At 44.6% G+C, this 144,179-nt stretch overlaps 1 protein-coding gene across 4 annotated transcripts; it reads right to left on the reverse strand.

Annotated features, from left to right (window-relative positions):
* On the reverse strand, nucleotides 15,781-68,707 carry RXRG (retinoid X receptor gamma). 4 transcript variants are annotated; one of them, XM_005677098.3, is made up of 10 exons: nucleotides 68,211-68,707; nucleotides 51,082-51,329; nucleotides 35,144-35,288; nucleotides 32,567-32,746; nucleotides 26,211-26,371; nucleotides 25,965-26,094; nucleotides 24,589-24,721; nucleotides 23,197-23,288; nucleotides 21,572-21,677; nucleotides 15,781-16,268 (listed from the first exon to the last, which is right to left on the reverse strand). In XM_005677098.3, the coding sequence occupies exons 1-10, from the start codon at nucleotides 68,257-68,259 to the stop codon at nucleotides 16,121-16,123; spliced, it is 1,392 nt and encodes a 463-aa protein (XP_005677155.1). In that variant the 5' UTR covers nucleotides 68,260-68,707; the 3' UTR covers nucleotides 15,781-16,120. The 4 variants fall into 4 exon arrangements, with proteins under 4 accessions (XP_005677155.1, XP_005677156.1, XP_005677157.1 ...); XM_018046432.1 differs by having other exon boundaries at nucleotides 16,124-16,268; nucleotides 21,576-21,677; nucleotides 68,211-68,624; XM_005677099.2 differs by lacking the exons at nucleotides 51,082-51,329; nucleotides 68,211-68,707 and adding an exon at nucleotides 41,412-41,521.

The raw sequence follows: 144,179 nt of genomic DNA on the forward strand, positions 1-144,179 counted from the left end.
TGAACAGCAACCTGGTCCAGTTTTGAACCAGAATTTTCTCATAGGGTTTGTGCATGCATGATATATTCTGTTTGTTGCCAAGATGTGAAATTTATCTTTTGGAGGAAGTTGCATATAAATCTTGTTGTAATTTATTTAAGTAAAAAGATAACAGAAACAACTTGCTGAGTCCCTTGGTTTCCTGTGAGAAAGAAAAAAATAATCAATTTTCAGAATGTTGGGGGCCTTTGAATCACTACGAGGAATTTGGTTGCATCCCTTAGAACACTCAGAGAAGGCAATGGCACCCCACCCCAGTACTCTTGCCTGGAAAATCCCATGGATGGAGGAGCCTGGTGGGCTGCAGTCCACGGGGTCTCTAGGAGTCGGACACGACTGAGTGACTTCACTTTCACGCACTGGAGAAGGAAATGGCAACCCACTCCAGTGTTCTTGCCTGGAGAATCCCAGGGACAGGGGAGCCTGGTGGGCTGCCGTCTATGGGGTCGCACAGAGTGAAACATGACTGAAGCAGCAGCAGCAGCTTAGAACACTGTAAATAGAAAATTCACGGTAGAGGAAATCTGAATGGCTAATAAGAACATTGAATGGAGCTCAGCTTTTCCAGTAATAAAAGAAAGGAAATTCAGTGAAAGATCTCACTTGATGTGCAACATATTTGACAAAATCAAGAATTTGACCAAATGAAAGGAAGGATATATAAAAATGGGTCACTCAAGCTCGGGTGGTAGCATTTATTGGTGAAATTCGTAGAGAACAAGGTAGAAGCATGAGTGAAATAAGCATGTGACTGCCCTGCAATTAGGCAAGTCCTACCTCTCGTACATACCCCAGAGAAACTCCCATACAGGTAAACAAGGAGCCTTGAGCAGAGTGCTTGTCATGGCAAAGGATTCTAGACCAATGACGACTCTACCAGAATAATGTGCAGCCATCAGAAAGAATTGGCTAGAGTTACACAGAACGTCATTGACGGATCTCAAAGATTAATGCCGAGTAAAACAAAGGAGGATGGATCAAAAGGAGAGTGATAGCAAAAAAGCCATTCATGTACATTTTTAAAACATACAAACAATACTGCATAATTTCCATAGATGTCATGTGTAGACAGAACAAAACAAAAAGTGGATTTTCAGAGACCTACTAGAAATACAGAAGAAGAAGGTACCTTTGGGAGGATTTCTACTTGAGATAGCAGATGAGGGGGGAAAGAAACAAGAGAGGTGCCGTGAATGGTTCGCTTTTCAATCGACTGAGAAGGATAAGCAAAATTCTGTCCGCTGGGATTAGGAACCAGCTATACCGCTCTATCATCTGACAGAACTCTAAACCCACAGCAGGGACAGGTGTTCAATTAATAATTTAACAATCCTTAATCTGTTTGTTTTATACTTTAGATCCTGGACTTTCTAAGATATAAGATCTTTCAGAATTTTCTCTAGAATAGGTGCTGAGAGATCAGGGTGATCTCCTACTACCTTATGAGGTCATGGAATAGAAGATCAATCAATTTCTAAGACATTGATTCAGTGAGGTAGAAGGAAACTTAGAGTCCATCGCATGAAAATCTTTGACTTTGCCGAGGAGGAATCTGAAGTCCTAAGAGGTCCAGTGACTCTCCAAGGTCAGAACAGGAGCCTGCTGCCTGTGACCAGAAGGGGACCCCAGCCTTCTTACTTCCTGTCCTTTGCTTTTTCAGCTAGGTAGCCTGACATTAGCATTGCTGCCTCCAAGCATGCTGTGACTTCAGCTTGCCCGGAATGCCCATAGCTTGGCACATTTTGGAAGGAGTGATCAAGCACTTCTACACTGTACACTGCGACTGGCTTGTGGCAGAGAGAAAAGCAACAGATCCTATAGCACAGTCCCATTGAAAACTCACATTCAGTCACCCTCCAAACTCTCCAGTTCTGCCTCAGAAAGAAGTCTGTCAATGCTGCCTGGCAAACATCCGATGTTGCACTGAGTAGTAACCAGCTTTAAATCATCTCTGATGTGGCCTTGTCTTTGGACTTCATATGTAATACTGGTGGCTTAGCAAGTTACAGGTCTGTAATCCCTTTACCAAGAAGACGACTCCTTCCCAGCTTAGATGGACTCCTCTGTTTCTCAGCAATCTCCAGGAGGTTCTCCAGCCTTTCTCCTTTGAGATCTCTCTTCTGGGCCTAATTCTCCAAAGCTAAACCTCCATTGAGTGAATGTCTATTTGACCTTCTGAGTCCATTTGAGGTTCATTTTTCAAACATTTGTTTTCTCTTTGAAAGTCCCGCCCCTCCTCGTTGCCGCTTTCCCGGGAAAGTGCCTGTGATGCCCTGAGCCAGCAGCAGAGGTCGCCCAGGGCTAAACAATCTTGGCACCAGCGTCCAACTGGGGCGGAGCTAGTTGAAAGCGTTCAGAGCAGCTCTGACCGCGAAGATCCTCCCCTGGGGGCCTGGACCTGGGCCAGCTAAGTGTGGTTGGAGGTGGCCTGTGCACTCCAAAACTGTCATGGGAGAGATTTTCATGGAGTTTTCCACGGAGAGGGGTGAAAACTTCTCTTCCCTGGCTGGGAATGAGCTAGACCTCTTCGCAAGTTCGCACAGGGTCCTTTTCCAGATTCGGCTTTCCTGTCTGCCTTGGGGATAGGGGGAGGAAAGTGCTTTCTATTCTGCTCGATAGGCAGTCCCTCCCAGGAACGCCCTAAACTAATGCCATATCTGGGGACCCAATCTCTCTACTGGAGGAAGGCATTTATAGGTTTATTGTCTGAAGCCCTGAGATCGTTTAGGGGACGGATAATCCAAGGTCTGAATCCCAGTCTTTTGAATTACATCAGTGGTGGCAAATTAGCATTCACAGAGGGTTTACTTGATTTTTTTTTTTTTTTGAAGCAGCCAAAAGACATTCAGACGTCATTCAGACCCAAATCTATTAAATAAGGGATGAAATAAACCTGGAGGTATGAAAGTACAGAGCCTGGTGTATGAGGAGCTCTGGGTAGATGAGGGTGGCCTGTGACTCTGGATTCACTGGTAGTTATTGTAGTTGTTGTCATTTACTGAGTTTTTAAAAGTAAGTTTTATTTGAGTATAGTTGCTTTACCCTATTGTGCCAATTTCTGCTGTAGAGCAAAGTACGAATACATTTCAGCTCAGTTTAGTTCAGTCGCTCAGTCATGTCCGACTCTTTGCGACCCCATGAATCGCAGCACATCAGACCTCCCTGTCCATCATCAACTCCTGGAGTTCACTCAGATTCACGTCCATCGAGCCGGTAATGCCATACAGCCATCTCATCCTCTGTCATCCCCTTCTTCTCCTGCCCCCAATCCCTCCTAGCATCACAGTCTTTTCCAATGAGTCAACTCTTTGCATGAGGTGGCCAAAGTACTGGAGTTTCAGCTTTAGCATCAGTCCTTCCAAAGAACACCCCTGATCTCCTTTAGAATGGACTGGTTGGATCTTCTTGCAGTCCAAGGGACTCTCAAGAGTCTTCTCCAACACCACAGTTCAAAAGCATCAATTCTTCGGCGCTCAGCTTTCTTCACAGTCCAACTCTCACATCCATACATGACCACCGGGAACACCATAGCTTTGACTAGATGGACCTTTGTTGGCAAAATAATATCTCTGCTTTTGAATATGCTATCTAGGTTGGTCATAACTTTTCTTCCAAGCAGTAAGCGTCTTTTCATTTCATGGCTGCAATCACCATCTGCAGTGATTTTGGAGCCCGAAAAATAAAGTCTGCCACTGTTTCCACTGTTTCCTCATTTGTTTCCCATGAAGCGATGGGACCAGATGCCATGATCTTCGTTTTCTGAATGTTGAGCTTGAAGCCAACTTTTTCACTCTCCTCTTTCACTTTCATCAAGAGGCTTTTGAGTTCCTCTTCACTTTCTGCCATAAGGGTGGTATCATCTGCATATCTGAGGTGATTGATATTTCTCCCGGCAATCTTGATTCCAGCTTGTGCTTCTTCCAGCCCAGCGTTTCTCATGATGTACTCTGCATAGAAGTTAAATAAGCAGGGTGACAATATACAGCCTTGATGTACTCCTTTTCCTATTTGAAACCAGTCTGTTGTTCCATGTCCAGTTCTAACTGTTGCTTCCTGACCTGTATATAGGTTTCTCAAGAGGCAGGTCAGGTGGTCTGGTATTCCCATCTCTTGAAGAATTTTCCACAGTTTATTGTTATCCACACAGTCAAAGGCTTTGGCATTTATCCCCTATCTTTTGACTTTCTATTGATCTAAAAAAATAGTCACAACCTAAAAGGTTGAGAGTTATGTTTTATTCTGTGGGAATTTTTAGGAGTTCAAGCCAGGGCGATGGTATCTCAAGTAACTCTGAGAAAACTGCTCTGAGGAGATGAGAGGGTGGGGGGAGCCAGGATATATAGGAGTTCAACAAAAGGCAGGTAGTGGGAACATCAAAAAGTTATTATTAATTAAAGGAAACCAGATATCTCAAGGTAAGGAATTTAGCACTTTTCTATGTATGGGAAGATGCAAGTGTCTGGGCTCATTGAAATAATTCCTTTCATGTGCATCTCAGCTATCTGGGGCTAGTATCCCATGTTTTTCGCATCTTGAGCTTTGTTGGGGCTCACGGTATGGAGTGGCTGCAGCCTGATGGCTGTTAAATCACAGCCGTCCATGATTTCTCCTCCTTCCTGAGCGCCCTTAGGGCTCATAGTGGAGGGCTGCAATCGCTAATGACTGTCACACCCTTGTTTACTGATACGACAGGAAACACTCCATCTCTTACTTTCCCCTGAGGTCACCACAGAGCACTAACCAGAGTTCCCTGTGCTCTCCAGTAGGTTTTATCCATACACACACTGCCACGTATGAAACAGATAGCTGATGAGTTCCCCTGGGGCTCCGATGGTAAAGAATCTACTTGCAGTGCGGGAAAACCGGGTTCAATCCCTGGATCAGGAAGATCCCCTGGAGAAGGGCATGGCAGCTTGCTCCAGTACTCTTGCCTGGAGAATTCTGTGGACAGAGGAGCCTGGTGGGCTGCAGTCCATGGGGTCGCAAAGAGTTGGACACGACTGAGCGACTGACAGTGTAGTATATATATGTCAATCCCAGTCTCCCAATTCATCCCTTCTCTTCCCCTTTTGGAAACCAGTTTGTTTTCTACCTCTGTAACTCTATTTCTGCTTTGCAAATAAGTTTATGTGCACCATTTCCCTAGATTCTACATATAAGCGATATTATGGCACCCCACTCCTGTACTCTTGCCTGGCAAATCCCATGGGTGGAGGCGCCTGGTAGGCTGCAGTCCATGGGGTCGCTAAGAGTCGGGCATGACTGAGCGACTTCACTTTCGCTTTTTGCTTTCATGCATTGGAGAAGGAAATGGCAACCCACTCCAGTACTCTTGCCTGGAGAATCCCAGGGATGGTGGAGCCTGGTGGGCTGCCGTCTATGGGGTTGCACAGAGTTGGCCACGACTGAAGTGACTTAGCAGCAGCAGCAGCATGCAATATTTGTCTTTCTCTTTCTGACTTACTTCACTCAGTATGATAATCTCCAGGTCCATCCATGTCAGTACAAATGGCATTATTTCATTCCTTTTGACAGCTGAGTAATATTCCATCATGTGTACGTACCACGTCTTCTTTACCCATTCCTCTGTCAGTGGACATTTGGGTTGCTTCTGTGTCCTGGCTGTTTTAAGTAGAGCTGCAATGAACATCGAGCTGCGTGCATGAGTTTTTGATGTAGCACCATGAGACCATTTTTTTTTTAGTGGCCTCGAAACCAGCACTGAAGACAAATGTAAAAGATAACGATCCAAACAAAATATCATTTCAGCAAAAATTTTGACAATTTCAATGTGATTTGTTTGCCCAAGTTCCACATTTATTAAAAACACCCTTCCTTATTATTTTCTTTGCTTATTGTATTTATTAGGGCACAGCTGGTAAAGAATCCACCTGCCAATGCAGGAGATGCAAGAGATGTGGGTTCAATCTCTGGGTCAAGAAGATCCTCTGAAGAAGGAAACTGTAAACCATTCCAGTATTCTTGCCTGGAAAATCCCATGGACAGAGGAGCTTGGCAGGCTACAGTCCATGGGGTCATAAAGAGTCAGACACGACTGAGCCACTGGGCACGCACATTGTATTAATCAATCTCTTAATCTACGTAGACTTCTTGGCTATCGCATATAAAGGTAGTGCTGAAGATAAAGGACCAGAGGTCTTGGAGTTCAGTGGCACTTGCTTTGCATCATCCTTGAGGGTGGCTGAGGCCCTTATTCTGCCCGCCTGTGGATCCTGGGGCAAGGCATGGGTCTACAGAGTCTGTTTCTTCATCTTTAAAAGGGAGCTAGCAAGCGCTCCTCTGCTTGTTACTCTGAGACCAGATTACCATCACAAATTTTTATGTGTTTTGTGAACTCCAGAGTGCTATAGGCATTTCATTTCTTAGTATCCTGTGGTCCTTGCACTATTTTCTCAATTACACATTCCTTGAAGGCAAAAAACATGCCTCCACTTCTTTGGTCCTGTGCCATGAAGAGTAACTCAGAAGACAGGGGGGACATTATACCCTCTGTTAACAGCCAAGGCTGGTTTTCTGGCTTGTGGCTACAGTGATGGGGCTCCTGGGCTTGCTGCAGGACTTCTGCTTGCAATGGGCTGCCATCTACTGGGAATGAAGTCAAAGGTACCAATTCCACTAAACATGTATTGAATAGCACCCTGCACTCTGCTTAGATTCGGTATGGATACACAGTTGAATAAGACATGATCTCCACTCTCAGGGAGTTTACAAGTGAAGTTGATAGCACAAACAAATGGCCAAGTACCATGTTAGATGTACTCAGAAGGAGGCACAAAATAATGAAAAGTTGTAAATATGGAGTGACCAGGACAAGCCTCCTAGAGATGTGGCATTTAAGCTGGCTTTACAGGATGAATAGACTTGGATGAGTGAGTCTGAGACAGTGGTCATGCCAGGCAGAGAAGACCATCGGAGCAAGGACACCACCAGCAGACTGTTAGAGAAAGGTTACGCTGGCTGGAGGTGAGTGCTGGGGGACACGTAAGAAAGAGAAAGCTAGCAAGTTTTGCTTTGGGGCCTAGCCTTGGGGCACATTTGTTGTCCTGCTAAAAAGCATGGGCTCATCTCAAATCTGAAATGAAATCATTACAGCTAATGTGCTTGGTCAAAGGGCTCAAGATGGGCCATCTGGGTTGATTCTAACGAGACTCCAAGGGGGAAGTGGCATGGTGTTGCCAAGGCAATCAAAAAAAGCAGACTCAAGGTGGTGCACGTCTGGGTCCCGGTTTTGACCAGTGCTGTGGTGTTACAAAGGCTTCCCAGGTGACGCTAGTGCGGAAAAACCTGCCTGCCAATCCAAGAGATGTAAGCTACACGGGTTTGATTCCTGGGTTGGGAAGATCTCCTGGAGGAGGGCACAGCAACTCACTCCAGTATTCTTGCCTGAAGAATCTCATGGACAGAGGAGCCGGGCGGGCTACAGTCCTAGGCTCACAAAGAGTAGGACACGACTGAAGTGACTTAGCACACACGCACATTGAATTGCAAAACCTCTAAAGATAGACAGGGAAAGGTTTTCTTTTCTTCCAGACAGCCCACAAACTGTCCTGTGGCATCTCCATTCTTTCCCCATTGATGGTGCCCCAGGCAATGCTCAAAACACCTCATTTCAGTCGTTGAAACATCCGGTGGAATCTGGACTTGTTTCACATTGAACTCAAGCCCCTTCCTGTCGCCTGACATGAGCACAGGGACACAAGCTGGGAGGAAAATGGAGGAAGACAGGAGGGTGGACTCCTGTCTTCAGAGTGTTCTGGCCAACAGGAGGGCATCAGTCTGTATGTTTGCAGGTATTCCTCAGGCCTTCCAGGCACTCTCTCACTTGCATCAGGCTGGCTCTGTGTTTCTGCAACTTAGCCAGCATCCAGCTAGGAGCAAGGGACCAGGCTCCCCCTCTTGTATGTACCCGTGTCCAGCCTCACTGAGGGCATTTTTCTCTGTCTGTTTCACTAGGTTTGGATGTGCAGGTCCCTTCCCCCTTCTGGGCCCCCTGAAGTGGTGGGGTAAAGCCACAGGACCACCCCCGAGTACCCTTTATTCTCAAGAAATCTCCTCTTATATTTAAGTCTATGAATTTAGGCTCAAGAAGTAAAAAGTAAAAGTCACAGAATCAGCTCATCTTTTTTTCTTTTATTAAAGTACAGTTGCTGTATATATTATATGTGTAAAATACAGTGATTCCCAATTTTTAAAGGTTTTACTCCATTGATTGTTATTATAAAACATTAGCTATTTCCCCTGTGGTGTACAATAAATACTTGTAACTTGTTTCATACCCAATAGTTTGTACCTCTTAATCCCCTACCCCTATATTGCCCCCCTACCCCATATTACCCCTATATTGTCCTCTATATCCGTGTCTGCTTCTTTTTTTTGTTATATTCGCTAGTTTATTTTACATTCCACATATAAGTGATATCATACAGTACTTTTCTTTCTCTGTCTGACTTAGCATACTTCACTTAGCATTATGCCCTCCAATCCATTCATGTTGCTGAAAATGGCAAAATTTTGTTCTTTTTATGGCTGGGGAGTATTCCCTTGTACAGATATACCACTTCTTTATCCGTTCATCTGTTATGGACACTTAGGTTGCTTCCAGTCAGTCTGTTCAGTGGCTCAGTCCTGACTCTTTGTGACCCCATGGACTGCAACACGCCAGGCTTTCCTGTCCATCACCAACTCTCAGAGCTTGCTCAAGCTCATGTCCATTGAATCGGTGATCCCATCCAACCATCTCATCCTCTGTCATCCCCTTCTCCTCCTGCCCTCAATTTTCCCAGCATCAGGGTCTTTTCATGTGAGTCAGTTTTTCCCATCAGGTGGCCAAAGTCTTGGTGTTTCAGCTTCAACATCAGTCCTTCCAATGAATATTCAGGACTGATCTTTAGGATGCACTGGTTGGATCTCTTTGCAGTCCAAGGGACTCTCAAGAGTCTTCTGCAACACCACAGTTCAAAAGCATCAATTCTTTGGTGCTCAGCTTTCTTTATGGTCCAACTCTCACATCCATACATGACTACTGGGAAAACCATAGCTTTGACTAGACGGACCTTTGTTTGCAAAGTAATGTCTCTGCTTTTTAATATGCTGCCTAGGTTGGTCTTAACTTTTCTTCCAAGGAGCAAGCGTCTTTTAATTTCATGGCTGCAGTCACCATCTACAGTGATTTTGGAGCCCCCAAAAATAAAGTCTGACACTGTTTTGTTTCTCTATCTATTTGCCATGATGGGACCAAATATTGAGTTTTAAGCCAACTTTTTCACTCTCCTCTTTCAATTTATCAAGAGGCTCTTCAGTTCCTCTTCGCTTTCTGCCATAAGGGTGGTGTCATCTGCATATCTGAGGTTATTGATATTTCTCCTGGCAATCTTGATTCCAGATTGTGCTTCATCCAACCCAGCATCCCATGTAATGTATTCTGCATATAAGCTAAATAAGCAGGGTGACAATATATGGCCTTGACCTACTCCTTTCCCGATTTGGTACCAGTCTGTTGTTTCATGTCCAGTTCTAACTGTTACTTTTTGACCTGCATGCAGATTTCTCAGGAAGAAGGTAAGATGGTTTGGTATTCCCATCTCTTGAAGAATTTTCCACAGTTTCTTGTGATCCACACAGTCAAATGCTTTGGCATAGTCAATAAAGCAGAAGTAGAGTTTTTCTGGAACTCTCTTACTTTTTCACTAATCCAATGGATGTTGGCAATTTTGCTGGTTCCTCTGTCTTTTCTAAATCCAGTTTGAACATCTGGAAGTTCATGGTTCACATATTGTTGAAGCCTGGCTTGGAGAATTTTGAGCATTACTTTGCTAGCATGTGAGATGAGTGCAATTGTGTGGCAGTTTGAACATTCTTTGGCCTTGCTTTTCTTTGGGATTGGAATGAAAACTGACCTTTTCTAGTCCTGTGGCCACTGCTGAGTTTTCCAAATTTGCTGACATATTGAGGGCAGCACTTTCACAGCATCATCTTTTAGGAACTGAAATAGCTCAACAGGAATTCCATCACCTCCACTAGTCCTGCTCGTAGTGATGCTTCCTAAGGCCCCCTTGACTTCACATTCCAGGATACCTGGCTCTAGGTGAGTGATCACACCACTGTGATTATCTGGGTCATGAAGATCTTTTTTGTATAGTTCTGTGTATTCTTGCCACCTCTTCTTAATATCTTCTGCTTCTGTTAGGTCCCTATCATTTCTGTCCTTTATTGAGCCCATCTTTGCATAAGATGTTCCCTTGGTATCTCTAATTTTCTTGAAGAGATCTGGTTGCTTCCATATCTTCCTAACTGTAAATAATGCTGGTATAACATTAAGGTACATGTATCTTGAATTTGTGGGTGTTTTGGGGGAGGAGTATATACCCAGGAGTGGAATTGCTGGATCACTTAGTGGCTCTATTTTTAGTTTTCTTAGGAACGTCCATACTGTTTTCCACAGTGGCTGTTTACATTCCCACCAACAGTGTACACCAGCTCATCTATCTTAAGTCCTGCGTGAAAGCATTTGTAGTTGTTCTTTAGACTATGAGGGAACTTCCTCACCACACCCTGGGACTTTAGCCAAATGTATAACAGCAGGAAAGTTCCATTCAATGTTTCATTCCATTAGCGATGCCTGAGGGCAGGGTCTCCATATCAGTGCTATTGACATTTTGGCCCTGACAGCTCTTTGTCGCAGGGGCAGTCCTGTGCATCACAGACGTTTAGCAGCATCCCAGGCATCTGCCCAACACATCTCTTCCAGTTGTGACAATCTCTTCAGACATTTAAGCCTCCCATCCTCTGGGGGTGGGGGTGGGTGAGAAGAGGCAAAATTGCCCCCTGGTGAGAACTACTACCTCACAGACAAAAGGAGATCATCGGAAGTTCTTGAGCAAGGAAGTAAGGTAAGCTTATCATCAACAACCATTTTGTGGGTGATTTATCATCAAAAATCACTTGATTGGTGATAAGAACAGGAGCGGTCAAGGCCAAGATATGCTTGCTGTGCAAATGATATCTTTTTAATAATCCTTAACACTGGATCATGGAAAAAGCAAGAGAGCTCCAGAATAACATCTACTTCTGTTTTATTGACTGTGCCAAAGCCTTTGACTGTGTGGATCACAATAAACTGGAAAATTCTGAAAGAGATGGGAATACCAGACCATCACCTGACCGGCCTCTTGAGAAATCTGTATGCAGGTCAGGAAGCAACATTTAGAACTGGGTATGGAACAACAGACTGGTTCCAAATAGGAAAAAGAGTATGTCAAGGCTGTATATTGTCACCCTGCTTATTTAACTTCTATGCAGAGTACATCATGAGAAACGCTGGACTGGAAGAAACACAAGCTGGAATCAAGATTGCTGGGAAAAGTATCAATAACCTCAGATATGCAGATAACACCACCCTTATGGCAGAAAGTGAAGAGGAACTCAAAAGCCTCTTGATGAAAGTGAAAGAGGAGAGTGAAAAAGTTGGCTTAAAGCTTAACATTCAGAAAATGAAGATCATGGCATCTGGTCCCATCACTTCATGGGAAACAAATGGGGAAACAGTGGAAACAGTGGCAGACTTTATTTTTCTGGGCTCCAAAATCACTGCAGATGGTGATTGCAGCCATGAAATTAAAAGACGCTTACTCCTTGGAAGGAAAATTATAACCAACCTAGATAGCATATTGAAAAGCAGAGGCATTATTTTGCCAACAAAGGTCCATCTAGTCAAGACTATGGTTTTTCCAGTGGTCATGTATGGATGTGAGAGTTGGACTGTGAAGAAGGCTGAGCGCCGAAGATCAGAGATGGGATTTTAACCAAGGCTGCTGGACTGACTCCAGAGCTCTTGTTTATAACCATGCACTTGGGTACTAAGTTGCTTCAGTCATGTCTGACTCTTTGTGACCCCATGGTCTATAGCCAAAATCCTCTGTCCATGGGATTCTCCAGACAAGAACACTGGCGTGGGCTGCCATGCTCTCCTCCAGGGGATCTTCCCAATCCATGGATCAAACCTGTGTCTCTTCTGCCTCCTGCATTGGCAGGTGGGTTCTTTACCACCAGTGCCACCCGGGAAGCCCGTTTATAACCACAGCAACATCCTAAACTAGTTTACAGCATGTGAGAGACCAGAGGCACTACAGTTTCCAAACCTCTTCCACTTCATCGTCAGCACTGATAGGTAAGTGAGGCCTTAGCTCCATTTTACTGATGAAGATACAACTAGAACACAAGTGTTAAACCAAAACTAGAAATCAGAATGGTTTGATTCTTTATACAGTACGTTGGGTGATCCTGACCAGGATATGGAATAGAATATTATGGTAAATCTCAAAGCCAGAGATAAGGTTTTAGCCACTACAATCTCAAGCTTTGGAAGAAAATTAGTGTTTTTGCCCATCTTCTATGTTGGGTGCTGTGATAAAAGCTTTGTACACATTATCTGTATAATCTTGACAAGAATCCCAGGACAAAGAGCATAATCATCCCAATTTACAGATCAGGTCATTGAGGCTTGGTGAGATTGATGTCCATCACGAATGGCAAAGTCAGGACTCAAACTCAGGTATGTCTTGCACCAAGGCACATGCTCCTACATTGGACTTTTGGTGTCATTTAATCTTTTACCTTACAAGGTAGGTATTATTATCTGATGTTTGCAAATTAGGGAAAGAAAGAAAAGCCAGAGAGGTGAGGTGACTCCCCCAAAACACAAGATCACCAGCTGGGGGTCTAAGAGCCAGTCTCTGGTTGACTGTGTGCAGAGCCCACACTCCTCACCCTGGAGACTTGGGTCCCAGCTCTATGGGAACTCTTGGGAACACAAAACTGACTCCTCCAATATTGCTGTCTGTGTGAGTCAGACTAGGGACTATGGGGGTGTAACTCTCAGGGAAAGTTACTCAACGTTGTTGGGATGATCTGTTCTCCCCAAAAGCTGACTTCTCTTAGCCTCAACATGAACTGAATGAGTGAAATCTCTCTCTTCAGTGTGGACTCTAGAAGCTTCCCAGGCTGCTGTGGATCAGAACCTTAAGGAAGTTTGAATAGCCACTCAGCTGCTCATCCTGGAGTGTGAGGGGAACCAGGTTAGGAGGGAAGTGGCCTTAGGGACCCCAAATGTTACGGGACCAGCCTGAGAAGAGATGCCTGCCCAGCTTTAGCCAAGTTCAGTGGGTTCTGTGACAACGATTCCAGGAGACACCGTGTGATGGGCATTTAGACGCCCTGCTGGGCCTTCATCAGCCTGGATTGTGCTCCAAGCAACAGACAGGGTTCAATGAGGAGGGGATCAAAGATTGGAATAGAACTTGAGTTACCACACCTGGGGCCTGGTAGGTTTCCATGAAAGCCCCATGTTACCTGTTAAGCAGCTGAAAGTGTCCAGTGAGTTATTCTGGTGGAGGAAAGAGGTCAGGGAGCCCACCATTAAACTGTAGTCTCTTCCCACCCCAATCGTTTTCATCATGGTTTACAAATAAATATAGATTAAAAACAGCATAATTAAGATTTTAATTCCATTGTTTAATGGAATTAAAGGCAACTAAGCACACAGAAGGGATCCCTAAATTTTCTTTGCCGGGAATAAAGCAATTTTTATTTCTTCAAAATTGCATGACCACTGATGGGACATATCTGGACTGGAGAATTAGCCCTGGCTGTTCTTTCTCTTTTTTTTTCCTGAGAGGATGAGTTGCTGATGGGGACTGAGGTATCTGCCGTCCACACAGCCCTTTAGGGAATTCTTTCCAGTTGTGTGGAACTCCGTTCAAAACACACTTTTACTATGTGCCTGTGTGTGTGTGTGCTAAGTCGCTTCAGTCGACTCTTTGTGACCACAGGGACTGTGACCAGGCTCCTTTGTCCACGGGATTCTCCAGGCAAGAATGCTGGGATGGGTTGCCATGCCCTCCTCCAGGGGAGCTTCCTGACCCAGGGATCGAAGCTCTGCCCCCTGTGGCTCCTGCATTGCAGGCAGATTCTTTGCCACTGGGCTTCTAGGGAAGCCCCTATACATGCAAACTGCATGTCAGATCCTGAGTCAGGTTCTGGTGGTATGAAGAAGGTAAGGAGGGCACCTGTTCAGGTTGTACATTCTATAACCCTAAGGGGCACAGAATCATGTATCTATTAAGTTCTGTTCCTGCAGATGCTGGAAGGTGACTTGAAGAAGACGGGGTGGCTGTGATGTCAGTTAGACATGGTTTCTTCCCTCAGTGAGCTCACCATCCGGCAGACAGTAGGGCTGTAAGACACTGGAAGATCATAGGCTAGAAGCTGGAAGAGCCTCTCGCTCTTTTAAGAACAGGCTACATATATAGTGTTAGATAATGGTGGAAAACAACTTTGGTGCACTCTGGTCTCCTTACGATTATTGCTGTGCGTGTGCGCTTAGCGTATGCGCGCTCAGTCATTCAGTCGTGTCTGACTCTACGACCCCGTGGACAGCAGCCCGTCAGGCTCCTCTGTCCGTGGGATTTTCTAAGCAAGAATACTGGAGGGGGGGCACCACGACCAGGGATTGAACCCAGCTCTCCTGTATTGCAGGTGGGTTCTTTACCGTCTGAGCCACCAGGGAAGCCTGCTATTATTGCTAGTTAAGCACAAAATCACTGCAGATGGTGACTGCAGCCATGATATTAAAAGCCGCTTACTCCTTGGAAGAAAAGTTATGACCAACCTAGATAGCATATTCAAAAGCAGGGACATTACTTTGCCGACTAGGGTCCGTCTAGTCAAAGCTATGGTTTTTCCTGTGGTCATGTATGGATGTGAGAGTTGGGCTGTGAAGAAGGCTGAGTGCCGAAGAATTGATGCTTTTCAACTGTGGTGTTGGAGAAGACTCTTGAGGGTCACTTGGACTGCAAGGAGATCCAACCAGTCCATTTTGAAGGAGATCAGCCCTGGGATTTCTTTGGAAGGAATGATGCTAAAGCTGAAACTCCAGTACTTTGGCCATCTCATGCAAAGAGTGGAGTCATTGGAAAAGACTGTGATGCTGGGAGGGATTGGGGGCAGGAGGAGAAGGGGACAACCGAGGATGAGATGGCTGGATGGCTCACTGACTTGATGGATGTGAGTCTGAGTGAACTCCGGGAGTTGGTGATGGACAGGGAGGCCTAGCGTGCTGCGATTCATGGGGTCGCAAAGAGTCAGACAAGACTGAGCAACTGAACTGAACTGAAGCACAAAAATTCTATTCTTTTACCATTACCAGAATCCATTACCACCTCCCACGGACTCCCACGACCCAAGTATCTTCCCCCATCAAAAGAACGCCTTCTCTAACCTAAATAGGAAAAGAATCTGAAGGATATATGTATGTATAACTGAATCACTTTGCTGTATACCTAAAACTACCACAACATTGTTAAAACAACTATGCTCCAATACAAAATATAAGTTGGAAATAAAAAAAGAACATCTTTTCTTGTCCTTATATTCCATTGCCCCCAATCAGGGCAAGGCTATTAGTATTTATTATTCTTAGGAGTGAAAAAGTGAAAAAACAAAATAACCAAGCTGACTCTGACAGGCGATGTTTCTTCCCAATCTCTCCAGAGGCTACCCTGGGGCAAAGCTGGCTGTGCCCAGCTTAGACTTGGGGCATCTAACTGTGAAATTTATGGCTTCAGAACCCCTGCCTCAACCCCTATTCATAACCTCCAATACCTTTCCTCCTGCATCTGAGATAACTTCCCTGCGTGATAATAATTCACCCTATGCTCCAAGCAGTGCCAATATCACATACGTTACTTTATTATTCATTCATTGGTTTTCCAAGGCAAGTGAAAAAATAATTTAAACCAATTATATGTACAGAGGCTTGGTCAGTTTTCCCAATAACTTCCAGAAAGATCCCCATCCCCTTAGATGTCAAAGAAGGGTTACGTTTAACATCTATACAAAACTCCACCTATAAAAGTCACATGTGTAGAAAGGTTTCTTTATTAAGCATCACGTCTGGGAAATGGGCAGGGGTCAGGACGGAAGGCGGAGGAGCATGTGCAGGGTGGGGTCCGCACACACCTGCCCGGGCTAGTCCTGTGCAGGGGGAGCTGGGGGCTGGTGGGGCTCAGGTGGTCTGCAGTGGGGTCTCCAACATCTCCATGAGGAAAGTGTCAATGGGTGTGTCCCCGATGAGCTTGAAGAAGAAGAGGTGCTCCAGGCACTTCAAGCCGATAGAACGCAGGGCTGGGAGGCGCAGCAGCAGCTTGGCAAACCTGCAGGGAAGCGAGGAGACCTTAAGAACAGGGGGCCAGCATGCACGGGGCAGCTGCTGGCTTGAGGCCGCTTGTTTGGTCTTCTTGACCAATCTGTGGTCAGAAGAAAGAGCCTGAGGGAGGAATCTAACGTGGCCAGAGAATCTCTAATCTGGGGGAGCCTCAGAAATAGACTTGAGGTCTCATTTAGCTTCTTTAGATGGAAGCTGGATCCTGTGACCTCTTGAGCAGTGCTCGACTTCTGTGGTCAGAGCCCAGGATTGCCCTCAGCACCCCCATTCATGGCAGGTGAGAGCTAGTCTGCTTGCGATGACTCACAGTGCCAGTCCTAACCACAGGATGTTCCTTACATTCTGTGTGCCCAGAGATCCCTGGGATGATCTGCCCAAACACTTGGAACACAGCTCACAGATGTGCTGAACCCACAAGGGTCATTACCATCGGGGAAGGTGCTCCAGGCATTCAGGCCATTGGAGCGCGGGGCTAGGAGGTGCAGCCACAGCTTGGTAAGCCACGCATCAGGCATTGCAACAGGCCCTGGGAACCAGGGGGAGCCCCTGCTCTCAGGACCAACAGTTCTGATCACCTCACCAGACTATGCATTTCCTCACGACACCCTTACCTTAAGCAATGTGACCTCAGTGTGCCTCAGTTACATTTTTGCTACCACTTTATAACCACTTTGTAATCAGCTTCTTAGTCTATTGCTTACCTTTGCTTTATTTTCTGCCTAAGAAATGTGGCTTTCTTTTTACAAATTTTTTTAAATTTATTAAAATATAGTTGTTTTACAATGCTGTGTTAGTTTCAGGTGTGAGCAGCAAAATTACTCAGTTATGCATATGTATACATACATGTATATTCTTTAGCTTATTTTCTGTTATAGATTATTATAAGGTATTTAATATAGTCTCCTGTCCTACACAGTAGGTCCTTGTTGGTTATCTATTTTATATGTAGTAGTGCATATCTGTTAATCCCAGACTCCTGATTTACCCCTCCTCCCCTTCCCCCTTTGGCAACCATAAGTTTGTTTCCTACATCCGTCAGTCTATTCTGTTCTATAAGCTCATTGGTATCCCTTTTTTAGATTCTACATGTAAGCAGTATCATATGCTATTTGCCATTCTCTGTCTGACTTACGTCACTTAGCACGATAATCTCTAGCCACCGTGGAGAACACTATGGAGGTTCCTTAAAACACTAAGAATAGAGTTACCATATGATTCAGCAATCCCACTCATGGGCACGTATCCAGAGAAAACCATAATTCAAAGAGATACATGCACCCCAGTGTTCACAGCAGAACTATATACAATAGCCAAGACAACATAAATGTCCATCAGCGGAGGAATGGATAAAGAAGGCGTGGTGCACATATACACCGGGATATTATTCAGCCAGAAAAAGAATGAAATAATGCCATGTGCATCAACATGGATGTGCTTACTAGTTAGGAAGAGAGGCAGATAGGTGATAGTAGTCTCTGACCCTTGTGGGCCCACAGTCTGTTAGGGGAGATAATACACACGTGCACGCACACACACTTACTCACACATGCCTCCCTCACATGTGCACACACACACCCTCATCACTCTCACACACAGATGTGTACACACACACTCACTCACACTCTAACCCACCCTCGCACACAGAAGCTTGCACACACACATATTCTCCTCTGTTCTCATCTTCCTTCGCACACTGGTACAAACACTCAGGCACACAGGCGTGTGTAGACACACTCACACTTTACAATTAAAGACCTTTAGTTGCAGGGCTCAACAAAGGGAGAGAGACTAGCATGTGAAGAATTAGCCTCCTTCCTACATGTCCCTCAATCAAGCCATGTTTCCAACCTGCTTCTGTGGCCGTTCTTCATCTCTCAAAGTCCTTTTTGCCAATGAAGCTTATTTGTAATGTTATTTATGATAATGACCAGAAATTAAATAACTCTACTCACAACTTTCAATAAAAAGTACAGGAACCAAAATCATGTTAACCACTACAGCCTTAAATCAGCAACGTCTGGTTGGGCTGGATCTTCCCTGGCAGTCACAACATTATTTCATGAGAAATTTTCAAACTGGAATTTTGATACTCCTTGAAAATGCATATAGGTCTATATTTGTGCCAAAAGAAGTTTTAAAGAAATGTGGCAGTATAAGAAAAATAAAGTAGCACCATCTTAAGGGGTCAGAATTACCTTCCTATATGGAAAAATTAAAGTTCTATATCAAGGCCAGCACACACCTTCAAAATGTTTGATTAGGAAGCTTCTGAGAGCATCTGAATGGTGTCACCATGCTGTGAAGAGGCCATCAGACAAAGAACAAGCAGGCTGAGCTCCTGGTTGTGGCTCCGAATGGAAGTTTTATGGAATTAAGCAAAGGAAAAGGCTTTACACTTCTTTATAAAGTGTAAAATTAGACTGAGATTATCTCTGAAAGTGTATTTTCTTTTTACTCTAAAAAGGCCAAAGTTTTACAATATGTAAAATACTAAGTATTTTAGATGCAAACTATTATACACAGAATGGATAAGCAACCTACTGATTAGCACAGGTAACTATATTCAGTATCTTCTGATAAACCATAATGAAAAAGAATGTGTGCGTATATATATATATACACACACACGTGTATAACTAAAATCACTGTGCTGTACAGCAGAAATTAACACAGCATTATCAATAAAATACATTTAAAAAAAAATGCTAACCATGCTGTAACATGGCTGTCTGCTGTCTGCCCCAGGTTTAGAAGCGGAGATCAAGCCTGTAGAAATAAGCACATTCCCTAATAGAGCCACCGGGTGGCAGTCACATTTCTCGCTGACAAGTCTGGCAGCAAGGCCTTTGAGGGTCCCTGCGGTGTGAGAGAGAGAATGTTCCTGCAAGCTCTGCCCTCTCCTGAGTTTTGATCTCTGCTTTCTGGCTAGAGGAAGCAGAACTTGGCCCTGCAAGGTGTACTTCTGAAAAGTCTCCACGGAGGGGCAGCCCTCCACCACCAAGAAAATGGCCGTGACAGGCCCTGCGTGCCAGGAACACCGTCTGCCATTTCACAAACCAGGGGTAAGCAGCCCTTGACACACTCCCTACCTGGTTGAGCCCAGTAACATACTGATGGACTTCCTTGGTCTCAGGGCCATCACCGTCTGCCCAGGCTGTATTGGACATACCAGATGGACCCTCTGCACCCACTTCCTGAGCCCCCAGGCCCCGCTTTGGGCCAGGCAACAAGTGTTGGCACTTCTCACTCGTGCCTGGAGGCAACTCAAGCCCCTGGCAGTCCCTTTCCTGGGAAAACAGGCAAGTTCCAAAGTTTTCAAAGTGACATTCATCAGAAACAACTGAATGTCAACCACAGGGCAATGACTAGACACATTAGGGTCCATCTATCCTCTGAAATATTACAAAATCACTGAAAGCAAGAATTTTGTGCTAAGGGAGGAAAGCAGTACACTGAACCAAATGATTTCAGATCTGTAACTATACATTTCTAAGTATACATATATGCATAAATGAAGCTACTAGAACTATACCTCTCAAATTTACAATCAATATTATCTGCTTAATTTTTTAATACATTCATTTTTAATACAGTTAATGAATTTTTTAGATACATTCATTTTTAATAATAAAAATAAATACATTTTAAAATACATTTTAGATACATTCCTTATTCAAAAAATCATGCTTGGCTTTTATTTAAAAAAAAAGTTTTCTTTTTTAAAGAGGAAAAGGATGAGTATGAGCTTTCCTAGTTCTAATGCCTGGCACACAACATGTGCACACACACACAAAAGTATGTGTGATGGTGCCTCACAGCTGGGAGATCCAGTGAGTGTCACCAGCATTCTGGTGAGTTTTCAGTCAGCTCCTAAGGGCCAGAGGCTGAGCTGATGTTGGCAGCCAGGCCCTGCTTGCTGGGTAGTTTTTTCAATCTTACCCACTGCAGGTATAGGAGAGACTGCCAGGCACCCACCAAGATCCACTCTCCCCTTCTTTCTTGGCATCTAGCTGCGTACATTCTCCAGATGAGCCGTGTGACCGAATTTTAGCCAATGGAAGTGAGGGAAGGGAGATGGGCCCTTTCCGGGTCAAGGTGTTGCTCATAGAGTCTCACCTCTGGGCCCCTCCTCTTCTGCCCCTTCAACCATCAGTGTACAAACACAACGTGACTAGGGGACCACGGAGCCCCGAGAAGGAGGAAACCTGGGTTCCCGAGGGATGGCGTGGAAAACAGTCAGTGCTCTAGACTGATTATCCACCCAGGATTGACTGGTGAGGAGGAAGTACATTTGTGTTCAACTACTGACATCGGGAAACCTGTTGTCACAACTTACGCTCCCTAACACACAAGGCCTGCACATTTATTGTACCAACAGGCTAGATCCCACCCACTCAGACTCATTCATTTCCTGTGATAAAAAAAAAAGCAGAGCTCAGCCTCTTCTAGACAACTGATTGTGGCTTATGATCCAGGAAAAATGGGCTAATAAAAATCATAGGGGAATAAAAGTCATCAGTGAGAACTGGGAACACATAATTAATTCTACAAACAAACTAATGCCTTTAACGGAGTTGATTTAGGTTTCATTTGCAGTTTTCCGTGAGATTGGTGATCTTTTTCTCTCTTTTTAACTAGAGTTAGCGGAGTAAGGAAACTTTTATTCAGTTGTACTTCGGGGAAACATTTGGGAAAAGTAATACTGACAGATGGCCTCAGAGACCTTCTGACCCGTGTCCTCCTTTTCAGACGAGAGGTTCAGACGCAGGAGCTTGACAGAGCCTACAGATGGCGCCCTCAGGGCCAGCGGTCACCCCTCTTGGCTGCCAAAGCCTGTACCTTCTACTGCAGTAGGGCTCTCGCTGGGGCGAGCGGAAAGCAGTGCAGTCACATTGGAGAACACAGGCTCTTTGAAATCAAGCACACTTGTGTTCACAGCTCACTACACCATGCACCAGCTCTGTGACCCTGGGCGAGTTCCTTACCCTTTCGGAGCCTTGAGACCTCTTTAGAAATTAGAGATAAGGACTTCTCCAATTATTCACTCATTTGCATGTTCACTCAACATTTAAAGATGAGTATTATTTGCCAAGAATGGTGATAAGCTCTAGAGTGCTCGAGTGATGCCGCAGTGGTGAGAGGTGGATACACAAGAGAGACAAGACCTCCAGTTTCATGAAGCTAACGTTGGAGTAACTGTGAGCTGGTTGTGAAAAAATCTAGACAGAGCCTGCTGACCATCAGCCATTCACCAATGGCTACGTTGCTCACATTCTTTCAGGACCCCCTCACCTGCCTGGTTGTTCTGGATACTTTTGCTTGGTGTAGGCCTCGAGGGTGGCATAGACCTTCTCTCGCAGAGTCTCTACCTCAGACGGGTTGGAGAGACCCTTGGCATCTGAAAAAGACAGCTGATTAAACCTCCGGTTACGCACCTCTGTGGAACACCCTGTTACAGAGGCTGTCCCCGTGCATATAGGCTACCTCATGTAGAGTTACTAGAGACACACTGGATGAGGGGCACTGTGAAATACACAGAGCTGGTGCTTTGTGCCTGCCAATCTACCCAATAAACTCTTGAAGCAAAGGTACCCAGCGCTGACTCCAAGGAGGAGAATTTCCTTTTATTTGGGCCATTGTACATATACGACCTTTACACATTTGAGTGTTTGCTCTGTGCTAAGTGTGGGCTGAATGAAAAGACAGGGAACAAAAACCAGATATACCCATGTCCGGCTTCCACTAACTGATCACCTAACTCAAGAGATGAAGTGCGTGCATCAGTCACTATGTAATTCTGAATACTCATCTTTCCTGACCCATGGCGGCCTCTGGTGAAAGCTGAGCTCTCGCTCCTCCTCGCAATGCTTTTCCTCCTTGAGACCCCAGGACGTCATTCTCTGGTTCTTCCCTGTCTCACCCACTGCTCCCTCGCAGGCACCTTGGCTGTTTCTTCCTTTTCTCCACAACTTCTAAATGTGGCCATGCCCCCGGACCCAGTCCTCAGCCCTCTGCTCTGCTTCTGATTCCTCCCTGGATGAGTTTGCACCAGCCTCCCTATACTTTCCACGCTAGGTATAGGCTGACAGCTCTCAAATATACATCTCTGGTCCTGCCTCTCCTCTGAACTCCAGAATCACATGAATAATTGCTTCCTGGACAGCCACTCTTGGACATCTACATCCATCTCAGAGTTTCATGTCCAAAGACCTGCTTCCTAGCCACCCACCCTTAGAACCTCCACTTCAGTCAGTGAAAACTGTTTTCCAATTGTTCAGGAAAACAAAAATATTTAATGCCTCTCTTTCATTTCCTAGGTACAATCTATCAGCAAAATCCCATAAGTTCCGCCAAAAAATATATGCAGAACCTGACTACTATTTTTTTTGTCTCGCATGGAAGTAGTTTACTTGAGGCAGTGACCAAGGGAAGAGGAGGGAGGGACCGGAAAAGAAAAAGCAGGGGAGGAAGAAAAGGCAACACATGAGCACATGACTGGACTGATCATGGCCATGGGCAACCGGGACTCAGTCTCACAGGGACCCTCTAAGGAGGCATGTGGGATGTGCCGCAGAATTGTCCACCAGGGAAGGAAGATGGAAGCACTTATTTACTCACTAGTTTCTGTCAGCCCCTGGAGAACCTGACCATTTTTTTACCACCTCCTTTACTATCCTAGGCCTCTATCATCCCCCACCTTCCCCACTGACCCCCAATGTGCACACTCCACGCCCGTTTGAGACACTTTTCAAGATGCCTCAAGGAGCAGAGGCCATGCAGAGGTGACTCTGTCCTCCCCACCGACAGGTCTCCTGGCCCTGCCTTCTCCCCTCTCTGTCTCAGCCGAGCTAGAGGGCCAAATAACATCAGAGCACTGGGGGCTGACCAGGGAGGAGGGCTAAGCAAGATGCTATCACCTGGGTTAAACAGCACGATGGCTCGCAGGCACCCCAGCTCTGACTTATCCATCTGCATGTCCTTCATTTTGGAGACCAGCTCAGTCAGAACTCTGTTCACAGGAAACAATGACAGGTAATGAGAAAATCACGAGCACCAGACCAAAGGCTGATAAAATGAATGCAATCAGTATTTATTATGTACCCACCCCGCCCACGTTTTCCAGTCAATGGGCCAGGTACTAGGGGCACAGAGATGAATCAGGCGCAGTCCCTGATCTCAAGGAGCTCTCAGTTTAATCAAAGCAACAGACACAGAAACAGTACATAGCAACAATGCCAAGGCAGTGACCGACATAATCAGAGTCCCAGGAGGAGGCAGGGAACTCAGACAGGGGGCTGCAAAAGCAGCCGAGAGGTTTTGGAAATTGGTAGAAATGCAACAGGCTGAGCAGGAGAGGGCACTGCTTTTCTGGAAGAGCACAGCAGAGGATGGTGCTCACTGACACAGTAGAAATCTCCAGGCACCATCAAGAGGACTAAGTCCACTGAAGACCACGTGTGGAACATGTTGTGGGAAAAGGCAGGGAAGGAGCAGAGACATCTTAGGTCGACATGCATATGGCTCTGGAAGATTGTTTATGTTGGGGTTGGAAAGGGGCCACAGGTCCCCAGCACTAAGCTCACCCTTCCCTTTCCTAGTGCGTCTCCATCCTGTCACCCCGAGTCATTCATCTCTACTCCTTTCTCATCTCCTTAAATCACCTGGCTTAATTTCCCTGAGGGCACAGAATCCCAGACTGAGGCCGTTGCTCCCTCAGCAGGCTTGCCCCAGAGAGATGGAGGGTCCAGCAAAAAGCCTAGCTCATCTTTCCTGGACTTCTAAAGTCAGATTCTAAGCCTTCATTCCTGTCCCAGCCCTCTCGGATAAGCAGTTCAAACTCCCCACCCCTACTCATTCAGTCATGTCCAACTCCAGAGACTGTAGCCCGCCAGGCTCCTGTGTCCATGGGATTCTCCAGGCAAGACTACTGGAGTGGGTTGCCATTTCCTTCTCCAAGGGATGTTCCTGACCCAGGAACTGTACCCAGGTCTCCTGCATTGCAGGCAGATTCTTTGCCGACGGAGAAACAGAGGAAGCCAGTCTTACTAGGTGATGTTAGTAACACCGTCTCTTCCTTGGAAACCGATAGGTTTTCATCTGCCAGTAACTCTGTTGGCCTCTGACTGGCTCTGTCTCCTTGAATCAACATTTCTTTTAATCACTTTCTCATTTCCCAGGTTTATGCTTTCATGTGCTTAATGGTCTCTGCTTCCCGCCATATATGTACAGCTGCTTGAGCTATCCATTCTAAACACACATGCACACACGAGTACACACACACACACATGCTGGAAGCAGAAGAGAGCCACCTGTCAAAGATGGAGCCAACCCCAGCGCTGTGGGCACTACTTCGGTGGACGTGTAATCCCGTGGCCAGAAGGATGCCATCCTGCACAGAAACCGAGCGGTGGGAAAAGGAGGCGATCAGCAGCTCATTCCACCCTGCAAGGATAAGGAGGTGGCCTTGAGGGAAACCTGACCGCACTCTCGCTTCATGGATAGTCATCCAAGGCATGTATTATTATCCTTTGGAATAAAAATAGAATCAGAAACCCAGTTCCAGACAATACTGCTAATTAGTGAAGAAACAAATGATACGACTGGGGTCTCCTGACTTGGGGCTATGCCCATCCCTCAGTCTCCCCCTATGCTGCCTAGAATGGCAGCTTGAGAACAAGGACTCTTTATTCCCCAGTCCATCAACAGACATGGATCGAACACTTAACAGGTAATAGTCACGATGTTAGCTGCCGTGGTGGATAAAGCAAGCATACCTTGCAGTCTCTGCCCCCAGGACCTGACAACCTAGTTTTATTTCTTTGGCACTGTCTAGTATCACCCAGCATGGCATGAAGCTTTCCATCGACACTCAGGGATTGCTCATTATTTGATAGGAATGAAATGAGTGCACTGGCTTCCAAGGCTCAGCCAATCTTCATGAAATTTCTCTGCTGGCTCCGTGACACAGAGGAGCTTTGGCATATGTCAACTGCAGTGTCCCAGAAATGGGAGGCGAGAGAGGTTACAACACGTAGACTATTAAAATAGGAAGGGACCCTGGAATCCATCTAGTACCAGTCTGAGCAAAATCTCTGGCTTCCCTTAGTTCATCTGTGAAATGGAATATCTCTATTTTCCAATTTCATAATAATAATGAGGCAGAGCTTCAGATTGTCTTCAGTAAAAACTATTTAACTCTCTTCAAAAATTAAATGCAAATTATAAAGGCTATGTAAAATTTGCATGGAAAAATAGTTCTTTCCTGATCACTCTAAGGATTCTAGGAAGTAGTTTAAGAAGCCCAACGGACAAAAAAGTCTCTGCTTCTTACTAACTTCCCTCTTTTTGAATTTTTATGTGTGTGTTTAAAAGTTATTTTTCTCTGATAATAAAATGCATGTAGAAACTAATACAAATTTCATTGTGTAAAAAAAATTTAAATATCAAAAAAGAAAAAGTCTTAGTCATCCATTAACAAATTGTTTTGTTTAGGAATGGGCCATCTAAATTTAAGAGATTGTAAGTAATATAAAAAAAAACAATCTCACATAGGGTAATCCTGTCTCAACAAGAGGCACCAGCTTGAATGGGTTCAACTCCATCAGGTCACTTGTTTTAGAATCCCAAGGGCAAAATGGCAACCCACGTGCTTGTCCCAGGAAAAAAGGATCCTTAGTATACTTACCTGCCCGGAGCAGAATGACCTGGTCCTCCAAGGTGAGGTCAGAGAAATGGGGAATACGCTTGGCCCATTCAACGAGAGTAAAAAGCTGCTTATCAGCAGCATGACATATATTGGTGACAGGGTCATTAGTCTAAAAAAAGAACAAAGTAATCTGAAGGGACAGATTCTAAGACTCACACACGTCCCTTGCCCATGTCTAGCCCCATCTAAGATACGGCAGTTGGATGGAGATCTAAGGCCACCTACCGAATTCTCCGTGTTCATGTCACCATAGGATTCTGTCTTTGGTTCAACAGCAAGTTCAGCTTCCAGAATCCTCTCCACGGGCATATCTTCATGGCCGCTATTGGCACACTCTGCCTCACTCTCAGCCCGCTCCCGGCTTCTCTGCCTTTCTTCCTGCACAGCTGGCAGCGACAAGGATGTGCAGGTGTTACCATGTGCCCAGGACAACAGCAGGAAATTTAGTTACCTCCCTAAGCCTCCATTTCCTCATCTGTAAAATGGGCACCATCATGGTAGTGAATCAGGACATTGTCCTTTTAACAAGAAAGCAGAGTCTTTGCTTATGCCTGTGCAGAACTGTGGGTTTTTTAGTCCATATTCTTTCCAGTTCATAATGATGACCTCTCTAAGAAGTATTCGTTTTAAGCTTTACCTCCAACTTTGCCCTTTCTTTAAATGAACCACTGTCTCCTCGCATGCAGTGTGCCATGTCCTTTCCCCACCTGCTACCTCTAATAAACTATGAGCACGCAATAGTTAAGCAACAAGCACATTACTCTAAAAACCCCCTCTGTCAGATCCTATGCGTCATCCTTGGCATTCACGTCCCATTAGGTCTGCCCCTAGTGCACCAGCCTGAACACAACATCACCTGATCTGACTTGTCAGGGAAGATCTTTAGGGAGCCACGCGGGCATTTAGTAAGCAGAAGGGTGGAGGAATGTCACCTAGATGACATTTCAGAATCAGTAGATGATTTAGAGGGTGAGGAAGGGTACACAGGCAGAGGGGGAGGCTGGAATTTTCTCAGATTCCCAAAACTTAGGGTTTTCATCTAGAACCTTCTGGGTCTGTGCATGAGAATATCAGCCAATATTCCCCAGTTCTGTCCTCTTCACTGGGAGGACAGTCTCTATGAGGTTAGTTTCAATTCTTTCAAAAGCCTTAGTTTTCATCTTATTCCCAGTAGCAATAAACAGAATTCAATATTAGCACACATCTTTTTAAATCCCAAGAATCAAGAAAAGTATACTCTAAACAGTGGCTAAGCAGGACCTCAGGGATAACTCCTCCATCAGCGACTTCTACGTCTCATCCCCTTTCCTTCCCTCCCTGTCATCCACTTTCCCAGGCACCTCCTACTCTCTGAGGGCAGAAGGAGCTGCGGAGGCTGCAGAATGAACGGGGACTGGCTGCTGGACATTTAGTTTGTCACGCAAGGGATATTATCGATCTGTCAAAGTAGGTCAGAAAAGAGTCTGCCTCACAGACACAGCTGATACATCACAGTCTCAAATAGAGACGCACCAGGAAGCCTCAAGATGAGAATAATACTCAGGGGTTGAGAGGGAAGGAGGGTAGGAAGGAAGGAGTAAAGCAAGAAAAGGAAGAGAGTCTAAAGCAAGGGATTAAGAAAAAGAAGAAACAGGAGAGAAAGAGGACAAAGACGAGAAAATAGCAGAAGGGCAAAAATCATGTACTTGGAGTCAAATCTTTCTCAAAATGGGCCTGACCATTTCCTAGCTAGTAGCATCAGACATGTTACTCAGCCTACAAAGCCTCAGCCTCCCTATATGTAAAGTGGGGCTTGTAGCACTTAACCTAGATTGTTTTCTGAAGATTAAATGAAGTAATACTTGAAAAGTTAAAAAAGTAGCGTTTTCCCTCCCCTTGGTCTCTCTTTACACTCTTGGACTCTGGTCCTCTCTCTCTCCCCTCTTTGGACCTCATCCTCTCTCTCCTTGTTTCTCTTTTCCCCTCATCCTTTCTTTCTGTCCATCCTGTTAGCCCTCATTCACTGACAACATACAGAAACTCTCATATGTGTTTTTATATTCAGTTGGATTTGCTGGTTAAAAAGTTGAATGCTTCTTGTATTAATTTTTTAAGATAGGTTAATGGGCTTCTATTTGTCTTAATTTGAAAAGATGGGGAAAGCAATATAAGTTCCTTTTGTGGTCCTCAATTGATTTCTTCTATAGATTTGTAACACTCAAGGAAAATAACTTTCAAGCTTCAAAGAAAATAACCTTGGCTTCAGGGAATTAGATCCTAATTCCAATCCTGTCATTAATTGAGTGATCTTTTTCTATTCATTTCTCTTTTTTTGTGCCATGAATCTTACTGTCGTCAATAGGAGTCCAGTATCTCTGGTTGGAGGACATTCTCTACGGACAGACATTTTGAGCTACTGCTACTCCATACATCAGGCTACATTTAGGGGACAGAGGGATCTAAAACAGGATTATTCTTGAGTCCAACATGTATCTATTGAGATGTACTAAAATAGCCAAAATTTATCAAGCTTTTTCTCTGTGTCAGAATTGCACTCAACATTTTTCATAGATCATATGTCATTTAACCCTCTGAAGAGCTATCAACCACAGAGAAGTTAGGTGACCTGCCTAAGATCACAGGGCTAGAAAATGATGAAGTCAGCATTGTAGACAGACCTAGGCTGGCGGTCTGAGCCTACCTCTAACCCCTCTTTACTACCTCCAAAGCTGTAGGCTGGTTGGCTTAATAAACCCACAGGGATATCAAATGCTGCCTAAATTGCCTCAAAATAATCCATTCTCTTCCTACCCAAACCACATCATATGACCCCAAATTGTGGAAACAGACTACCCCAGAACCCTGACTATTTGGTGGCCTGGATGCCAGAGGGTCCCGGTCGTACAGTAGCTCTGCCATTAGCTTGCTATGTAAGCTTAGGCAAGACTCTAGCCTCTCAGAACTCCCGCTTCTTCTTTCAGAAAATAAATGTGTTACATCAGACAACAGCAAATGTCCATTTCAGCTTCACCCCAGTATGTACCCTGATCCCAGACAGGTGAATTCTGAGCCCACCTCAGTTTTATCTCTTTCTATCTGTCCAACTCTCTAGTAACATAAATTCCATAGTATCACTCAGTTATCTGTTCCAGAATTTTATTATTATTGTCCACAAGAAGGTGTATGAACTGAGCCCTAAATTTTGCAAACAAAGACCAGAAATGATAGTGGCAAAGGGAAGGCTATCCAGTCACTTTTAAAAAGTGACATTTCATATAGTGGGATGAGGAATTGGTTCATTTCTTTGCCTTCTCTTTGTCAGGGTAAATAGTATGAATTCCTTTAGTAGCTTCCCAAACAGCCCTTTTCCACTCCTAATTTTTAATGATTCAGCTTTTCATCACTCTTGTTTCACCACATTTTTTTTTAAATTCAGGAACCAAAACTGGACCCAATTTTCTAATAATGAATCAGAATACTAGCTTTAAAAGAATCTAGAGCCTATTATACAGAGTAAGTCAGAAAGAAAAGGACAAATACCATATATTAACGCACACATATGGAATCTAGAAAGATGGTACCAACGATCCTGCATGCAGGCAGCAAAGGAGACACAGACATAAAGAACAGACTTTGGGACTCAGTGGGGGAAGAGCGTGGAATGCTTTGCGAGAACAGCACTGAAACGTATACATCACCATGTGAAAACAGATGGTCAGTGCAAGTTTGATGCATGAAACAGGGCATCCAAAGTCAGTGCTCTGGGATAACACAGAGGAACAGGGTGGGGAGGGAGGTGGCAGGAGGGTTCAGGATGGGGGGTACATATGTATACCTATGGCCAATTCATGCTGATGTATGGCAAAAACCATCACAATATTGGAAAGTAATTATCCTCCAATTAAAAGAAATAATTTTTTTTAGAAAAAGGACAGCCCAGGCTGTTATAATCCACATGTCCCTGTTTGACTTACTTTTTTAAAATAAAGAATCATATTTCCCATAGTTTTCTCCGTGAACCACACTGACCCTAATTGAGCCGGAAATATTTAGGTTGAGTTTTGAGAGACAGAATTAGACTGTGAAGCAACAGAATCAAATATAGGTGATTGTCAGTCATTAGTAATCACACTCTATGCTTATGGGAGACACACTTTGGGGTCATTAATTTAATTTTTTGACTATCACAGTGGTGGAAGCTACAAAGAGTGAGTTACCAATTCTATCCTGGTGAAGAGAAGACAGTCTCTACCATCTGATTTTTCACATCACATGTTCCAGTCTAGAAAATCGTTGACCCCTCTACAGCAAGTATGACACAAACATAAAGTAGACACCCAGTTAATACATGATGAATGAATGACTGAGCAAATGGATCATTTAGAAGCACCTGAATTACTAAAACATCTGACTCCAATATTTAGTTCAAACCACTCATTCATTCTCTCAACGAATATTTCCTAAATATCTCCTATGTGCTAGTCCCTGGTGATACAGCAGTGGGGGGTAGGGAGGCAGGAAAAATACCCCTGCCTTTTTGGAGACAGGCAGTAGACAACATTTAAATATGTGTCAGATAGTAATATATGCTATAGGAAATAAACTGGGAAGTATTAGGGATGGCTGATGTGATATGAGTCAGTGTAGTCAGGCAAAACTTCAAGAAGTTGACAAGCAAAGATACGAAGGAGAAGTGAGCCACACAGACACCCGGGAGAGGGCAGTCTGAGCAGACAGAATAGTAAGTGTAAAGCTCTGAGGCTGGAGCAGAAAGACAGGGGGTAGCCAGACCAGGTACAGACTTGAAGTCATAACCAGGATTCTGCCTTTTTTCTAAGTAAGAAGTGAAGGCACTAGAGCGTTTTGGTGAAAGAAAGGCTTCGCCTGACCCACTTGTTCAAAGACTCACTCTGGTTGCTTTGATAAGGAGAGACTGAAGGAAGATAAAGATGGAAGCAGGCAAACTTCTTAGGAGGCTATTTGTATTACTACAAAACAAACAAACAAAAAAACAGTGGCTTGGCAATAACAGTAAAAATGGTGAGACACAGAAAGATTCTTAACACATTTTGAGAAAGAGACAAGATTTCCTCACCCATTGAATGAGGTGCATAAAAAAAAAAAAAGAGGTGTTAAATGGCTTTTGATCTGAGTAGCTGAAAAATGGCTATTTCCTAAAATGGGGAGAACCATATGATGAACAGGCTGAGAGGGCAGGTTTGGGTCTGTTAATTTGAGATTCTTGATAGATATCAGTGAGTCCATCCTTAGTTCCATAGTTCCTTCTTGCCCTGGTAGGAGAACAGATGTGAAATGAGCTCTGAGCCGGAAGTAAGAAGTTCCAGTCTGTTTATCACCTATCCTTGGGACCTTGGGAAACTCTTTCCACCAATCTAAGTCTATTTCCTCAGCTATAGAATGGCTAGGTAAAGAAGCTGCCTGCAATGCAGGAGACCCAGGTCCAATCCCTGTGTTGGGAAGATCCCCTGGAGAAGGGAATGGCTACCCACACCAGTATTCTTGCCTGGAGAATTTCATGGACAGAAGAGCCTGGGGGGCTACAGTCTATAGGGTCTCAAAGAGTTGGATACAAGTCAGTGACTAACACTTTCGCTTTCAGAATGGTTAGGGTTACTAAGTTATTCTTAAGGGCCACCTCCATCCCAAACATTCTAAGAGTGCCGTTTTTCCCTTGCTGGTAGGATTCTTTCCTATAAGGGGTCCAAACCCTTTTTTCACTGGTCCTTTTAGCCAGCCTCCCCTCTCCTCATAGAAGAGAAGTTCTTTAAGAATAAATAGTCACCTGGGAGAGACAAAAAAAAAAAAACACTTTGTTCCCATTTCTGAGAGGCTCTTGACTCTTGAATCTATTAAGATTTACCATTTACACCCTGTACCTCTTGAGTTCACTAGCTAATTAACTTCTTGATTTGATTTATTTGTGTTACTTAATGGAAAGAATTTTTGATCTTGTAAATAAACAGAAAGCATGTTCAGACTTTTTTTCCCTACGACAACCCAGCTAACCTACCCTGTAAATTTGAAAGATGTAACATTTTAAAAGTACACAATGATGATCCCTCTGAATGAGAAGGCTGTCTGATTATTGGTAATGCCAATAATCCCCAAAGACTTTGGAATACACCAATCTCAGAGGATTTATAGCAGACCAAGGTTATAAAAGCCCAGAGAGATTAATCAAACCAGCAGGCTTCCCCAGGGTGAGGATTACAGGGGAGAGTCAGCTCTGCCCAGAAGGTCAGTCTGATGCTCCATGGGGGCCAGCACCCTGAGACCTCAGCTCTAACACTGCCTGGATATTGGAAGAGGAAGAGAGTGGGTCCTGTGTGGACCATCATCTGAGGTCCAGGACAGGTGAGAATGGTGAAGGAAGATGTTCCTGCTCGCTTTGCTTAGGGATACACACTTACCAGGGCAGGAGGCCTCCAATTGCAGCACTTGAGAAATCATGGTTCCCGAAGTCATTCCCTCCTCTGCCTCAAACTTGTTCACACAGTCCAGCCTAGCAGGACTCTTTCCTATGTCCTGCACTTGCTTCTATATGCAAACAGAGCGGAGAGCAGGGGAGCGGGAAGCCTTACCTTCCCTCTTCATGCCCATGACCAGGCACTTCTGATAGCGGCAGTATTGACAGCGGTTGCGCTGACGCTTGTCAATGAGGCAGTCTTTGTTATCCCGACACGTGTAGATGAGGTCTTTCCTTATGGTTCTCTTGAAGAAGCCTTTGCAGCCTTCACAGCTGTACACACCGTAGTGCTTTCCTGGCCACAAGAGAAGGACATTCCATAAGTTGTCTCTGTGTTTATCTGGGTCTTTCACTCAAAAGAATCTCTTGGCTCTTCCCGGAAAAACTAGCACATCACCTCGGCAATGCGAACAAAAGCAAAGAATAACTAGCGGAGAATACAAGCTTGATGACCGGAACCACACCAAGGCAGAGTAAATATGCCCTTTCTTGTGTCTACCCTCTAGAAGTAATTCTCTGGAATCACTAATTCCAGGGAATGTTATTAAAACGGTCCTGACCTAAGACTTCGCTTCCATTTATTTAACAGGTCATTTCTTATGTTTAGTTAAGCAAAATGTTCTGCCTTCATTCAAGACATTAGTGTTCATAAAAAATTAAAATATCTATGATTGTTGTGTATTATCTAGCAGGGAAATAACCTCAGTTTCACTCGTATTTCTCCATAACTGAAGTCTGAGGACTTAAGAATCTCTCTTTGAACTATTATCCTTTATCATAAACTACGTACAAGAAACTAACTTATAAATTTTTCAAATATTATTGCCTATCAGAGGAATAAACAATTACATGATCTTTACGGCATAACATGACATGTAATCTTGAAATGTGACATAGAGATCTGACAGAAGCTGCTTTTACTTGATCCAGGATAATCTGTTACCTCTTTCATTGCCCTTATTACCTGTTCCACACATCCAGTTTTCCATGACCCCAGCCAAGGATGGCTGATTTGTGTCAGGAAAGCCACCTCACACAGGACCACACAGGCATCAAGAATCAGTCACCATGGACTTCCTGGGTGGTCCGGTGGCTTACGACTCTACTCGGAAAGCAAGGGGCGCGGGTTCAATACTTGGTCAGGGAGCTAGATCCCATACGCTGCAACTAAAAAAGATCCTGCACACCACAACTAAAAGGATCCCACGTGCCCAAGTAAGACCCCACACAACCAAAGAAATAAATGTTTTTAAAAAGGAGTCTTTCTAGGTAGACGTCTTCCCAATACTACACACCAGGCAGCTGTGCTCAGTTGGTTGAAATTGTGAGACTTGAACAATATAATGAGACAAATTATGCAAAACAAATTTCCGTCTGATTCTTGAGTGTGACATGTGATGCAGTTTAGCTATAGACCTGACTTGACTTTCTAATCCGGTGAATCTGAAGTCCCTGAGAACTAACCAATGTTAATATCTGGATCTCAGGAGCTTATATTTCAGAGGAAGCCACTTTAAGGTGCAATGGTGGCTAGAGATAGCCTGCTTGATGAAGTCAGTCTGTGTCTAATCAGCTGACTGCACCGATTTACTGAACTCATAGAATAACAAATAATGCTCTCAGCTCTGAAGTATTTGTCATTGAGAAACATGGGACCAACTTATCATTTCCATGGATCTCCCACACATGAATGAACCACCCAACTTCAATTAAACCATAGCAGAAAAAAACTCTCTATCAGGGTGTGGCTGGAATTCTGTTGCTATAGCAACGGCCAAATCTGCCCAATTTGGGAACAGCTTTTTGAGAACAAGCAGACACTACCCATGTAGCTAAGCTCCAGGCACTGGGAACTTTCAATGGAGTGACATTTTGCAGTGACTTTAGCGGCAATAAAAAGCAGAGAAAATATTGTCAGCCATCATAGACAGACATAGAAATCTTCCTCATCTTCTCTTTCATTAAGTCAGAGATTCAATCATCATCAAAATTGAGATGGGGAGTAGAGGGGCAGGAATTTTGGAGAGGTAGGGAAAGAAGTCACGAAAGAAATAATTTGGGCAAAAGTGGAAGAAGATAAAGAGAATAAAATCAGGGAAAACAATAATTTCTACCCAGGGAAACATGTTAAAAGCCTAGAAGGTTGTAGAGGGGAATTTGCTAAAATATCAAAGGATTTCTCTTTGTTGGAGACATTATAGATAACTTTTTTAGTTTTCACTGGTAAGTTTCTAGTTCTCCCATATTTCGTACATTAAGATATTATTTTTAGAATTATAAAAATAATTTTTTTAATTAAAGAGACTCTAGATTGAAATACTTGGTCATCACAACATTAAGATATTATTTTTAGAATTAAAAAAATAATTTTTTTAATTAAAGAGATTCTAGATTGAAATACTTGGTCATCACAACCATTTCTGTATCCCAGATACACACGCAACACAGTAATTCCAGGGAAGCTTCCTGAAATGTTTCCTATAAATCTATCCGCCTAAAGTGAAATCACGCTTTAAATTCATCAAGACTGTGGTGACAGAAATTTATAGCCTGGGCCCCAGCTTGGATCACCGTAAAGGACTCTTTTTTTCTTATTGGGTACAAAGGAGCCAACTAGGAGGTAGAAGAGGTGTCTTCTCTGGGACCTGCGTTGCATGGGGCTCTTGGGAGGGGTGTCTGCCTCTGTACATACCTGAGGATCTGTCCCCACAGATGGCACAGATGTGCTTAACCAGAGACCCCGGGCTGGTGGATGGGCAGTTCATGTGTCCAATGCCAGGAAGCCCTGGTAAGGGCTTGATGTCCTCTGAAATGCTGACACTGTTGACCACATTTAGCTTCAAAAAAAAAAGATACAATAAAACACAGAGCCAGAGTAAACCCAAACCCCAAGGCAGAAACTAACAAGGCCTTCCTTGGGGGAAAAAAGCAGGTTCTATTTCAAGAAGTAGTTTCCAAGTACAGAGTGTCTAAAATTGCGTACGAAGAATGTGAATTTAAGGGAGAAAAAGAGTAACATAGAGGAACTAAGTCATTTCTAAATGCCAAAACCTAAACTGAAAATCACAACACATCTACATCAGAGCTCTCAACTTTAACTCATTTTACTCATGTATTATTTGAGCTAGAAATCCACACTGAACAGCACACTTAGGACAAGTCTGTGTATTTCTAAATTTTTTATTAACTACCTCTTGCCTATTCAGCAGCGCTCCAAGAGGAGATATGGCCCTCAGGCAAAAGACTGAGACTCTGAGACAACCAAGCAAAATATGCAAATCCATTTGTTTAGAGAATCAACAGACATTCACAAGCACTCATTATGTCAGGCTCCACGCCAGGCTCTGTAGTACAAAGGTAAGTAAAATGCACACTTAAGATGTTTGCAGTAAAATAGACAAGGAGACATGTGTGGTGGTCATCTCAGTGAGCCTACTTAAGACACTAAGCCAAATGCCCCAATCACTACAGTAGCACTAAAAATTAGCTTAAAAGCCCCGATCATACTTTAGAACTTGTCTATAAGGAAAAAATAACCTCCTTGGAAATATAAAATTTTTAGCACCAAAGAGCAGCACTTCCCAGCACCTGACATCAACCCAGCACGTGATAGTACTGTAGGAGGAAGACGGGCCTCTAGGCTGGACAGCTGGTGTTTGTCAAGTGGGGTAGAAATCAAGCATTGTTCTCACCCAGGCTCCAAGGACAAAGCTATGGCAACAGCTGAACTCTGCTAAAGTAGAGAGGTAAGGTGCTCACTCTTGAGATCAAGGAAGACTTCCCTGTCTGCACATGTGCAGGAAGGCTCCTTGGGGTCAAAAAGGAGGGGGCTCCATGGGCCGCACGCCATGAAAAGTGTGAAGTGCGCTCAACAGCCCTCTGCAGTGGGATCCATCTTAGCACAAAGTTGCAAACACATCTTGGGGAGCGTCCTAGGAGCAGTCAGATATGAAGAAAGTAAGATAATTGGCCAGTGTAAACAAAGACACGCTTCCCAGGTGGCGCTAGTGGTAGAGAATCATTCTGCCAACGCAGGAGACAGGAGAGACATCCCGGGGTCAGGAAGATCCCCTGAGGAGGAAATGGCACCTCATTCCAGTATTCTTGCTAGAAGAATCCCTTGCACAGAGGAGCCTAGCTGGCTACAGTCCATGGGGTCGCAAAGAGTCAGACATGGCCAAGCATCTGAGCGCACGCACAAAGACCCAGAAGGACAGTCCTGCATAAGTGATTTAAATCACCTCTTTCCTGCTCTGCTCCTCATTCAGGATGCCCACACTCGTCCCCAGGTGTGTATTTCTGCCTAGCTTCAGACTTACTGTGCTCCTGCTCACTAGAAAGGGTGCTCATACTCTTTCTTTCTGGGTGTGTATTTCTTCCTTACTTCTGTCTTAAATAAACTGTTTTTCTGTGTGCTCTCCCATACATGTTACGCTGTGTCTCTAATAAACTTTGTAACTACTTTTAAGTTTTGCCTCCATGAAACATTCTTGCTTTCCAACAGGGGAAAGAGCCAGGGCCACTTTGCTTCTAGCCTCTAATCCCCGGGTGGCTAGGATTCCTGGTTTTCATCCAGGTTACCCGGGTTCAATTCCTGGAGCTAAGATCTCTTTGCAAGATCGTTCATCGTTATCTCTCTGGAATCAGTAGGGAATTGGTAGAACTGAATGGCTCAAAAAAGGAACATTGTGTGATGCCTTTCCTTACCCCTTAGCACGAGTTAGCATTAGCTCCTCACCACCACCAACTCCATGTCTCTTGGTGCTCTAATGGAGATGACCGAGGAGCCACCGCTACCTGTTTTCTATTCATCAAAGAAAAGTTAAATAAACATACGTCCGTCATCAATCAGCAGCATTTCTGTACCATGGGTGCAGGTCAACATTTCAGACACTGTGAAGGGAAATATAAAATCTAGATCTGTCTCTCACTCCTCTAAAATGGTCACAATCTCAGTGAGGAGTCAGAACACACACAAACACCAAGAACACTTCCAAGTAAATGCAAACCAAGGTGATGCTGAGTGCGCATGCGTCAGGTGCCTGGTGGCAGCAGCTGGTGAATGCCTGGGGGTTTTAGGGAGGGCCCACTGACTTCTGCATGGTCTATATGAATTCTGAGTCACGCTGCCCGACCGAAGTGACTGCAACTCCAAACTGAACCAAAGGTAGGGTTGTCTTTCTATTCAAGGCCTTTGAAACACAAGAAATGATCAATAAAACATAAAATATAACAGAGCCTGAGTTAGGTTCCTTCAAAATTTACTATCTTTTTAATTCACTAAACAAATATTTATTGAGCAGGAGGTGGGCAGAGGTTCTGGATTAAATGCTGTAAGGGATGCAAAAAAGAAAAGATAGCGTTCAGGGCCTTGCTTTGAAATCAAAGTCACCAGGAATTTTTAAAAATTAATTTGCGTGAGAAATGAAAACACATATGTGATGAGAGAATTCGCCCTCCTCTTCCTCCTCCGCCCTCCTTTTTGTACAAGGCTAAGACAAGATATCTAGAATTTATGTTCAGTAATTTTTTTCTTTTTGTATAATAGAGTGGTTCTCATTGCCGAATATACTCCTGGGAGCTTTGGAAAAAATTTAATTCCAAAGTCCCGCACCAAGAAATGATCTGAGGGTCATTGGCGCTGGCATTTCTTTAAGTTGATCAGATAATGCTAATGGCAGTCCAGGGTTCCAAAACACTGATGTAGAGGAGAAAACTTGCTTTGAAATCACACAGCCCTGGGATTGACTCCCCGTCTACCTTTATTAGCTGCATGACTTCAAAGAAGTCTTGGATCCCAGGTCAACATCCCTCCTTATTTATCTTCCTTGACCTTCTGTCTCCTTGTCTGTAAAATGAACATAGTAATACCTAACTTACAGAGTCACCGGGAGGATTAGATGAGATGATAATGTAAAATGCCTGTCACAATGCCTGGTACACAGTAGATGTTCCATAAATTAGAGCTCTTATCATCCCAATAAAATCTGGTTAATTCAGATTTTGAATGTTTATTATGAACCAACATTCTGCTATGTGCTAGGAATTCTGAGCATCTCAAGGAAAGTTAGATCCATCCCAAGAAAAGGAAATATTTTAGAGAGCTCTCTAACTGACCTTTGTCTGCATATCCTGAAATGGATAATAAAGATCATGGCAATAAGGAGGAAGACAGTATCACCTGGGGCTCAGGAGACCCTCACCCACCTTCCCTTCCCACTCCCATCTCCAGTAGGACCAGCTCCACCTTCTCCAGTCTGCAGTGATCACAGAACAGTAATTATTGTTCTTGCTACTCAGTGCTACCAGCCAAGGAAAGTTTGCTCAGAGCCAGTTAACTATTTTAATCCTCACAACAACCCTATGAGGTTTTCCTATTTTCAGCTGAGGAAACTGAGCCAAAAAGTGGTTCATTTATTCATTCATTCACAGATCCTACTGGGATACAAAAGAGAAGTTGCAAGCACTGCCTCAGGAAACTGGCCACAATGAGATAAAAAGCTGGTTGGGATAATTTAGGAAAGAAAGATCACAAGCAAGATTAGGGAAGATGCCTCCAAGGAAGGAGCATTTGATCTGGGACTTGACAACTTTAAAAAAGAATGGTATTTGAATGAGCCAGTGGGTGAAAGGTTTTGACAACAAAGACCCGGAGAGAAACCCAACTATTTGTGTGTATGGATGGGAGATAAGATTGAGAGGTGAGCTGTAACCAAGCCCAAGGCTTGGTTGCCCAGGGAAAGCAAGTGGACTTAATCTGAGAGGCCATGAGGAGCCATGAAGTTTCCAGCAAAGGAAAAAAGCCCTTAAAGTATGAGGCAGCAGAACAAGGAAGAGAAGAGAGACACCCAAGGCTATGGCAGCTGCCCGTGTAGCAGGTTAGGCACCTTCCCAGATCTAACACGTTGGGGCTGGAACCCTGGGCTTTTGGATCCCAGCTTGTCATTCTTCCTTCCCCACCTTGTCTGTCTTATGCAGGAGCCCCCGATTGCCCCTGCTCTGGCTGCTTCCAGCCCCCACCTCACAGGCAATAAGCCGCCAGAGCAGGAGACTTGGATCTGGTCACTGTCTCCTGGCAGCCCCTCTCCAAAACCCTTCCTTTTCCTGGGCTGGATGGTGGTGGGAGGCGGTGGTAGGGACACATGGGTTGATGCCCTCTCCTCTGTCCGTCTCTTTGCTGGCTTGGGGTTTGTGGGGGCTAAGAGCAATGGTAGATGAGATTGAAGGCAGCCACCAGAGCTCAAACCCATTAGCTGCCTGGTCCCGGTCCCACAGCTCCAGCTGTCTTGTTCCATTAGAAGCAGCTCTGCTGAAGTGAGCACTTCCGAGCTGGGATTTACCAGGCAGCTGGCCGCTCCTGAGAAAAAGGAGAAAAACACACTTGGCTGACCTGTCTTCCATTTGCAGACTCTCAGCCAAGGACTGAATGCATCCTAGATGCCCTCGAGCCATCACCAAACATCAGGTCCCACATTTCTGAGCTGCTTTCAGCCCAAATTATTCCATTCAAGGCAGATACGTGGCCAGCCAGGCAGAATTCAGGCAGGCACTCCTCTTCAGTGGGTGGAGTCCTTAGAGTGGCTTATCTTCAGTCAAGTGAGGGTCTTCACCATGAGAAGTGCAGAGCCTGGACTTGCCACTTCCTTGCTGTGTGATCTTGACAGGATGACTTCACTCAGAGACTCCACTAACTTATGCACAGACTACAGCAGTGGTTTTCAAGCTGAGAATATGTGTGGCAGGGGGTGGGGAGGTTGAGTAAGAAGTTTTCACATCTCCTACCTCGAGTTCACCAGACCTGTTTTTACTTAATGTGCAACGACTTCCAAACATGCTTTCACTTGAAGACTTTATGGCTTTTTAAAGATCATTAAACAAGATGGTCTTCAAGATCTGTTCTAGCTGTAACATTTTTTAATTTTTACTATATTTTTATTATTTTTTAATTTTTGGTCACGCCGCACAGCTGTGAGATCTTATTTCCCCAATCAGGGATCAAACGTGTGTTCCCTGCCGTGGAAGTGCAGAGTCTTAACCACTAGACCACTGGGGAAGTCTCACATTTGTAACTTTTATTATCAAAGTAATCTCTGTAAAAATGCAAGCATCTGAAAGGGCAACAATTCAGTTATCAAGGCAGGAATTGTCAGTGACAGAACGCAGATCAGGCAGCAGGGTTGGGACAGGCAAATGAGGTGGGGGCCTTCCAAAGACTTGCAGGTCCTGCTTCAGAGTCCAGCCAACAGACAAAGTTACGAAAATACAGCATTACACACACACACATACACACACACACACACACAGAGGAAAATGTAATCTAAATCATCTGTCAGAAAGCTGCATAAATATCTCCTTAATTATATACATGTTGTTTTGGGAAACAGCTCACTCCACTTAGATCCTCCCCAGGTCAGGGACTGAGTCCCGTACATTTTAAAAATCTCCAGTTCTTAGTGTAATAAATGCTTGTTGAAATGAACTTCTCTGGAACCTTTCAACAACAAAGAACACACACTTGGACTAATGATCACATAGGTATATAACATTCATCACCTTGGTGCCTGATATGCCACCTGGGTGTAATAATAATAATAGTAAAAATAATACCACCTTATGGCCATAGAGCATCATAAGTACTTAAGAAGGGACTTCTTAAGTCCACATCTTGTCTGATATATACAAAACACCTCTGTCGGGTGATCAGGGCAAAGTGTGTTATCCCACTATAGAGAAAAAGGAACTGAGATAAATATAAGTTCAAAGTGATGGTTTGCAAAAGGTTACGCGGTCCTTGCTTCTGGAGTAATCAGTTCAGTTCTCTTTACTTTTCAAGACTGAAAAATCCAACAAGAGCAAAAAGAGAAGCTCAAACACCAGAAAGGCAGAGCACAGAACAGGACACCCCACCTGCTCTCACCCCAAGCACCTCCCTGCTCCCCTTACCCTTAAATCACACTCACCCGAGATTCAGGTCACAGAAGACACATGTTCCCACACGAACTCCACTCAGCCTCAGTCCTGGGCAAGAGAGGCAAGCTGCATAGGAGCCGTCTGTCTGGGGCAAACGCCCGGCCCACAGTGGCTAACTCTGAAGGCACTGGGTGCCCCGTGTCACCCAGTTAATTGGGCAAAGTGTCACTGCCCCGTGGCTCCAGAAACCAAGCCCCAAATGTGGCTCTGTGTCTGGGGCTGCTGAGCTCCACCAGTGCTTGGCAAGCTTAATACAGCTCTCATAGCCAAACTTGGCTTCAGCCTCTGCACACAACCCAGTTGGCCAAGACCAGAGCTTCCAGCTGACCTTTCAACCCCAATCCCTCTGTACAGACATATGGTCCAGGAATAGCAGCCCTGCCACTCACACGGCTGTGGAGCTGAATTTATTGGCCAGATTTGGTTCAATGAGACTGGAGTGTGTCTAAAAGCAGGTTTGGAGGGCGGGTGGCTTGCCCCCTCCCCACCCACAAGCCCTGTCACTGGTCATCACCTCACCCTGTTTTATATCTTCATGAATATAGTCATGGTCGTTTGAAACTGTCTGGTTTCTTCATTTGGTTTTTGTCTGTCTTGCCTGCTGCAGTATAATTGCCATGAAAGTAAAGACTTTTTCAGTGCTTATCCCTAGAACCTAGGACAGTGTCAAATAGTGACACAAATTGCTGCTGCTGGTGCTGCTAAGTTGCTTCAGTCATGTCCAACTCTGTGTGACCCCATAGACGGCAGCCCACCAGGCTCCCCCATCTCTGGGATTCTCCAGTCAAGAACACTGGAGTGGGATGCCATTGCCTTCTCCGAGTGACACAGATTCAGTTCAGTTCAGTTCATTCGCTCAGTCGTGCCCAACTCTTTTGCGACCCCATGAATTGCAGCACGCCAGGCCTCCCTGTCCATCACCAACTCCTGGAGTTCACTCAGCTTCACGTCCATTGAGTCGGTGATGCCATCCAGCCATCTCATCCTCTGTTGTCCCCCTGTCCTCCTGCCCCCAATCCCTCCCAGCATCAAAGTCTTTTCCAATGAGTCAACTCATCACATGAGGTGGCCAAAGTACTGGAGTTTCAGCTTTAGCATCAGTCCTTCCAAAGAAATCCCAGGACTGATTTCCTTCATAATGGACTGGTTGGATCTCCTTGCAGTCCAAGGGACTCTCAAGAGTCTTCTCCAACATCACAGTTCAAAAGCATCAATTCTTCAGCGTTCAGCTTTCTTCACAGTCCAACTCTCACATCCATACATGACCACAGGAAAAACCATAGCCTTGACTAGATGGACCTTAGTCAGCAAAGTAATGTCTCTGCTTTTGAATATGCTATCTAGGTTGGTCATAACTTTTCTTCCAAGCAGTAAGCGTCTTTTAATTTCATGGCTGCCGTCATCATCTGCAGTGATTTTGGAGCCCAAAAAATAAAGTCTGATACTGCTTCCACTGTTTCCCCATCTATTTCCCATGAAGTGATGGGACCAGATGCCATGATGTTCATTTTCTGAATGTTGAGCTTTAAGCCAACTTTTTCACTCTCCTCTTTCACTTTCATCAAGAGGCTTTTTAGCTCCTCTTCACTTTCTGCCATAAGGGTGGTGTCATCTGCATATCTGAGGTTACTGATATTTCTCCCGGCAATCTTGATTCCACCTTGTGTTTCTTCCAGTCCAGCATTTCTCATGATGTACTCTGCATAGAAGTTAAATAAGCAGGGTGACAACATACAGCCTTGACGTACTCCTTTTCCTATTTGGAACCAGTCTGTTGTTTCATGTCCAGTTCTAACTGTTGCTTCCTGACCTGCATACAGATTTCTCAAGAGGCAGGTCAGGTGGTCTGGTATTCCCATCTCTTTCAGAATTTTCCACAGTTTATTGTGATCCACACAGTCAAAGGCTTTGGCATAGTCCATAAAGCAGAAATAGATGTTTTTCTGGAACTCTCTTGCTCTTTCCATGATCCAGCGGATGTTGGCAATTTGATCTCTGATTCCTCTGCCTTTTCTAAAACCAGCTTGAACATCAGGAAGTTCACGGTTCACATTGCTGAAGCCTGGCTTGGAGAATTTTGAGCATTAGTTTACTAGCATGTGAGATGAGTGCAGTTGTGCAGTAGTTTGAGCATTCTTTGGCATTGCCTTTCTTTGGGATTGGAATGAAAACTAACCTTTTCCCGTCCTGTGGCCACTGCTGAGTTTTCCAAATTTGTTGGCATATTGAGTGAAGCACTTTCACAGCATCATCTTTCAGGATTTGAAGTAGCTCAACTGGAATTCCATCACCTCCGCTAGCTTTGTTCGTAGTGATGCTTTCTAAGGCCCACTTGACTTCCCATTCCAGGATGTCTGGCTCTAGGTGAGTGATCACACCATTGTGATTATCCGGGTGGTGAAGATCTTTTTAGTACAATTCTTCTGTGTATTCTTGCCACCTCTTCTTAATATCTTCTGCTTCTGTAAGATCCATACCATTTCTGTCCTTTATTGAGCCCATCTTTGCATGAAATGTTCCCTTGGTAACCTAATTTTCTTGAAGAGATCTCTAGTCTTTCCCATTCTGTTCTTTTCTTCTATTTCTTTGCATTGATCACTGAAGAAGGCCTCTCCTTGCTATTCTTTGGAACTCTGCATTCAGATGCTTATATCTTTCCTTTTCTCCTTTGCTTTTCACCTCCCTTCTTTTCACAGCTATTTGTAAGGCCTCCCCAGACAGCCATTTTGCTTTTTTGCATTTCTTGTTCTTGGGGATGGTCTTGATTCCTGTCTCCTGTACAGTGTCACGAACCTCATTCCATAGTTCATCAGGCATTCTATCTATCAGATCTAGGCCCTTAAACCTATTTCTCACTTCCACTGTATAATCATAAGGGATTTGATTTAGATCATACCTGAATGGTCTAGTGGTTTTCCCTACTTTTTTCAATTTGTCTGAATTTGGTAATAAGGAGTTCATGATCTGAGCCACAGTCAGCTCCTGGTCTTGTTTTTATTGACTGTATAGAGCTTCTCCATCTTTGGCTACAAAGAATATAATCAATCTGATTTCGGTGTTGACCATTTGGTGATGTCCATGTATAGAGTCTTCTCTTGTGTTGTTGGAAGAGGGTGTTTGCTATGACCAGTGCATTTTCTTGGCAAAACTCTATTAGTCTTTGCCCTGCTTCATTCTGCATTCCAAGGCCAAATTTTCTTGTTACTCCAGGTGTTTCTTGACTTCCTACTTTTGCATTCCAGTCCCCTATAATGAAAAGGACATCTTTTTTGGGTGTTAGTTCTGAAAGGTCTTGTAGGTCTTCATAGAACCATTCAACTTCAGCTTCTTCAGCGTTACTGGTTGGGGCATAGACTTGGATTACCGTGATATTGAATGGTTTGCCCTGGAGACAGAGATCATTCTGTCATTTTTGAGATTGCATCCAAGTACTGCATTTCAGACTCTTTTGTTGACCATGATGATGGCTACTCCATTTCTTCTGAGGGATTCAGATTAGGTCCTGCTAAATAGTTATTTGAATAAATGTGAGTGTCCTTTGCAAAATTTTACTTCCAGAACTTAAATCTCTCTCTGTGTCTCTAATCTATTGACTTTGACCTGCCCTCCTGAAATCCATTCCCTTGTGGCTTAGCTGGTAAAGAATCTGCCTACAATGCAGGAGACCTGGGTTAGATCCTGGGGTTGGGAAGGTCCCCTGGAGAAGGGAAGGGCTACCCACTCTAGTATTCTGGCCTGGAGAATTCCATGGACTGTATAGTCCATGGGGTCGCAAAGAGTCGGACAAGACTGAGCAACTTTCACCTTCACCTGAAATCCATTCGCATGAATGAAAATGAATAAACAAATCTCTTCAAGGTCCCACGTTCTAAAGGGTAGAGGATCACCAGCTCTGCTGATGACAGCGGGAGAGAGAGGCATAAATCCATGTCCCTTAGCACTACCGTCTGGTCTCCACTCCTCTGAGTGGCTGACACTCTCATGGAATGCAAGACTAGAAGTTCTCAGGTCCCTTTTCTATGCTCCCTTCGGTTCCATCCCTACAACTACACAGTGCTGCAATTTATCTGTGTAATGTGCCATGTGCCCCCCAGGACTCCTTGGGATCACTAAGTATTCATGTTTTAATCCTTGGCAGCCAACAGGAAGATCCTGGGGTCACTGTTTAAGACAGAAGACACCATAGCTGTGAGTAAATGCAGCATCGTGGAGACTGAGTGGGGTGTGGAGATTTGGGGTCTAACCTCGGCTCTGCTGTGACTAGCTGTGTGAAGCTGGACACATCACCTGAGCCCACTGAGCCTACATGGGATGAGGAGCCTGGATGGAATCAGTGGTTCTCAGCTGGGCCAGGATGGGGCAGTTAGAATCCTCTGTGGGGCTTTTACAACTCACACAAGGGCCAAAATATGGGATAAGGGAGAAATGTGTATGCTGAGAAAGATCCTACAGGTGAGGGCCATTAGATTACAAATTAGGGTTAAAAGGACTGGCCAAATGGGACCCACATAAGTACTCTGCTTGGCTGTGAAATACTTCAAGTCTCTGAATTTGAATGGCTTCAAGTGGGGAGGCCAGCTCTCTACAGCCCCCACCGGTCTGATTCACCCCTCTATGTTACCTGTCTGGCCCCTGGCCCCTGTAATCCCTACACTAGAGAACTGATAAGGTCTTCTCCAGTTTCTTTAACCCACACATGAAAAACTTTCTGAAGTCCTTACTGGCTATAAAATTCTATCACTCCACATGGCTTTGCTTTTAGACTCTGAGCACACACTCTCTCTCTAGGGAGAGTCTCTGAAATTCTCTTTGTAGCAGTAAGAAATGCTAAACCAGTGGTGGCCTTGTCTCTTCTACAAACTATAAATTCAAAAGAGATTATAAGACCTACTAATCCTACAGCTAGGCGTGCTGGTGGTTGGGACAAGAGGGACCCTGACCCCTGTTGTGAGGTACCAGCCCAGTGAGAGTGTGGCAGACAGGGTCATTATTCCTAATGCTTCACGCCTCCTACTTCTTCACATCCTTTGCATTGTGTCTTTGTAGTTCCTTACATTGAAACAGGCACAAATTATTCCCCTGTCCCAGCAGTGTTGGAGTCAGTCATACAGTTTCCTTAGACCAGTGGGATATCAATGGACATGATGTGAGCAGAGACTTCACTGTATTTTCCTGGTTTGGTTTAGACTTTCGCATTCCGGGGGGACACGTTGAAAAAAGCATGACCCAGGAAGCTGCTGCTCCTGTAGTCAGGACATGAAGAGCTGACCTGCACCCAGGCTGCAGCCTAGACCAACTCCTCCACCATCTGAAACAGAACCTTCCTCAGTTCAGTTTAGTTGCTCAGCTGTTTCCAGCTCTTTGTGACCCCATGGACTGCAGCACGCCAGTCTTCCCTGTCCATCACCAACTCCCAGTGCTTACTCAAACTAATGCCCATCAAGTTGGTGATGCCATCCAACCATCTCATCCTCTTGTCCCCTCTCCTCCTACCTTCAGTCTTTCCCAGCATCAAGGTTTTTTTCAGATGAGTCAGTTCTTCACAACAGGTGACCAAAGCATTGGAGCTTTAGCTTCAGCATCAGTCCTTCCAATGAATATTCAGGACTGATTTCCTTTAAGATTGACTGATTTGATCTCCTTTCAGTCCAAGGGACTCTCACGAGACTTTCAGCACCACAGTTCAAAAGCATCAGTTCTTTGGCACTCGGTTTTCTTTATGGTCCAACTCTCACATCCATACATGACCACTGGAAAAACCATAGCTTTGACTAGACAGATATTTGTTGTCAAAGTAATGTCTCTGCTTTTTAATATGCTGTCTAGGTTGGTCATAGCTTTTCTTCCAAGGAGCAAGTGCCTTTTAATTTCATGGCTGCAGTCACCATCTGCTGTGATTTTGGAGCCCCCAAAATAAAGTCTGTCACTGTTTCCATTGTTTCCCCATCTATTTCCCATGAAGTGATGGGACCAGATGCCATGATCTTAGTTTTCTGATGAGTTTTAAGCCAACTTTTTCACTCTCCTCTTTCACTTTCATCAAGAGGCTCTTTAGTTCTTCACTTTCTGCCATAAGGGTGGTGTCATCTGCATATCTGAGGTTATTGATATTTCTGCCAGCAATCTTAATTCCAGCTTGTGCATCATCCCACTGGGCATTTCGAATGATGTATTCTGCATATAAGCTAAATAAGCAGGGTGCCAATATACAGCCTTGATGTACTCCTTTCCCAATTAGGAACCAGTCTGTTGTTCCATGTCCAGTTCTAACTGTGGCTTCTTGACACCTGTATACAGATTTCTCAAGAGGCAGGTAAGGTAGTCTGGTATTCCCATCTCTTGAAGAATTTTCCACAGTTAATTGTGATCCACACAGTCAAAGGATTTGGCATAGTCAATAAAACAGAAGTAGATGCTTTTCTGGAGTTCTCTTGCTTTTTCAATGATCCAACAGATGCTGGCAATTTGATCTCTGGTTCCTTTTCTAAATCCAGCTTGAACATCTGGAAGTTCATGGTTCACATATTGCTGAAGCCTGGCTTGGAGAATTTTGTGTATTACTTTGCTAGCGTGTGAGATGAGTGCAACTGTGCGGTAGTTTGAGCATTCTTTGGCTTTTCTTTGGGATTGGAATGAAAACTGACCTTTTCCAGTCCTGTGGCCACTGCTGAGTTTTCCAGCTTTGCTGGCATATTGAGTGCAGCACTTTCACAGCATCATCTTTTAGGATTTGAAATAGCTCAACTGGAATTTCATCACCTCTACTAGCTTTGTTCATAGCAATGCTTCCTAAGGCCCGCTTGACTTCCCATTCCAGGATGTCTGGCTCTAGATGAGTGATCATACCATTGTAGTGTTACCTCAGTCACGAAGATCTTTTTTGTATAGTTTTCCTGTGTATTCTTGCCACCTGTTCTTAATATCTTCTGCTTCTGTTAGGTCCATACCATTTCTGTCCTTTATTGAACCCATTTTTGCATGAAATGTTCCCTTGGTATCTCTAATTTTCTTGAGGAGATCTCTAGTCTTTTCCATTTATTGTTTTCCTCTATTTCTTTGCATTGATCACTAAGGAAGGCTCTCTTATCTCTCCTTGCTATTCTTTGGAACTCTGCATCCAAAGGGTATATGTTTCCTTTCTCCTTTGCCTTTAGCTTCTCTTCTTTTCTCAGCTATTTGTAAGGCCTCCTCAGACAACCATTTTGCCTTTTTAAATTTCTTTTTCTTGGGGGTGGTCTTGATCATGGCCTCCTGCACAATATCACAAACCTCTGTCCATAGTTCTTCAGGAACTCTGTCTATCAGATCTAATCCCTTGAATCTATTTGTCACTTCCACTGTATAATCCTAAAGGATTTGATTTAGGTCATACCTGAATGGTCTAGTAGTTTCCCCTACTTTCTTCAATTTAAGGCTGAATTTGGCAATAAGGAGTTAATGATCTGAGCCATAGTCAGCTCCCAGTCTTGTTTTTGCTGACTGTATAGAGCTTCTCCATCTTTGGCTTCAAAGCAAATAATCAATCTGATTTCAGCATTGACCATCTATTGATATCCATGTATAGAGTCTTCTCTTCTTTTGTTGGAAGAGGGTGTTTGCTATGACCAGTGCATTCTCTTGGCAGTTCTCAAAGGTTAATTCTGTTAGCCTTTGCCCTGCTTCATTTTGTACTCCAAGGCCAAATTTGCTTGTTATTATATTTATCTCTTGACTTCCTATTTTTGGATTCTAGTCCCCTATAATTAAAAGGACATCTCTTTTGGGTGTTAGTTATAGAAGATCTTGTAGGTCTTCACACAACTGTTCAACTCCAGCTTCTTCAACATTACTGGTTGGGGCATAGACTTGGATTACTGTGATATTGAATGGTTTGCCTCAGAAATGAACAGAGATCATTTTGCCATTTTTCAGACTGCATCCAAGTACTGCAGTTTGGACTCTTTTGTTGACCACGATGGCTACTCCATTTCTTCTAAGGGATTCCTGCCCACAGTAGTAGATATAATGGTCATCTGAGTTAAATTCACCCATTCCAGTCCATTTTAGTTCACTGATTCCTAAAATGTCAATGTTCACTCTTTCCATCTCCTGTTTGACCACTTACAATTTACCTTGATTCATGTACCTAACATTCTAGGTTCCTATGCAATATTGCTCTTTACAGCATCAGACTATTTCCATCACCACTCACATCCACAGCTGCGTGTTGTTTTTGCTTTGGCTCTGTCTCTTCATTCTTTCTGGAGTTATTTCTCTACTGTTCTTCAGTAGCATATTGGGCACCTATCAACCTGGGGTGTTCATCTTTCAGCGTCCTATCTTTTTGCCTTTTCATACTGTTCATGAGGTTCTCAAGGCAAGAATACTGAAGTGGTTTGCCATTCCCTTCTCCAGTGGACCACGTTTGGTCAGAACTCTCCACCATGACCTACATGGTGGCCTTACACAGCATGGCTCATGGTTTCATTGAGTTAGACAAGGCTGTGGGCCATGTGATCAGTTGATTAGTTTTCTGTGATTGTGGTTTTCATTCCCACGGATTATACAATCCATGAGGTTCTACAGACCAGAATACTGGAGAGGGTAGCCATTCCCTTCTCCAGGGGAATCTTCCCAATCCAGGGATCAAATCCAGGTCTCCTGCTTTGCAGGCAGATTCTTTACCAGTTGATCCACACGGGAAGCCCAAAAAGAAAATGAAGTGGCTCAGTCGTGCCTGACTCTTTGTGACCCTATGGACTGTAGCCTGCCAGGCTCCTCCATCCATAGGATTTTCCAGGCAAGAATACTGGAGTGGATTGCCATTTCCTTCTCCAAGGTGTCTTCCTGACCCAGGGACTGAACCCAGGTCTCCCGCATTGCAGGCAGACAATTTACCTGAGCCACGAGGGGATCCAGAACTTTTCTAAACAACACATAAACTTGTAAGAAAATAATTGTGTGTTTTTGTAAGCCATGGCAATTTGGGGATTGTCTGTTATGCAGCATCACTGAAGCAATAGCTGAGCACTACCAGAAGTGAAGGTTGATGGTCTCGGTGTGACATTGCTAGAAGGAAATAAATAGCATCCGGCCAACCTGTAGCTTTCTTAGAACAGCAAACAATGTCTACCATGCATAGCCATCCTTGCCTCTGTTGCAGCAAAAGGCACTAGGAACTAACGCGAGGGTTTTCCCCCCGGATTTTCCCCCATCTTTGCCTCTATCTCAGAGAGAACGTGTACTTAACACAGTCTGCCTTGTTTTAGATTTACCCAGGTGCAGCACCTGCTTCTCAATGGTAAACTCCTGGAGAGCAAAGACCACATCCTGACCATTTCAGTATCACCTACAGGATAGAGAAAAGGACCAGGCACTTCACTGACTTGGAAAATACCTAGTATTGAGTTGAGAAGGAACAAGGGGGTCCATCCCATGGAAGACAAACAGGCCTAAGAGATGTTGAAGTTACAGCCAGGACTGAACCATCAAAACTCCCGGACCATGAGGCATTGTCAGTTCTCTGCAGCTGCCTGAGGATACACTCAGTGAAGGTCTTGTAGGAGGGAAGCCTACACAGACAACCCAATTCCTTCACCAGCGTGCTACTGAGTGCTCAGCACCAGGATGAAACTGTTAAAGATGTCTGGAAAGACATTGAAGAAGATGGATGCAACCTACCTGAGAGCTAGGTGGGGCAACCAGATTGATTCCTGGAGGGGCTGCGAGTGCTCCCGAGGGTGGGCCCATGGCAGAAGTGATGACTCGATATGGAGAGCCCAGGGCATTGAGGGGGGTCCCCACTGCACTCAGAGTTCGTGGGGCACTCACTGGGGTGTCAGTGTAGCTGGGGTGGCTGTCCATGGGCTTCCCTGTGGACAAGGCTGCCGATGGACTCATGGACGTGGAGCCAGTATGGCCGGGAGAACCTGTAAGGAGAAAAAACCAAAGGTGATGGGAGGCCAGGGGAGCACAGGGATGGTGTGTGAGGACAGAGTCCCCTCCTTTTGTCTCCTCTATCATTCCCCTTCTTCCAGCCCTACCTGCACACCTGTGAACTCTCACAGCTGGTAGAATAAAGGCCAGCAAAGACCAGGAAGGGGAAAGGACTTGCTGTAGGACAGGTTCTCTGGTGCACCACATGGAACGCACCTTGAATTGTATCAGAACAACAATCAGGGCCATGGGGACATAACCCACAAGTCCCCAGGCTGGGGGGACTGTGACCTGAGCCAGTCAGACAGGGAAGGTGAGTCCGTACCAAACTCCCAGGTTGGGGGTGGAGTGAGCAGGTGTCCAGGCTGCTCCCAGAATTCGCTGCTCAAACTCATTTTGCTTTGAGAACAAGGGTAGGGCTGGGCCTCTATAGTCAGGAGAAATTCATTCATTCATATGTAATTATGAATTCATATGCACCATCTATTATGGTGCAGGTGCCGCATCAGAGGCTAGCAATTCAGAATTGAACACGGTGCCTGCTGTCGGGGACACATTCCCTGATGATCATGGGGAGGGCAGAGGCTGTTACCATGCCTTTCACGCTCTGTAGCTTTTGCAGTTTTAGTCCCATAAGGTTCTTATCCAATCTCTAGAGCATAGGGTTAATCAGCACTTAGGGAAGAAGACTCAGGATGGCTGGGCATGGCTCGGCGGCCACAGAGACCCAAGAAGCCAAGTGCGACCAGGCCTGCCCAGACTTTTTCTCCTCTGTGGCCACAAGTGAAATGGGCTCTGTGACAGATGACATCTGGTAACTTTTTCCTAGAAAAGTTGAGCCCAAGTTCCCTGCTAGATGCAACTCAAGATAAAAGAAGAAAGCATACCCAACTTCCATCTCAGGAGCCCAGCAAGGAGCACTGTCTCCAGAAGAGAGGAGCTGTGAGCTTCAGGGTCCACAGCGGCAGGGCAGACACTCAGAGACCAGCAGCGCAGCCCAGCAGGACTCACAGTGCCAGCTCCTTGTGTGGCTGGCATGCAAGAACAGATCCAGAACGAGCAGGTGCTAGGCTTCAGCACGGCACCCATGCTGTCCTCATGGATGGAACATGAGAAGGTTGTGGGGAGAGGTGGTCGGTAAGCCTGGCCTGCCGGAGAAGTCATCCAGTTCTCCACTTTCTCCTGGAGCCGAACTACAGGGCAGTCTTAAGCCTTTCAGAAACTTTTGTGGTACTTCCATAGTGCTAGGACTAGGATGCAGAGAGGGGGTACTCTCTTCACAGTCTGGAGGGGAACGTGGAGCATCGGAGGTGTAACTGTGCAGCGATTCTTAAACATAAATATCTCACTAGAAAAATGTCAACCTGGAGTTGTCCTTGGAGCTTCTCCTAGTTTTATTGCCGTTTCATTTCCAAGTGGTGTCCAACTCTCAAGACCCCATGGACTGTAGCCTGCCAGGCTCCTCTGTCCACAGGATTTCCCAGGCAAGAATACTGGAGTGGGTTGCCATTTCCTTCTCCAGGGAATCTTCCTGACCCAGGAATCAAGCCCGTATGTCCTGCCTTGGAAGGTGGATGCTTTCCCTGCTGAGCCATCAGGGAAGCCCACTCTCCTAGCTTAGCTAAGGTCTACTTGCAGAGAGAACAGTCACTCCTGTGTCTGAGGAGGCCAGAATCTTCCAGGAGTCTCAGTCTATCAGGGACACTTGTCTCATAAACAGATGAATCCCAATTGCCGTGTTCTAAGTACCACAACTGAGGTGAGCTGTGGGTCCACAGAGATGTGGCCAAAGGGTTCGAAGGGACAGGTGAGACGCTTCTTGCGTGTCCTAAATAGCATCAGGCAATTTCGATACATCAACTCATTCTACCAATTTCCATACTTTCACTCATTCTGTCTTGACAATAGGGCTGTGAAGATCATCTCAGCCTTTTACAGATGAATGACAATTTAGGCTTGGCCCCATGCTGCTCCAAGTTCTGGGATGACTTGCCCCCACCTCCTTTGTCTAGAAGTTTTTATTTTTCCTTCAAGGTCTAACTCAAGTACCACCTCCTCCAGGAAGTCTTCCCTGGTATTCTTAATCCGGTTTGATGCCCTTTTCTATTGTTATTTCCTTGTATTTTCCATTTAACTGAGAGGGAGAACGTTGTCTGTTTTTGTATCCTCACCACTAGCACGTTACTTGGCACTAGCCAGGTAGCAAGTGGCAGATCCTAGATTCAAACTGTCAATCTGAAGCCCATGCTGTCTCCTGTGCGCTCTGTCAAGGACAGCAGGGATGATTTGGAGAGCCACCACATCACAAAGTACAAGATGACTCAATGATGAAGTGATCTCGAGCTGAAAGTTCATCTGAAGGAGAGAGAAGAGGGCAACTTCCAAGAGCTCAAGCCAGAAAACCCAAAAATCTTCCCAGACGGTCACTGATCAGAAAGAAGAATTTTAGACTCTTCAGCAGCCCTGGGAGACTGTGACATTTAAAGAGGCCAATGTGCACCTTGAGCCTGCCACTAAGATAACATGTGACAGGTGAGTTAGGAGCCAGCCCAACGTGATGGGCGAGGAGCCGTGAACTTGGCTCGGATGACAGCTGTCCTTCCCCAAGCCATCTGCGGGAAACTGACTTTCCCTTCCCTGCATGGGCTTTCCAAAACTGACCCAAGGACCCTGCATATTCTACTTGAAATGGACCTCAGGGACTGTGCTTTTCATTTCTACATCCCCAGGCTGATGTCCAGAGCTTCACACCAGCCCAGAGCTGTGGGACAGACAGGAACAAGGTTTCCCTTCACACAGTCATCAATCTGAGAGTTACCAAGGAACGCAGCCTGTAACACTGGTGATACGGAACATCTGAGGTGGCGTTTTAAGTGATACGTAGGCAAACGCTTAAAATATATTAATCATTTTATTTTCATTTTTACTGTCTCCTTCTGTTTATAGCAAGTGACTCTGCTTCCATCTTTTATACGAAATTATCTTCCTAAAAATCCCTATTTAAGTTTTCAAAAAAAAGGAAACTGACCTCAGAAAATTTCTATGTACAAGAACATGTGATATGTTGAATATCATGAAGACAGTATACAAAGGAATGATGTTTGAGAAACATGAACTGTAATTTGCTGTAGATAAGGAGGGAGAAATGGAGAATAACACAAAATTTCCAGTTCTGTTTTGTTTTGTGTTCATGAATTAAGTTTACTCTTTTTAAAGTTTATTTTATATTGAAGTATAGTTGATTTATAATGTGTTTGTTTCAGGTGTAAAGCAAAGTGATTCAGTTAGGTATAGACACTGATTTAATGTTTTTGTAGCTATTATTATCTGTAGTTATTTGTAACATCTAATACATATAGACAGATATGGAATTTAGCTTTTATTCCACATATATAAAAAGTATTGACTGCTGCTACTGCTGCTAAGTCACTTCAGTCGTGTCTGACTCTGTGCGACCCTAGAGATGGCAGCCCACCAGGCTCCCCCGTCCCTGGGATTCTTCAGGCAAGAACACTGGACTGGGTTGCCATTTCCTTCTCTAATGCATGAAAGCAAAAAGTGAAAGTGAAGTCACTCAGTCGTGTCCGACGCTTCGCGACCCCATGGACTGCAGCCTACTAGGCTCCTCCGTACACGGGATTTTCCAGGCAAGAGTACTGGAGTGGGGTGCCATTGCCTTCTCCAAAGTATTGACTAGCTTGATCATTTACTTTAAAAAAAAAAAAAAAAGAAACATGAGCTTTACAAAAAGTATGAAAATATGGGCTTGGGGAAACTCACAAATTGTTTACAGAATAAAATGAGAGGATGTAAGAGAGATTTGAAATTTAAACTACATTATTTTTTATTATAATTAATAATAATACAAATTAAAATGATCAGAATATTCCTTGATTACTCAGTGATGGCAATGGCACATTGAGACAGAATGCAACAGCCAGTTAAAGTCTGGTTTACCATGGCCTTTAAAATGTCTGCTGAGTCAATGGCCCAGAAGAGATGGGCTATGTTATAACCATATTTTTATAAGAAAAATTCAAAAAGACAAACACATCTTCACAAATTTTTATTCTTTGCCTCTCACAATGAATGACCACTGTTGCTTAGAAATAAACAGCTTTGCTTTTAGAAAAGGAGGAAAATAAAGATGAAAGTGTTGTTCAATGGAAAATGAATCCATTCTCCCAAATAGACACTAAAACATTCCTATCTAGGACATTTTTCATCAGTTTCTTCAGCTCTCACTTTTTTTTTCCCCCCCATGGCCATGTGGGAACTACAGCTAGCACAAGTTTTCCAGAAGTTTGGTTTCTAGTCCAAATCCAAAGTCAAGGTTTACTCTAATGCTTCTACCTGGCTCCTGTGCAGAGGCTGGGAGCCCAATTTTCCCAGCCTCCACAGCCTATCAGCTTTGTTCGCTCCCTGACCACATGCCCTCTAGATCCTCATCAGTCCCTCATACTGTGCCCACTCTCAGATGTTCATTCTCTTTGCACAGCAATAATTTTTATAGAAATTAATTCATCTGATGGGAGAGGGATAGTTGACTTTCTCTGGACCTTCTCTTCTCTGCTGGCAACATACCAAAGAAATGCCTTTCATCTTCCAGGGCTCACTATCCCCAGTAAGAAGGCAGCACCTAGTGGCTCCTAAGATCCCTTCCAATGCTGTTCAGTGAACACTGAGGTGGGTAGGACATAGCTGACTGGCATCTAAAAGAAGGGCGTGCAGGTGGTGGTGGTCTGGAATGGGCGAGTATAGACCACTTGCCCAGGGGCCCCGTCATCATCAGCTGGACCGTGTTAACCCTTCAGGCTGTTTGGGATTTCAGATTGCGGTTTGAGATGCTGACAGTGTCACCAGGAACCAGAGAGGTTATGGAATCTGCAACGTGTTTGATTTTTGAAGTCCGTGTGTACATTGTATGGGCATCCAGAGTGACATCTATGTGGAACACAAGACTCTGAAGCTGCCCAAATGTCCTAGGTTCCAGTCATGTAAACCTGGGCCAGGAACTTGACCTCTCTGATCTAGTTTCCTCAGCCATAAATGGAGGTATCCATATCTAGCTCAGAGGTGCTAAAACCATTTGAGACCACTAGTGCAGGGTAGCAGTTACAATTACCTACCTCACTATAAAGGTGGTGAGAGAGACCTATGTCTGGCTTGAATACCATTGTAGAAGATTATGTAAATAGAGTTTAACCCACGCCACACCAAGAGTAAATGTTCTATTAAGAACAGCTACCATCAGGCACTAGTCCGAACATACCAGTTGTTTATAATATTAACCACTCCTCTGAGCCCAGAGTGCCCCTCCATCATCCCAGCAACCTCAACCCTTCCCCTTGGACCCTCCAGATCTCCCCATTATCCATCACAACATGGAGAGTTCCCCCATGCTAACTTCCATTCTGAATGCCTGGTGCCCTACTGGCTATCACATATTTTAAATTTCACCACAATTATCATTGTAGTGTCTAGCACTGTGCCTGGAATACAGTAGATACTCAAAAATTATTTGTTGACTGATCAATAAATGAGTTTTCCTGGTGGCTCAGATAGTAGAGAATCTGCCTACAATGTGGCAGACGTAGATTCGATCCCTGGGTTGGGAATATCCCCTGGAGAAGGGAATGGCAACCCACTCCAGTGTTCTTGCCTGGAGAATTCCATGGACAGAGGAGCCTAGCAAGCTATAGTCCATGGGGTCAAAGAGTGGGACACTACTGAGAGATTAAACACTTTCAGTGAATGGAATAGTTCTTTTGTGAACTGATACAACCATATAGGGAGTCCATCAGTAGAAATAATTTGCATGAGAAATCTATGTTCCTTATGTTTACCAAAACGAAAATCTCTGAAATCTCTAGATAACAAATTGCATGTGTGTGTGGAGGGGGCACTTATTGAGAAAGAAAAGCCCAGGTACTTAGAACTACAGAATTCAACCAAGGCAAGGAAGTTGCTTAGCAACCTCATCCTCAGCCAGTAAACATAAAATGTCAAGCATGAGTCTTTCTGATTGGCCAGACAAGGGAACAAATGGCTTGGCATTTCCACCCTTAACTGCTGTGCCTAGGTAGAGAGTTCACTGTCCCATCCTCAGGATGGAATGGAAACTTAGGATGAATCATCAATAATGGTAACACCCAGCCACAGGGAAGTGGACAGAAGTTAAAAAAAAAACCTTGCTATTTCTAAGAGTCAGGACTCTCCATTAGAAACCAAGGGAATGTCATGGGGCCGTATCCCAATATACTTTCTGTCATGGTGGACACAATCTCACAACCAACTTGCCTCCTTTTCGCTAATGGAGGGATGTGTTACATAAGCCTAACAGTCATAGAATATTCAGAAACCTTCCTAGTCAAAGGGAAACTTGTTCACATATCTTTTCCCTACTTGGCTTATAATATACAGACAGGCTGCAAGGGAGGTAGGGAGGCCTGCAATATGAAGACACTCAACTGACACTTAAATGTCATCTCCTCTGCTAAGTAAAAACAACAGATAATATTTATTAAGCCATTGCCATGAGCCAGACATAGATCCAAACGCTTTACATATACTGACTTAATTCATTCCTACAAACCCCTTTAAGGTTACCAACTTTCATCCCTATTGTACAAATGAAAAGCAGGGGGACAGAGAAATTAAATAACTTGCCTGAGAGAACATGGCTAGTACATTATACAAGTAGCATCTGATTCTAGGGGAAAGGCAGCAGACCTGAATTTTAACCCCAGCCGCACCATACACTATACTGGCTGCGTGGCTCCTTACAGCAGTTACTCAGGAGTACTCCTTCCTCTAGCTTCCCCGGGCCCAATTTTTGTCCCCAGCTCTGCCCTTCCTAAGCCAACTGTGGCCTCTCTCAGGATTCTGACTTGGTATTCTCTTTTAGATTTTTATTGGAGTAGAGTAGATTTACAATGCTTAGTTTCAGGTGTATAGCAAAGTGATTCAACTATACATATATTCACTCTTGTTTAGATTCTTTTCCTGTGGGCCATTACAGAGTACTGAGTAGAGAACCCTATGCTATACAGTAGGTCCTTATTAGTTACCTATTTTATATATAGTAGTGTGTACATGACCTGGTACTTTCTGACTAAGATATTTCCCTTCTGATTTTAGCCCCTCATACCAAACCCAAGCTCTGGTTTCCTTCCTCAGGTAACCCAGACCTCAGTTCAACTCAGCTTTTTCCTCTCTCTTTCTTCCACAGAAGGGGCACTCAGATGCCCAGGACTGGCTCATATGCATTTCTTATATGTAAACGGCTGTGGCATTTTCAAAAGCGCTTCCACATACTCGTCTGAGCTGAACCACCACTCTGAGACTGGACGGGAAAGTATCTTACGGGCATTGAACTCCACTTTTTAACAGATGTGGACATCACGTTATTAGCTGAATTCTTACTGGGTGAGAAGCACCAGTAGAAACTGCATTTTTTAATGGGAAGCCTTCTCTGCCACCAGCGTCCTTTCTGGCTTCCTCAGTGGGGAAAGTGAAGACCCATGATGGAGGTGGGAGCATGTGGGAGAAGAGACACTCCCTCGGCCCCTGTGGCTCAGCCTCCGTGGCCTCTCAGCAGGAATATGAGGAGACAGGATGCAGCGGCTGATGAGCCCTGTGCAGCTCCAACCAGCCCGCCAGCCTGAGCCCACACAGCCTGACTCCTGCAGGCCCCACCGGAGGGCTGGCGGGCTGTTCGGCTGGGGGCGGGGGCTTGCTTCTTCCAGTGCTTGGATGAGGGGGAGGGAGAGATTGGCGGCCTCTCCTCCCTCTCTGCCACCCCTCTCCCCTCCATCCCTCCTTCTCCCTCCATCCCCACCCCTTTCCCTAAAACCTGCAATGATGGAGGTAGTGAAAAGCAGCAAAGATTGATAATCAGCCTCATTATTACCAGCATTATATATAATTATAGCAAAACCTCACTCATTTGGATCAATTGAGAGAAAAATCAGTCTAAATTCGTGACAAGTTGGCAGATCACTTTTAAATTACAATTTTATTACTTCTAAGTAATACACGTGAAGAGTTTGTGTTTCAAGTACCACAAGCTAATGGTTATTAAGTCGGGATTTTATAAAATCTGCTTTAAAAGATTCTTTTGTAATTAACACCCCGTTAATATGCTAATGAGATTTCTACTATGCTTTCTTTTCAAATTGCTTAGAAACCAATGTAACTTAAAGAGGCTCAAGACTTCCACAGTCTTACTTGCTTAACAAGCCTTTTTTTGTTATTTTTCATGAATGTGCAAATACAGACTATTTCCTGCCATGATCAATTTAATCACCATTCCAAATTAATAATATCACAAATTAGTAAGGCCATGTTGTTTTGGGGTAGAAGCTAGACTTTCAGGACTTCAGGAACCACTTCATTTTCTAGAGAAGTTGCATGACTTGGTCGTGCAGTCAGGGCAAAAACCCTGGGCCTTCTGCTCCCACATCCAAGCTTATTCCATCCAGAACATACTGCCTTACATTCGTAAAACTCTTTATAATTGTCTGCTGTGTATTCCCATATCAATTATTGGTTCTGTCAGTCAAAAAAAAAATGCTTGTTGAGGGCTCCTAACTGTGTACCAGGCTTTCTGCCGCTGTTGTTCAGTCACTCAGTCGTGTCTGACTCTTTGCAACCCCATGGACTGCAGCACACCAGGCTTCCCTGTCCTTCACCATGTCCTAGAGTTTGCTCAAACTCATGTGCATTGAGTCAATGATGCCAGTCAACCATCTCGTCCTCCCTGCTAGATGCTACAGATATAGCAGTTCCTTGGAAGCCTTTCTGTTCCATCCAAGCTTCAGTTCAGTTCAGTTCAGTCGCTCAGTCGTGTCCAACTCTTTGCGACCCCATGAATTGCAGCACGCCAGGCCTCCCTGTCCATCACCAACTCCCAGAATTCACTCAGACTCACATCCATTGAGTCAGTGATGCCATCCAGCCATCTCATCTTCTGTCGTCCCCTTCTCCTCCTGCCCCCAATCCCTCTCAGCATCAGAGTCTTTTCCAGTGAGTCAACTCTTCGCATGAGGTGGCCAAAGTACTGGAGTTTCAGCTTTAGCATCAGTCCTTCCAAAGAAATCCCAGGGCTGATCTCCTTCAGACTGACTCAGAGTACTTGGAAGGGAAGAAATTCTCCTCATTAGACAGATTAGAAAATTGAGGTTTAGAATGATAAAGGGACCCTTTCAAGCAGTTGTTGTGAATTATTTAAAGACCTAGAGTCTGAGTTTAGTCTGGCACAATTTCTGTCAGCTTCTCTGCACGTAATTAATGGCATTTTGCTTACATACCACCCTTCCTACCCAGGACCAAATTTGAACCTTGCTGGTACTGATGGATATTGTGCCATCCCCAGCATATTGGAGACACAAGGGGTTACTGGAGAGTAGGGGCTCCACCAAACAGGACCAGCTGTCTGTTCCTTTAAACCAGATCCTGCACTGGTGCGCCAGGTACCAGCCCATGAAGACAAAGGCCGGGAAGCGCTCCAGGCATTGACTTAGAGTGCCCTCTCTAACCCCTTGTTCCTGAAGCCCTTAAACACCAACTCTGCCCACACCCAGCTCTTGAATCCATGACTTCAATCTCTTTCTCTGTCTCTGTAGGCTTCTTGTTCACATTCTGAGGGGATCTTCCTTACCCAGGGATCAAACCCTGGTCTCCTGCGTTGCAGGCAGCTTCTTTACTGTCTGAGCCAAGAGGGAAGTCTCAAACAAATCATCAGTCCAGTGTGTCATTAGTGCGTGCTTAGTCACTCAGTCATGTCCAACTTTTTGTGATCCTTTGGACTGTATCCTGCCAGGCTCCTCTGTCCATGGGATTTTTCAGGCAGGAATATTAGAGTAGGTTGCGATTTCCTCCTCCAGGGTATCTTCCCGACCCAGGGATCTAACCCGTGTCTCCTGTGTCTCCTGCATTGCAGGCAGATTCCTTCCACCTGGCCATTGTAAAGCCCATGCTCTCCCTAGCCTCTCAATATGGACTGTCTTCTAAAGATTATAGTTATTTTAAAATATGGTGAACCATAGAGCAGAAATAGGGACATAGACATAGAAAACAAATGTATGGATATCAAGGGGAAACGGGTGGGGTGGGAAGAATTGGGGGATTGGGATTGACTTATATAAACTATTGATACTGTGTATAAAACAGAAAACTAATGAGAACATACTGCCTAGCACAGGGAACTCGACTTAATGCACTGTAGTGACCTAAATGGGAAGGAAATCCAAAAAGAAGGGATATATGTTTATGGATAGCTGCTTCACTTTGTTGTACAGCAGAAACTAACACAGCATTATAAAGCAACTATACTTCAATAAAAATTAATTTAAAAATACAGAGAACCGTATCCTTAATGCAATGTTACCATTGGGTAATGGGCATGGTATTATTTGTTCTCAGGTCCTAAATACCTAAATTCCTTGGACCATTCTCTTAACCTCAGCCACAAAAAACATCTCCAGAAATAAATCATCGCCAACTGTCCTACAGACTTCAGAGCTTGTAACTGGTTTATATACTCCTTCAGGACAGAGGATGGGTCTGAATTCTTGGTGTCCTACACAGCCCTTGCATAAACCAGATGCTGAGCCAAAGTGTGCTACCTGAAAGATTGACAGGCCCTCCTGGAGCAGTCTGGAATATTCTTTCCCTCCTGGTGATCTCTAACTTTTGCCCTGTTCCCTATGTCACTGGGACTGAGAAAACACAGATATCATGAGCCCCAACCTTTCCAAGATTGCTTCCCCATGACATTGGGGACCAACCAAAGGAGAGACAAAAGAGATGCTGAGTCAGAGAAATGCAACCCAGGCAGCCAGCCTAGAAGGAACATCCCAACGTGTTTATCACGTGCTTTCTCTTCTGTTCCTCTGACTTCTTGTAAATGTATTTTGAGTAAAAGATCACAAGCGTTTCCATTTTTTAAGCTCAGATGCTGAATTCTAATATCCCAATAGAAATTTGAGCTTGGTCTTGAATCTGCAAACTCTTGCCCTCTCCCTCGCTCCTTTCTCAGTTACAGTATCTGATAAAAGGAGCAAGCAGGCCCAGGCTGTGCAATTTGAAGTTGAGGAAACTCACGGGAATATGACTCACTAAGGACACTGGCCTGGGGTGAGGCTATCCTAAAGATTATAGGGATGGGAGGTCCCAGGTCACTGCCCTCTTTCTGCCAGATCTCACAAGTGTCTGTCCTGGAACGATTTGCTAAAATATAATTTTCTGTAACTGGCCCAGAATGGATGCCTTATTAACTTCACTTTGTCAGCCTCTCATAGTGCACAGTCTGACACTTTAAGAACAGGCATGCCTCCCCTAAGAAAAACCTCATACAAAATTTCAGCCGAATATACTACCATAGTCTCCAAGTTTTCTGAAGTAGGAAAGAGAAACCAACTTTTATTGTGTGTTTACAATTTTCCAGCCTTTGTTTGATTGAATCCCTACACTGTGGAATGTTAACCCTTGACCCTCTATAGTTGGTAGTATTGTTATTTTACCAAGACATGAGGGGAGGGCTCTCTGTGGCTTAGCCTCCCTCCACATTTCTTTCTGCCACCACAGGTGGCCCCCAGGGGTGCTCAGGAGAACCCAGTTTTAGAGCATAAGTAGCCATAGGTCCCAGGCAAGCCCCGCCTGCTTTCCCTGGTGTCCTCATCTGTAGCTGATGGATCAGTTCAGATGAGCTAAAAGTCTTTTTCTGGCTTTAAAGATTCAGCTCTTGCAGGGAAGCTGGGGTGGGAGTAGGGGGTAGAGGAGAGGTGAAGAGCTGTTCAGAGCTTGTGCTGTTATTCACTGCTAACTGGGAGACAATCAAAATAGTACCAAAACTTCTCTGGAATGATCCCCTAGGGGTGGGCCAACACGCTCAACACAGCACATCCCCATGCATTAGCTTATACGTTTGACCACAGCCACTTCCCCATCACAACAGAAGAGCTGAGCAGTTGAGACAGAGGCCATAAGCAGCCACTGGACCAAGACCTGGGTCAGTCTCAAGAGAGCCACCCAAACCCAGGCCTTCTAGAACAGTCGCATCTTAGATTCCCTGGGCCTCTGTGTTTTCTACTTTCCAATAAGAGAAAAAAATAGCAGCTTCCTCCAGGAGCCCCTGGCACCCCAGCCACCCAACTCCGGTGGCTAAGTTCTCTGCAGATACAGAAGCTACATAATGAGGGGAAGGAAGAGGTGGAGAATTTTGATTACTCTTTGCATAATTTCTTCCCCCAGTTGCTATTCAGCTCTCTATCTCTTGGTAAGATTGTAAATGTTTCAGAAAATAGTTTAGACTAAATATACTCCTTCCTAAATCTCATAAACATTTATTCCTTCCTACATAAACCCTAACCACTTACCTCCAGGGTAAGTCCCTATTAGCCACCCACACATTTGTGGAGGGGAAAAATATGTTCTGGAATACACATAAACACACACACACACCCTCCTCCCCCATCCTCATATTGCCCTCCACACACAGACACACACACACACACACACACACACACACACACACACCCAACTCAACCCCTCCTCTGTGGCTATTCTTACGTAAGAAGGGAACTATTCTATACAAGTGGTCAGACTCAGTAGAGTAGGGCTCTTACAAATCATTAGACCCCCAGGGAAAAAGTGAAAGTGTTAGTTGCTCAGTGAGTCCGACTCTTTGCAGCCCCTTGGACTGTAGCCCACCAGGCTCCTCTGTCCATGGGATTCTCCGGGCAAAAATACTGTAGTGGATAACCATGCCCTTCTCCAGGGGGTCTTCCTGACCCAGGGAAGATCTCCTGCATTGCAGCCAGATTCTTTACCATCTGAGCCACCAGGGAAGACCCAGGCCCCCAGAATAAGCCAGCAACTAATTCTCCAGAGGCCGCTATTGCACCTGAGTGCCTGCTAAGTTACTGTGTACTTTACTCCTCAAGGCCAGGCTCCTGTGTCTACAGCTGCTAGGCAGTGGCGTGACTGGCTTGGGGTTCCTCATCCCTTCAAGGGATGTGCTGCTGCCTTAGCTTCCTGTGGCAACTCTGTGGCCCACAGAAGTTGTAGGAGGCAGCTCAGCACCGCTTGGACTCAGGACCAGACTGCCTGGGTTCAAAGCCTTGGCTCTGCCATTTTCCAACTCTGGGACCTTAAAATGAGTTATTGCAGCTTACAATGCCTGTTTCCTCGTCTATAAAAGGAGTGTAATAATGATGGTAATAATGCCCACTCAAGGAGTTGTCATGAGGATTAAATGAGATGATAATGGTGAAGTGCTTACTTACAATGGTAGTGGGCACTTAGTAAGTGCTACTGTGTGCTTGTTAAATGAAATGAGACAAGTCCCCTCTCCCCTGATCTCCTTTTCACCCTGAGGATTACTGCACAATTGGAAGGGGGATTACAGGATTTGTTCTGCCATCTTCTTAGAGGCTGCAACTGTCTCATCCAGGCAAACAAATCTCTTACTGGGCAGCTGGCAGAAAAAAAGAAGAGAAAGGTTCTTGCCTCATCACATGGGAGAGACCAGAGCTGGGCAGGTGGGCACCTTGGTGGGGCCACTGCAACCCAGCTAGTCTCCACCCTGCGGGGTTTGCCCAGTGTCTTGCTCACTGATGGGAGGATGGTCTGATACCTGGTAAGCACAGCCCAGGCACAAATCCCAGGTGTTATTTCCCAAGGGTGCCATTGCTTCCCTAGAGAGTCTCAGAAATCACGGGAGCCCTCTGCAGTTCCACTTGCTAATATATAATAGGGCAGAGGTTATACACTAAATCTTTTAATATGTGTGGTGCAACTTGCCTCATTGGGGCGAAAGGAGTGAGAGACTGTAGGCTATGTCTGCTTCAGACTTCAGGTCTCCCAAGCACCTGCAGGGGGGTCCTTCTCCCTCCCACCCTCCTCTGTCACCTCTGCAAGTTATCAGGCAGACCTTCCTACAGATGGGGCCCTTACCTTTGCTCAGTGTTTCTGCCTCTTAGCTGGCGAATACAAACACAATGGAAAACCTCAGTACAACTAAACCAAATAATTGTTCTCCTCCCTCAGGAATGGGGAGGAAAAGGAGCATCAGGGCAGACGATTCAACAGCCTAGATAATCCTTCCGCTGCCCCCCATGGTTATATCAACCGCCTCTTGCATGGCCCAGCCATTGCGTTTCCTTTTATCTGAAACTTAATTACACTAAATACCAGAGCCCCCACAATTATGAAATTTTAAACCAGCAACGTATGTGGGTCTTTACGAATTTAATTTTATTTCCCCAGATTCCTAATTCATTATTCTACAGTAATTTTTGATTTTTAAATTAATTTTCATGTTAGTACTTGGGCAGAATAGAGGGGACAAAAATATTAACTTTTATTAAACACTGAATATATAGACAACACTCTGTATCTGCTTTTTCAAGCATTTGCACGTTAAATGCTCGCAACCATGGTCTGAGATGGCATTTTGAACTACATTTTAGAGATGAGGCTCAGAGAGGTTCAATATCTTGCCTAAGGTCACACAGCTAGTAAGTAAAAACCTGGGAACCAAACTCAGTTCTCTCTATCTATATAGAGAGATAGAGAGATAGACAGATAGAGATCTTTCATGCTTTTTTCACTGCATCAGATGGAAGGAACATTATTAGAAGTTTGACTCAGGGGCTTTTCTAGATGGGCTCTCTTCCTCAACCCCATATAACCTTAGCCTGGTACTGCCTTCCTTGAGGCCTCAGTTTACCCATCTATATTAAGAGAGGACTAAAGCACTCTTTTGGAGAAGGCGATGGCACCCCACTCCAGTACTCTTGCCTGGAAAATCCCACGGACGGAGGAGCCTGGTGGGCTGCAGTGCATGGGGTCGCTAAGAGTTGGACACGACTGAGCTACTTCCCTTTCATTTTTCACTTTCATGCACTGGAGAAGGAAATGGCAACCCACTCCAGTGTTTTTGCCTGGAGAATTCTGGGGATGGGGGAGCCTGGTGGGCTCCCATCTATGGGGTCGCACAGAGTCAGACATGACTGAAGTAACTTAGCAGCAGCAAGGCACTCTTTGAGGTCTCAGGATATTACAGTCCCAAGATTCCAGACAGCAGCTCCCAGTGAATTTTGGACTCACCTTCTTTCCCCAGACTGTCTCTTCCTACACCTGCCCACCTTCAATCCTTCTATTCACCCCAACCATCTCAGAGGGTCTCCTTGGCAGTTAAGAAGCCATAACCTCACAGACCCCGAGGGTCCCAAGAATCTCATGGATAAGCATGTTCTTCAGACAACTGAACTCAGGAGGAAAAGGAAAAAGTGCTTCTCAGCTGAGAAGGGAACCAAGATGGGAGTCAGGAAGGCTTTCCCCAGCACCCAACTGTATACTGAAGATCAGATGTCCGCTTCACAGCCTTGGCCACCACACTCACTGGGTCACGTCACAAGACTGGCCCCAGTAACTTCAACGTTGTCTTCCCCAGAATGTGTGGCCAGGGTCCCTCACCCATCGGATCCAAGCAGCAACCTCCTTCTGCAACCAATGGTGCACATACCATGCCGTATTACAATGTATCTGTGCAATGACAAGCTTGCCCAGGACAAATAGTACAGACTCTATCTCATGAACATCTGTGTTATGAGCACCTAACTTCACGCTTGGTCCATAAAAACTGCCCAACGCATCCCGAATAAATAAGCAAACCCCCTGGCTTAATGTCTCCAGGACAGGAACCCCATCCGCTTCCAGTGTCCCACTACACCTTATGGAGGGGCGTGCCCAGTGGAATAGACAAGCTTTGCTCCCAAGCCTTCAGATGAATTGCCTATCTGTCCTCACAGGAGGTGGGGAGGGCAGGGACTTTTCAGTCCTCAGGACCTAACAAGAATTTCTGCTTTGTCGTGCCTGCCAGCGTCTGCTCTCCCCTTTGGCTCCCAAGATTCCAAACCGCCTGCCACCAGCTGACAAGTCAGAGGCAGTTGGTCAGCTGTTGGGCCCATTTACCCAAAGCTGGGCTACTGTGCTGCTTCTGTCACTGAGTCAAAGGAGCCCTGGGACCAAAGTGCCTGGGTGTGAGGGCAGCCCCTGGGAAGTGCCACCTGGCTGCCCTGCCTGGCTTGGCAACCTGGAGCTCCAGCTGCCTGTTCTCTGCTATGAGAGCCCAGACACCCCCCCCCCACCACCACGCCCAGATCTCGACCCTCAGAATGGAGGTGTTGGCAGTGACCCTGGAAGTGGAATTGGGGGCAGCAGCAGGGGAGGGGACAAGAGGCTATTAGCAAATCAAAAGGGGAGAAAACAGAGGAAGAAAAACACGGCAGCAAATTAAAGCACTATGTTTTCTTTTTTTTAAAAATGCAATTCTAGGGAAATCTGCTTTTAAATAAAACAATCAGTGTGTTGTTATGAAGTATCCCAGGTACCCTTAATATTGGCAAAACCTTTTCCGTCATTTTTTTTTTCTCATGGCAAGCTGGGTACTAGGTTCATCCCAGTAATTTCCTCTTACCTCTTCCATTCTTCACACCCCCACAAACCCACTGAGTTAGAACAATGCTCTCAGTCTACCTTTGTCTCAGACATACTCCCAAGCATTTTGGTTCAGGCTCTCCTTAGAATATCCCCATATCTTCCCATCTGTTCACTCATTCAAATGTGCAAACAGATCCTCACCTACGGACCCGCTCTCTCCCACTCTCCCTCCCTCCCTCTCCCCATCCGTGCCCCTCACTCCTGCCCGCGCGCTCACACGCACACTCACACGGAAACACACCATAGACGCCGATAAACACATATGCCCTCCTTCCCAATTCAATCCTAATCCAGTTATCCGGATCTCCCCATGTCCGCTCGGTCTCTCCAGACGGTCCGGCGTTGAAGCCGTGTGAAATACTCACCTCCAAAGCCTGTGGGAAACTTCATGAAGTGAGAATAATTTCCATACATGTTGACTCTTCAGTTCATAGTCCTCCCGGACGCGTCTGCTCAGTGGCTCGGCCTCTCCCTGCTCCCAAGCGCAGCCGGGCTCCCTTCAACTTGGGCTAACAAGAGTGGTCATCGCTTCCTAGCAGCCCGGGCAGCTCGGGCTGGGCCAGCCCTCTGGGATTAGTCAGGAATCTGCCTCTCGATCTGAGCGTCCACATCGTGCGTCGAGCCGGCGGTGGCGGCAGCAGCTGGTGCCTGTCAGTAATCACGCATAATGCCGCCGCCGCCGCTGCCACACTGCCACCGCCGCGCTGCCGCGGGAGGCAGATCCTGTTGCTAGTTTGATTAAGTCGGGGCAGGGCTGCTGCGTGCGACTCTTGCAGCTCCCGGCTGGTCCCCAGAGGTCCCCACCGGTGGCACGATCTGTTATCTGGGAAGCCAATCGATGTGCGACTGACCCAGAGTAGGTCAGGACAGAGGAGGGGGAAGTGGGGAGGGACTCTTTAGATGTCTTTTCTTTGACTTGCACCCCCCCCCCCAAAATCAATGGGGTTTTATTAAAATGGGTTTCTTCCCTATGGCTTCTAACTAGCTAATGCACTTGGTGCTTGATCTGGGAAAGGAGGTGGGGATGGGGGGAAGAGAGAACAGACCCCTTCATAAACCCAAGCTTGGCCAAGAGTGAGAGATCCTCCCCAACTTTGGAAAAACTAATCCAGAGTGGCCCTTAGACTTGCAGTAAGCAACGCCTGCTCTGGTGGCCGGAAGCACTGGTCTGTGCTCAAATGGTCGGAGCTTGAGGAGGGCAATAAGGAGCCAGAGCTCACTCACATAGAACACAGTACAGGTAGGAAAGACAGACAGGTGGGCCTCCGATGTGTCACTGAAGGGAAGCGTTCACCTTATATACCGCTGTCATCAGGCTGCCTGTTCAAAAAGTGCCATTGAGTCCTCAGTGACACAGAGCTTCTTTGGTGGAACCGGCCCGCAAATCATAGAGTCTATGCATCCCTTTGATGTTTGGATCTGTTATACAGATTTGCTGACAAGCCACTGCTCCACCTATACTCGAACACCTCCAGTGATGGGAAGCTCACTATCATTTCATTCCATTCCATTTCTGAACAGCTCATGAGAAAGTTTTCACTGAGCTAAAATCTGCCGCTGAAATCCCGCTTCTTCTGTCCACAGGTTCTAGGCTACTCCCTGGGGCCACACAGGAGAAGCCTGTGGGGTCTTTCACAATAGGATCATCTGCAAATTCGGAGATAAATCTCCCAAGGCCATAATCTACATTCTCTAGGCATTCTTGTCTCTTTTATTCATTTCACATATCACCAACTGTTCAAGTCTATTCACAATCTATCCTTCTTCTATGAATGTACTTCAGTTTACGTAGATACCCTTATGGTAGGGAAAGGGGTCAGCCAGACTTGGATACAATACTCCATATATGGTCCAAATCTTCTCCTCGTGGAGGATGTATTGGGAGGGCAATGGGGGTGCTGTCAGCACACCTACCAGAGGTCAGGGTCATGACCTGAGCTCTGAGGGTTTTCTTCAGATGCAGCACTGCACATAGACTGCCACAGAGGCCGTCAAATCAGAGTCCCATGGTGGGGAAATAAAAAGCAAGATTCACATGGTAGGAGAGCCCGGAACAAAAGCTAAAAATAAAAGGTTAGAGGCAGGAATAGAGTTGGAATGGCAAGAGGGGAGGAGGCCAAGATGGAGGGTCAGAGCAAAAGTAGGTCAGGAAGGAGGAAGAAAGATCAGGCCAGCACTGTGAAGAGTCTTCTTGCCCAGAGCTCCCCTAGCAGGCCTCTGGTCTCAGAACATCAGCTGAGGCCCGCATGGACATGACCAGTGAAAAACATACATGGAATATCATTTGCTAAATTGCATTAGCTCTGGGCAGCCTCACATGCTTATTCATGTAGGAATTGATAAATCCATACCCCCAAGTTGTATTTTATGCACATCCCCCATTCCATTCTTGGGCAATTGGTTTGAGAATCAACAAGCAGTATCTTCCTATGTTCCCCTGAAAGGAAAATGTTTAAATTCATCATCCCAGAATTTTTGAGATCCTGCTTCCTTTGTCCAGTGTATTTTTTACTCCTCTCCCCATATAATGACTTCTGAAGATCTGATGAACTGCTTTCCATATTTTATCCAACTCGTGGATAACAACGTTGAAAAGGACATAACATGGACGTCTTGCAGCCTACCACTAGAAAGTCCATTCATTAGTATCTTTGACACTTTGTTCTGTCACTTGCTAGTTTTATGGCTTGGAGAGGCTGTACCTAAAAAGAAAGTACCAATTCAGGAGCCAGTCTTGCTGGGTACAAATCCCAGGTCCATTGCTTATAACCTCATGATACTGGCAAGTTACTAAATTTCCCTGAGCCTCCGTTACCACATAGGTTTGTTGTGAGGATTAAACCAGCCATGCACGTGTACTCAGCCACCCAGTCATGTCTGACTCTTTGCAACCCTATGGACTGTAGCCTACCAGGCTCCTCTGTCCATGGGATTCTCCAGTCAAGAATATTGGAGTGAGTTGCCATTTCCTTCTCCAGGGGATCTTCCAGACCCAGGAACCGAACCCACATCTCCTGCTTGGCAGGTGGATTCTTTACCACTGAGCCATCTGTCAGGCCAATACATATTAAACACTTAGAATATGCCAGATATACAGTAAATGTGTAAGCTATACATGTAAACTATTTTGATGATGATAATGATAATGATGATTATGATGATGATATAGCTCAAAGCAAGTCGATTAACCCCTTGTTTCCCTTTTCTCATCTGTAAAATAATGGAGAAGGGCTAGATATGTTTTAAAATTCCCTTCAACTTTAAAATTCAGTGCAAACTATAATATATACACACCACTATATTTAAAAGAGATAACCGGCAAGGATCTATTGTATAACACAGGGAACTATACTCATTACCTTTTAATAAACCATAGTAGAAAATAATCTGAAAAGAATATATATATATGTGTGTGTGTGTACATATATATAGATATATATATATATAACTGAATTACTTTACTGTACATTTGGACCTAATACAACATTGTATGGAGAAGGCGATGGCAGCCCACTCCAATACTCTTGCTTAGAAAATCCCATGGATGGAGGAGCCTGGTGGGCTGCAGTCCATGGGGTCGCTAGGAGTTGGACACGACTGAGCGACTTCACTTTCACTTTTCACTTTCCTGCATTGGAGAAGGAAATGGCAACCCACTCCAGCGTTATTGCCTGGAGAATCCCAGGGACGGGGGAGCCGGGTGGGCTGCCATCTATGGTGTCCCACAAGAGTTGGACACGATTGAAGCGACTTAGCAGCAGCAGCAACACTATTGTAATTCAACTATACTTCAATAAAAATAAATAAATCAAATAAAATTTGTAAAAATAAAGTAGAAAAATCCAATGCAAATTAATTCACCACCCATCCATTATTGTCAGTTTTCTCCAGAGAGGTATCGGAAGGAAGCATCCCAATGAAGTGCCAACTAAATTTTCTATGGTACTCCTGTCAGAGAAGGAAATGAGTTGCTCCAACACAGTTGGCTTTCTGGTGAACTGGTGCTGGCAAGGGTTCTTCCATGTCCTCCAAAGCCATCCTTTAGCAAGCTCTCTGTAGAGCCTTGTCCAAGGTCATTGTCAAGATGATCTGCTGGCAGTTTGTGGTGGACTCTGCCTTCTTCCCCTTGTGCTAAATTAGGTGTGCTGTCTATTTCCTTTCCTCCCAGGATAAAGACCAGATTCCTTAGTCTGGCATGGAAAGACCTCACCATGCCATCTCATCCTACCTTTTGAGCTTCACAGTAGGAAAGCATGCTGGTTCAGTTATGTGAGGCCCCCACTGTCCAGCTGTGTGGTCTTGGGCAGGCTCATTTATTCTCTGGGAAAACACCCACACTGCCAACCTCACTGAGGTTTCTGGGTTTGGTTTTGTTTTATGGATCAAATGTGATGAGAGCTGTGCATGCACTTTGGTTTAGTTTGGGGTTTTGTCTGTTTGTTTTATACTAAGAAGTTCTATGCAAACAAGGAAGTCCTATTTTCTTGCTTGTCTTTCTTCCCTTTCTCTGATGGTCCCTTCTGCTCTGGCTGACTTGCTTGCTCACTGTGGGAGCCCAATATGCTCATTCCAACTTCTAGTTCATTGTTCATACCCAGTTACCATCTCCCAACAAAATTTTTCCACATAAACACTAAAACACACAATAGGTGCTCAGTAACTATTTTTGCATTATAAAATGCTTGATATGGTTAGACCCCAAATATCCCAGCCTGCTGTCCTTATGGGTTACCTTCCATCTGGTTTAACATTCCATAACAAGCCATAAAGTACTAAGCCTAAAGCACAAAAAATATGAATGTAGCTTTTCTTTCTAATCCACATTTTTTGCTTGGCACCACTGTGCCTTATTTAAGTTCGTTATTGATATAACAACTTTATCCTGAGCTAAGCCCTTCTCAGATAACTCTGTGTCTCACTCACTCCAGTGTCTCCAGCTGGTCCTGAATTTTCACTAAGATGTCAAATTAAAAACCAAATACTCAGTGTCCATAGTGGGACTCACCAAATCCATTCATGAGAATTCTGAGCTTATTTCTTGTTAAAGCTAATTATTTTTTCTCCTTAAATGATATGTTCTGTTTTTATGAAAGCCATTTGTGCCTTTGAATAAATGAAAAGGGCATGTATTTTCACTAGTATGTTCAACACAGACTCAATGTAACATCTTATATTCACTCTGGTAATGAAAGAATATAGATTTAACATTGGTCTTTATTTTTCTTTTTTCACTTTAGAGTAAATGGTGATAGAAATAATATTTTGCAGTGAACACAAATGAAAAGCCAAAGTTACTTATTTGCCAATTGCCAACATTAAATATAAGATTTAGACACAAATATCTCCACACTGATGTTATGGATTAATATTTTTATCTTTGTATAGTACTTTACCTATATGACTGTATATTGTTTCAGTTATTTTCCTCAATACTGAAGATAAATAGGGCAGGCTGTATTATCCCAGTTTTATAAATGAGGAATTTGAGACCAAGGCTGTGACAGCAGAGAAGGAAAAATAGCTACTCTAACAAATTGGATTTTGGATGTGGTCTCATAGTTAGGTAGTGACAGAAATGAGTATAAACACTGGGCCCCAACTCTGACTCCTAGCCAATGTATCCTGCACCAGGCCATAATCTTTCTCTTATTAATGATATGTTTCTATTTTACATGTCTTTCTGTGTGTGTAAGGGGATTTCCATATATATTGTTTTTTCTCTTTGCTGTCCCTCATTCATTTGCTTATCATTCAGCCAACACTGATCGAGACCTTTTTGCCTGTCACTCACTGGGGATACACTAAGGGACAAGATAGATAAAGTCCCTGACCTCATGGAGTTTATGCCAGCTGATGGGAGAGGTGGATGTCAAACAAATGGTCACAGACACAAATATATCATTATAATTTGTGATAAGTACAAGGAAGGAAAATAATTGGATGAGATGAGAGACTATAGCAGAGGAATCTAATTTCAGTTGAAAGGTCAGGGCAGACTTCTTTGAGAAAATGACAGTTATACTCAGACCTGAAGGATGAGTAGGATTCAGCCAAGGTGAAAAAAAAAAAAGGGCAGTGGGTGGGGAGGGTGTACCAGACAGAGGAAAGAGAGACTCTGAGAGCCCTGACAAGGGAGTGAGCTTGGTGCATTCGAGAAGCTAAGGAATGAGAATGTTCGGGTCTCACCTTCAGATGCCCTAGCTGTCAAGACTTCCATCAGCCCGTCGTCCTACCCACAATCTGACGTTCGACACGCCATGTCAGCTGTGTACTACTGACAGCCTCCCTTCTTGTCTTTTCTCTCCTCCACATGCTGGTCAAATTCAGATGACTTGCCATTTTCCGAAGGCACCACCCCAGTAATCCATCTTCGCTCTGCTCCTCTGCGCAGAACAGCTTCCCTGCTTTCTGTTCTCCATCCAAATACCACCCATTCCCCCAGGCCATTTTCATGGCGCCTTTCGGGTGCTCTTTGGTTGCACCGCTCTCTCTCCTAGACTCCTGTAGTCTGTGGTTGGGATGGGACCACTCTTGTATCACCAGACGTTGTTATTAACTCCTCATGTTATTATAACCATGAATGCAACTGAAAACCTGTCCTACTAGAAGCAAAGCTTAAATAACTGTCAACTTGATCTGAGTCACTCTTGTAGCCCCATAAGTCTTTACAACAGAGTCTAACACATACCAGAAATCTAGTACATGTGAGACTAGTGAATCATTAAGTTCACTGATTACACCGAGATCCCAGGGCATTGGACAAAAGGGGGCCAGTGTTCAGCCCAAATTTCATTTTCATGAGTTCCCTTTTCTGGAATCACAAGCTCGTGTGTGGACAGACTCCATAATGGCATTAGTACAGGACATCAGTCTTGATGACTGAGATCCTTTGAGGAGAGAAATGAGGTACCTAATTCAGAAAGAGTGATGATTAGCTTTAAATTAGAACTGTATCCGTTATCATAAAAAAAAAAAACTGGGCCATAAGGCCTGAAATGTGTCCAAAAGTACACACTATATTTACAAGGTGTCATCCATGGCTCTGCAACCAGCCACGTTTGTACTGTAGCTAACTGCTCTAATCATTGATAAAACCAGCTGACTGAATTAAATGTGCCTCAAGGGAGGTATTCCCAAACTTGTCTGTGCACTGGAATCACCCAGGAAGCTTGAAAAATTCGAAAATTAGATACTTAGATAATCTACCTCCAGAGATTATTTAGTCAGTCTGGGGCTATGGTCTGTGCTTTGGAACTGTTAAAAGAATGCCAGGAGATTCTAACATGCAGATGAGCTTGGGAACTATTGACTTAAGGAAAGAGAACCTTTCCACGATGGGAGGCTAAGAAGGACCCATCAACAGAAAATGAGAAACCACTTCCCAAGATAGTTCCAAGGAACCGATAAGATCCACTTTGCCCATCTGCTAGTACATACAATTGGGGCTTATGAACCCGAGGAGCTCTTGCTTAGCAGGAGACGTGGTGGCTGAGGCCATCTGCTGTGTAGACTTGCATACACTGACTTGAGGTTTGCTGGCACTGCGTTCTCAGCATGACATGCTCACACCCCACCCTGTCTGCTGTCAAAATCTTACTTGTTAAAGGCACTATCTAAAGGCCGTTTTCTCTGTCAATCTTCCTTTGCAAATAGTACTTCCACTGCTTTCCAAAAAAACTTGCTTAAATATTTATTACAGCACTAGTTGAATTTCCTTTTGTGTCATAACTTGTTAAACTGGAATCTTCTTTCTGAGTGTAGGGAGAACCTCTTATTCATCTTTATGTTATCAAAGAATCTAGTATTTTACTTTGTACACAGTAAGGGTTTGATAAATGCTTATTGAATGGATGCTGAGATTATAACTATGAACATAACAGGCTCTCTCTCTGTTCACATGGAGCTATGAGCTGAGAGTTTAAGGGTAACTTATAATGACCCTTAACTCCAAACTAAGTAACATTGTCATAAAAATTTCAAGGTAGAAGGCACATTTATGGGTATGCCTCCATCTCTTGGTTCCCAGTCAAATGATGATCATAAAACCCTCCCTGTCATAAACAGCTCAACCACAGCTGCAAAGCACATGGGAGCTCTCAGGATACAGAACAACTGTGATCCTGCTGAGAGAAGAATAGGGCTGAGACCAGAGGGAAACATCTGGTCCCTAGCAGAGAGAGGCCAGCCATGCAAATATGGGACACTCTAATCCAGACTGGGTCCAGATCCAAGGAGTCCCAGCCAAAGAGGTGGACGTCAGCCTCAGACCTCAGAAAGGCCTGTTTAAGTCCCTTTCAGGGAGGAAAAATACTCGACCAAAGCCCAACCCCCAAGACCAGGCCACTGTCACTTGGATTCTGTTGAACCCACGTGTTGAGCTGGCTACCACCTAGACTTATTCAGGTATAGAGCTGGAGGCTGCAACCCAATCACACACAAGCCAAGCAATCTATTTTCAGATCACACTTACTCTTGGGGAAGAGGCTCTAAATATACCGTCCAGTGACTGCTGGAGGCAGACGATCACTGCTAGCAGCTGAGCAGGGCGGGGCAGACAGGGACGTTAGGAAGCTCACCATTAACCCTGGCACAGCCCAAAGGCCCCACCACTTGTAGAGCTATATTTACAGAAGGGCAAGTGTCTGTTATATCTGACTGGGTTTTCATTTAGGAGTGCCTAGGCATAGGTTCGGAGAAAGCAATGGCACCCCACTCCAGTACTCTTGCCTGGAAGATCCCTTGGGCAGAGGAGCCCTGTAGGCTGCAGTCCATGGGGTCACTAAGAGTCAGACACAACTGCGCGACTTCACTTTCCCTTTCCGCTTTTATGCATTGGAGAAGGAAATAGCAACCCACTCCAGTGCTCTTGCCTAGAGAATCCCAGGGACAGGGGAGCCTGGTGGGCTGCCGTCTATGGGGTCGTGCAGACTCAGACACGACTAAAGCGACCTAGCAGCAGTGGAAGTAGGCACAGGTTTGGTATGGCAGTGAAAGTCTCTGTTTTGCCCTCTCCAAGATCCACTGAGCAAAGCGTATAAGATGCAGCAAAGGAGGGTTTAGGTGAAACTGACCCTGTTGTGTTCAGGCATTCATATCATAGGAGGGTCTTACAATTATATAAGCGGTAGTAATGAAATTTCCCATGGGTATAACACCTCTTACTCTACAATGTGTTTTTATAGCTTATTTAAAAACAAGCACAAAATATTATTAAAAGCAAAATCCAAGGGAACTGCAGTCAGAAAGAATGCTGGCTATTAAAACATGAGAATGCATCTTGCTGTAATGATTTTCTCCAGAGCAGGGAAGGTCTTCTGAGTTAGTGGTTAGCTGAGAAGTAGTCCTCTTCCTGCCAAAGGCCAAACACACTGTAACCACCTTTATTTCCAGGCAGCTGTTCCCAAAAAGCCAGAAAGAATTTAGTTTCAGAAGGAATTGTATGAGAACTGCATTAACCACCAGCATTCAGGTAACTCTGTTCAGCAGCAAAAATTAATAGAAACAGCTAAAGACAGAAAGATGGTTGATTGGGGTTGGGAGGAGGGAGGGTCCTGGGTTGTGGCACAAGGAAGGTCTTAAAGTCAGAGTGTTTAGCAATATCAGACAGAATGTGAGTAATTGCGGTATTTAATGTATCATGTTAGCCTTATGGGCTTCCCTGGTGGCTCATATGGCAAAGAATCTCCCTGCCTGGAAGACCTGGGTTCGATTCCTGACTTGGGAAGATCCCCTGGAGGTGGAGGGCATGGCAACCCACTCTAGTGTTCTTGCCTGGAGAATCCCCATAAACAGAAGAGCCTGGCAAGCTACAGTTCATGGGGTCACAAAGAGTCAGACATGACTGAGCAACTCGGTACACACACACATTAGCCTTATAGGAGACTGTTGCGCCAGTTCCGCTAGTATCGACCATGGAACTCCCAGGAGAGAAGAAGCTGTGGCAGGGTTGCTCAGAGGGTCCAGGCACATCTGCATCAGATTCATATGGGGTGGCAGGGAGGCAGTTTGTTGAATACAGAGACTTCTGAGCCCTGCTTGGACTCTCTGAATTAGAATCTTTGGGACCTAGACATGTATCTGTCTTTTAAAAAAAAAACTATGTATTTTGCATTCTCTTTTTGTATTTATTTATTTACAGGAAAAGGAGTACATCAAGGCTGTATATTGTCACCTTGCTTATTTAACTTATATGCAGAGTACATCATGAGAAACGCTAGGCTGGAGGAAGCACCAGCTGGAATCAAGATTGCCGGGAGAAATATCAGTAACCTCAGATATGCAGATGACACCACCCTTATGACAGAAAGTGAAGAAGAACTGAAGAGCCTCTTGATGAAAGTGAAAGAAGAGAGTGAAAAAGTTGGCTTAAAGCTCAACCTTCAGAAAACGAAGATCATGGCATCCGGGCCCATCACTTCATGGGAAATAGATGGGGAAACAGTGGAAACAGTGGCTGACTTTATTTTTCTGGGCTCCAAAATCACTGCAGATGATGATTGCAGCCATGAAATTAAAAGACGCTTACTCCTTGGAAGGAAAGTTATGACCAACCTAGACAGCATATTAGAAACCAGAGACATTACCTTGCCAACAAAGGTCCATCTAGTCAAGGCTATGATTTTTCTAGTGGACATGTATGGATGTGAGAGTTGGACTATAAAGAAAGCTGAGCACTGAAGAATTGATGCTTTTGAACTGCAGTGTTGGAGAAGACTCTTGAGAGTCCCTTGGACTGCAAGGAGATCCAACCAGTCTATCCTAAAGATCAGTCCTGGGCGTTCATTGGAAGGACTGATGTTGAAGCTGAAACTCCAATACTTTGGCCACTTGCTGCGAAGAGCTGACTCACTTGAAAAGACCCTGATGCTGGGAAAGATTGAAGGCAGAAGGAGAAGGGGACGGCAGAGGATGAGATGGTTGGATGGCATCACTGACTCAATGGACATGGGTTTGGGTGGACTCTGGGACTTGGTGATGGACAGGGAGGCCTGGCATGCAGCGGTCCATGGGATCACAAAGACTCAGACACGACTGAGCAACTGAACTGAACTGATTTGTTTATTTATCTATGTATTTATTTATTCTCTTTTTGGCCATGCAGCATGCAGGATCCTAGTTTCCTGACCAGGGATCAAACCCATGCCTCCTGCAGTGGAAGCACAGAGTCTTACCTGTTGGACTGCTAGGGAAGACCTGGACACACGTCTCTTTAACAAGATTCGCGATTGAGTCCTATGAGCAGTGAAATTTGAGAATCACAGCCTTACAGAATGGTGTTGATTGAATGGCCAATCTTGACTGGGTGTGTGTGCCACCTTTTAGCATTCGAGATTATTCATGCACCCCTCCTGGTTACTTTGTAGGCCAGCATGATTGCCTTTTCACAACCTAACTGATTTCCTAAAGACAGTTTTTAAATAGTGGAATCAAACTCAAGAACCAATTCTTTGGATTCTAAATTCTGTCCATTTTCCCCCTATGCTTCACTTCACCTTTGGGATGCAACTCTTGAATTGTCCCACCTTCTGTCCCTGGCAAGCAGGAAGTCCAGCCTCTGGTCAGAGAAAGATTCTGGAAAATAGGTTGTGTGTGGGGGTAAGGTGGGAGTGAGGTGGTGCTGGCCTGCAGCTTACAGGTGTTGGAAAGAGTTGGTTGGGAGAAATAAGCCCAAGAGACAAGAAATATTTTGAAGCATTTATTATACAGAGAGCAGTCCCAAAAGATCTCTAGTTAAAGAGACTGACTTAGAGGAACTGAAGGGTTGGCAGGGACTGGGGGTAGATAGAGAACAGTTCGCTGATGCAATGACATGCAAAGTGGAAGGCAATGCTGGCTGCCTCTGAGTTCGTCCATGAGCAGCTGTTAAGTATGCAACGCTATTTCTGAAATCACCCAAACATCAATAACTCCCAAGGTGGAATTTCAGCACCATCAGCAGCCTGGGGCACAGATATTTAGGGACTGGAGCCTTTCTGATGCCAAGTCAAGACCTATGTGTGAGCTGCTATCGTCCCTTCCCCCTTCGGCCTGGGGTGATGCACTGGGTCTATCTAGCCCTTTACTGGCCTCCGCCAGCCAAGACTGGAAAGACTGTGAAATCAGAGACGGGGAAGGCAGCTGCAGCAGAGAGGACTTCCCCTTGACATCCTGGCAGGTAAAAATAACTCCCAAGGACTTCAGGCCACAAAAAGCAAAATCAAAAAAGGAGGAAACTCAATAAATCCAACAAGTAGTTCTGAAACATCCATTATTTCCCCAGCTGTTTGAAGGCCAGTGATATACCCTCTCAGTACTTCAGGGAGGGATCCATCATGCCTGGCAATTAAGAAAAGCAATCATGATGAGTGCTAAAAATGAATCACACTTTTCCCATTGGAGGGTGAGCAGAGGACTGCTTTAAAACTTCCATTTATTGATCAGTTTGCCAGGGTAGACCAGGAAGACACTGTGAGTGAGGTGGAGAGGAAGCTGCCACCCTTCCCTCCCCACCCCACCCCCACCCCCGTCCATCCAGCCTGTGCTCTCCTGGCAGATTAATCATCCTAATGCGCAGGGCCAAGGTGACTCCTCAGACCAAACACTCTAAACAGCTCCACTTTGCCCACAAAGGTATCTACACTGAGTCCGAGCCCACCTCCCCAGCATCTCCAGCCTCCTCTTGCCTGAGCACATGCCAGACTCTGGAAATACACACAGCAAACTCTACTCAAACACACCTTGCATGCTCCTTTGTCCCCAGACTTTTGCTTAGGCTGCTTCGCTCTCTGGGATAACATCGTCTGTGCTATCTATCCCTTTAGCTGAATCCTAGCTTATCCTAAATGCTGCCTCTTGCTGATCCTCCCCAGCTCGTGGTCTCTCTCCTTCTTCTGCGTGGCTCTCTGTAGCTCTTTCTCTCTCTCCCTGCCCTTGAAACATCCACCTCCCACCCCTACCTCCCAGCCTTTTGGATTTCTCGGTTCTGATCCATTAGCAGCTCAGTCATGTGACCTCTGAATCTTCTCAGTGTGAGGCATTCCTACCAACTAATATCGTGGAACTTCCTGCTACTGAAAACCCATCCCTCCTGCCCTTTGCTTTCACCTGTTTAATTCACGCTGTCTCTTGAGCCTCCACCACGGACTTGGCCTAATTTTGATGAGACCAGGATCTCATTTTCCTTTTGGGGCAGAGATGGGGCAGGGGTAAGGCATATCATCCCAACTTTTTGGATCGAATTCTTTGCCTGAGGAAGTTTCCCATGTGGCAACCCCCAGTCCTTCCACCAGCCAAGTCAGAGCCTCATTTCTATGCTCTCATTGTGTACCCATTCTTCCTCTCCAGCACATATCATGATTATCATTAAATAATGGCGTGTTTGTTTAACACCTGCTCTCTTCACTGACAGAAGCTCCAAGAGGGCAAGGCCCACATCTGTTTTTGTTTTTTCACCAGTGAACTCTAGGACAAAGTTGGTAGACAAAAAATAGGTGGTGAATGGATGAATGGCATTTATTACAAGCTATGCTGGATGACCGGAGAAGGCAACGGCACCCCACTCCAGCACTCTTGCCTGGCAAATCCCATGGACGGAGGAGCCTGGTAGGCTGCAGTCCATGGGGTCGCTAGGAGTCTGGACACGACTGAGCAACTTCACTTTCACTTTTCACTTTCATGCATTGGAGAAGGAAATGGCAACCCACTCCAGTGTTCTTGCCTGAAGAATCCCAGGGACGGGGGAGCCTGATGGGCTGCCGTCTATGGGGTCACACAGAGTCGGACACGACTGAAGCGACTCAGCAGCAGCAGCAGCAGCAGCATGCTGGATGACAACACATCGCATCCCCTCTTCACTGTCTAAGAATAAGGAGATGAAGGACACTGTTTGTCCTTCCTCAGCACTTCCACCAGTGCCTTGTTCATGGTATGTGCCAAAAAAAGGAAAGGAAAGGGATAAAGATGGGAGGGGAAAGGAAGGAATGGAAGGGAAGAGAGAGGAGGAGAGGAGAGGAAAGGAAAGAAGAGGAAGCAAGTGATGGTGGGTCAGTAACATCACATTTGAATCAAAAGCAAACACATTAGTCAAAAAATCAGCAAGTACGGGAAGGGAGGTGGGAGGGGGGTTCAGGATGGGGAACACGTGTATGCCTGTGGCAGATTCATGTTGATGTGTGGCAGAACCAATACAATATTGTAAAGTAATTAGCCTCCAATTAAAATAAATAAATTTAAATTTAAAAAATCAACAAATAATTGCTAAGCATCCTTTCTGCAAAAAGGGTTTAGAATATTTGTCTATCTGCTGATCCCCTGGAAGAGAAGTTGTTGTAGAGACAGCAAAGAATCAAGTTTTCAGTCCTCGCTTTCCCCTGAGAGTCTGTACAAACTGCATCAGTCAGACTGCCCTGAAATGTCAGTTTCAGTACCCTCAGCCTTTGAAAGACTTCCCAGGTGGTTCAGTGTTAAAGAATCTGCCTGCCAATGCAGGAGATGTGAGTTCAGTCCCTGGGTTGGGAAGATCCCCTGGAGAAAGAAATGGCAACCAACCCACTCCTGTATTCTTGCCTGGGAAATCCCACGGACAGAGGAGCCTGGCAGGCTACAGTCCATTGGTTCGCAAATAGTCAGACATGATTTAGCAAGTGAGCATCCACACACTGCCTTTAAAAATGAACACAAAATTCTTAGCTCACAGAGATATTGTGAAGATTGAAAGAAGGGATGTGTTTGAAAGCCTTTTGTAAAATGTGACATGTGATAACATGTATAATTATTATAAGTGCATGATGAAAAGGAAAAGGCAACGAAATGAGACTTGGCTGGGAGCATCTCTAGACAGCAAAGTACAAGCCAGGAGTAGGGCGTGAGGTCTGAGCTCTCTGGGCCCCTCTGTCCTGCCCCCTGACAAACCCTTAAGCCTCCTGAGACACAGGTCCATCATCTTGTCAAATGGGCTCCAAGGCGCCCGGCTTCCAGGGAAGAGCAGGCTTACTAATACAGAGATTGTTTTAATAATGTGAGGTACTGGGTGCTATGGTAACGGGCATTACATGATCTGGAGAAGTGGAATAGCTTTTGATAAGAATAGGGAGCCTGCAGTTGCAAACCAGGGTGTGGGGGGATGCACACAGTATGGGGGTGGAGGTAAATGCAAATGTAGATAGACACGGAGTAGGCACCAAAGGGAAGGAACAGACTGTGTTGGGGTTCCTGCCTCTCAGGCAGCTTCTCCTGTTTGGGCCCTGCTAGCTGAAGAGTGATTTTCTGCTGATGTTGCAGTTTAGGGTCTCCCCATGTACTTAAGCTGGTAGCCCCAACATTTTTTAAAAAGATATAAATACATGCATAAGTGCAGATAAAATCAGACTTTTGGTGATTTTTACCAAAAAATTAGAAACATGCATTTTTTGTTTGGGGTTGTTTTTAATTCACCAACAGATGGCTTTAAGAAGTTTTCTTATAACTCTGTTTGGCATGACCTCTTGGTTGTTGATGTTCTCCGTGAGTCCTAGCAACTTGGGGGGCTAGAAAGCTTGTACACTGTTAATAGATCAATTGCAATGCTGAAGTCCAAATCATCAAACTTAATTACCCTGTCCACTCAGGACTCTGCACAGCATGGAAGGCTACCAGTGCAATGGAGAGCATATTAGATGGGCAAGGAAGGAGATTCATGCCTAATGAGTCGTCTATGCGGCAGGCGCTGGACAGGATACTTTATCCGCACTAGCTTCCACCAGGGAGTCTGATATCTCGGGTTCTGGGCCCAGCTTGGCACTAGCCAGCTGTGAGATCATTGGGTTTTCTCAAAGAGAAGAACATCTGCTCGTGGACACTTTTATGATCTCGTTATTAAATGAGCTTCCTCTTCCAGTGGTCCCTAAATGTCTGCTATTTAACCTTTGCTTTCTTCTTACCTCTTGCTAGTTCCTCACTTATAACTGAGATCCTGAGACAGTCATGATGGTGAAGAGAGCTTAGTCCCTTCTTGATTTTGTCTCATCTTATGGCTGAAATATTAGCTGCCTCAAGGGTAAACTGAGTGTTGCTATTTTTGTGTTTATATAGATGTTTGTATTGTGGCCAGGACTAAAGGAGATGGGTAGGAGAGAGAGGAGAGATTTAGACCGGGAAATTGAAAGAACTCCCTGGCTACCAGGATGTAGAATATGGGGTCCACTGAAACGGTACCAGGGTCCCAGTAGCATGGCTGGCTAAGAACATTCTTTTCTATGAATTTTTAAGGAGAGCTAGACTTTCCATCCTGCAGTAGTATAAGATCAAATGTGCCTGCAGGAAAAAGAAGGAACTGCCTACTGGTTTCTTTAAAGATTTTATATGAATTTAAAAGAGCTTTGAATTTTTACAAAAATATTCTTTAGCCTGAAATAGAGCAGAATTTGAACAACGAGTCACTTTGGATCATGGAATTTTGAGATGACTTCCATTTTCTTCTGCAAACCTATTAACCTTGCCTATTACCTATTATATTTACAATGAGAAAATAATTAAAATATTTAACATTCTGAACAAAAATATTCTTCAGTCTTCAGAATTGCTTGCTTTTGCCATTGGTATGTAACAAATCACAGCCTCTTTCCTCCTTACATTTGATTTCATAAGTCAAATAGCTAAGGAACAACAGAACAAATAAACAAAAGGAGCCTGAAAGCCTTACCTTCCTAAAAAAGCCACAAGATTGGAGACAAAAAACTACATTTTATGAGCATCCCCTTGGCACAGCCTCTCAGGGTCCCCTCACCTGAATTACATTAGACTATCTCATCCCATTAATGAATCAATCTCTTCAGTTGCCCCTCCCCCTTCTGTCTTCCACTCTCCCCCATCCATGATTATTTAATTACCATCTGTTTTTCATGTCCCTCGAAAGTCAACTAAAAGATACACCAGCAAGATTCATGGATGATTAAAACCCATCTCATTCCTTTTCTATCCTGCTGATTTTCCATATGCCTTTATAAGGTGTGTGTCTTACGAAATCAGAAGACCTAGGTTCAAATCCTAAATTTGCTATATGATCTTAGAAAATACACTTACTCTGTCTGAGTCTTCCTGTTCTTATCTATGAAAGGTAAAGGATAGTCGTGAGAATGAGAGAGTCGTGAAACGATGAGCCGACTTATGAGAACACAGGGCAAGGTAACCGTCGCGTAGCAGGCACTCAGTACAAATGAGGGGGCCCTGTTCTTACCCTGAGAGGACCATTCAACTCCAAATCCAGTGCCTGGGGTTACCCAGCAGGCCCGCCGGATTTTTTTCATCCTTTCCAAGTATTAATAGAAGCTTCAGCAGCTTAGTCCCCAAGAGACCAGGCTGACAAAGACAATTTCCACAAGTCACAGCTATCAACAGTCTGCTGTTACGTGGACCTGTGATCAGTCTTAGCAACAGTGCTGAGGGCTAAGCATTGAGCCAGTTCTGCCTGCCATGGAACAGTAGAATGGCTCTCTTTTTTACATTTTTTATTTTTATTGGATTTTAAAAGGTTACTTTCCATTTACAACTATTATAAACAGTGGCTATATTCGCCGTGCTGTACAATACATCTCTGAGCCTCTCTTATACCCAACAGCCTGTGCCTCTCACTCCCCTGCCTGTCTATTCCTCCTGCCCTGCCCACTGGTAACCTCTCACTTGTTCTCTGTATCTGTGAGCCTGCTTCTTTTATGTTATACTCACTAGTTCGTTGTATTTTTTAGGTTACCCATATAAGCAATATCATACAGTGTTTACCTTTCTCCATCTGACATTTCATTGCATAGTGCCCTCCAAGCCTATCCGTGTTGCTGCAAATGGCAAAACGTCGTCTCTTTTTTATGGCTGAGTAGTATTCCGTTGTATGTATGTACCACACCTTCCTCATTCCTCTGCTGATGGACAGTTAGGTTGTTTCAGAGTGGTTCTTCTTAGATAGTCTTTGTATATCCTAATAGACTTGATAAACTTGGTTTGATCAACTACCATGTTCCACTGTTGGGACAGAGGAGAGAAAGAAGTATAAGAAGAAACTGTCCCTGCCCTTCTAGAGTTCACAGTCTACTGATGTGGAAACAAGTATTACACTGCATTTCTTTAGCTGTGGTCCCCTTTTACCCATCACAGCCAGTCTCCTCCAAGGGGTTGTCTAAGCATCCCTCCTCCATTCCCACCCTTGTCTATCTGCTCTCCTTCACTTGCTTCTCAATCCACATGAGTCTGGCCACCCCTCTAACAAGATCACTCTTTCTAAGGTCATCAGTCTCTGTTTCAAGCTTGAGTTAACATGTCTTAGCTGTTTCTTGGTGAGCACAGAAGCACTCTATGTGTGGACCTTTCTCTTCCCTTCTTGAAGCATGCTCTTTGGGCTTCCATGGCACCATTTTCTCCAGATTCAAATATTCAGAAGCCTACTCGACATCTACACTTGGATATCTCACAACCATCTCACACCTGACGTAACCCAACTAAACTCATGACCTTCTCTCCAAATTCGCCTCTCTTCCAGGGTCTTCCTTCCCACACAGCGTCTCTACGTACCACTTTGCTCATGCCAGAAGTCCAGCAGTCATCCATGACTGCTTCCCTTATTGCCCTTTCACCATCTAACCCTGTCAGTTTTTCTCCTCATCTCTAACGTACCCATGGTGGTCTACCATCTCCTTCTGGCTGGACCACTACAAAAATGTCCTTATTCTTCCCCTGTTTCCATCGTTAGCCCCTCTATTCCGTTAGCCACACAACAGGCAGGATGTTTTTAACACGAGTCTGATCACATTACTACCATGCCTAAACTCAGTCAGTGATTTATCAGTGCACTGAAAAATAGCCTCCTACTATAGCTTGATCTTCAAGGCCCCATGACCAAGCCTCTGGCCACTTCTTTACCCTAAAATAGCGGATTCCTGCCCTTGATCGCTGTGTGTGTTGTAGATATACAGCTCTCCTTTTAATGCTTAAAATATGCCATATCTGTTCCTGCTCCCAGAGCCTTTAAACATGCTGTTTCCTCTGCTTGGAAGGCTCTTATATCCACTCTGCCTGGCTAAAACTCCAGTCCACGTTTCAGAGCCCAGTATGGATGTCACCTCCTCAAAAAAGCCTTCCCTAAAACTTTTTCAACCTAAATTAGATCTGCCACCTATGCTCCTTCATAAAACCCTGTTATTCTCATCAAATACTATAAAAAATTTACATTGACTTATCTCATTATGTATATGATGATATATAATCCCTTCCCTGGTGGCTCAGATGGTAAAGAATCTGCCTGCAATGCAGGAGACCTGGGTTCGATTCCTGGGTCAGGAAGATCCCCTGGAGAAGGAAACGGCAATCCACTCCAGCACTCTTGCCTGGAAAATCGCATGGACGGAGGAACCTGATAGGCTACAGTCCATGGGGTTACAAAGAGTCGGACACAACTGAGCGACTTCACTAATCCCTAAGATGACAACTAACATGAGGGCAGTGCCTTGTCTCTGGCCTTAATTGTTCTCGGTTTAAGAAAGAGGCCTGATAAGAAAAAGGATCCTACATTCACCAAGGAAATGCATACTGGCTTCAGAAATTAAATTTACTCTTTCATTCAAAAAATATGAGTAGACTTCCAAGGATCATTAGGTATTTGAAAAAATCAGCATCATAAAAGAATCTTGATAAATTTAAAAAACTCAGAGGAAACAAAACAGAAACTTTTAAAACAATTCTAACTAGTATGTTTAGAGAGACTCAGGAAGATATTATTCATAAAGCAAAAACAGTTCCTATACAAATAAAACCTTCACAGAGCAAGAAATAGTTATTGGAAATTAAAAACAATTGCTAAAGAAAAAAGATCAATAGAGTAGGTGGAAGACAAATTCAAAGAAATCCTTTAGACCATAGATTAAAAAAGACAAAGAGATGGAAGATATCAGAGAAAAATCAAGGGACTTTGTCACTCAATCCAGTAAGAAAACATCCATTTGGTGAGCACTCCAGAAATTGAATACAGAGAAAATAGATGGGAAAAAATAGTAAAAGAAAGCAAAGAGGACAAATGCCTGGAACTTACAAAAACCACAAACTAGATCCACCACCCAGATATGTCCCAGTTAAAATTTAGAAATTTCAAGGACAAAAGAGATCCTAATAGGTTAGGAAAAAATAAAATTGATCATCTATAGAATAACACATAACAGCTTGTCATCACTAAAATTGTGTACTAGAGGTTAAAGTAGAGAGAAAAATCATCTTAAACCTAGAACTGTAGCCAAACAAATTAGGGACTAGGGGTGGGGATGGTGGGACAAACAAAGACTCAAAAAGTGGCATCCAGTGCAGCTTTCTGCAACAATCATTCGAAAGCATACTTCAGCCAAGCAGAACGGAAATCCAAGAGTGGAGAACAGGGGACCCAGAAAGAGTGGACATAATGAAATTAAATCCTAGAGTGACGGTTCTTCAGAGGATCTAGAAAGTAATGAAGCACATTAGAAATGAAGGATAGAGCTTTGGAAATAGTTTAAAGAATCAAGGGAATGTCCTGTAACAAGTCATTGGCATTAGAAGCTGGATGATCTTATTGAGAAGGTAAAAGAATATCACTGAACAGCAAGAAAAGTAATTAGAAATGCCAGAAAAAATAAAATTAGCAAAGAGCTGTCTGCGAAAGTCACAATCCAAATATACAAAAATGAAAGTGCTATGATTCTGAGCGTGGATAGAATGTATGAAAACAGGAACTTCTCTGGTGGTCCAATGACTGGGACTCTGGGCTCCCAATGCAGGGAGGCTGGGTTTGATCCTGATCAGGGAACTAGACCTCACAAGCTGCAACTAAGTGATTGCATACCACAACTAAAAAAGATCCCACATGCTGCAACTCAGACCTGGCACCCTCAAATGTGTGTGTGTGCCTAGTTGCTCAGTTAGTGACAGACTCTCTGTGACTCCGTGGACTGTAGCACACCAGGCTCCTCTGTCTACGAGATTCTCTAGGCAAGAATACTGGAGTGGGTAGCCACTCCCGTCTCCAGGGATCTTCCCGACCCAGGGATCGAACCCTGATCTCATGCATTGAAGGTGGATCCTTAAATAAAAAATTAACTTTTTAAAAAAGGATGTATGAAAACAGAACGCATCTGACTGATTCTGGGATCAGTCACTTTTGAATGGAGGAGTTTCTATAACATAGTATTAAAAAGATGAACTGAGGCACATTAAATTTTTGAAGAGTTTATTTGAGCAAATATAAATTTGAATCAGGCAGAGACAAACAGAATGTCCAGGGTGCAGGGCCGACAGGAACTATGGGAAAGGCTTTTATAGGGCAGACACAGAAGCAAGGAAATGATTTAACTGGCTGAGGCTTGAACAATTGACTTATTTGGGAAAGACTAGTTAACTGTGATTGTTGTCCTTGACCTTCACTTTCTCAGATACAAGCGCACTTAAAGGGGTTGACTCTGGCTTAATTTTGGTTTGTTTAGTAGGCTGCCAAAGCATTAGGGTCACCTCAGTCTAATGCCTCTTTGTTCAATTACTTCAACAATAGATAGGACTGAATCTTTTCTATGGATCCAACCACAAATACCTGACTCTGAAGAAAATAATAATTACATGATCATCATGGAATGAGCTTCCCAGGTGGCTTCATGGTAAAGAATCCGCCTGCCAGTGAAGGGGATGCAAGAGATGCAGTTCTGTCTGTGGGTCGGGAAGATCCCCTGGAGAAGGAAACGGCAACTCAATCCAGTATTCTTGCCTGGAAAATTCCATGGACTGCGGAGCCTGGTGGGCCACGCGGTCCATGGAGTCGCAAAGAGTCAGACAGAACTGAGCGCCCATGCAAATTATCATGGAAATATTAGTTGATTTTAATTTACGAAATCAACATATAAACAAAACACAGAGGCCCCAATGGTAGTCACAGAACAATGTAAATATTTCATGTCAGCAATGTAAAAGTGATAAAACACAGAAGTTAGAATGTGGCGGGCAGTGAAGTCCTTATTTTACAGTTTAGGATCAGGAAATAGTGTCTGAAATTGAGATATGCTGAATCATAGTCTTTTAAAAACATAAACTTGAATTTATTATTTCAAATTACATAAGCAAAGAACAACAAAAAAGCAAAATTTGGAAGAGAGGTACAGTTACTACAAATGACTTGTGTTTTTCCTCTATCATAGTGAAAAATCAGTAAATATTATTTCAAGTTGAAAAAGAAAATAAGAAAAAGGAATAAAAAGCATTTAAAGTTTGGAAATAGTCATGAGAAGAACGAGACACAAGTAATTAAGTGTAGGCATAAGTGAGGGAGGGGGAAGGAACACTTTCAGTCTTCATTTTCAGTTGCTCTGTATTGCTCGAGTGTTTATTTCTCTGCATGTATATCAGTGGGTGAAGAACATGCAGAACTAAACAAATAGGCCTTCCGGGGGAAGGCATATTGAACAGAGCAGTCTTATTAGAAACGAGCCACCGAGGGAGTACCTTTAGGCTCCTCCCAATGTGAGCACCCCTCCAGCTGTGCCCTTCTTACATCTGAAATACAAATGTCTTGCAAATTTGGCATTGCAGGAGAATAACTCCTAATGATTTTAGGCAGCCACAGATAAAGAGGAAGCAATCGTGAAAAGTAGCTCTAAGCTGAAGACTCTAAAGCAATGGCAGGCTGGGTGTAGGCCATATGATTTAGTGGTCACAATGTTGGGAAGCGATTATCCTCCAATTAAAAATATATCCTATGATAAACCATAATGAGAAAAAATATTAAATATATATATATATATAACTGAATCACTTTACTGTATAACAGGAATTAACAACATTATAAATCACCTATGTGTGTGTATGTGTTAGTTGCTAAGTTATGTCTGACTCTTTTCGACCTCATGAACTATAGGCCACCAGGCTCCTCTGTCCATGGAATTCTCTAGGCAAGAATACTGGAATGGGTTGGCATTTCCTTCTTCAGGGGATCCTCCCGACCCAAGGATCGAAATGGGTCTCTTGTACTGCAGGCAAATTCTTTACCATCTGAGCTACCTGGGAAGCCTGCCAAATCAACTATACTCCAATAGAAATTTAAAAGTAAGAAAAAAAATTAGAGACAGCCTTATCTGGACTGTCTCTTACTAGCTGTGTGACTTCACACAAGTGATGAAAATAATTATATCCATTCCCTAGAGCTTTGTGTGGCTAAAATGGGCTCATTTAGGTTAAGATGAGTGTTAGCTGTTACTATTATAAAGAGATGCAGATTCTAGCTTAAGGGAAACCCTAATGTTGATAATGAATATTTTGGTGATTCTCTTAGGTAATGATTCCCTATAGCTTTTTCCTTCTCAAACTACTACAGGGACAACTTGATTTCAGCCTAGGGAAAGAGAATGCCAATCTTGGGAATGACAAACTATTAGTACCGATAAAAGCTAGCGTTTACCGAGGTAAGTGTTCACTCTGTGCCAGGAAAGCACTTTATAAACATCATCTTAGCCCATCTTCACCACCATCGGGTGAGACAGACTTTATTTTCTGTTTTTTTTAAAATTTATTTTTAATTGGAGGATAATTGCTTTACAATGTTGAGTTGGTTTCTGCCATGCAACAACATAAATCAGCCATAAGTATATGTATGTCCCCTCCCTCTTGAACCTCCCTCCCACTCCCCACCCCAAGCCCACCCATCCCTCTAGGTTGTTACAGAGCACAGACCATCGTATGTAAAACAGATAGCTAGTGGGAAGTTTCGGGATTTTTTTTTTTTTTTTGCAGTAAAATACACAATAACAAAATATACCACTTCGAGTGTACGGCCGTGTTGTGCACTGTTAAAAACAAGACAACAGGCCCCCAAATGAAGTTGCTAATGCTAAGCCTCGTGTCACCAAACCCAGACTTTATTCGGTTACAGTTCCCACTCTCCCAGAAATGGAATCTTAAACCATCCAACCTGATTAGCATTAAGTAGGTAATCTGCCTTACGAAATCCTGCCACCCCCTGTAGGGAAAGTAACCTCACTATAATCAGTCTGCTTTCTGCCTAGTATAACTTTCTCATTCCTGTCCCCTTCCACCTATAAAGACTTTCATCTTGTACAGCAGCTCAGAGCTCCTTTCTGTCTGCTAAACTGGATGCTGCCTGATTCATGAATCACTAAATAAAGCCAATAACGTCTTTAAAACTTACTCTATTGAAGTTTGTTTAACAGTACACTCACATTGTCAGGCAACTAATTTCTGGAACCCTTCTCATTTTGTAAAATTGGAACCCTACACTCATTAAACAACAACTCTTCATCAGAGGACTTGTTATGTCAAATCGTGTGAAAATGCTGGTATCCCATCAATTTTTACCTATGGGTCAATGGCAATTTAGGATAATTCCATTTAAGAGGGCAGTAGCCCAAGCCAGCTATGAGAAGAGCCAGCTTTCTAGGCTGACTTTGAAGTCCTGATGTCTTCCAAGCTGATAAGAATACTTCTAGAGGGATGACGGAGGAGAGCGCTCAGGGCAATGAACCAAGTTATACAGGAGAAAATAAAGGAAATACAGGGACTTGGACTGTTCACATCATTAGAAAGAGGCATTAACAGCATTCTAAATTATTCCAAGGCAGAGATCCAGGTTTGTAGGACCTGATGCTGATTCCGTTGAGAGAACCATCTTTTTATTTTTTAATAGAAACAAAAAGATCAATTTATTAAGTGATTCAGATATTCAAGGACATTATAGAAACCACACTATACTTTTTCTGTTTTCCAACTCCCATCAAAATGCTTACTGTTCTGTACTTAGAATCTCCCTCAGCAGGAACAGAACTGGGCTTGAGTGATGCACACCCCTCATGGGCCATGAACCAGCATGTTGATCTCATTTGCTCCAGCTGGGAAAAAAAATTACAAAAATAAATAATTAAATGTACAAATATAGTATTTGCCATTTCTTTCCTTCGAACTCATCTCTGCAGATGACTTTATAGATGCCTGATCACCATGGGTGCCCTCCTCAGAATTTTTATGAGCATGACATGCGTCAGGAGGCAGAAGAAAAAAGGGGGCCGGAACTGCACGCCTCAGGGCAGGGGGACACTCGCGCCTCGCCCTGAAGCAGAGGTGAGCTCAGAGCCCTGACTCCCTCGGCCTCTGTCCTCTGCAGTGAGGCGGTGGCCTCAGTAGAAACCCTAATGTTTTATTTCCCCATGTGCACCTCCCCTGAACACCGATACGCAATGGAATCTCCCTTCAGCCATCAGTGTGTTCACTCAGCGATGTCTTTGAACTTCACCCCCTCCTTCCCTGCCTGGCCTCACCTTCTCCCCGCCATCCCTCTTCTCTCATCACCTCTCAATACATCTCTGCTCCCTGAACCCTTCAGCACAGACTCAGGCTTCCTCTTCTTATTACTTTCAGAAAATTCTGTAGGTGGAAAGAAATTTAATCGGTAATAATAAGGCTTTCTAATTTTAGAGCTTCTGCCTCCTGAACAACCCGAAGAATGCCTGCAGCATAACCAAATCAGTTAAAGGGTTGAAATGGTCTTCTAAAGGTTTTTTAGGAAAGTCCCCTGCTGGGAGGCAAAACTTTCCTTAATCATACCTTGCCGCTGACCTCCCCTAATCAGACCCTGGAGTCAAACTCAGCTGCACATCTGGTGGTCTTGGCCCCTAGACCCTGTCCCCAAGACCAGCCAGAACCCTTCTTTGCATCACCACCTGAGTTTCTCTCTGGAACGGTTAAAGTGGACTCCTAATGTTCTCTGAGGCTTTCGTCTCTCATCCAATCATCCATGCCACCAATTCAGTGACTGTTCTAAAATGCAGCTCTGATTATGCTTAGAATGCAAAAGTTAGAGCTGCAAAGTGTTCTGGGAAGTTAGGGAAAATGTTACAGATTGGGACATAGGGGATCATGGGAGGTCACCACAGTGTCCCAGCCTCTTCAGCACTAAAATATAATAGAAGCACCTCCTTCCTGGCATGGCTAAGAAAGTCATAGAAAATGATGTATGTGAAATACCTGGGACACACAGAGCCCAGTAAATGCAATTTTAATATACTTTTTGCTGTTTTCTTTGGGGGTCTTCTCTAAAATTCCCCCAGAGCACTCACGAGTCCTGTGTCCCCAGGCTTTCAGGGAGATGTGCACAGCTCCACTTAACCTGAAGCTGTGTTGAGCGTACCCTCTGGACTGGGTTAGATGAGGCCGAAACAGAGTGGGCTTACGGAGTGATCAGAGTGTGTGTGTGTGTGTGCATGCAGGTGAATCTGTATATGTCAGTCCTGCTGGTGATGCAAGAATCAAAAAGGCAACGAACGCAAAGCAATGGTGCCACACCTAGCTGTGCAAGAAGAGCTAACGCGGCTAAGAGGCTGGAGGCCCGAGGAGAGGGCCCTGGGGTCCAGCTTGCTTGGTGCTCCATTCCGCTGACATGGGAGGGCGTACGTGGGGAGTGGAGAAGACGGCGGAGCGGCGGGACCCTCAGCGGACTACCCCACTGCAGCCACTCAGGGAGTGTGTCCCCGGGGCACTGCCTCCAAGCAGCAGCAGGTCTCCAGGGCCCGAGGCTGGGGGTTGGGCTGATAGGGATCGCCCAGCAGTTTCCAGCACTCCTTCCGAAGACAGACTCTTGGCCACATGCTTTTCCGTGACATCACTGTCAGTGACCTTTGGAGGCCAGCAGGGTGGAGTCCAAGGGGACGGGTACAGGCCACAATTCTCTGGTGGTCACAAAGGTTGGGATTGTGAGCTGCCCAGAGCTGGAGAGGCGCCTCAATGGGGACAATGTCTGTGGCTGCACTGGGAACGGGTCCCCTGCCCTGGGATATTGCAGGACTATAGTGGACCTGTTGTCTCTGCTCCTTTTCTAGACTAAAAAGCACATTGTTGAGTACAGAGGCTGTGTGTGCGTGCATATGTGTGTGTGCACAGAAGTGTAAAGACTCTCAGAAAATTGCATTTTGCTTTTAGAACAAATGATGATGATGTGGAGTGGAAAACTTGCAGCCCAGCCAGCACAGAGAAGTGTGCTTTTGCTTTTAAGAAGCCTTGGGAGGGAGAGAAGGGTGGAGGAGAGATGGAGGGGGAGATTCGCCGATGTTTTAAGAACACCAGATCGTGCTGAATGATCAATATGCCCAGTGAGTCCAAAGCTGATTACAGCAAACACAACCAATGGCTGTGTGTCCACTCAAAGTAATAGCCTTAAACACTTGACGGAAATAACTCAGTTACCTTATTGATTGGGGATTTCAGTCACCTCCTCCAACATACATGAACACTACCACAGACCCATGCATCTTATTTATTTTCTCTTTGCTTCCTTTTAAAACCTCATGCAATTGTCATGACCTGTACCACCAGCTTGGAAAATAAAGTTACATCTGGTTCCTATCTGCACATACATCGCTGAGGTTCCCACCTGCCCAAATTGAAGGAAGGCCAATAGCGTCTCTCTTGGGACCTCCTCCCCAACCCAAACTGAAGAGCCCAGGTGCTCACTAAGCCTGAACTGGTTAGTGTAAAGGAGTAATTGAGAAACCTGATCAGTTCCCTAGCCCCCTCCCCCCCTCATTTCCTGCTGCTGTCACTTCAAGCCCCTGCCACATGGTGCTGTGATGAAATCATGCAGCACAGATGGACGCTGCTGTGCCAGCGCTGGGCTAGCCCAGACCGCACGGAGGCGGCAGGGTTTCCTGAGGGAAGACAAGCCTGCACGCACCCACTCGCTGGTCCATTTACACTCACGTGTGGATTGCTGTCCCAAAGCCCTGTCCTCCACAGCAGGATAGGAAGAGGCTTCCACTGACAGCCAGAAGCAGCTCTGCCTGAAGATTTTCCCCTGGAGTCCCTGATGCTTTCTCCTGCCGGCAGACCTCAGCCAGGCCACTCAACCCAGCAGAAGCAACTATACCATTGTCTCACAGTGCTCAGTGGGCTAAAGAGCCCCTCACACATCCTCCAACCCACCATCCCTGCTTCTCATATGAGGGAAATGAGCACGGTCAGGTCACTTCCAACCTCACATCTCCAGTGTGGAGAATGCGCTTTTGCTGGGGTGGAGCGGACATGGGGTGCGGTCTGGGTTCACATCCTGTTGGGCTCTTAGTAACCTGTTCTCAGTCTGCAGCAAAGCCACTCTTGGCTACTGCCTGGCCAGCTCTGCTGGACATCCTGGAAGAAGTCCCTTGTGTGCTTCTTCCCACAGCCCAGGACACCCCTTCATCCTGGACAAATTGGGGTTGGGATCAGCCTGGACTCTACTCTAGTTAGTAGCCTTTTTTTTTTTTTGCCTGTGTTTCTGTCTTTTTAAACTCTCCCTCTCTACCAGTTCAAACCCTCCTCAGATCTAATAAAAGTAAGTCCTCTGTCCCCACATTTCTCTCTTCCTTCCTCACCTTCCCCCTTTGTCCTCCCTGTGGCTTTGCCTTTCCCTCTCCTTTCTGTTCTGTCTTCTCCCATTTTACTTCTCTCAAAAAAATTTTTTTAATGAACACTCTCTCCCACCCTTATACTCACACACATGTCCACACTTCTTGTGCCTACACTGGGCAAGAACGGCCACAGCTGTCATCATTTCCTCTGGGGCCACTGTGCGGACTGTGACCAAGACAGACCCAGGAAGGGTGAAGTCTGGTGCTCACTAGGCACTGGGAAGACAGAGGTGGGCATGGGGGCGGGGGCAAGACCGGGCTCCTGTCCCCAGAAATGCCACTCTCCTGTTGCCAGGTGGGTATAGTCCAGACTGGGCCTATGGCCTGGAGATCCCAAGTGACCAGCTGCTGAGGCAGAGGATAACCGCAGACCAATTCATTAGATGGAAGTGGGGCATCTGTTCTGCTGCTTCAGATAAACAGGTCACCAGCACCTGCCCCTCCCCAGCATCCACTGATCCTCCTCCTTCTGGAGGAAAGGTTTTAAAGTGTAGAAGCCTCTTCTTGACATGTGCCTGTTTGGACCTTCATGTCATCGCAGGAGCTTTCTTAGAGGCTAAAAAGAGCCTTTATCTTCCTGACTCAGAGACCAACAACATGCTATTTACTGAGAAAGGGAAAGAAAAGAAATCACAATTGACTAAACATCTACTGAGTGCCAGGCATTTACCTATGAGTTAAGGGCACAATGGTGAATGAGACTGACTCTGCCCTCATGGGGCTTACATTCTACCAGGGAAGCAGACACTGTGCATGTAAACAAATGAAATCATTGTAGACGGCAAGAAGGTCTGGGAAGGTAATTAACAGGGTGTGATGTTTTATGACAAGACCAGACCAGAGATTTCTTTGGGGTATAGGGAAACTCTAAGAAGGGGTTATTGAAGCAGAGCTCTGAACAGTGGTGTTGAAGAGAGAACTCAAGATGGAATTTAAAGCCATGCTTACTACAATCTAGGAATGTCTGGGTTATTGTCATCCACAATATACACAATATTTCTCGATTAAGAAATCAAGGCTCTAAGAGATAAGGTAACATACCCAGTGGTGTGTTTGACACCAGAGCCATACTTTCTCTGTTGCCGCCCCTCTTTTGGGGTACTTGTGCCTTCATTCTGAATAATAAGAGGTACCTGGGAAACTCTGGAATCTAAGTGAAGGTTTCAACTGACTCTCTTCTTTGAGATCAATATGCAGTCCTGGTAAAGTATAATAAGCAGCTACTACATGCCCATGGATGATCAAGGCTGCTCTATCTTCTCAAGGTTTTTGGAAGATAAACCAAAACATAACCCAGCACTCAGATATGGCCTGGAAAGGAGTGCAGAGTAGGGCAGATGACTTGGACAGAGTCCCTGGGTAAGGAGCTCTGCTGGGGGTTGGCCCTGCAAGAACAGAGTGGTCTGGCCAGACAGAAGGGAGAGGGTGACAGCTCCAGGCAAGCATGGTGTGAGCGCTCCCGGAAAACAGCTGGGAGCTGCAGGAGGATGACTGGAAGAGCTGCCAGACCTTCCCATGACCTGTCACAACAAGAGAAAATAGAGGCATGGGTCCAGCGCCCTGGATCAGTCCATCAGTCAACGTTTTCTGAGTGTAGCATTTGTAGGTCTCAATTCCAGCACAAGGTACTGTGAGGACAAAGGACACAGAACCATGATCTCTGCCTGCAGGACTCCAAAACCTCCTTGAAGAGAAGTGCTCAGGCTTATAAAATGACTGACGAGCACTTACACCAGCAGCCCAGCAGCATGTTGGAATCCACATGGCGAGGACAGGTGAGGCTGCAAAGGAGGGCTTCCTGGGGGAGGCAAACACATTTTAAAGGTGGGGAAAGAGCCAGATTGGCAGAGAGGCGGCAGGGAGGACATTTCAGATGATGAATGTGCCATTTACAAGATCAAAACCAAGGCTAGCTGGAGAGGACAGTAATAGCAGATAACACAAAAGGTGGATCTTGGGATGCCAGAGTCTTCATCTGGGTCAGGGACGAGTAACTCACTGCAAGTTCTTGAGCAAGGGAGTCACGGGATGAAAGCAACACCTTCTAAACTGTAACAGTAATTCCTTGCCTGCATGGAACAACCTGCAATACTCAGATCACTCCACATATATTATTTCACTTGGATCTCACAACTTCCAATGAGGGATAGTTATCATTGCCTTCTGTGGCTGAGAAAACAGATGGGAGAGGTTTAAATGACTTGCCTAAGAGCGTACATCTAAGGCAAGGAGCTAAAGCTGGAGCCCCATCCACTGCTCTGTCATGTCATGGGAAGGGCATGGCTTTTTAAACCAGGCAGATCTGAGTTCCGACGCTGGTTCCGCCAGTTACTAGTACGCTGTGTGGCCTGGGACAGGTTATTAACCTCTTTGAACCTCAGTTTTCCCCCTTTCTAAAATAAGAATAACATGCCTTAGAGAGACAGAAGTAAGTCATGAGGCCTAAAGTAATGATGGTCCAAAATAATGAGGCACTAAGGAAAAGTCTTCCCAATGCGAGTTTCCTTCCTCTTTTCAACTGCTGCCCACTCAGGTCCTGAACAAACCAAGCTATTGACCCAACATCCCTCCATCTCCCAGTGGTGTCAGTGAAGCTCTGGAGGCAAGCGACTTCAATCTCATGACCAAGGGGTGTGGATCCTGGGTTTAGCAAGGCTACAGCCCCATCACAGCCATGCGAGGGGTCGTGCCAGCTGGAGGGTGCTCTGCCAAACAGCATGTCCCACCTGGGAGCAAGCTGCTTCAGAAGAGAAGGGCCGAGTGGCTGAGAGACTAGTGATGGCCTGAAGCTGTGCAGCACACCTCCACCCTTCATTGACAGGGCACACGTGGAGTGTTTTTTATTTTTAAAAAATAAATAAACAGGACTTAAAAGAACAGCCCACACAAATGACTTATTAGAAATATCACCCTTGACTTATCACTTGGAATAAAAACAATTTTTTATCCTGGCAAAACTCTTTATTCTTTTTGGAACATTTTCATATACATTATTTCACTTGATCCTCAGATGCTGAAAGGGAGACAGGCAGGCTTTACTGTTCCCTTTGAACAGATGGAAAGTCCATGGTTTAGAAGTGGGGGTGAGGGGCCCCAGAGCTCTCCCCCCTTTCCTCTTTGCTCCACTCAGAGCCAAGACCCACCCTTGGACAAGCTCAGCTCTGATGTTTTAAATCCTCCCTGACCCTGCTCAGCCACTGAATTGTCAGGGATGCCCCCCAGAGGCTCATACAACTAGTGGGCATGGATGGGGGCTGGGCTTTGAAAAGAGAGAGCTACCCTGGGCACATCCTACAGATGTGATGAACTCAGGGCAAGCGGGGGTCCCTAAACCACCAGCCCACCCAGGAGCCCTTCCTTGCTGATCCAACCACCTTTCCCACCAACCCTCTTTCAACCTGGGGGCCTCAGAAAAGCGAAAGGTTCATTTGGCATCAGCTCACCTGAGGTCCATACTGGGCTGAGCCTTCAACCCCAGCTTGAGAATTTGGGGAAGTCCGTTCACTCCTGGAACCTACCTCAAGGGAAGCGGGGGGCTGCAACCCAGACCACCGATGGGCTCCCCTTCAGCAGATCTTCTCTGCTGTGCCATCCAGCAACAGAGAGGGGCTGAGGGGGAGAACAGCAAACGCATACTCATCAGCAACCAGGAAGTGTTCTGGGCACCTGGACTCCTCGTGAACACAACTGAGAGAGTCCCTTGCTTTCTTTTGGCGTATATTTCTAGTCAAGGGAGACAGGAAAGCAAAAGTGGACATAATCAAGAAGTAGGGACATCCCTGGTGGTCCAGTGGTTAAGACACTGTGCTTTCACCGCAGGGGACACAGGTCCAATCCCTGGTCCGGGAACTAAGATCTTGCAGGCTATATGCCACAGCCAAGAGAATAAATAAAGAGAATTTTTTTTTAATAAGAAATAAATGAAGAGATAGGGTGGGTGATGAGTGTGAAAAGAGTATTGCAGGGTATCGGGGACAGAGCACGGTGGGGGAAGACAGGGAGGTGTGCGGTTCCTGTTTTAAATATAGGATTGTCACAAGCTTTGTTGAGAAGTTGACATTTGAGCAAAGATTGAAGGAATGAGGGAGTTAACATAGTGCTATCCGGAGGAAATGCTTTCCAGCCAGAGCAGAGGCTCTAGGGAACAGGGGGAGGCCCAAGTGGCTGGAGCAGAGGGCAAGAGGGGTAATAGGAGACGAAGTCAGAGAGGAAACAGAAGCCCGGTCCTGGGCTCACAGTCTTGTAGGACATTTTAGGGACCCTGAACTATACTCTGAGAGAAATGGGGGCATTTGAAAATTTTTAAGTGAAGACTGAAATGGCCTAACTTTTAGCATTATGCCCTACTGGGGACAGACTGTATGGGGGTGGGAGGGAGTGGCAGGAGCAGAAGCTGAGAGACCAGAGAGGCTGCAGCAGTAATCCAGGTGAAAAGTGGAATTCCCCAACCAGGATCAGCAGTGGAGGTGGCAATAAGTGGTTGATACTGGCTGCATTCTAAAGGTAGAGGCAATAGGATCTTCTGAGAAGTTGGATGGCAGAATAGGAGCTGAGAGAAGAAGAGAGGAGTCAAGGCAACTTGCAAGATTTGGGCTTGAGCAACTGGAAGAATGGAGATGCCATAGCTGAAAGTGGAGCCGGTGGGTGTGGAGTTCAGGAGCTCAGGTTTGGATGTACCGAGTTTAGAGGTTTGTTACATGTTCAAGTGGAGATGTTGAGGTAGCAAGCCACCCAAGCCAGCTGGGGTATCCTTGTCAATGCCTGCCAGGCCACAGAAACAGTGCCACTCTCATTACCCAGCCGGAGGGGCTACGCAGCAGTCTCCTGCTATAATCACTGGGTACCCAGCTGCCTAGGCCCTGCCCCATGTACCACTCTGTCTACAATATGACTGAAGGCTGCAAGGCTCATGCACAAAAAGCAGCCTCAGGGAGGCATTTTCAAACTGAGGCTATTGGTGCCTTGTAAATCACCAAGGGCTGGTCAAGTTCCTATCCACTGCTTGGATCCAACGCCTGCCCAACAAAACCAGGTCCCAGCAGTAAGACAATAAATACTTCAGACTCCACCAACACTGATTGAGTAGCCACTACATGATGGGCACTCTGTGGAGCACTTTCCCTTATATTCTCCATTTGATTCTTATCACAACTGTAGGTATTATCCCCGGTTTGAGGACAAGGTGACTAAGGCTGAGAAAGCTTTAAACGTGCCCACAGTCATAGAACTAAGTGTAGACACCAAATGCTAGTGTTCCAAACCCGTCTCCATCACTCCATGTAATATTTTCTGATGACTTGTGTTTCAAGGCCAAGTGCAAATCATACCTCTTCCAGGGAATCTCTCCAACTCTCCAGTCGGATTGTCCCTGCTCTAGCATTTTGTCTACATCTCCCCCATGGAAACTATGAGCATGGAAACCGCTGTTACCGCTGCATGTAAGGCAACTTCCTACTGGGTTACAACTTTCTTGAGAGCAGAAATCATATCTTTCCATCCTTATTCCTATAAAACGTATATGATTTCACACTTTTTATACACTCTCACATAGAATATTACATTTGACTCTCATACGGTTTGTTGTTCAGTCACTAAGTTGTGTCCAACTCTTTCGACCCCATGGACTGTAGCCTGCCAGGCTCCTCTGTCCATGGGATTTCCCAGGCAAGAATACTGGAGTGGGTTGCCGTTTCCTTTTCCAGGGGATCTTCTTAACATAGGGATCAAACCCAAGTCTCCTGCATTGGCAGGGGGATTCCTTATCACTAAGCCACCAGGGAAGTATTAGACATACAAGTCCTATTAGTCTCATTTATGGTTAAGAATATCTAGGGTCAGAGAAGTTGGAGGACTTGTCCAAGGCCATACAGCTGGATGGTGGGATGGGAACCAGGTTCCAAGCTTGTGACACTCAACTCAATGCCCACTGCATGTCCAGGTGGTCACTTTTGTCCTAAAGTTCCTGGGGCATACCCCAGCCTTGGGTGGCATCTTAGGAGTATGTCGTCTCTTTCTTTTACTCTTTCCCTGGCTTCTCTTCTTTTCTCTCCTCACCACTGTATCCTTCCTCCTCATCTCTGATTATCATCCCATTGTCCATTCCCTGCCCAGGTCTCCAAATCCTGAGCAAGAGGAGGAGACAGATCCCAATCCAGAGCGCAGCTCTGAGGAGACAGAACCCTGCAGCATACCTGGGACACGGGGTGAGAGGTGAGACCCCTTGCTATAGTCTCCTCTCATCTGCCCATTGGTAAGGGAGGGAGTCCACCCTGGGTTACAGGGGTGACTGAACATATGACAACTGATACCGGGCACACGAGATAGCGTATTAGTCACGTACACTCACGGTCCTGGAAGGAAGGACGCCACGTACCACAGAGGACCACACAGGAGTCGCACTTGGGAACTCAGGGGTAAGCAGGAAGTGTACCTTGTTTCTTGGATAAGGAGGGTGGTTTGCTTATGAGACCTTATCTGTGGGAGCAGGGTGGGGAGGGGAACTTGCAGTCAGGCCATTTAAGACTCTACCAGTTTCACCTGATGTCAGGTAACACACAATACTGGCCCTTAATTTGGGGGACTTACACCACACATTGTCACCACGCTATCTTTATTTTTCCATGCATTTTTAATCTGAATAATTTTGGACTTTCTTATTATTATTTAGACTATTATTACAATAGTAGAACAGAAAGTTCCTGTATACCCTTCACTTGGCCTCTCCCAATATTAATGTCTTATATAACCTAGTGCATTTACCAAAACCAAGAAATTAGTATTATACAACACTATTATCACACTTCAATTTTACTGGGATTTTACCAGCTTTTCCATTTATGATCGCTTTCTAGCCCAGGATCCAACCCAGGATATCACACTGTATTTAGTCATATGCCCCCTTAGTCTCACCCATCTCTGACAATTTCTCAGTCTTTCATTGTTCTTTGTGACCTTGACACTTTCGAGGAGTACTGGTCAGATACTTCATAGAATATCCTCTGTTGTGGGTCTGTCTGATGGGTTTTCATGCCCAGACTGGGCTTTGGGGAATTGGAAATAAGACTACAGAGGTGTGGTGCCTTCTCATTATCATACCAAAGGCATGTGATACCCATCACTAATGATGTTAACTCTCATCACTTGGTGTCTGCAAGATTTCTCCACAAAGTTACTACTATTTTATCTTTTTTTTTTTTTGCTTAAGTTTTTCTAGATCTGGCCATTGGAGCTCTTTCACGTTGGCTTCTGTGTTGTTTTGACATGCACTCTTCCCCCTCTTTCTGCAGTGATGGAAATATCCTGTATCTGCACTGTGCAGGGTGGTAGCCCTAGCCATAGCTGGCTCCTGAGGACTTGAAATGTGGCACAGCTAATAAACTAAGTTTTTCATTTCATTTTAATTAATATAAATAGCCACATGAGGCTAGTGGCTACCATTTTGGATCCCATAGTTCAAGATGATGTTCGCCACTCCTCCCTTAACCCTTAAAGGACTAGTTCCCATGCCTCTAACCTTCCTTCTCTTCATGATAAGAAACAGACCTCTCCTCAGTCTCTCATAGTCCTTTATACTTATTTCTAATATCTCAGTATACAGGAACAATGTGGTTGTATTGCTAGTCCCTAATAGACTGTGAGCTTCTTGCAGAATGGGATTGTGACTTTCTCATCCCTGTAATTCAGATGACCATTATTTCTACTACTGTGGGCAATAATCCCTTAGAAGAAATGGAGTAGCCCTCATAATCAACAAAAGAGTCCAAAATACAGTACTTGGGAGCACTCTCAAAAATGACAGAATGATCTTGGTTTGTTTCCAAAGCAAACCAGTCATGGTGAAGAAGCTGAAGTTGAATGGTTCTATGAAGACCTACAAGACCTTCTAGAACTAACACCAAAAAAGATGTCCTTTTCATCATAGGGGACTGGAATGCAAAAGTAGGAAATCAAGAGATACCCGAAATAAGAGGACTTCCCTGGTGGCTCAGATGGTAAAGCGTCTGTCTACAATGTGGGAGACGCGGGTTTGATCCCTGGGTTGGGAAGATCCCCTGGAGAAGGAAATGGCAATCCATTCCAGTACTATTGCCTGGAAAATCCTATGGACAGAGGAACCTGGTAGGCTTCAGTCCATGGGGTCGCAAAAAGTCGGACACGACTGAGCGACTTCACTTTCACTTTGGGCTTGGAGGACAGAATGAAGCAGGACAGATGCTAAAAGAGTTTTGCCAAGATGGTCATAGCAAACACTATCTTCCAACAACACAAGAGATGACTCTACACATAGACATCACCAAATGGCCAATACTGAAATCAGATTGATTATGTTCTTTGCAGCCAAAGATGGAGAAGCTCTATATAGTCAGCAAAAACAAGACTGAGAGTTGACTGTGGTTCAGATCATGAACTTCTTATTGCAAAATTTAGACTTATACTGAGGAAAGTAGGCAAAACCACTAGGCAATTCAGGTATGACCTAAATCAAATCCCTTACAATTATACAGCAGAAGTGAGAAATAGATTCAAGGGATTAGATCTGATAGACAGAGGGCCTGAACAACTATGGACAGAGGTTCATAACAGTGTACAGGAGGTGATGATCAAAACCATCCCCAAGAAAAAGAAAGACAAAATGGTTGTCTGAGGAGGCCTTACAAATAAATCAGAAAAGAAGAGAAGGAAAAGGCAAAGGAGAAAAGGAAAAATATACCCATCTGAATGCAGAGTTCCAAAGAATAGCAAGGAGAGATAAGAAAGCTTTCCTCAGCGATCAATGTAAAGAAATGGATGAAAACAATAGAATGGGAAAGACTAGAGATCTCTTCAAGAAAATTAAAGATACCGAGGGAATATTTCATACAAAGATGGGCACAATAAAGGATAGAAATGGTATGGACCTAACCAAAGCAGAAGATATTAAGAAGAGGTGGCAAGAATACACAGATTTTGTTGTTGTTGTTGTTGTTGTGAGTCACTCAGTTGTGTCTGACTCTTTGTGACACCATGGACTGTAGCCTTCCAGGCTCCTCTGTCCATGGGATTCTTCAGGCAAGAAGACTGGAGTGGGTTGCCATTTCCTTCTCCAAATACAACCATTGTTATTGTTGTTGTTGTGTGAGTCATTCAGTCGTGTCCCAATCTTTGTGACCCCATGGACTGTAGCCTTCCAGGCTCCTCTGTCCGTGGGATTCTCCAAGCAAGAAGAGTGGAGTGTATTGCCATTTCCTTCTCCAGAATACACAGAGGATCTATACAAAAAAGATATTAATGACCTGGATAACCACCATGGTGTGATCACACACCTAGAGCCAGACATCCTGGAATGCAAAGTCAAGTGGGCCTTAGGAAGAATCACTACAAACAAAGCTAGTGGGGGTAATGGAATTCCAGCTGAGCCATTTCAAATCCTCAAAGATGATGCTGTTAAAGTGCTGCACTCAATACACCAGCAAATTCGGAAAACTCAGCAGCGGCCACAGGACCAGAAAAGGTCAGTTTTCATTCCAATCACAAAGAATGGTAATGCCAAGCAATGTTCAAACTACCACACAATTGCACTCATTTCACATGCTAGCAAGGTCATGCTCAAAATCCTCCAAGCTAGAATTCAACAATACATGAGCCGAGAACTTTCAGATGTACAAACTGGATTTAGACAAGGCAGAAGAACCAGAAATCAAATTGCCAACATCTGTTGAAGCACAGAAAAAGTAAGAAAATTCCAGAAAAACATCTAGTTCTTCTTCATTGACTGCACAAAGCCTTTGACTGTGTGGATCACAACAAAGTGTGGAAAATTCTTAAAGAGATAGGAATACCAGACCACCTTACCTGTCTTCTGAGAAACCTGTATACAGGTCAAGAAGCAACAGTTAGAACCAGACATGGAAAACAGACTGGCTCAAAACTGAGAATGGAATGCATCAAGGCTGCATATTGTCACCCTGTTTATCTAACTTCTATGCAGAGTACATCATGCGAAATTTGGGCTGGATGAATCACAAGCTGGAATCAAGATGGTGGGGAGAAATATCAATAACCTCAGAAATGCAGATGACACCACCTTTATGGCAGAACAAGAAGAGGAGCTAAAGAGCCTCTTGATGAAGGTGAAAGAGGAGAGCCAAAAAGCTGGCTTAAAACTCAACATTCAAAAGACTAAGATCATGGCACCCAATCCCATCACTTCATGGCAAATAGATGGAGAGATAATGGAAACAGTGAAAGACTTTATTTTGGGGGCTCCAAAATCACTGCTGAGGGTGACTACAGCCATGAAATTAAAAGACGCTTGCTCCTTGGAAGAAAAGTTATGACAAACCTAGACAGCATATTAAAAAGTAGAGAGATTACTCTGCTGACAAAGGTCCATAGAGTCAAAGCTATGGTTTTTCCAGTAACCATGTGTTGGACCATAAAAATGGCTGAGCACTGAAGAATGGATGCTTTTGAACTGTGGTGTTGGAGAAGACTCTTGAGAGTCCCTTGGACTACAAGGAGATCAAACCAGTCAATCCTAAAGGAAATCAACCCTGAATATTCATTTTAAAGACTGAAGCTCCAATACTTGGGCCACCTGATGTGAAGAGCCAAATCACTGGAAAAGACCCTGATGCTAGGAAAGATAGAAGGCAGGAGGAGAAGGGGGGAACAGAGGACAAGATAGTTGGACGGCATCACTGACTCAATGGACATGAGTCTGAGCAAGCTCCGGGAGATGGTGAAGGACAAGGAAGCCTAGCGTGCTGCAGATCATTGAGTCACAAGAGTCAGACACAACTGAGCAACTGAACAACATCTCTGTAGTTCCTATACCTGGGAAAATGTCTGGCACATAGGAGGTGCTTAATATTTGTTGAATGAATGGATGAATGGAGGAGTACAAATTTAGGACTTGTGCCCAATTTTTCTTATTTCTACTAATAGGGAGAAGCATAGGAAAGGTCAGATATGGGAGACTGTTATACATCTGATCTTGTCATTACTCTCTTCTTCTTCTGATGGCAAAGAGACGGAGGAAAAAGAACAAGTAAGATTAGGACAAGGATCAGAGACCACTGCACCATTTGTTTAGGAAGGCTTGAAGGTATTAACTTCAACAAAACTTCACAGACTTTAAAATCAGAGCAAGCACTTAAGAGAGAATTTCTAACTTTGAAGCCAAAAGAGGGGGGAAATTTTTTAATGCAAAAACACAGCAAAATTATATCTTGTTAATAAGGTACTGCATTTTTACCTAGGCATTCACATCTATGAAAACTACTCTTTATGATTATCTGTTTTATATTTTTGTATCAAAAGAAGTTATAATTATTGTTTGGTTGTCTGTCTGTTTTTTAAACAAACAATACCTTTGGCTAAGTTCAGTCATTTAAATTGCATCACTGAAGTAGCTAACACCCCACTCATGGTTTAGAAAGCCCACTGAGGAGCTTAACAATTTTCTTTAAAGATGCTGTAGGCCTAAACCTCTTAGAGGATAATATTATGCTTAAAGGGTTTACTGCTTTCTTCCAAAGTGTTTGGAGTATTCCTATGTGTAAAGAATTGTACTAAAGGTCATGGATAGTACAATATGGTCCCCATTCATGAGAAGTTAATAATCTAGGCAAGAATTACAAGAAAAGAGGAATGTGATTGGGCTTAAGCACTTTGATGTAACTGTTAGTTTGGTAAATACTCATTTTTTAATAGGTCAGACATTCACTGGTAAAGACCCATTGTCTTCAGACCAAATTCCCAAACTAAGCCTTGGAAGGGATAAGATTGAGAATATGGAGTGCTGGGGGGGATTACTTGGGGAACGAGCAATAAAATGGAGAAAGAGCGCAAGAAAGAGAGAGGGGAGAGGAGAGTTTTGGGCCAAGATGCCTCTGGCTGTGGTTATCTTTTGCACTCCAAACAGCTGGCTGGGTGTACAGAGTATGGAATGCCTCATAATGTAGAAGGGGCGCCAAGGGAAGAAGAGTGAAAGCACACGGGAGGGGAGCCCCCTGCAGTCCCAGGGGTGTGGTCTAGCATTGTCTCATGGACTCACACAGGCCAGCTGACAGCATGGCCGTTTGTGCTTAAGAGGCCACTTTGTGGGGTAGTTTTAAGACTCCCCCCATCCCCAACCAAATCCCCAGAGACTCACCCAAGAACCCAGGGACTTTGGTATCCTTGCTTATGAACCTGAGCAACCACAGGGGAAGAATCTCTGCAAAGGAGAAGTATTCACTTTTCAGAACAGAGGGGATAGCTTGAGTTTTCCTCCCAAGAAGAAGGGAGGGAGGAAGGAGAGGAGGGATGACTGATCTTGAGCATAAAAGCTCATCGCAGAGCTAGACTGCAAAGCCCCGCATGGCCCTGTGATGTGCCCTCCTCCTGCAGGCTCAGTGAGTTTCTGGGAGTTGTGCACTGAACTCGGTCTAGGTTGAAGTCCTAACCCCAGTACTGCAGAAAGTGACTGTGCAGATGGGGGTCTTTAAGGAAATGACTTAGTTAATCCAATCTGACCATGTTCTTCTAAGAGGAGGAGATTAGGACACACCAGGGTACATGTGCCTAGGGACATGGCCAGGAGAAGCAGCAGCAAGAGGGGAGCCGTGTGCAAGTCAAGTGGAGAGGCCTCAGACCTACCCTGCCAGCTCTGTGATCTTGGACTTTGAGCCTCCAGAACCATGAGAAAATAGATTTCTGCTGTTTGGGCCACTCAATCTGTGATGTTTTGTCGTGGCAGCCCCAACAAACTAATACAGAGAGGAAAGACACTCATCACTGGGTCCAAATGAGATGACCTAGTAGCTCAGTTGGTAAAGAATCCATCTCAATGCAGGAGATCCCAGTTCGAATCCTGGGTCGGGGAAATCCCCTGGAGAAGGGATAGGCTATCCACTTCAGTATTCTTGGGCTTCCCTGGTGGCTCAGACAGTAAAGAATCTACCTGCAATGCGGGAGACCTGGGTTCGATCCCTGGAGGAGGGCATGGCAACGCACTCCAGCATTCTTGCCTGGAGAACCCCATGGACAAGAAGCCTGGCAGGCTACAGTCCACTGGGTCGCAAAGAGTCAGAGGTGGCTGAGCAACTAAGCACAGCACAGGAGGGTCTCAGCTGCAGCACTGCCCTGAGGCCCTACTCCTTCGTTACTGTCAGTTCTGACCACAGATGCCATTATAAGAAGCAGACCTTTGAGTTTTGCCCACGACTTAGCAGCAGCAGCAGAAAGATGCTTTCTCATCCATTACCTCACATAATTATTTCTTCAACAATTTTATGTATTTATCGTTGACCACGCTAGGTCTTTGCTGCTGCACGGGCTTTTGTCTAGTTGCGGCAACAGGGGCTACTGTCTAGTTATGGTAGGCCAACTCCTCATTGCAGTGACTTCTCCTGTTGCAGAGCGTGGGCTGTGCGGCGTACAGAGTTTAGTAGTCGCGGCACATGGGCTCAACAGTGGCAGCCCATGGACTTAGTTGCTCCACAGCATGTGGGATCTTCCCAGATCAGGGATCAAAGCCATGTCTTCTGCACTGCAAGTGGATTCTTTACCACTCAGCCACCTGGAAAGCCCTGCCTCACTTAACTGTTAATGCAAACCCGAGCCTCAGAAGAAGTTCATTGGTTTTCCCAAGGTCACCCAGCTGGGACATGCTGGGCCCAGGTGAGAAGCCCAGGTCCGAGGTTTCTGATGTCAGGTCCAGAGTTCCCTTTGTCCCACACACAAGGGGCTCCCTTAGAGCTTTTAAAGACCAGGCATGTTAGGGATTGCACCCCATCCTCTCTTTCAAAAGGCATCCTGGTCCTCCCAGAAACACAGTCACTCCTAACCCTTCACTGGGGTTTCTGTATAGTCTTATGACTTAGAGAAGAAAAATATTTCTTAAGTCTTAATTCTATTTTTACTGGACTTTCCAACCTGAATACTTCCCTGACCACTGTACACTATGTAGTAGTTAATTAAGAGCCTTACGCAACCCCAAAATATTACTAAGGAATTATCTAAGAAAGAATGGTTGCTTTCTGGATAATACGCTACTTACCCACCCCCCATCCCAGCTCAGCTCACTGAGCACAACTCTGGCTGAAGCTCTTTGTCGATAACTATTTTTAATGGGATATATTTATAATTGGGCTTCCCTGGTGGCTCAGAGGTTAAAATGTCTGCCTCCAATGCGGGAGACCCAGGTTCAGTCCCTGGGTCGGGAAGATCCCCTGGAGAAGGAAATGGTAACCCACTCCAGTACTCTTGCCTGGAGAAACCCATGGACAGAGAAGCCTGATAGGCTACAGTCCATGGGGTCGCAAAGAGTCGGACACGACTGAGCGACTTCACTTTCATATTTGTAATCGGATACATGTATCACCTCTTCCTCATGGGCACTTGCTTTCTTCCTGGAATCACAGAGGCATCTTAATAGATTGGCTGTGATAGCAAAGAAGTGACTAGAAACAGGTTGGGCCTGATTGTCTATGGAGCCTGAGAATCCTGACTGTTCCTAGGCCAGGCCCTTGAAATACTTTATGAAGACATCTGCTCTAGTTGTTACTTTTACAAGAGAGACAGATCCTTCCACAGAGAGACAGGGCATCCAGGTGATTAAAAGTTTTACTGACTGCTAAGAGAAACCTTCAGTGGAAATCCCTATGATTTAATACTGTTTGACAAATATTTATTGTGTATCTATTACACGCTAAGCACAGACTCATTGCTTGAGACATGGTGTTTTTCAGCAAAATTATTGAACACAATTGTCCAGAGCTGGAAGAAATTTTAGCGATTGTGTGGTCTGATCCCCTCACTTCAGAAACGAGGAACAGTTTGTCTAGTTAGGGAAAATGACTCGTCCAAGGTCAAACCATGGGTTCTTGGCAGGCAGGGGACCAGGGTTACTCTGATTCCTAGTTCAGTGGCTCCAACATCCCGGGGAGAGTCAGACCCTTAGGAGAGTCTTGTGTCCAAGTGGGTTTTTACCACATTGTGAAAACCATGTGCACATCTGGAAAGGATCCATTAAAAATAACCAAAATGGACAGAGAATGGAAAATAGGCTTTTAAATTAAGTAGCAAAGAGTCCAGCTGGACATGAGGAAGGACATTTTTTGCTGCCAGTGTGATAAAATATAAAAATGAGCAAATCAAAGGAAAGGAAAGCACACTCAGAAATTCTCAAGAGGACAGGAGACAAGCATCTGGCTTTGATCACTGGAGGGTTATCTGCCCCAAAAGAGGGAGCTGCAGCAAATAATCTCTCTGTTTCACCCTCCTCAACCAGAATTTGGTTGTGATTCCAGTACCTTCTGTAAGACTCTGGCCAAACTGCTATTACTGAGTTCTGCATCAATGACCCTATAATTTGTTTGAAATTTCCTCTCACATGCACTTCTTTGCCTTCTGGTTGTGTGTGTGTGTTTAAGGCCTTCTTTTTAAACACCTTTGTAAGTGGCCAGAGAAAAATCTGGAACATCGAATCTCAGAAGTTAGGGATTTTTTTTTTTTTTTCGTTTTTGGCCAGAGGTGACATGCTGAGGAATCAGAATCTTGGCAGTAACCACAGGTCCTGGCAAGCAAAAGGTCAAGTGCAGGACAAAGTTAGTTGACAGACACCATAGATCTTGACAGGCAGGGTCCCGGAGATCAAAGCAGTGTTATCAAGTAGGACCAAACTCTGACCTCAGTGCAAAAAGGCCTCTGCTTTTTAACTTTTTTACATAATCTAAATATAGGTCACCTGAAGTTCAAGATATATATCAGAAGCAGAACAAAGTCAGAAGTTTGACACCAGGCGGGTCAGAGATGCTAGGATGACCTTGAAAGGGGTGGTCACTGTTCATCTCCCATTGCCTGCGGGGCCACTGTAACACCCCAGAGTCACCCTGGGTACACTCAGAAAGAAAGCTTGTGATATTTAGGGGGTATCCACCCACAGTTATGAGATACCCATGTGTATATAGGAAATGACATAACAGCAAACCCCCAGGTTGTAAAGGGGTCTGTCTCTACCCCTTCCCAAGGTCTTTCAAATATCTCCTCAAAAAGCAACTCTGCAATGGCCCTAAACAAATGTCCAACAACCACCTCAGTCCCTCCTCCCTGCTCAGTCCCTCTCCCCTGCTCAGTCCCTCCCCCCTGCTCAGTCCCTCTCCCCTGCTCAGTCCCTCCCCCCTGCTCAGCCCTCCCCCTCTCAGCCCCTCCCCCTGCTCAGCTCCCCCTCTCCCCCCCCCCTGCTCAGCTCCCTCCCCCTGCTCAGTCCCCCTGCTCAGCCCCTCCCCCTGCTCAGCCCCTCCCCCTGCTCAGCCCCTCCCCCTGCTCAGTCCCTCCCCCTGCTCAGTCCCTCCCCCTGCTCAGCCCCTCCCCCCTGCTCAGTCCCTCCCCCTGCTCAGTCCCTCCCCCTTCTCAGCCCCCCCCTCCCCCCCCCCCTGCTCAGTCCCTCCCCCTGCTCAGTCCCTCCCCCTTGCTCAGCCCCTCCCCCCTGCTCAGTCCCCTCCCCCTGCTCAGCCCCTCCCCCTGCTCAGCCCCCTCCCCCCTGCTCAGTCCCTCCCCCCTGCTCAGTCCCTCCCCTGCTCAGCCCCTCCCCCCTGCTCAGTCCCTCCCCCTGCTCAGCCCCTCCCCCTGCTCAGCCCCTCCCCCTGCTCAGTCCCCTCCCCCTGCTCAGCCCCTCCCCTGCTCAGCCCCTCCCCCCCCCCCCCCCTGCTCAGCCCTCCCCCTGCTCAGCCCCTCCCCCTGCTCAGTCCCCTCCCCCTGCTCAGCCCCTCCCCCTGCTCAGCCCTCCCCCTGCTCAGCCCCTCCCCCTGCTCAGCCCCTCCCCCTGCTCAGTCCCTCCCCCTGCTCAGCCCCTCCCCCTGCTCAGCCCCTCCCCCTGCTCAGCCCCTCCCCCTGCTCAGCCCCTCCCCTGCTCAGCCCCTCCCCCTGCTCAGCCCCTCCCCCTGCTCAGCCCCTCCCCCCTGCTCAGCCCCTCCCCCTGCTCAGTCCCTCCCCCCTGCTCAGCCCCTCCCCCTGCTCAGTCCCCTCCCCCCTGCTCAGCCCTCCCCCTGCTCAGCCCCTCCCCCTGCTCAGCCCCTCCCCCTGCTCAGCCCCTCCCCCCTGCTCAGCCCCTCCCCCTGCTCAGCCCCTCCCCCTGCTCAGCCCCTCCCCCTGCTCAGCCCCTCCCCCTGCTCAGCCCCTCCCCCTGTCCTCCCCTCACCCAGCTCAGCCCCTCCCCCTGCTCAGTCCCTGCCCCCTGCTCAGTCCCTGCCCCCTGCTCAGCCCCTCCCCCCTGCTCAGTCCCTGCCCCCTGTTCCTCCCTCTGGGACCCAGCTCAATCAGTCTCTGGTTCCTAGTGAGATTGAATAAGAAGACAGCTACTACTGGGGCATCTGCTGCCCATGATACTGTTCTCACCTTATAAAAACTAGCTTTAGCCAACTAACCTGCCCCTTGCACCTGTAACTGTTGCTCTGTTCAGAATGAATTTCCATGGCTGCCAAATATAAGAACGACAGACCCTGACATCTCAGCTAAAGGTCACTTAGCAAAAGTCAGGACTAAAAGCGTGTAAGTTATGACAGAGAAAGAGAGGAGCATACTAACTTCTTAGGCTTCCAAATGTGGAAAACACTTGCCTCCTCCTGAGCTTTCCATTAGCTTTTGGTCTTCAAAGATTTCAGCAAAAGTCCTGGATGTTAGCAAAGCGAGGTCAATCTAACAAGAAACCCCAGATGCTAAACCCATTTGTTGCCATTCCCTCAAAAGAGGCAGGGGGACTCGCATGAAAACAGGCCCCTGTTCCAAGGAGTCATGAGGTTTAATTCTTCTCAATGGACTCTAGGACTCGTCCTGAAACCTTACATCTTGTTGACGTCACTTAGCTTTAAGCCAGAAGAGAGTAGATAGTTTAGACCTGATGAATTTTCCTTCCTTTACAGACTGAGAGCTGTCTTTGATTTTTGCTTATGTTTCACTAGGAAACATAGGGGAAAAAGCTATCAGCTCTCCTCCTTCCTCCCCATTTAATCTCAGGAGAGAAGCCTTTCTATATGAAGAATGTGTGCGCAGCCACGCACGGATGTGCACAAATGCACAAAGAGCGCACAGCCACAAATACTCAGGCTAGAACTCGGCAGGTAGTCAATTCCTTTTCTTTAAAATAACTGAACCACATTCAAGGGATTCCAAAAGAATAACTCCACAACCTCCAGGTAAATGGTGTCACTATTTAGTTACCTGTCTGAGCTCACTTGAATCTCCATGACACCCCGGTCTCTGTGAAGGCGAGGATTCGGTCATTATTTGGGGACCCCTGCCACCTGCGTCTGCACATCATAGGCATACAATAAAAGGATATGCGAATGAATTAAGATCTCCTTATTCTGGAGACCACCCCTGGCTGCTAGGAAAGGCCTCTTTCGTCTCCTGAATTTCTTCAGTGGCATCTTTCTTCTGACAGTGCCCAAGTCACATCTCTACACCTAGGGAAATAAAAACTGAAATTTCTATAGAGGCACAGATGTGGAGAACAAACATATGGATACCAAGGGAGGAAGCGGGAGTGAGATGAATTGAGAGACTGAGATTGGCACGTATACATTGGGATTGACGTATACATGTGTAAAGTAGATGATTAATGAGAATCTGCTGTAAAGCACAGGGAACTCGACTCAGGGCTCTATGGTGACCTAAATGGGAAGGAAATCCAAGGAAGAGGGGATGTGCGCTGAGTCACTAAATCTGCTGATTTAGTACAGCAGAAACTAACACAACACTGTAAAGCAACTATACTCCAATAAAAATTAATTTAAAATAACAGAAATTTCTAAAATAACACTAGGGGCTCTGCGGCTGTGAGTGCTAAGTCACTTCAGTTGCATCTGACTCTTTTCGACCACTGCCCACCAGGCTCCTCTGTCCATGGGATCCTCCAGGCAAAAATACTAGTGTGGGTTGCCATGCCCTCTTCCAGGGGATCTTCCCGACCCAGGGATCGAACTCATGTCTCTTATGTCTCCTGCATTGGTAGGCAGTTTCTTTACCACTATTGCCACCTGTGGCTAGTTCATGTCAAAGCCAAATTCTTATTTAGTGTTGTTCTTCCACATGAAGTTGCTTCTCTTTATTGTGGCTTAAATGAAAAGCAGTATTCAAAATGTAGGTTTACAAAGTATCTTTATGGAATGGCTTCAAGGCGCTTATCTAATCACAGATGCACTGAAGCCCCTCTCTGTGGCGCCCCGACAGGTGTGAATGGGTACTGTGTTTGGGCCAGCTGACTCAAACGTGGATCCGTTGCTGCTTCTTCGTGGCTGATCTGGACCCTGTTGCAGGCAGTCAGTCTCCAATATCCTGGAACATTACCTGGCACTTGATAGCCGCTTAGTATTTGTGGATTTAACAAAATGAATACATGTATATATGGATTAATGGATGATGTTCTGACATTTTCTATGTTGTTTCTAGAAGCTCCAGCCCTGGTGAGCCTTGTGGGCCGAGTCCCAAGAGACTGAGGCAGTCACTGTTACACTGCCAGCTGTCCAAGGCAGAAGTGGGGGTACCTCACCACTCTCCATTCCATGGATCCACTCTCAAAATGTCATGTGTCTCCTTCCTCCCAGTAACAGTTTGTGTATTACTTAGCACTCTTGGCTACATGAGACAGGAATTCAGCTAGAATTATCTCACATGGAAAGGGTCTCTACGAGACTTGCTGTTTCCTTCTTGAAAAGTGTACTCCTTCGCCAGGCAGCCCTCTAGGTACAGCTAGTCTGACCAGGCCCTGCAGGCCTGGGAGGATGACAGCTCCCACTGCTAGCGGCCAGCCTGAGGAGTCTATGCCTTTCCTGGCTGCTTTCCCTAAAGCATGCCCGTGGGCTTCCCAGGTGGCACGAGTGGTAAAGAACCCGCCTGCCAATGCAGGAGACACGTAAGAGAGGCAGGTGTGATCCCTGCGTCAGGAGGGTCCCCTCAAGGAGGGCGTGGCACCCCTCTCCAGTGTTCTTGCCTGGAGAATCCCATGGACAGAGGAGCCTGGCGGGCTACAGCCCACAGGATCGCAAAGAGTCAGACATGACTGAAGCGACTTAGCAGGCACACATGCACAAACCCTGCCCATATCATGATAAACATTCCCTTTATTAAATCCTACTCAGTTATCCAGTTGAATATGTCATCTCTCTCCTGCTGGGACCCAGACACATACGTCTACCCTCAACTCCTTTCTGATTCAAAGTAACAAAAATTCCTGGGAGGTTCAGTTCAGTTCACTTAGTCATGCCCGACTTTTTGCGACCCCATGAATCACAGCACACCAGGCCTCCCTGTCCATCACCAGCTCCCAGAGTCCACCCAAACCCATGTCCATTGAGTCGGTGATGCCATCCAGCCATCTCATCCTCTGTCGTTCCCTTCTCCTCCTCCCCTCAATCTTTCCCAGCATCAGGGTCTTTTCAAAAGACTCAGCTCTTTACATCAGGTGGCGAAAGTATTGGAGTTTCAGCTTCAACATCAGTCCTTCCAATGAACACCCAGGACTGATCTCCTTTAGGATGGACTGGTTGGATCTCCTTGCAGTCCAAGGGACTCTCAAGAGTCTTCTCCAACTCCACAGTTCAAAAGCATCAATTCTACTGTGCTCAGCTTTCTTTATAGTTCAACTCTCACATCCATACATGACCACTGGAAAAACCATAGCCTTGACTAGATGGATCTTTGTTGATAAAGTAATGTCTCTGCTTTTTAATATGCTGTCTAGGTTGGTCATAACTTTTCTTCCAAGAAGTAAGAGTCTTTTAATTTCATGGCTGCAGTCACCATCTGCAGTGATTTTGGAGCCCAGAAAAATAAAGTCAGCCACTGTTTTCACTGTTTCAGGTGGTGGGTTATAATTACAGTTTCCTTGCACAGAGTAACTGCTCAATAAATATTTATTTGTTAAATCATAAATAATATTGTCAATAATAAAACTAGCCTCCATCTCTTCCAATTAGAGATAAGTAGATACTTTCCCTTGAATTTCACAAGCTTACATGAAAATATGCAAGATCTTAAGAAATAAGAACCTCATTTTATGTTGACACGTCATCCATTTCTTACTAGAGCCATCGATCTCAGCTTTGACTGTGTAACAAAAAACTATTATGCCTGGGGTACGTTTATAGTATTCCCTGGGCCCATTCCCCCAAACTCTGATTTAATTAGTCTGGAGTGGCCAGGCACTGGCAATTTTTTAAAGCTTCCCAGGAGGTTCTAAAGGGCATCTCAGTTTGCAAACCGCCATTCTTGGCAGCACCTACCTTCTCCTTCCCAGGGGTGATCAATCTCTGCTTTAGCTATAAGGAGGCTGCAAAGGTGAAAAAAAAGTATAAGGGCTTTTGGAGAAAAAGATACGGAAAGTAGTGCAAAATTACTTTCCCTCTTGAACATAAATTTGTTGAATAAATAAAATGAGATGTGATTCCTATAGCACTAAGGCCAGAATGAAAATTCAGAGCTCAGAGCCCTCTTTAACAACCAGGTGCAATGGTTCTCAACCCAACAGGTACATGAGACTCAGCTGAGGAGCATTTGAAAATGTTCATGCTTTGGTCCCACCTCAGACTAACTATATCAGGGGTGGGGCCCAAACAACATTATATTTTTAACCCCCCACATGAGTCTGATATAGCCAGGATTGAAGCCCATTAGTCTAGATAAGGCAATTTCTTTAAATGCCTTGAAATTTACATCATAGGTTTTAACATTTTTTTTGACACAAGAAGAAATTCAAATGTTTTGTGTAGAGACCAGAACACCTTGAAGTCTTAGCTATTAAATGAGATTAAATGGTATCATTGGTAAGCCTGGTTATGAATTTTCATTTCAGTGTGGCAAATATGGTGGGCTGGACAAAAACTAGTACGCTTCCAGGGCTGGCTGCTGACATCCAATTCAGTTATTTAGCTGGTAACCAGATGTCTCATAGAATGGTGATGGCACGTGTGCTATTGGTGCCTAGGCCAGAAATGATAGCTCCTCTGGACACATGGTCCCCAAATGGAGTGAGTTCTGTGGAAAACGTTTCCTTGGTATATCCGTATCACCAGCTAGAGGCTCATGGAGAGTGTTTTCTATTAACAAAGGGAATCAAAGGAGTTGCAAGATTTCCGGAGAAGAAACAGAATGCCAGAGTGCTGAGCCTGCAATGGAGAAGCAGTCAAGGAGCCAATATTTGACTCACTGGCCCCAAATACAATGAACAGTCACATCTGTCAAGAGATCATCACATAGGAAAGCATGAGTGCACTGGTGATTCAATTGTTGTTTGCCTTAAAGTGAAATCCATTTCTTAACGTTACATTAGAAACTTACATTTTGAAGTGTGCTTTTAATTTATTATGAAACCACAATAAAGAGAAGCAACTTAATGTGACATAAGAGGGTTAGATAAGAATCTGGTTTTGACAATAACTAGCTACATGATTTGGGCAAGATAATCCATCTCCCTGGGCCTCGAGTTCATATGTAAAATTCATCTAGCTTGGTGTTTCTCAACCTCAGCTGCACAGCAGAATGCTTAGGGAGGTGTTAAAACACACCTATGTTAGGAAGGCTTCCCCTGATGCTGCTGCTAAGTCGCTTCAGTCGTGTCTGACTCTGTGCGACCCCATAGACAGCAGCCCACCAGGCTCCCCTGTCCCTGGGATTCTCCAGGCAAGAACACTGGAGTGGGTTGCCATTTCCTTCTCCAATGCATGAAAGCGAAAAGTGAAAGTGAAGTCGCTCAGTCGTGCCCGACTCTTCGCGACCCCATGGACTGCAGCCTACCAGGCTCCTCTGTCCATGGGATTTTCCAGGCAAGAGTACTGGAGTGGGGTGCCATCGCCTTCTCTGAGGGTTCCCCTAGACATTCTGATTTCATTGGTCTGAAATGAGACCCAGACACCAGTAGGTTTACAATAGCCTCACGTGATTCCAACGTGGGATCATGTTAAGGACCACTGCAATGGATGATCCCAATGGTCCCTTTGAGTTTCAGCCTTCCCCTGGGCCTAAGGGGCCTCACTTCCAGGAGTGCCTGAGCTATTAGAAAAGGTAAGTAATCAATGACTAATGCATCCCATGTGCGTGTATGCTAAGTTGTTACCATCGTATCAGACTCTTTGCAACCCGATGGACTGTAGCCCACCAGGCTTCTCTGTTCATGGGATTCTCCAAGCAAGAATACTGGAGTGGGTTACCATGCCTCTTCCAGGGGATCTTCCCCACCCAGAGATTGAACCCATGTCTCTTACAATATATCCCACAAGAGTACTCAGTGCTAGCTACTTTGCCTCATCAAAGGGTCACCATTCCTTTTTAAAAAAATGAATATAACTCAGGGAACTCTGCTCAATGTTATGTGGCAGCCTGGATGGGAGGGAACTTTGGGGGAGAATAGATACGTGTATATGTATATGGCTGAGTCCCTTTGCTGTCCACCTGAAAGTATGACAGCATTGTTAATTGGCTATACTCCAAAATGAGAAAAAGCTTTTAAAAAATAAAAGTAGTTAGGACTGTCAAAAAAAAAAAATCTACAACATCTTTTAAAACAGGCTCCTGGAATACTGTGCCCCTGCCATTGTTTATGGGCCTGAGAAGATATACAGTGGCCCTTCCCATATTCCAGGCTTAGTGCATAAAGAAATGCCAGTTGAATAAGCCGTGTTTTCAGCGTGCGGCTAAAAGTTTTTTGATCCCACTTCCTCCCTTCCCAATGTCGTTTAGGCATCTGGGCTGGGCTGTGGGCCCACGTACATTTTCACAGTCAGCCTTAAAGAGCAGATTCCTATTTCAGTTTGGATTTGTTGCCAGGTGGCCCTGCCCAAGTCCAGTTTCCCATGGGCTGGCTGAACCCCCAGCATGAAAGATCATGATAAAATTCCAGAGCTGGGGCTCCTCCAGCCACATGAAGTCAGAAGAACTGAGTCCATCTCAGCCTCCCAGGGTCACTGGACTCCCACGGCCAGAGCCATCCTAGAAGCCTGCAATGGGTGGCTCTGGCATCTCATTTCAACACTCTCCAGCCCCTGGTTCCAGCTGTGGCGAACATACCAAAGAGAGAGAAAAAGAAATGAAGGAAGCACTCATTCAAGGCCAGTTTCAAAGAGCAAGTGGTTAAATAAAGCTCTGAAATAAACCAAATTTCTGGACACTGATAAACTACAAAATTAAAACCAGGATCAGTGTAGCTTTTCTAGACTACTCTAGGCAGAAAAGGTCCAAGTTTGCAGCCTGGATTGCCCAGTTAATTGCTCTGACCTGCACCTCCTTTTGGCTTATAGAGACATAGCTTCTCAATATTAAAACCTATAAACAATTGCTTTCCCACCTGAAGGCTGAAATGACAATGGAAAACCACATCTGGCAAAGAGTTTGATCTTTGGCTCAAGGGATTAGACTGAGTCTAGTGGAGTAAATTTTATAGCCTAGAGAATTATGTATTTTCAAATCACTCCAGCTTTGTAAAGCTGCAGTCTCCACCAAGATTCTCTGTGTGTGAGTGAGAAAGGCCACCTGGGTCTTTACATGGGATTCACCTGGAGTTTTTACCTGCCCACATAATTCCCATTTTCAAGATAAAAAGTTGACTTAATAAGAACATTTCTTGGGTTTTATCATTATTCATCATTAAATTGGTCTAGACCCTTCACACCGGAAGTAGAAACAAGATAAGATGGAGGCAGAGAGCCTGGGGAGAGGTCAGGGACAGGTTTAAATATGTCCCACTAAGCAAGTCAGTCAGTGTTCCTGCTATCAAGCTATTCAATACTATGCCAGCTGTCACCCACGATGTCATTACCCTGGCTGCACCCTTCTGCTCAGGGAAAATGTCCAAAGGAATCTCCAACCCTACAGAAGAGTGAGCAGACTTCTGGGACAGGTCGACCCTGGTAACACAGGATGTGAACCCCCTGCTAGAAATATGGAGGCCAGGAATGAGCCTCACATTAGTGGTCACATTAGGGGAGCGTGAGCTGATGATTTTACAAACCAGATTAAAACATTAGCTGCCTGCACACAGTGTACTGTTGGCAGTGTCCTGCTTTGTAGCTCACGGGAGAAAAACCTGGGATCTCAGACTAACCTTGGTTCAGCTCCTGAGTCCTCTGCCCTCTCACTGAGCAAGTTACACAACTTTCTGATTCTCAATTTCTTCCTCTGTAAGATGTGGAAGCTCCACCAACCTTATAGACTATGCTGAAATATAGGAGGGTTGTAAGAAACTATACTTCTTATTATCGTTATAGTTATCTAGAAAGATGCAACCATCATCTAATCTGTCCCTCTAATAGAAGTTTTCTCAGAGCCTGATTTTGTAGGCTGGCTTAATTTTTCACTAAAGAGACTTTCGCACTTCAAATTGTATACCAAAGCAGGCATGCGCCACAAAGCAGAGTGTCCGCTAAAGCTAGCATGAAAATTGCCTGGTAAACAAGTAGGAGACACAGCTTTGAATGGCACTCCAGCCTGAGTCATACTTACTAGGGTAAGGCTGGGTGGCTCTGTTAAACAACCTAGCTGAGAATCTTGTGAAAGAAAAAGTTTTACAAGTTTGATACAAACAAAAAAGTACATCAGGTTAAGAAAATGTTATGTAATAGTTTTTTTTTGGAGGTTGCCTTAGGGGTTACACTGAACTTGTGGTCAGCATATTCATTCTTAATGCATGAGAGTTTCCAACACATTAGAACAGATTGGTAATTTTAAAGCTTTGAATAAAAACATCCAGTTGATGATATGTCTGAGCCTCATAAGCTCTTGCTGCCTAGACAGACTCCAGTTCTTGACCAAATTAACACTTATATTCCTTGTAAAATGGGGATAGTAAATTCATTTTCCTGAAAGGACTGAGATGAGAATGAAGATTGATGAGGCCTGTGGAGCATTTAGGAGAGCATCTCAGCACAGAATAAATGCTCCCAATCAAGGGTAAATGTTGATTTATGCTTGTAGTAGCTGTGACTTTGTTGCTGCTGTTATACAGTCATTCAATAGACCACACTGCACCTGTACTAGACACAGTGACTTCAAAGCAGACACCGAAGTCCAGTCCCTCAAGACTCCAGGGAGAGATGGACATGTAACTGCATTCTCATACAAAGTGCCAACTTCTTTAAGGCACCCAGAGGGGAGCCAAAGAAGGTTTCCACGAGGAGGCAGTCTCTTACAGGCTTAGTTGTGATCATGAGGGTGGAGCCTCCCCACCCCATGGAATTAGTGCCTTTCTAAGAAGAGGAAGAGATATCAGAGATACAAGGAGGAGGCAGACACCTGCAATCCAGGAAGAAAGCTCTCACCAAGAAATGGATACTTGCCCCTTGATCTTGGACTTCCAAGCCTATGGTATTTTATTACAGCAGCTCATAAAGACTAATCCAAAAGGCATGGTGGTCTTGGAGAAATGGTGGTGAGTGCTAGATGACTGAAGCAGAGGTCACCCAGGACGTGTGAGGAGAAGGGGCTGGAGAGTAGCTGGGGGCCAGACTGTAAAAGACCTAAAAGAGCAAGCCAAGGATTTGGAGCTGCTCTTACAGGCCTCCAGAAGCAACAGACTTGGGTGGGAGATAGTGTGAATTTATTTTTTATGAAGATACATCTGGTGCCAATGGAGGAAGAGACAGACTGAAGTTTGAAGGCATAGGAGGAAGGGCCTAAGGAAAGCCATTCACAATTTAATGGGGACACAGCTGGAACTCAGTCATTATCTTCCCCTCTTAAAGGGGAACTTGAGCCATTTACAGTAGGTTTCTGACTTTCTAAGATCTACCTCTTAGTCTTTAACTCCTTGCTATTTTCAGCAGGGTAGAGGCAACAAAGCAAATATGATGGGTTCAAGAGCCAGGAACACCTTTTCCCAATACTGCAGCCTGCATGGATCCCATAATCTCTAACACATACAACCCACGTCTTGTGATTCCTGCAAATGGTTCCCATCTTGGAATAAGGCCTTGGTGAGGATGAATGAGAAGAAATTCACATGGGTGAGAGCTGTAACTTCATCACACATCTTACTGTTGGCACCCATCATTAGTACTTCTTAAAATTTTTTTGTTGTTCAGTTGCTCTTTGGAGTCCAACTCTTGTTTCCATGGGCTGCAGCACGCCAGGCATCCTTGTCCTTCACTATCTCCTGGAACTAGGTCAAACTCATGCCCATTGAGTTGGTGATGCCATCCAACCATCTCTTCCTCAGGTATCCCCTTCTCCTTCTGCCTTCTATCCTTCCCAGCATCAGGGTCTTTTCCACTGAGTTGGTTCTTCACATCAGGTGGCCAAAGTATTGGAGCTTCAGTATCAGTCCTTCCAATGAACACTGAGTTGATTTTCTTTAGAATTGACTGGTTTGATCTCCTTGCAGTCCAAGGAACTCTCAAGAGTCTTCTCCAACACCACAGCTAGAAAGCATCAGTTCCTCAGCACTCAGCCTTTTTTATGGTCCCACTCACATCCATATAAGACTACTGGTATAGCCATAGCTTTGACTACAGGTGGGGCTTCCCTTGTGGCTCAGCTGGTAAAGAATCTGCCTGAAATGCGGGAGACCTGGGTTCGATCCCTGGGTTGGGAGGATCCCCAGAGAAGGGAAAGGCTACCCACTCCAGTATTCTGGCCTAGAAAATTCCATGGACTACATAGTCCATGAGGTCACAAAGAGTCAGACACAACTGAGGGACTTTCACTTTCACTTTGACTATATGGACCTTTGTTGGCAAAGTGATGTCTCCACTTTTTAATACACTGTCTAGGTTTGTCATAGATTTTCTTTCAAGGGGCAAGCGTCTTTTGATTTTTATGGCTGTGGCCACCCTCAGCAGTGATTTTGGAGCCCTAGAAAATAAAATCTTTCACTGTTTCCATTGTTTCCCCATTTATATGCCATGAAGTCATGGGATTGGATGGCATGATCTTAGTTTTTTGAATGTTGAGCTTCAAGCCAGCCTTTTCACTCTCCTCTTTCACTTTTCATCAAGAGGCTCTTCAGTTCCTCTTCTCTTTCTGCCATAAGGGTGGTATCATCTGGATACCTGAAGTTGTTGCTGTTTCTCCCAGCAATCTTGATTCCAGCTTGTGCTTCATCCAGCCTGGCATTTCACATGATGTACTCTGCATATAAGTTAAATAAACATGGTGATAATATACAGCTTTGACACACTCCTTTCCCAATGTTGAACCAGTCTGTTGTTCCATGTCTGGTTCTGTTGATTCTTGACCTGCATACAGATTTCTCAGGAGGCAGGTAAGATGGTCTGGTATTCCCATCTCTTGAAGAATTTTCCAGTTTGTTGTGATCCACACGGTCAAAGGCTTTGGCATAGCCAGTGAAGCAGTAGTAGTTGTTTTTCTCCAATTTTCTTGCTTTTTCTAAGATCCAATGGATGTTGGCAATTTGACCTCTGGTTCCTTTGCCTTTTCTAAATTCAGTTTGTACATCTGGAAGTTCTTGATTCATGTACTATTGAAGCCTAGCTTGGAGGATTTTGAGCATGACCTTGCCAGCATGTGAAATGAATGCAATTCTGTGGTAGTTTGAAAATTCTTTGGGATTGCCCTTCTTTGTGATTGGAATGAAAACTGACCTTTTCCAGTCCTATGGCCACTGCTGAGTTTTCCAAATTTGCTGGCATATTGAGTGCAGCACTTTAACAGCATCATCTTTTAGGATTTGAAATAGCTCAGCTGGAATTCCATCAACTCCACTATCTTTTTTCATAGTGATGATTCCTAAAGCCCATTTGACTTCACACTCCAGTATGTCTGGCTCTAGGTGAATGATCCTATCATCATGGTTATTCAGGTCATTAATATATTTTTTGTATGGTTCTTGTGTGTATTCTTGCCACCTCTTCTTAATATCTTCTGTTTCTGTTAGGTCCATACCATTTCTGTTCTTTCTTGTGCCTATCTTTGCATGAAATGTTCCCTTGGTATCTCTAATTTTCTTGAAGAGATCTCTAGTCTTTCCCATTCTATTATTTTCTTCTATTTCTCTGCATTCAACATCCACATTAAAGCTGCCTCTTCCATAGTCTTCCCAAAACATCTTTTTTTTTAATTTTACTGGAGTGTGGTTGATTTACAATGTTGTGTTGGCTTCAGGTGTACATCAAGGTAAATCTGCTATATATATATACATATTAGAATTGACATATACACACTACTATATATAAAATAGATAATTAATAAGGATCTACTGTATAGAACAGGGAACTCTACTCAATACTCCCTAATGGCCTATATGTGAAAATAATCTAAAAAAGAGTGGCTATATGTATACGTATTCGTACTTTCTTATAGTTGGTATTTAACACATATGTGTTTGATAGAGTAAAGGAGTGAATGAATAAAAGCAAAATAGCAACACATCAAACAAAGGTGATACCTTTGTCCACACACACACAAAAAACTTGGTGGAGAGTAACAGCCCCTTTTACTTCTCTGCAAACTGGGAGTTAGTGCAATGGCTGTGCTCAGATCTGGTCAGCTGCCACCAGGGCCTCCTGGCCTCTAAGTCCTTCTGGAGAGGAGAAGGCTTGGGGGATGAGAACAGGATTTCGGTTTGATCCTCTTTACAGGGCCTAAGCTGAAGACAGCTGCAATGTTTAAGAACAAAGCCAGAAATCAGAATACATCCTTCTCTCCAGTAAGAAAGGACCTTCATGTGTCCCAGAAATGCCCAGGGTGTGCACATTTTGATGAATAAGAAGAGAAGATGGTATGTGAGGGCTTCCCTGTCATGTTCCCAAACTTACATTCAGGTCTGTCGCCTTGATTTACGTACTTTGTTTTCACTTCTGATATATACTTGGGGAATCATGTTTGGAAGCTGATCTGCAGAAAAGGAACTCAATTTGAAACAAAGACCAGCATGGCCAACTGCCCTAGTTCACCCTACTAAAAAGTCCCCCATCCTGTAGAGCCCCTCAGTCCCAGGCCAACCAGGACTGTGGGTTTCCCTAAAGAGACATAATAAAATGCTACAAAAGACAGTGAGTCAACATTTATGAAATTCATAGCAGATAGATATGATTTTTACTGGGTAAAAATGAGGTGATGATTTTTCCTCTATGTAATTTTAGGGTGCCATACATGAGGCAACATATAATGCATGTTTCCTTTAATAAAGCCCAACATGTTGACCTGCGAAAGACAAAAGGCAGGAAACAAATAAAAATAAAAAGAGTAACAACTAACATATTGGGCTTTATCATAGGCTGGACACTGTTCTAAAAGCTCTGTGTGTGTGTGTGTGTGTGTGTGTGTGTGTGTGTGTGTGTGTGTGCGCGTGCGCGCGCGCGCATGCGCGCTCGCTAAAAGCTTTACGTAAATTAAATCATTCGGTCTTCACAACACCCTTATTGCAATCATCCCCATTTTACAAATGAAGAAATGGAGACATGGGTCATATACAAAAGAAATGGAACTGGGGTTTGAACCCAAGCAGCCTGGGTTCATAGTCCATGCTTTCAAGTATTTCCTACATATAATTACTCATATCTACTGAGCGCCTACTAGGTGCTGGTCGTTGTCCTAAGTATGCTTTCCATAAAGTATCTCATTTACCCTAACAATTGTCTGTCTGGATTTAGACAGGTTATTCACTTATTCATTTTTTCAACTAATATTTGTTGAGCTTATGCTTGTTTGATAATTATAGTACTTTACAGGTGAGAATTTAGACCAAAGTAGCAGCAGTGAAGAAGGCTGAGTGCCGAAAAATTGATGCTTTTGAACTGTGGTGTTGGAGAAGACTCTTGAGAGTCCCTTGAACTGCAAGGAGATCCAACCAGTCCATTCTGAAGGAGATCAACCCTGGGATTTCTTTGGAAGGAATAATGCTAAAGCTGAAACTCCAGTACTTTGGCCACCTCATGCGAAGAGTTGACTCATTGGAAAAGACTCTGATGCTGGGAGGGATTGGGGGCAGGAGGAGAAGGGGACAACCGAGGATGAGATGGCTGGATGGCATCGCTGACTCGATGGATGTGAGTCTGAGTGAACTCCGGGAGTTAGTGATGGACAGAGAGGCCTGGCGTGCTGCGATTCATGGGGTCGCAAAGAGTCAGACACAACTGAGAGACTGAACTGAACTGAGCAGCAGCAAATGTGGAAAATGTAAATGAAAAGCAAGATTCAAGAAAAAATTTTGCAGTAAAGATATAAGAACCTGTGATAAAAAAAAAAAAAAAAGAACCTGTGATTGATTGGATATGGTGTATGTGGGAAAAGAAATAGTCAAGGATGACTCTGAAATGTTCTATGCAAAGAATGAGAGGGATGGTAATCCACCAATCAAAAGCAAGACTACAGGATCTACTTTGAGGGGGAAGGTAATGAGTTCTTTCAGACTGTTTTAAGTTTCAGCTCCCAGGGAGCATACAAGGAAATATGGCCAGAGAGTCCTGGAAACTTGTCTGGAGCTCAGTAGCAATGGTTGGGAGCTCATGGCCTAGACTTGGTGCTTAAGGTCACAGGTGTAAATAAAATTATCCAGAAAAGAGGACAAAACAAGTAATAGAATCCTAGGAAAAGTCAACATTTCAGGGGAAAGCAGAGGAGAGCCTGCCAAGGAGGCTGTGAAGACTCGAGGAGAAGTGGGAAGAGAACCAGGAAACAAGTGGTTGCCTGGAAACCAAAGGAGGGACAGGCAATGACCAGTAGAACCAGTGCTGCAGAGAGAATTTGCAGAGGACTAAAGCAGATTATTAGGACCCGTTTGGTACCGAGAGCATAGGTCAGAATGTGATCAGACAAGGGACACTGGATTCCAAGTCAGGACTGGAATAAAATCAGCCTCCTCTGCCCCTGAGGAGTTAAGAGCTGCTGAATCTGAAAATGAAAAAAGCTGCGTGATGGGCCGGGCATACAGGTCACTGCTATTTACACATTCACTTCCAGGTACTCTTTCAGGCCAGAAGCCTAGCTCTGAAGAGCCACAAAACCAAAACACAAAGCAAAGGCAAACAACTTTTTCTAATCCTTTGTGTAGCAAAGAAAAAGAAAGAGTAAGAAATAGAAAGTAACTGCCTGAATGAAATTCCCTGTGCAGATTTACAACTGCCTGACCTCTGACCACAGGCTGGAGAATGACTGGATCTTACAAAACATAAGCAAAATATGAGTGAAGAGAGGGATACGCTTTCCAAGGGTTTCATTTCATTTCCAAACCCAGATAGCTCATAACTGACCTTGAAACCGTGGAAGATATTTTTCCCGTCAAGATGAGAGAGAAAAGACGAGGTTGTAAGAGTTCTGAATGGGAACCATCACATTCATGGGAAGCAGCTCTGTTTTTAATACACCCTGGGGAGAAAACAGGGAAAGTTATGAGCTGAGTTAAGGAGAGATAAGTAAATGCAAATCTTACCCTCATTCAACTCTAGGCAATTCAACTCAGAAAGGAAACATGTTATCTGAAGTCAGATGTTTGACCCTTTTATGGGAGTTGCCCATTATTTATCTCTACACCCTTGAACTGGTATTGCCTGGGTATTTCTTTGACTCTGAAACCAGGCTCCGCATCTAAGTCTGTGATCATCCAAGCATAACAAGGTCTCTCCCCTCTAGTCCACCACACTTCATTTTTCATGTGGCAAAAGGATCAAGCAGAACATTCCAGAGGGGAGAGACACCGCCTGGGCCCCCCCCCCCCCACCACCACGCTCTTTCTTTCAGGCTGATAAGCTCCTATCATAAATTTTGCCACGACTCGAGGTTTCAACCTGTTGCCATCAATATGCTTTTCTCTTGGCAAGGGACCAGCTCAATCCCCCGAGATCCATCCATTATTTGCAGAGTCCTAGCAGCTTGCAAGGGGCAGGGGAAGGAATAAGAAGAGCCTCTCCAGCTCAGGGCAAGTCACCCTCGGTTGCTGACTGCAGTCCTCAGGCGTCTCCTGGCTGTCATCCTGTCTGGGTCTCAGCAGCAGGCCTGCCCTAGAGTGATGCGGTATTTTCCAGTCCTTCACTTTGCCCTCCCCCACCTTTGCATCCCAACTGTTGTCAAAGCAACAGGCTAATTTACTGGGAAGTTCAATGAGAAGAGATGGTGAGGTGGGAGGGATGGGCTGGGAGAAAAATGCACTCAGTTAAGAAAAGCACTTATCTTCGCAGAAGGAACATGTGGAGGACACTCAGCTGTCTCCCCCAAGGTACATGCTCCCACTTGGGCTGTTGGACAAAGGACAGAGCTTAAAAATTCATTCTCTTTGGCCTCTAAAATTTCTCAGGCTTGGCACATGAGAAAAAGAGAGGGGTGTTAGAATTTCAGGTTTGTCTCCACAACTGGTTTGCATGCTTCGGACTCCTCTCCACATTCATCCAAAAATACAAATTGGCTCCAAAGACCTTGACCCTACCTGGTATGGCTGTGTCCTCTCCTTCTATCCTCCCAACAAGGAACAAGAAAGAAAGCTGCCTGATCCCTGAGGCTGCTAAAACAGAGCAGGAACCTCGGAGCTCCTGAGCTTAATCCCAGCTTGTTCCAATTCCAACAATTTTCCCCAAACAAATCACTTTTTTTCTGGTCATGTCAGCAACTGCTTTTGCATGATGGAGTGGGTCAGCCATACCGATGAGCCAGCTTGGCTGTTGGGGCTGCCAGAAGAAAAAACCCCAGTTGATCTGGTGTTTTTCATCTTATTGACAACAGTTTAATTCAGTCAAGCTGCATTTCATCTTGGGCAAGTTTCTGACTTTGGAAGAAGGGGAATCTCAGTTGCCCACCTCAACTGGAAACTGAGTCCTGAGGCCGTGTTGATGAGTATGTCTGCAGTAACTTTGGGGGAAAGAATCCATTTCAATGTTGTAACAGTCACCCCCAAATTTTGGAGGGGGTTAAGGGCTTCCCTCATGGCCCAGATGGCAAAGAACCTGCCTGTAATGCAGGAGACCCAGGTTCGAGCCCTGGGTCAGGAAGATCCCCTGGAGAAAGGAACGGTAACCCAGCTCCAGTATTCTTGTCTGGAGAATTCCATGGACTGAGGAGCCTGGCGAGCTCAAGCCCATGGGCTGTAAAGAGTCAGACACTACTGAGCAACTAACAGCATCAAATAGCCGTTTGGTTCTATCTGGACATGCATAATTTAAGAGAATCCTGTAAAGCTAAAATTTGTTTTTAAACATTTAAAGTTAATTTTAGATTATTTTGAGATTGTTGTGTGAGCTTCACAGTGTGTGTTCCCCTAGACACTTGTGGTATCTCCCCAAAACTAACTAAGGAATCAAATTCCTGCTGCCTGTGTCAGGGATGGATCTTACCAGTGCTAAGGAGGACAGCTAAGTCATCCATAACTCAGGGTTATCTCTAGGGCAACAAGAGATACGTGTAGATGGGGCCTTGAACATATCTTCTGTTCTACCCTACCCCAGCAACTCTGGCCTGTAGCTGCTCCTCAGGGATGCCTGCACTAGAAAGATGCATGAAGTTTTTATGGAAAAAGAGGCAGGAGAGAGAAATCCCCCTATTTTCCATGACAACATGTCTCCTAACAATACGCTAACATTTATTGAGCTTTTATTATGTGCCAGGTACTATTCTAAGTATCAACACTAATTTAAACCTTATAACAGCTTTAAAAAGGTAGTACTATAATTGTGTCCATTTTACAGATGAGGAAACAAAGCATAGAGAGATCAAGCAATTGCCCCAGAGCTACACAGCTATAGTAAGTGATAGTGTCAGGATTCTAGCAAAGGAAGTCTGACTCCAGAGTTACACCCTTTACCTCTACAAACCTCTTCATACCTGCACATGAAGAATCATCCAGAGGTCCTGTGGAAACATAGACGGCTGGGCCACCCTCCCAGAGTTTCTGATTAAGTAGTTCTGTGTGGGGCCAGAGGACTTACATTTTTAGCACATTCCCAGATGAAAGTAATGGTATTGGACCACCCATTGAGAATCATGGGTCTATGCTATTCAGCCTCTAGAGAAAACTCTTGATAGAACTTTCTCTTCTTCCCCACTTACTCCTCCAATCTGAAAAAATGCTCAATAAAAGCATTAGTTATACTGAGCAATCTCATGAGATCAATCAACCAGCCATGCTTTCGGGAAGCCACGACAATTCCTCAGCACTGACAGGCTTCCAGGAGCAGAATCACAGTTTTTTCACTGGAGCTTTTCTGGGCCATTGACTGGAAATGTAGCCTGTGGGAAATGACCAACCAGGCCTAGATCCTCTTCTTTTTCTCTATTTATACTTGCTCTTTTATTAATAACACATTTTTTCCAAGCAAATGAGTATCATTAAATAAAAACTAAATTGCATCCATTTGTTAAAACTTCCTTTGTAGATGTTGGTAAAGTTGTATCTCCCCAAGTTAATTTATAGGTGCATTCTGTTCACTTTAAGGTCACTTCAGGAATAAGTACAGCACAGAATACACTCATGTAAGTGAGGAAAATCAAAACAAAGATGAAATAAAAACCAAGCAATTCTGTAAAATACAGAATTTTACCTATACTTTACTTTAATATTACTCTGCAAGATAAAAGAACCCTTTCATTTTTAGGGTAAAGACCATACACAGAAATGTAAACAACTATGGCTGATTCATGTTGATGTAAGGCATAAACCAACACAATGCTGTAAAGCAATTATCCTCCAATTAAAAATAAATCTAAAAAAGAAATGTAAACCACAAGAAGAATGACAAAGAAGAAAACAAAACAGACTCTGAGATGTATAGTTTCTGAGAAGTTTTTCAACACACTGAGATCTAAAAGCTATTTCTATCATTAAAAAGGGATCTAACAGTGTCTGAATTTTGCAATAAGGACTTCATGATCTGAGCCTCAGTCACCTCCAGGTCTTATTTTTGCTGCCTCCAACTTTGGCTGCAAAGAATATAATCGATCTGCTTTTGGTATTGACTGTCTGGTGATGTCCACGTGTAGTCATCCTTTGTGTTGTTGGAAGAGGTTGTTTGCTATAACCAGTGTGTTCCATCGGCAAATCTCTGTTAGCCTTTTCCCTGCTTCATTTTGAACCCCAAGGCCAAACTTGCCTGATACTCCAGGTATCTCTTGACTTCCTACTTTTGTATTCCAGTCCCCTATGATGAAAAGAACATCTTTTTTGGATATTAGTTCTAGAAGGTCTTGTAGGTCTTCATAGAATCATTCAGCTTCAGCTTCCTTGGCATAGTGGTTGAGGCATAGACTTGGATTACTATGATATTGAATGGTTTGCCTTGGAAATGAGCTGAGATCATTCTCTTGTTTTTGCAAAATTCAGACTTAAATTGAAGGTGGTAGGAAAAACCACCAGACTATTCATGTATGACCTAAATCAAATCCCTTATGAATATACAGTGGACGTGACAAATAGATTCAAGGAGTTACATCTGATAGACACAGTGCCTGAAGAACTTTGGACAGAGGTTTGTGACATTGTACATGAGACAGTGATCAAAACAATGCCCAAGAAAAAGAAATGCAAAAAGGCAAAATGGTTGTCTGAGGAGGCCTTACAGATAGCTGAGAAAAGAAGAGAAGAAAAAGGCAAAGGAGAAAAGGAAAGATATACCCATCTGAATGCAGAGATCCAAAGAACAGCAAGGAGAGATAAGAAAGCCTTCCTCAGCAATCAGTGCAAAGAAATAGAGGAAAACAATAGAATGGGAAAGACTAGAGATTTCTTCCAGAAAATTAGAGATACCAAGGGAACATTTCATGCAAAGATGAGCTCGATAAAGGAAAGAAACAGCATGGACCTAACAGAAGCAGAAGATATTAAGAAGAGGTGGCAAGAATACACACAAGAACCATACAAAAAATATATTAGTGACCCAGATAACCGTTATGGTGTGATCACTTGCCTAGAGCCAGACATCTTGGCATGCAAAGTCAAATGGGCCTTAGGAAGCATCACTACAAACAAAGCTAGAGGAGGTGATGGAATTCCAGCGGAGCTATTTTAAATCTTAAAAGATGATGTTGTTAAAGTGCCAGCAAATTTGGAAAACTCAGCAGTGGCCACAGGACTGGAAAAGGTCAGTTTTCATTCCAATCACAAAGAAGGGCAATGCCAAAGAATTTTCAAACTACTACACAATTACATTAATTTCACATGCTAGCAAGACCATGCTCAAAATCCTCCAAGCTAGGCTTCAACAGTACATGAACTGAAAACTTCCAGATGTACAGGTTGGATTTAGAAAAGGCAGAGGAACCAGAGATCAAATTGCCAACATCTGTTGGATCATAGAAAAAGCAAGAAATTGCAGAAAAACAACCTCTTCTGCTTCATTGACTATGCTAAAGCCTTTGACTGTGTGGATCACAACAAACTGTGGAAAATTTTTCAAGAGATGGGAATACCGGACTGTCTTACCTGCCTCTTAAGAAATCTGTAGGCAGGTCAAGAAGCAACAGTTAGGACCGAACATGGAACAACAGACTGATTCAAAATTGGGACTGGAGTGTGTTAAGGTTGTATATTGTCACCCTGTTACTTTCACTTCTATGCAGAGTACATCATACGAAATGCAAGGCTGGATGACTCACAGGCTGGAATCAAGATGGCAGGGAGAAATATCAATAAATTCAGATATGCAAATGACACCACCCTTATGGCAGAAAGAGAAGAGGAGCTAAAGAGCCTCTTGATGAAAGTGAAAGAGCAGAGTGAAAAAGCTGACTTAAAACACAACATTCAAAAACATAAGGGCATGGCATCCAATCCCATCACTTCAAGGCAAAGAGATGAGAAAACAATAGAAACAGTGAAAGACTTTATTTTGGGGGCTCCAAAATCACTGCAGACAGTGACTGCAGCCATGAAAATAAGAGACACCTGCTCCTTGGAAGAAAAGCTATTACAAACCTAGACAGCATATGAAAAAGCAGAGACATCACTTTGCCATCAAAAGTCTCTATACTCAAAGCTATGGTTTTTCCAGTGGTCATGTAGGGTGTGAGAGATGGACCATGAAGAAAGCTGAGTGCTGAGGAATTAATGCTTTCAAACTGGTGGTGGTGGAGAAGACTCTTGAGAGTCCCTTCAACTGCAAGGAAATCAAACCAGTCATTCCTAAAAGAAGCCAACCTTGAACATTCACTGCAAGGACTATGCTGAAGCTGAAGCTCCAATACTTTGGCCACCCGATGTGAAGAGCCAGTTCATTGAAAAAGACCCTTATTCTGGGAAAGACAGAAGGCAGGAGAAGAAGGGGGTGACAGAGGATGAGATGGTTAGATAGCATCACCAACTCAGTGGACATGAGTTTGAGCGAACTCCAGGAGATGGTGACGGACAGGGAAGCCTGGCGTACTGCAGTCCCTGGGGTCTAAAAGAGTCAGACACGACTGAGTGACTGAACAACAGCATGCTGTGGCCCATGATGCTCTCCATAACATCTCCACATGAAATACAAAACGTTTCCCAGAGCATTTCTTGCAGGAGTCCTCAAAGGATACTTCAGGCTGCACTATGCTACAAACTGCGGATGCTACAGGGTCTCACATGTCAAGGCAAATGTCTTGCCCACAGTAGGTTTGCAATAAATACCTCAGGAATGAAGACACTCTTAGCAGTCTATATCATCACTATCTATACTTTGAAATACACATTAAGAGACGGTACTACAACTGCACTTCTTTCTAAATACCCTGTAATTCTGATCCTTTTGCCACTATCCAACTTGCTAAGTGGCATTTAATTTTCTAACACTTGAAGATGTATTAGATAATTATGGTGAGAGTCACTGCACTTTGTCTTTTTTTAAAAAAAATAAAGTCTAGTTTTTCTTTAAAGATTTATGCTTACTCACATCAAATAATCCACTAACTAATCAGTCTGTACACTCTCCATGCTGACATTTTTCAGTACCATTTGTAGCAGGACGAAAACCGTTCAGACCAAGGGTCAAAAGACTGACACTCCAATCCTGTCCCCATAGCTCAGTGACAGTGCGGCCTTCCTTCCCTCAGTCTCTGTTTTCTCATTTGTAAATGGGAGAAAAGAAAACTTACCACATAAATACTCTCATTTATTAAGAAAGGAATTTAAAAAAAAAAAAAACCCTAAGGGACAAATGCTAACTCTTATCATTATGAATTGAAATTATAAGAATGGTCCCACCTAATGGTCATTGACTTGTTTTCCTTCGGGGGAGTGATGATTTCCTCCAGTGTGGAACAATGGGTGTGTGATCCCAACCATGCCACTGGACTGTAGGGAGAGCCTCAGCCCAAAGGGTAGTGAGAGGACAGCAGTGTTTCAGCACAACTCAGCCAAGATTGCTCAGATCCAGGAGTGAATGCAACAAATATGTCTACATCAACCGTTGGAGCACAGAGGCCTGGTGCATCGCAGAGCCAAGATACAAAGAAAGCGGGTTGGATGGAGAACGAGAGATATGAGAAGAAAAATAGAGCGCTGAAACGGGAAAACAGGAGACAATCTGAAAAGAACTGGGAAGGTGGAAAGCCAGTCTCTACAGCTGGACTTTAAAGATTTTACACATTCTATTTGCTGCTGCTGCTGCTGCTAAGTCACTTCAGTCGTGTCCGACTCTGTGCGACCCCATAGACGGCAGCCCACCAGGCTCCCCCGTCCCTGGGATTCTGCAGGCAAGAACACTGGAGTGGGTTGCCATTGCCTTCTCCAGTGCATGAAAGTGAAAAGTGAAAGTGAAGTCGCTCAGTTGTGTCCAACTCTTAGCGACCCCATGGACTGCAGCCTACCAGGCTCCTCCGTCCATGGGATTTTCCAGGCAAAAGTGTACTGGAGTGGGGTTCCATCGCCTTCTCCATTCTATTTGCTGCTGCTGCTAAGTCACTTCAGTCGTGTCCGACTCTGTGTGACCCCATAGACGGCAGCCCACTAGGCTCCCCGTCCCTGGGATTCTCCAGGCAAGCACGCTGGATGGGTTGCCATTTCCTTCTCCAAGGCATGAAAGTGAAAAATGAAAGTGAAGTCACTCAGTCGTGTCCAACTCCTAGCAACCCCGTGGACGGCAGCCCACCAGGCTCCTCGGTCCATGGGATTTTCCAGGCAAGAGCACGGGAGTGGGCTGCCATCACCTTATTCTATTTGCTGGGGGAAGCCAAATCTGTCTCAAAGGACAGGAGCCAATCACACAGGTGGTCTTCCCAGGTTTATCTCACAATCGTGTATGTGCTCAGTTACTCAGTGTCCAACTTTTGCGACCCCCGTGGACGGCAGCCCACCAGGCTCCTCATTTCCTACTTCAGGGGATCTTCCTGACCCAGGAATTACACTCACATCTCTTGTGTCTCCTGCACTGGTGGGCAGATTCTTTACCACTGCGCCCCCTGGGGAATCCCATTAGTGGCATATATTTGCAAGCCCAGCATGAAACAAGCAAGACCTAATTGACCAGCTCAGGTTTCAAACTTGGATTCACGAAGTTAGTCTCCTCACCGAGGCCCTCCATCTCAAGGTGAAGATGCCAGCGTCTTGCAAGATATTTATTACTAGTAATAGGTGATGTCCTGTAGTTTGCAAGTGTCTTGGCTATTGATATGTGTGCTTTACCTATTTATATAAATATAAATAAAACTGAGTTTCTCCATACAGCGACCCTTCTTTCACTCACTGGTATTCCAATATGTTTCTTGAATTAAAAGGGAGGATGGGTTAACAGCCAGTGGTCTGAGAATTGCCCTTAAGAATATAGGCTATGACCTTAGGGAACATTGTCAGAGGAAATGCCTGGAAACCATGGCTCAAGACAAGTGAGCTGAGTAGCCTCATGGAGATAAGAGCTGGCATGGGTATTTGCTGAAGACCTGTACTGCAGAGGGTCTGGAGAGAGTACCAAGACCCAAGGGCTCTTGCTGACAATGGCAAAGCATTGAATTAAGCTGATTATTAGATGGTCTTCCATAACCCTGGGCTAATGAACCATCTAGATGTTAGTCATAAACTTTTCTCCCTAAAAGAGCTCAAATTTATAACTGGCTTCACTCATTTGGAATTTTTTTTAATAACAGTAGTCAGATGTTGATTCTAGAATAAAAAGTTATTCAATCCAATTCTTTCTTTTCAAATGATTTATTTGCAATATATGTGTTATTACCTTGTAGTACCCAGCCTCTAAGGTAACTCATAGTGATCCCCACATCCTGGTATTCACACCCTTGTGCAGCACTTTCCTGTGTAGCATCAGGGTTGGTCGTGGGGCCAATAAAATAAAGCATAACTGATGTGTGACTTGCTACACAAGGTCATAAAAGACACTGCTGCTTCTGCCATACCCTCTTGGATCCTTGTTCTGAGAGAAGCTAGCTGCCATGCTGGGAGGACATTCAAGCAGATCTATGGAGAATCCCGTAGGAAGAGGGATTGAGGCACCAACTTTCTAGCCGTGTGAGTGTGCCATCTTGAAAGCAGATTTTTGAGCCCCAGTCAAGCCTCCAGATGACTGCAGACTCAGCTGACATCTTGACTGCAACTTCATGAGAGTTCCTGAGTCAGAACCACTCAGCTAATCCATTTGCAAAAACTGTGTAAAATAATAAATATTTATCGTTATTTTAAGCCGTTATGTTTGAGAATAATTTGCCATGTAGCAATAGACAACAAATATATAACTGATACACTAATTACAAATTGTTTGTATATATTCAGTCGCCAAGTCATGTCCGACTCCTTGCGACCCCGCAGATTGTGGCACACCGGGCCTCCCTGCCCCTCACCATCTCCCTGAGCTTGCCTATTCATGTCTATTGGATTGGTGATGCCATCTAACCATCTCATCCTCTGTCACTCTCTTCTCCTTTGGCCTTCAATCTTTGCTAGCATCAGGGTGTTTCCCAATGAGTCGCCTCCGGCTCCTCACATCAGGTGGCCAAAGTATTGTATCTTCAGCATCAGTCCTTCCAATGAGTATTCAGGGTTGATTTCCTTTAGGACTGGCCAGTTTGATCTCCTTGCTGACCAAGGAACCATCAAGAGTCCTCTCCAGCATCTCAGTTCAAAAGCATCAATTCTTCAGTGCTCTGCCTTCTTTACGGTCCAGCTCTCAGGTCCATACATAACTACTGTAAAGACCATAGCCAGACCTTTGTTAGCAGTCTAGGTTTGTCATAGCTTTCCTGCCAAGAAGCAATCATTTTCTAATTTCATGGCTGCAGTCACTATCCGCAGTGATTTTAGAGCCCACGAAGAGGAAACCTGTCATAGCTTCCACCTTTTTCCCTTCTATTTACCTTGAAGTAATGAGACTGGATGCCATAATCTTAGTTCTTTTAATATTGAGTTTTAAGTCAGCTTTTTCACAGCTCTTTCACCCTCATCAATAAGCTCTTTAGTTCCTCTACTTTCTGCCATTAGAGTGATATCATCTGCATATCTGAGGTTGTTGATATTTCTCCCAGAAATCTTGATTCCAACTTGTAACTCATCCAGCCCAGCATTTCACATGATATGCCCTGCATATAAGTTAAATAGGATGACAATAAATAGCCTTGTTGTACTCTTTTCTCAATTTTGAACCTGTCAGTTGTTCCATATAAGGTCCTCACTGTTGCTTCTTGGCCCACATACAGGTTTCTCAGGAAACAGGTAAGGCGGTCTGGTATTCCCATCTCTTTAAGAGTTTTCTACAGTTTGTTATGATCCACAGGGTCAAAAGCTTTAGCGTAGTCAGTGAAATGGAAATAGAAGTTTTTCTGGAATTCCCTTGCTTTCTCTATGATCCAGCAAATGCTCGCAATTTAATCTTTGGTTCCCCTGCCTTTTCTAAACCCAGACTGACAATCAGGAAATTCTCAGTTCACATACTGCTGAAGCCTCACTTGAAGGACTTTGAGCATAACCTTACTAGCATGGGAGATGAGTACAACTGTCCAGTAGTTTGAACATTCTTTAGTAATAAATTGGGAATTGGGATGAATATTGACCTTTCCCAGTCCTGTGGCCACTGCTGGGTTTTCCAAATTTACTGACATATTGAGTGCAGCATTTTAATAGCATCACCTTTTAGGATTTTAAATAGCTTTGCTGGAATTCCATCATCTCTTCTAGCTTTATTGGCAGCAGTGCTTCCTAAGGACCACTTGACTTCACACTCCAGAATGTCTGGCTCTGGGTGAGTGGCCATACTATCGTGGTTATCCAGGTCATTAAGATCTTTATTTTAAAGTTCTTCTGTGTATTCTTGCCATCTTTTCTTGATCTCTTTTGCTTCTATTAGGTCTTTACCACTTCTGTCCTTCACTGTGCCCATTTGTGCATGAAATGTTCCTTTGATATCCCCAATTTTCTTGAAGAGCTCTTTAGCCTTTCCATGAAGAGGAATTATAAATTACTTTTTATCATTCATTCAAACCAGATACTCAAAAATCTTATTTTCCAAAACTTCTAAAAAATTTGATGAAGACTTGTTGCTAATTCTCCCATGAGTAGCCCAAATGAGTTTTATGTTTTATTGTACTTACGTGAATCTGTTTCTCACTTTGACCAACTGATAACATTATTTATTTGAGATTAGAGTCTTGTCTCCATTGTGGCCCCTCATCTAGGGAGGAGGAATAATATATGCACACTACTCCATATAAAATGGGCTTCCTTGGTGGCTCAGTGGTAAAGCAATCACCTGCCAATGCAGAAATATGGGTTTGATACCTGAGCCAGAAAGATCCCCTGGAGGAGGAAATGGCAACCCAGTCCAGTGTTCTTGCCTTGGGAAATCCCATGATCAGAGGAGCCTGGCAGGCTACAGTTCATGACATTGCAAAGAGTCAGACATGACTTAGTAACTAAAAAAAACAACATACATAAAATAGATAACCAACAAGTACCTGCTGTATAGCACAGGGAATTATACTTAATATTTTATAATAACCCATAAGAGAAACTAATCTGAAAAAAACAGATGCATCCAAAAAAAGAAATAAGTCATCTAAAGTCTGGTCTATGTTTGTATAGATTTTATGATGATATCTGGCCTATCTGCAGCATGAACTAATAATTACTTGTGCTGATTTTAAACGTCACAGAGTTTCATCAAAAGAATTGATCTTATCAGAAGAGTTTATTTTCCTTCCACGAATTCAGCAAAAATTGTTATGGTACCAAGAGTGAATGGGTGGCATGGGTGAGCTCTGAGTGTCTTTGCCACTTCTAAAACAAATCCAAAGGTTCAGAATTATTCATCCTGTTTAGCAAAAATCAGAAAACCTAAAACCCAAATAATTCTGTCTCACCACAGGAAAGGTGTGAACCAGAGCACTTTCAAGAGAAAATTGTCCTGCTTAGGACAATGCATCATCCTGAAAGTTTACAGACTGCATTTCCTAGGGCTTCCTGACTTGGTTGAATGTGAACTTTCTGAGAATATCAGACACAGAAACATCTGGAAATCAAGAGAAAAAACATTACAAAATAATATAAACTCTGCTTAGATTGTTGCCATCCTGAATTATATGTTCCCCTTTAATTAGTGCAAATAATCAAAAGCTAGCAATATTTACAAAAGTCTTAGCTATGATTTATTTTCCTCAAGAAAGAATTACACCCACCAACTGCAAATTGGGAAATAAAAGAAGTCAGACTCTAATCAAAACTATAGCCTAAAGGCCTCAGAAACTAGGCCATCCAGAAGATAATTCCCAAATATTCTAGCATGGTATTTTTCTCCAAATACATCTAACGTACCATATTACCTGATGAAAATTTCTTTATTTTTCATTCTTATAACTCCAGGAAGCATTCCTGATTCCTTGACTGTGTGAAGGACCCCTCCTCTGTGCACCCCCTCCATATAATAAATAGGCTCCATTTCTCTTTAAATACTTTAAGTCCCCACTGCCTAACACAGAGCTTGACACACAATAGGAACAAGTAAGATATATTGACTAAAGTGTTCGCTGGACCCATAATGTTCATCATAACATTTTGCTCTTCCTCATACTGTGTTTATTGCTGTTGTTTAGTCACCAAGTCGTGTTCAATTTTTTGTGACCCCATAGACTGTAGCCTACCAGGTTCCTCTGTCCATGGGATTTCCTAGGCAAGAATACTGGAGTGGGTTGCCATTTCTCTCTCCAGGGGACCATCTCAATCCAAGGATCAAACTTGTATTTCCTGCAATGGCAGGCAAATTGTTCACAACTGTGCCAGCAGGGAAGCTCCATTTTGTTATTAAACAGTACTTTTTGATTTGTTTTCTCTGCCCACTGCCCTTTATAATCCTTATTTTAAAAGTCTATGTTTCACTAAGTTTCAATCAACTGAAGGCAAAAAATAGAATAAGAGTCTCCACATTTTCACTTAGACTATGAGAATACTTATTGTCGTTGTTCAGTTGCTAAGTCGTGTCTGACTCTTTGCGACCTCATAGACTATAGCATGCTAGGCTCCTCTGTCCTTCACTGCCTCCTGGAGTTTGCTCAAATTCATGTCCATTGAGTCAGTGAGGCTATCTAACCATCTCCTCCTCTGCCACCCGCTTCTCATTTTGACTTCAATCTTCCCCAGCATCAAGTTCTTTTCCAATGAGTTGGCTCTTCACATTAGGTTAGCCAAAGTATTGGAGTTTCAGCTTCAGCAACAGAACTTCCAATGAATATTCAGGGCTAATTTCCTTTAGGATTGTCTGGCTTGATCTTCTGGCAGTCTCAGGGACTCTAAAGACTTTTCTCTAGCACCACAATTTGAAAGCATCAATTCTTCAGTATTCTTTGTGGTCCAGCTCTCACATTCATACATGACTACTGGAAAAACCATAGCTTTGACAATATGGGCCTTTGTCAGCAAAGTGATATCTCTGCTTTTTAATACACTGTCTAGGTTTGTCATAGCTTTCTTTCCAAGGAGCAAGCATCTTCTTTTAATTTCATGGTTGCAGTAACTACAGCCAAGAAAAAAAAAAAAAAAACCTATCATGTAACTTTACTTCCACTAGGAAGGCTATAACCAAAAAATAGAAATTAAGAAGTATTGGTGAGGATGTTGACAAATGAGTTCAGTTCAGTTCAGTCGCTCAGTTGTGTCCGACTCTTGCGACCCCATGAATCACAGCACACCAGGCCTCCCTGTCCATCACCAATTCCCGGAGTTTATCCAAACTCATGTCCCTCGAGTCGTGATGCCGTCCAGCCATCTCATCCTCTGTCGTTCCCTTCTCCTCCTGTCCCCAATCCCTCCCAGCATCAGGGTCTCTTCCAGTGAGTCAACTCTTCGCATGAAGTGGCCAAAGTACTGGAGTTTCAGCTTTAGCATTATTCCTTCCAAAGAAATCCCAGGGCTGATCTCCTTCAGAATGGATTGATTAGATCTCCTTGCAGTCCAAGGGACTCTCAAGAGTCTTCTCCAACACCACAGTTCAAAAGCATCAATTATTTGGTGCTCAGCTTTCCTTATAGTCCAACTCTCACATCCATACATGACCACAGGAAAAACCATAGCCTTGACTGGACGGACCTTAGTCGGCAAAGTAATGTCTCTGCTTTTGAATATGCTGTCTAGGTTGGTCGTAACTTTCCTTCCAAGGAGTAAGTGTCTTTTAATTTCATGGCTGCAGTCACCATCTGCAGTGATTTTGGAGCCCCCAAAAATAAAGTCTGACATTGTTTCCACTGTTTCCCCATCTATTGCCCATGAAATGATGGGACCAGATGCCATGATCTTCGTTTTCTGAAGGTTGAGCTTTAAGCCAACTTTTTCACTCTCCTCTTTCACTTTCATCAAAAGGCTTTTTAGTTCCTCTTCACTTTCTGCCATAAGGGTAGTGTCGTCTGCATATCTGAGGTTATTGATATTTCTCCCGGCAACCTTGATTCCAGCCTGTGTTTCTTCCAGCCCAGCGTTTTTCATGATGTACTCTGCATATAAGTTAAATAAGCAGGGTGACAACATACAGCCTTGACGTACTCCTTTTCCTATTTGGAACCAGTCTGTTGTTCTATGTCCTGTTCTAACTGTTGCTTCCTGATCTCCATATAGGTTTCTCGAGAGGCTGGTCAGGTGGTCTTGTATTCCCATCAAATGAGTACTCTCATATATTACTGAGGAGAATGAAAAATGGCTCAGCAGCTATGGAGAACAATATTGCGATTCCTCAAAATAGTAAATATAAAAGTACTGAATGACACAATAATTCCTGCTCTACTTACTCAGAAGCAGGGAGGATAAAATAATAAAAGCTCACACAAGCACAACACTATTCACAATACCCCAAAGGTGGGAACAATGCAATGTGCATTAACTAGTGAATGGACAAAATGTGGTATTCCATATAATGCAATACTATTTGGCCATAAATACTACAGTTTGGGCAAGCCTTAAAAACAGTATGCTAAGAGACAAAAGCCCGTCACAAAAGACCACATGTCATATAATTCCATTTATATGAAATTTCCAGAACAGGCAAATCCATAAAGACAGAAAGCAGATTAATTGCTGCTTAGGGCTGGGAAAGGGCTTCTCCAGTGGCTCAGTGATAACGGATTCACCTGCGAGGCAGAAGATGCAGGAGACACCACAGGTTCATTCCCTGGATGGGGAAGATCCCCTGGAGCAGGGCAAAGCAACCCATTCTAGTATTCTTGCCTTGGATAATCCCATGGACAGGGGAGACTAGCAGGCTATAGTTTATAGGGTCGCACAGAGTTGGACACAACTGAAGCAACTGATAGGATAGAAGGATAGGTGGATGATAGCTAAAGGGTAAAGGGAGGTCTCTTTGTGATTATGAAAACGTTCTAAAATTGACTAGTGATAGTTGCACAAATTTGTGAAAAAACATTACATTGCCCACTTTAAATGTATGGTAAGTGATATATTCAATAAAAGATATTTAAAAGCTGTTTTACAAAAATTATATGTAACTCAGGAATTCACTGAGATGTTGGAATTGTTTTGTACCCTATTTGTGGCGCTCGTTACAAGACTCTATGCATGTGTTACAATCTATAGGACCTTATATTCCAAAAATGTGAATTTTAGTGCATATAAATTAAAGGAAAAAACCACATGTGCTTAGTTGGAATTAT

This window comes from Capra hircus, chromosome 3 (genome assembly GCF_001704415.2).
Source record: "Capra hircus breed San Clemente chromosome 3, ASM170441v1, whole genome shotgun sequence".
Classification (NCBI taxonomy): Eukaryota; Metazoa; Chordata; class Mammalia; order Artiodactyla; family Bovidae; genus Capra; species Capra hircus.

Excerpts from the sequence above, each read along its gene's own strand:
- RXRG (XM_005677098.3), bottom strand. The coding sequence starts at position 68,259 with ATGTATGGAAATTATTCTCACTTCATGAAGTTTCCCACAGGCTTTGGA. Across the intron at positions 51,330-68,210 it reads GTTTCCCACAGGCTTTGGAG|GTTCTCCCGGCCATACTGGC; the intron begins GTGAGTATTTCA and ends TTCTCCTTACAG. Across the intron at positions 32,747-35,143 it reads CTGTGGGGACAGATCCTCAG|GAAAGCACTACGGTGTGTAC; the intron begins GTATGTACAGAG and ends TCTTGTGGCCAG.